Genomic DNA, 106,841 nt, shown 5'->3' on the forward strand with positions numbered 1-106,841 from the left:
ATGTTATGAATTAGCTGAAAAACACAGGTCTGGTTCTAATTCCCAAATCCAGCTCTAATTCCGAATAAGCTCTTAGTCACAGAACTTCAGATGAAAAGTCTGCTTTGCCCACTGACTGTGCCCAAGGCAAAGAGGAAACACTAGAGAACCAGGACCAGGTCACCAAGCTTATTTAATTAGGTATCACTAGGTTAAGCGCTTCATATCCAAGATTCTGAGCCATCCTAATGAAGTCTTAGTAGGAAAATTACATTGCATGCTGGTTTATCTCTTGTGGAAACTGGCTTTAGCTGAATAATTTCCTTGGCAATCTTCGATCAAAATTGATGGCACCTATGTCAAAGACAAAGAAAGACTATGGAAATGGAGATCAACTTAATCTTATATGAAAGGAATAAAAATGCTTTAAAAGGAAAATTATTATTTCTAGTGAACAATGAATTCAATTGGAATGTGGATTACAGATACATTATGTCTATATTAAATTTACTTTCATTGTTCACTATAATGGATTAGTAAGAGAACATACCTATTCTTAAGAAATACACACTGTAGCATTTAGAGGTAAAGAGTCACTGCGTATGTCACTGACCTTCATATGGCTCAAAATGATTTTTTTCCTTTTGCTGGGCTGGGGATCAAACCCAGGGCATTGTACATTTGAGCTATATACCTTCAGCCCCTCCGAAAAAGAAATGTTTCATCTGTGTATATGAAGAGAACAAGTGTGTGCACAATAATAAAATAGAAAACTATGTAAAGCTGGGTAGAAGTTCTACCAGTTTTCTTGGTACTATTCTTATTCTTGCAACTTTTCTGTAAGAGTAAAATTATTTCCAAATAAAAAGCTAAAATCAGCAACACCTAAGTTTGGTTTGGTTTGGACATACTGTAGTTAGCTAAGTTCTTTAAAGTTCCTTCAGGACCTATCACTTTTGCAAATTGCTAACTAGATGATAGTTTCCTTAAGGGTTACTATAAAAATGATATAGCCCAGTAAAATTTCTTACAATCATATCTGTCCTTTACTATAGGTTTTCCATATTTATATTAGATAGGATAATCCAGAGAAGCCAAACCAATAAAATACACATAAACACACACACACACACACACACACACACACACACACACACACACACACAGATTGATTTTAAGGAGTTGACTCACGTGGTGGTGGGGTTGGCAAGTCTGAAATCTGAAGGGCAGGTGGCAGGCTGGGAATTCAGGGAAGAGTTGATGTTGAACTCTGGAGCCAGACTTCTGCAGAACAGCAGACTGGAAACTCAGGTTTTCTATTATAGTCTTGAGCAGAATTCCTTCTACTTTGGGGAACCTGTCTTTTTTTCTCAGGGTTTTAAACTAATTGGATGAGGCCCACCCTCATCCATTTCATGGGGCTCAGTTGGCTTTACTCCATGTCTATCAACACAATGTTAATCACATCTAAAAAACAACATCAAAACAACTTGGGGAGGGGGAACTTCACTAAACAACTGAATACCACAGATTAGCCAAGTTGACACAGAAAATTAACCATTTCAGTGCCAGAAACAGTGTGCTCAGGGATCAGAGTTGTTAATGCCTCTGTGGGCAAATGGAGCTAAAACTCAGAATGCCCCCTGCTTTCAAGAAAATTAAACTCCAGGACCAATAGCAGTGACCCAAGTGCTATATAAGCCCCTGGATCAGCACACTCTGATGGAGAAAACCTGCCATGGGGTCCCCTTTTGCACTGCAAAAGTTCCGTTCCTGTTTATATTCTTCAATAAATCCTACTCATGCACTCCCCGCCCCCCCCCCCCCCCCCCCGCCAAAAAAAAAAGGCTGGGAATGTAGTTCAGTTGGTAGAGTGCTTGGCTCCCATGCAGGAGGCCCTGGGTTCAATCCCCAGCACCACACAAAAAAAAAAAAAAAAAGAAAAAGAAAGAAAAGAAAATTAAACTATGGCTGGTGTGGTAGTGGTAGCACACTGCTATAATATCAGTCACTTGGGAGACTGAGGCAGGAGGATCACAAGTTCCAGGCAAGTCTGGACAATTTAGTGACACCCTGTATCAAAATAAAATTAAAAGAAAAAGAAAGGCTGGGGATGTAGCTCAGTGGTAGAGCGCTTGTCTGGCATGTACAAGGCCCTGGTTCTTGCCAAAGAACCTTGGGGGCGGGGTGGAGGGGGCCGGAAAAAAGAAAGAAAAGTAAACTCCAGAGATGAGCCTGTGCTAAGCACCCATGAAATAACGATAGAACAATTTAAAGTGATAGAATAAAAGTCTCACTCCACGGTGCTGAGCTCAGAGGTTCAGGGCAGGTGAGGAGGCCTGAGGAGGGCTGGGGCTGGAAGACAAAGCAAGTGCCATTGAAGGATGAGGTTTCCTTTGGGGGATGGGGATGGAGGTTCTTCCAAATGAACTCAATGGATCCTTTTTCTTTCTTTTCTTTCTTTTTTTCTTTTTTAATTTGTTTGCTTTCTGGAAGTATTAAAACAAAGAAACGTAACCACCGCTCCGTAAGCAGCATTATATTAGAGGGTTTATGCCCTACCTCGTGAGCATCCTCGGCTAATTAGTCCAGATTTACAATGGAGCTTTTATCTTAAAAAGGTTACAGAATTGAAATCTTGGTTTATAAGTTTCTAATTGTCTTAATTATTAAAATATGTGGGAAGCTTTTTGCCTTTAACATGAATGCTGCAAAATTCAATTTTCTAACTCAGTATTTTTTACTCAGTAAAAGTTTTCAGCCCTTTGAAACTTTATTACAAACCTATTATTTTATGACTTTGCTGTGATTTTCTTAATTGACAACTCAAGCATAATTTTAAAAGAATCTAATCACTCGATCTAATTATAAAAAAAGTTTAGTACTGACATTATTTCATTTTACTTAAACACAACTTTTAAAAATAATGACTCACAGATGGACAGGAAGTTGCCATTAGATCAGCTGGAGTTGGAAAAAAAAGTTTGTCATTAAAGAAAATCTTTTTAAAGCTCAGTCTAATTCATATTAAATTTCCAGGATGCATTTTTTTAACTTAATCTTAAAATATTAGGAAATACTTTGGAATCCCAGGCCTTAGAGTACTTTTTGTTGTCGTTAATACTAATAGCTCTTCCATAAGAGAAATAAAAATTTGTGTCTCTACTAAAGACATTAAACTTCCATTAAAATCTAGAGCAATTTAGAGTCAGGGAGATTCGTTGAGAAGTTTTTATCTGTTTGTATATTACTTATACAAACAGAGCAAAAATTGTCGCTGCCCAGTGCCCTGTCCATATTATTAAGTATTTATTCATTCAATAATCATTCGTTATATGCCTAGTAGGCGCTAAACTTTAAATGTTTGGTGGACCGAAATTAGTTAAGCAGATTATGATCTCAGAAGGCAAGGTGTGAGGCTCTCTACCGAGTGTCTTTCCAGTAACAGCCCTAGAGGTGACAATAACCAAGTTCCACTGACTCAGAAAGTGGCATCTTTCAGATACTGAGACTGCATCTGACATGCTGATAACTTCTCCTTATAACAGCCTTTCCCCTCTGCTTTTCTGATGCCATTTTCCCTTGGTCTCACTTCTCTGGCTTTTCTCTCTCTGCTCACCTCAAGTTAGGATTTCCCCAGCCTCCTTCTTGAGAGCTCTCTTCCTCTCAAGGTACACATGTGACATCACCATACCCTAAAAAATTGGCAGATGACTCCAAAATCCACATCTCAGCTGAGATCTCTCTTGGGCATGCTGGTCCAGGGAAGCTGGGACCCCACTTCTAAGGGATCTTCTGAGGTTCTCAGAGGCTCAGACACACTGCCTCCAAAGCAGAAAACTCCCCACGCTGCCCCCTCTCACCAGTTGCCACATTACCCTGACACACATGGTGACAACCATGATCTACCCCGTTCTGGAAGTCCCCCCATTGACTCTTCCATCTCTTGCACAGCTCAACACCATAGATATCTAGGCAGCTGCCACAGAGTCCTTTAAGTCTACCCTGTAAACATTTCTTGAACCCGACTAATCCTCAGCCTCCTATGCCTTAGTCCAGGATCTCTCCATTCCCTGCTTGGATTCCTCCCACCATGCGAGGCTGCTCTCTAAGTCTGGTTGCAGCCCCTTACAGTCAAGTCTCTGCACTGAGGGATCTTTCACTGGTGCCCAATCACTGTAGGATTAAGTCCTAACAAAAAGATGGTGTGTGTGGACGTGTGTGTGGACGTGTAATATACACACTAATCTCCAGAGAAAGGTCCCAACTCTTTTTCACAGCAGGATAATATAGAGTTTAGATGTACAGACTCGAGTTCAGTTTTCTAATTTATGAATTATGTGACCTTGGAAAAGTAACTTAATATGTTAATGCCTCCTCATTGTCTGTATTGGTTATCCAGTACTACATAATAAATTGCCTCAAAACTTAAAATAGCTAATACTTACTATTTCTGAGGTTTTTTTTTTTTTTTTTTTTTTTTTTTTTTTTTTTTTTTGAGTCAGGAATTTGGGAGCAGCATAGACAGACAGTTTTGACTCAGGATCTCTCCTGAGGTTGAAGTCAAGGCCAGGGCTGGTGTCATCTGTAGGCTTCACTGGGGTTAGACGTTTTTTCTTCTCCAGATGGCTGCCTCACATGGCAGGGACAGGAAGCTTCAGTTTCTCAATGGCTCTGGACAGGAGGGCTTAATTCATTATTACGTAGGCCTTTCCATAAGGTTGCCTCTGGAGCGAATGATCTACTAGAGAGTACAAGAAGTAGGCCTTAAAGCCTTTTATAACTTAGTTTTAGAAGTCACAAATTGTTACATCTGTCATGTTATTTTTAGTTAGAAGCAAGTCATTAAGTACAGCCTACATTCAGAGGGAGAAGAATTAGAGTCTATTTCTTAAAGAGGAGAGTATTAGAGAATTTGTGGACATATTTTAATGCCACCACAATGTCTTCTTCTATAGAATGGAGATAAAATAGTAGTTACTTCACAGAGTTAAATGAGTATTAAATGAGTTAATATATGTTAAGTGTTTAGAATGGTGCATGACACATGGTTAGAACTCAGTAAGTACTAACTATTGCTATCATTTCCCAATTTATAACCTACCGCAATCTCATCCCCTTAAAAATCCTATCTCCCAGCCTTTCTCCACTACTTGCCTTCCCTAAGCTATGCAAACACCTCTGTGCTCTGGCCCTCTGCTCTACCTTCCTAGAAGTCACTCTTACCCCATATTTTTCCTCTAACCCTTAGATGTTCCTTCTCCAAAGAGTTTCCCAGAACATCTTAAACTAGGCTAAGAACCCTACAGAGAGCACTACGGTTCCCTCAGGTCAACCACGTACCACACATACTTTCTCTTCTCCAGATCATGATGGCAGGTCAGGGTTCCCTCTTTGAGCGCTCTTTCCTGATGTTCCCAGATAGAATCAAGAGCTCTTTCCCATGAGATCTCTCAGAAGCTCACGCATATCTCTGTTCATGTATCATTATCTTGTATCTTCTTTGTCTCTCACTAAAATGGAGAGAGACTGTCTTATTCAACTTCAAAGCTTCAAGTTCAAGAATAATTCCCAGAAGACAGTATGTGTACAATAGATAATTTGTTGAAAAGAATGGAGAAGTAACAAAAACTTCAGAGAACACTTTTAAAGTACAGGAGGAAGAGAAATTACAGAAAAATCAACAAAATAGATCAAGTAAATTATAATTATCCCTAGGTAAACTCTGGCCAAACAATGTTATAGTATAAGATCTATCAAGGATGCTCAGAATTTTGTTTTCTCAAAATCTACTTCTTTTTCCATCACTAATTAATATAAGTTCAAAGTGGTAAAATTATAAGTTTATAACATCATTATAAACTATGAGTAACTCTAAGAATTTTGAGAGAAAATAGTCTGTTCATTGTTTATAGCTTACTAGGCCAAGGAACAGAAATTTTCTTATATGTTTAATACATTTTTACAATTTCTTGCTTAGAAGTTGAATTATTTTACTATTAATACCTTCAAATGTAGTTACCAAAGCAAAGCACCCAGAGATAAACGTAGAAGTTTGCTTATAAACATACTGATGGCCAAGAATGGAATATAACTCAGGACAAATAAGTCATTTTTAAAATAAGCACAAAGTAAATCTGAACATAAAATCAGACATGTGGCTAACTGAATCATAACGTGATTGATCATTTAAGCGTGGTACACTTGATAACACTGGAATGAACACAGATGAGAAATGTGAAGATGTTCATTATGTTAAAAGGAGATTCCCTTGGCTGTTCTCAGAAAAAATAGGTGGGGAGCTAGGTGTGGTGGAGCATAACTGTAATACCAGTGGCTCAGGAGGCTAAGGCAGGAGGATTGCAAGTTCAAAGCCAGCCTTGGTAACTAAGCAAGGCCCTAAGCAACTTAGTGAGACCCTGTTTCAAATAAAAATAAAAAGGGCTGGGGATGTGACTCAGTGGGTTAAGTGCCTCAGGGTTCAATCCCTGGTATGAAAGAAAAACAGAAAGAAGGAAGAAAGGAGGCGAGGAGGGAGAGGAAGAGGGAAAGAGAGAGAGAGAGAGAGAGAAGAGAAAAAAAGGAAGGAAGGAAGGAAGGAAGGAAGGAAGGAAGGAAGGAAGGAAGGAAGGAAGGAAGGAAGGAAGGAAGGAAAAGAAATATAGAGTGAAATCTATTCCATAAAGTCTCATAGTAGCCTCACAAAGCTTTTGTTTGAACTTGATCCTCTCTGTATTATTCCTGTTCTCAGGTTGGTTTTCTTTCCACTTCCTGAAAGATGTATTTATAAAGAATTTGTAATAGCTTTAAAGAACCACAGTTAAATCCAATTACACCAACTAATAGGTAGGGGACAAGGGGGAAGTCCTTTTGGAGAAAGCACCCTATCTGGTATCCTCCAAACATACCTTGTGGGTAGCCACCTATCTATTCTACCTACTTTAAGCAGGTCCTGGATGGGGAGGATTAGGGAGAACAGACATTTCAACACTAGAGTTTCTGCTAACATTTCCCTGTGCAAAACAAAAGAGCATTAGTGCATGTGGCTACTGCCCCTTCCAGATGTGTTTATAGCTGTGGCTGATGCAGGATTATAGTTTTAGGGGTTTGGTAGCAGCTTCAGCTTCTATGTCCTCAGCTCTGACACTTAAGCAGTGCTTTCTCAGAGTAGCTAAGTAGATCATTCTGTTTAGATTGTGGTAACAAAATATCACAAACTGGTGGCTTATAAATAGCAAGCATTACTTCAGAGTTCTGGAGAGTGAGAACTCCAAGATCAAAGTGGTGGCAGATTCAGTGACTGCTAAAGGCCTTTCTTGTTCATAGATGGCACCTTCTGGCTATGTCCTCACCTAGTGGAAGGGGGACAAATGAATTCTCTGCATCCCTTTTATAAGAGTAGTAATTTCATTTCCCCTTACCTCATAACCTAATCACCTCCCAAGGTCCCACCCTAATAACCCCAGCTTGGGAATTAGGATTTCAACACATGAACTTTGGAGAGGACACAAACATTCAGACTTTAGCACTAAGAAAATGGAAAGCAAATGATGGCCTTTAAAGTACGGGGTCAGGGAGCAAGCTTGAGTGACCAGCCGGGACATGAGTTTCCTGCTGTAGATATTGTTATGACAGGACACTTAGCAGAGAAGCATTTCCAAATCAAAAGGAATCTGAAATATGTGGGAGTCATAGTGACACTAATTTTTCAAATGCAAGCATAATTTCAAATAGTCTGCCCCTCTGTCAGATCATGAGTCACTGGCCATCTGGGTTGCAACCTTAATTTTATAGGCAAAGAAAAGGATAGGATAAAAAATTTGCCAAATGTCAGACAAGTAATTGGTGCCATATGGAATGCTACGCTGTTAATTCCTAACCAATTCCGAGACAAAAGTCAAGGTCTTTTGCAGTCTAACCTTTCCCCACATACACTGCATATGCTTTTTGTGAGTTGCATCACCAAGAAGACAATCCAAAATTCTAAAGGAAATTTCAGATGAGCTAACGTTTTCTCAAATAAGAATGGGTGGTTCTGAGTATTGAGCACTAGCAAGAAGCTAATTCAGTAAAACTAAGAAACATTTTGGTAGCCAATTTTAAGATGAACCAAGGAGCAACTAAAAAGGCATCTGAATGTATTGACTTTATATTGTTGACATGAACTACAGTGTGTAAAATTGAATTTATGTATGTGTGTGTGTTGTGTATTACCAGAGATTTAAGCCAGGGATGCTCTACCACTGAGCTATATCCCCTTAGTGAGACAGGATCACACTAAGTTGCCCAGGCTGGTATCAAACTTGCAATCCTCCTGCCTCAGCCTCCCAAGTAACTGCGATTACAGGTATGCACCACTGTTCCTGGCTATTATAAACATTTTCTTATGTCATTTAGAATTGTTTGCAAGTTTATAAATGGCTAGAAGATAGCACAACCATACCTAATTTGTGTAATAATTTTCTTATTTACAAATACTATTTATAATGCTATAATCAATATCTTTGCATATAAGCAATTGTCCACATTTCTAATTAGTTGATACAGAAAGGATACTAGAAGTGGAAATCCTAGATTAGAATTTGAACCACATAAGGTTCTTGATACCGTCTGTCAAACTTCAGAGAAGTTATTTATCTGAAAAAGGAGTCCTTCAGTAAAGTAATTTAGATGTGCATGTACTCTCTTTTATTGTAATCTAATTTTATGTAAGTTGGTAGAAACATTCTCTTTGAGAACATTCTAAAGAGAATTTCATGAATCAATAAAATAAATACTTAAAACTGCCATAATAGTACAGTAGTATAAGCTGCTTGAAATAATTAATAAATGACCATTTTTTGCCAAATAAATAAACATTAAATGTATGAGTCCATCCAGGAGTAGTGGCACACACTTGTAATCCCAACCATTCAGGAGGTTTAGGTAGGATTTTAAATTTGAGGCCATTCTGTGCAATTTGGTGAGACTCTATACAACTTAGTAAGACCACATCTCAAGGGGAATAAAAAAGACTGAAGATGTAGGTGAGTGGTCAAGCAGTTCAGTTCTCCAAAACAATAAATAAAATAAATACTTAAGCCCAAACCACAATTTTTAACTTAAAAAAAAAAAAAAAAAAAGGCCAGTAGTGAGTGATATTGGACAAATTATACTGTTATATTGTGTGTATATACAAATACATAACAACAAGTTCCATCATTATGTACAACTATAGTGCACCAATAAAAAGCTGGGGGAAAATGTCAATAGTTTGTTCATCAGGTGTTACCCGCATACAAAAAAAAAAAAAAAAAAAAAAAAAAACACATAGCGCCATCTAGAGGCAAAAATAAATACTTTTATACATTTTTTGCCTAATTAAAAATGATTAAAACCAAAATAACAATATATTTTATATTTACACAATTTCCTAATAATTTTAATAGCTCTGTAATACAGGATAATTTTTAAAAATTAATTTGTTGTAGTAACTGCAAGAATTCTTAGATCCTATAGTCTAGGTCATTTTCTTCCCACCATGACTTTTTAGGGGATCAAACATTTTCTTTAGTATTCTTTAAGAAAATCAGTAACACTATCCTAAATCTAACACTAAGGAACGTATAGATATTATGCTTAAGTAATACATGTTAAGTAATACTGTGATTGTATATGCAATATACTATATACATTATATATACTAAATGCACTCTTTTTTTTTTTTTTTTTTTTTTGGTGCTGGGGATGGAACCCACGGCCTTGTGCTTGCAAGGCAATCACTCTACTGACCGAGCTATCTCCCCAGCCCCTAAATGCACTCTTTACCTTCCAGACTTTGGGGACATGATAAAACTATAGTCACAGAAATAATTCCTCCATGCTTACATGTGTTACTCCGAGCTTTAACTTCATGAAAAGAATGTCTGCCTAAATCGGAAATGTAGACAATAGCAACAGAAAATTCCAGGTGCTTCACCTCCAAATCTACTTGGACTTGAAGAAAAGTGTATTCATGCAGAGTTGTAAAGTCTAAGGATGTCCCATTGCTTTACCATCTAGTTTATTACAATGGCTTTGTTAGCTATAATTTTCTCCTTGTAAACTCTTTTTTTAACCGTTCAATGATGGAATTGAACCCAGGGGTGCTCTACCACTGAGCTACATCCCCGGTCCTTTGTTATTTTTTACTTTGAGACAGTCTCACTAAGATGCCCAGGCTGGCCTCAAACTTGCAGTCCTCCTGCCTCAGTCTCCCAAGTTGCTGGGATTACAGCCATGTACCATCACGTCTGGTTTTTATAAGCTGTTTTGAAACTGCGTTATATTAATTTATACTTTCTAAATTGTTCTGTGTTCTTCAGCTTCATTGTGTTTATCTTTCCAATTAGTTTATAATCTCTCCAAGTAAAACTGCATCTTCTAATTATCTTTGACCCCCATCCCCCAGGCAATGCCATATTGTGAACATTTTTGTGAACGGTCTAAGAAACAGTACCTTGCTAGTAATTATGAAGACAAAACTCATCTGGTGAAGGTGAATATACCAGGTACAATGCAGTTCAGGGAAATAAACATTCAATAATTATTGTGACAAAGTTCATGGAGAGTATTGCCTCAGATCTCTTCATCCTTGAGTGATGTAACATTTAAAAGAAAAAAAAGAGCAAAATACTTTCTGAAACTTACTTAAATTTGTATGGTCTCCAGTTTCTAATTCATATTTTTAGAATAGATTCTCCTTGGGGAATTACATAATCATGACTTGTTTTTAACAAGAAAGAGAAAAAAAGAAAGGAGACCTAAAATGGCTCAACTTTTTGTTCTGAAAATTTTCAAACATCGAGAAAAGTTGAAAGAATGTAATAATGAGCACTCTTAAACCCACCACTTACATGTAACTATTATTAACATTCTTCTTTATCTAACTATATTTATTTCTGAACCTTTGAAAGGAAGTTGTAGAGAATCACAGTGTGTTGCCCCTAACTACTTTTTCAAGCATCATTTAAGAACAAGGATAGGGGACATGGCGGGGGTGGGGGGAGTGCACACCTGAAAACCAGCAATTCGGGAGACTGAGGCAGAAGGATTGCAAGTTTGAAGCCAGCCTCAGCAAAACTTAGCAGGATTCCGTCTCAAAATAAAAAGATCTAGGGATATGGCTCAGTGAAAAGAATGGGGGTAGACAGCATAGTGAGGCACACCTGTAACTCAGGAGGCTGAGGCAGGAGGCTCAAAAGTTTTAGGCCAGTCTGGGCAACTTAGTAAGACACTGTCTCAGAATAAAAAGTAAAGGACTGGGGATGTAGCTCCATGGTGTAGAGTGCCCAGGATTCAATCCCCAGTGCTGGGGGAGAAAGCAGGGGAGAAAAAGAATGGGGAAAAAGTATATAATTCCCCCTTGTCATGGTCACACCTAATTAAAAATAATTTCCTAATATCTAATATCCAGCTCAAATCCAAATATCTGTAATTATCCCAAGACAACCTTGAGAGCTGTTTTTTTTTTTTTTTTTCAAATCAGGATCCATTCCACAGTTACACATTGTGCATGGTTATATCATCTTTGAAGCTCTTTATTTATCGAGTACTTACAATGTCCCAAATTACACAGGTATCCTACTTATTTTCACAAGAAGACTTGAGGTCATTTTTGTTGTCATGTAAAATAGTGGTACAGCACAGTACTTGCCTCTGAATGCTCTGATGCATTTTAGTTATTCACCATTAATTCTCAAAACCTAGCACAGAGCCTTGCACATATTAGGGACTAACGTACATCTGCAGAATAAAAACTTGGTGCCCTTTTCCAATCTGGTGGGAAATCTGCCACAAAAGAATGATGGTAAATTACCTTATTTATTGTAAAGATAGGTCAGGATAGCCTCTCCTTCACACTCCTACTGCCCAAAGCACTTGAGTGGACAGATCTGAGAAATTCATCATTAGCTTCCTAAAGCAACCTGCTGCAGGAAAACAACTGCAATTCATGCCAATTGTACATCTATTCGATTTACCCATTTTTTTTGTTTTGATACTTTAAATCATTTTAAATTTAATATAAAGAAGGAAAAGAGTTTCCCATTTGTCTTATTTGGTTATGTGTAGTATCAAATTTGGACACTGGAATAAAGAGAAATGATACCAAATATGAGGGTTAGAATCCAGGCAGGTTCTTTTCTTTTCTTTCTTTTTTTTTTGGGGGGGGTGGTCACAGGATTTTAAGAATTCAGAGTCTAGAATCACAGATGGCAAACTAATCTCTGACGAGATATACAGAGAATATTGTAATGCAAGTAACTCAGGGCAACGATTTCAGCAGAATTGTGACATACATTTTGATAAGTATTACCTGGTGGAAAGAGATGTCACTTATTAAGCTAAAATATTCTCCCATTCTTGGTGTCTTAGGATCTAAGAAACATTTGTCAAAAAAATATTTTAGGAAGAAAGATGTCTGATGATAATGATTTTTACCACGACTATTATAATTTTTACAACATATCAGTGAAAGGTCTCAAGTAACTCATATAGATTCCCTGATAAATATTAATTATAGCAATCTTTACAGAAATGTATAGGGTTGCCTTCAAGTCATTGGATGAATCTGCTTAATATTAAGCTAAGTTTGTAGTCACCCACCAGTATTTAAGGTAACCAATGAAGTCAATTTTCTACTTATTCAGACTTTTGTAAATACATTGTAGTATCTACTTGATTCTATATGAGGGGAAAGAATTAAAAACGGAATTCAAAGAAATTCCTACAATACCTTCCCCTAAGCCAGGACACATCTATCCAAAAGAGCAATTTTCAATTTTTGTTATTAGTTCAGATAGAGTAGTCAGTATTTTTAATTTTCATTTTTACTGGGGATTGAACCGGGACACTTTGCCACTGAGCCATATCTCCAGCCCTTTTTATTTTTTATTTTGAGACAGTGTCTCACTAAGTTGCCTAGGGGCTTGCTAATTTACTGAGGCTGGCTTTGAACTCGTGATTCTCCTGCCTCAACCTCCCAAGTCTCTGGGATTACAGGTGTGCACCGCTGTGGATAGCCAGTATTTTTTTAATGGCTAGTATTAATAAGACTGAAGTTTTTACTTTTCTTTTTCATTTTTTTTACCACACTACTTCATACACTGAGAAAGTAAAGAGGCCAGTCTGCTGGGAGGAGGTGTGTTCAGGTGTCAGCTTGGCAGGTGTGTTCAGAGTTTGCTGAGTCTTTGGTGGTAGCCTCATCTGTTCCTATAGGTTTGCCTGTCAGAAATTTGGCCTTAGTTGTGAAGACCTTTTTTTTTCCCAGTCACTAAAACATTATCCTTTGCTGAAGTTTTTATCACCAGCTAAGACATTTTTTTCAAATTAACATGTTGCTATTGATTGGATATGGTTTAAATGTGTCCCCACAAAAGTTCATGTGTCTTAGTCCCCAGGTTGGGAGTACTGGGAGACAATATTAACCTTCAGTCTCTAAGCAACTTAGTGAGACCCTGCCTCAAAATACAAAAAAATAAAAAGAACTTGGGATATGGTTCAGTGGCTAAGTGGCTCTGGGTTCAATCCCCAATATAAAAAGAGAGAGTGTGCAGAGGTGGTGTTTGGGTCTATAGATGCTCGGAAGAGATCAAGATCAAGATAGTTTCTTTCGAGGATTGTTAGCAAAAGACCAACCCTGACCCCACTCAGCTCTTTCTGACTCCCAGTTGGGTAATGTAATTTCTTTCTCCCACGCATGCTCCTGCCATTAGGTGACACAACCAAGGGAGACACACCCTTGCTGTTTGGACTTCTAGCACTCACAACTGTGGGCTAAATAAATCTCTTTTTCTTCAAATGTAGTCTGCCTCAGGCATTTCACTATAGTACTGAAAAATGGACTAATGTCATGTCTTCAGAAATATTTTAAATGTACAGCACAAAGACCAACAATCACAAGGAAAGTCTCCAGCATTTTTTTAGCAAAGCATTGTTCTCAATTAAAAACCAATTATTTTTCTTCCAATAAGCTAGAATATAAATGTAAGAGCAGGACCTCTGTCTATTCATATATCTTCTATATACCAGTGCATTCAATAAATATTTACTAAATGGACATATTGACTGTTCCAGCTCTTGAGATGGTTATGAGTTTCTGGGAAGAAAAGGGCCCACAAGCAGACAACTCAGTCTAAGTGGTGCCATGAAATGAGTGCTTTCTGATCCATGTAGCTATAACAAGGTATCAAGTAGAAACAAATCTGACACTGAACCCAACAAGACTTGAAAGCACAGCAAGGCCAAAACCAACCAACCAACCAACCAACCAAACAAAAAACAGATGGCTTACATTCTCAGCCTGAATATTCTGCCACATTACTGTTCTTTCAACTGTCAACTCTGGGACTGTGGGGTCCTTTCTATGACCAAAGCTGAGGCAAGAAAAAAACAAATTTACTAGATAAAAGGATTTGTCTTTCCAGATAATTAAGAATTACTTTCAAGGCTTAACCAAGACTGCTTTCTGGGAAGACAAGCAGACCAATGGATAAGACCAATGGGATAAGAAAGAGATTTATATTTATATAGATAATACATTGCAGAAGTATTACCAAAAATGTGGGGGGGAAATGGGTTAATTAATAAATGCAAAATGGGGGAATAACCATATGGGAGTAAATTTTAATCTGTATCTCAAACATCAACACAAATTATCTCCAGGGTGACTAAAGACCTAACTGTGACAAAAATCACTTTAAAACTCTTTGGACACATGCTACAATGAAACTTCATGAAATTTGAGGACTCTGTTAAATGAGTTAATCCCAAAAGGATGAATTCTGAATTTTCCCATTCCTGTGAGGTAGCTAGAGTGGTTTTCAGGTGCCTGAGGGTGTGGGGAACTAGGCAATAGTTTAATGAATGTAGTTTCAGCAATAGGGAAAATGAAAAAGTTCTGGAGATGGATGGTGGCGATGGTTGCCTGGCAATATGAATGTACTTAATGACCTTGAGTTGTACACCTAAGAATGGTGAAAATGGTAATTTTTTTGTATATTTTAACCACAATTTTAAAAACCCTTAGAAAACAATGTAGACTATGTCTTTTAGTTCAATCATATGGGATGCTCACAGTGCCTCTCATTGGTAACTAAAAATGTACCATTTCAAATATTCTTTAAAACATACAATCACTGCCAAGAGGTAAAATCCCAGGTCTGGGGTTGCAGCTCAGTGGTAGAGTGCTTGCCTGGCATGTGTGAGGCACTGAATTCAATTCTCACCAACACATAAAAATAAATAAAATAAAGGCAGGGTGTCCATTTACACCTTAAAAAAAAAAAAAAAAAAAAAAAAAAAAAGGTAAAATCCCAGGCCAAAATCAAAGCAAAAAAAAAAAAGTGAACTCAGAATGGATTACAAGAAAAAGTGGTTTGGTGCTTAGAAGTTTCAGAGGGGAAAATAAAAACACATTCTTAAGAAATTATAACTGAAACCTGAGGCTCACATGGGTATTCTGCTCAAATTCACATCACCTGATGATTTCCAGCTATATTTGAAAGTGGTCTTGGACTGGTAGAACTGTAAGCACCTGGTAGAAGTAACCATGAAGACTCTGTAGTTCACCCTTTTCTGAGGACACCCAGAACGCGCATAATGTTCTTAGGGAAATGAGCAGTTTACAGTTAACAAACAAGAGAAGTAATAACAAAAACATGACAAAATACACAAGAAACAAGGCACCGGAGCAAGAACCAGCAGAAAAAGACTCAGCAATTGTCCTTCACAGAAGGAGTAGTCTGGATGGTCTAAGATGCAAAAAAGAAATGGCAAATACATTAATGATATATAGGTAAATGCTGATTATATAAAACAATAACGATATTGTACAGAGTAAAATTTAAGAATACAGAAGTAAAATACCCAGCAACAATAACAGAAATCAGGAATAAGATAAATGAAGTTAAAGTGTGCTAAGTTCTTATGTTATACCAAAGGGAGCAGAATTGCTTCCTTTGAGACTTTATAAGTTAATATGCAGGTTGAAATTCCTAGTAACCATTAAGGAACACAAAGGGGAAAACATGGAATGATTGTTCCAAAAGCCTCAATCAATCTAAAAGAATTCAATAAATTAGGGGAAAAGAAATTGAACAAATAGAATCAGACAAATAGAAATCACAAAATAAAATGATGGAGTTAAACCTAAGCACATGAAAAATTACATTAATAAATGCTCCAGTTATAAGGTGAGAGTGCCAACTAAATAAAATAACAAATCTAAGCATATTCTTTTTTACAAGCTATCCAAAACAGAAAGTGAAGAGTAAAATTTAAAAGTTTTAAAAGGATGGGAAAACATATATACCATGCAAATACTAGCCAAAGATAGCTAGTATGGCCTATTAATATCAGACTTAGAAAACTTTAAAGCAAAAAAGCATTACTAGATACAATAGGGTTAAATTTTCACCAAGAAAACTCCTATCGTAGATGGCTTTCTAGGCAAGTTGTATCTAACTTTCAAGAAATAAATAATTTTGGGGCTGAGGGTATTGTTTAGTATGTGCAAGGAAGATCCTGTGTTCAATTCCAGCGTAACCAGAAAGGAAGAAAGATAGAAAGATGAAAAGAAGGAAGGAAGGAGTTCCAAACTGACTTGGGGGTTAGTGTAACGCATTAGTGAAAACTGAATAAGAAGGAGAGAGGATAACTATAGGTCAATGCATTCACAAACATATATGTAAAAAATCCTAAGCAAAGCACAAGGCCCTGGGTTCGATCCCCAGCACTCCCCCCCCAAAAAAAAAAAAAAAAAAAATCCTAAGCAAACAAATTGCAAATCAAATCAAGTGTTGTATAAAAAGGAAAGTCTAACATGATCAAGTTCAGTTTGTCTTGGAAACACAAAGTTGGTTTCACATTTAAAGAACAAACACTGTAACTGTATTAACTGATCGAAATGAACAATCATCCAAGGATCTCAATGGATACAGAAAAAAAGTATTTGATTAAATTCAACATCTATTTATGACTTTTTAAAAAAAGCTAACTAGAAATTGAAGGGAACATCTATTTAACACTACATTGAGAATCCCAACCAATGAAAGAGGGCAAAGAAAAATATATGTAATAATTGGAATTTGACCCGCTGCCAGCTCTGGCCCGCCCGCAGATTGCTTCAGAGACCAGCACAGGGCACCAGGGACTTCCCCAAGCAGCCCAGCCCCTTCCGGAGGGAAGCGCCTCTCTAGGCTAGCTTTTCGGGGCAGACCGCCCAGTGAGAGCCTGTCTACACAGAGCCAGCCACAAGTCCCCAAGCCAGTGGAGACCTCTGACCTGCAAGCAGCCACTGGGACCAGGGCTGGGCAGCAAGAGACCTCTCCAGGTCTCTCTCCCTGGAACCAGTAGCGGGCTAGGGGCAGCGTTCTTTGGAAGCACTACATTATCAAGTTAATCCAAGACTTCAGGCTACTGAAGGCTGGTAGGTGATACAATGGAAATCTACAGGAACACTATAAGCCAATAGAGGAAATCTACAATATCACAGAGTCCCACTGACATCTGACCAATATGAGAAAACAAGGGAAGAAAATGTCCAAAACAAACCTAGATACTATATCAATAAAACCCAATGACAGCACAGCAGAAGAAATGTCAGAAAGGGAGTTCAGAAAGTACATAATTAAAACAATCAGGGAAGCAAACGAGGAGATGAAAGAACAAATGCAGGCATTAAATGAACGCACCGATCAACAGTTAAAAGAGCAAATAAGAGAAGCAAAAGAGCATTTCAATAAAGAGTTGGAGATACTGAAAAAAAACCAAACAGAAATCCTTGAAATGAAGGAAACAATAAACCAAGTTCAAAACTCCATAGAAAGCATAACCAATAGGATAGATCACCTGGAAGACAGAACCTCAGCTATTGAAGACAAGATATTTAATCTTGAAAACAAGGTTGACCAAACAGAAAAGACGGTAAGAAATCATGAACAGAATCTACAAGAATTATGGGATATCATGAAGAGGCCAAATTTAAGAATTATTGGGATTGAGGAAGGCTTAGAGAAACAAACCAAAGGAATGAACAATCTATTCAATGAAATAATATCAGAAAATTTTCCAAATCTGAAGAATTAAATGGAAATCCAAGTACAAGGGGCTTATAGGACTCCAAATATACAAAATTACAACAGACCTACACCAAGGCACATTATTATGAAAATACCTAACATACAAAATAAAGACAGAATTTTAAAGGCTGCGAGAGAAAAGAATCAGATTACATTCAGGGAGAAACCAATAAGAATATCAGCAGATTTTTCAATCCAGACCCTAAAAGCTAGAAGGGCCTGGAACATCATTTACCAAGCCCTGAAAGAAAATGGATGCCAACCAAGAATTTTATACCCAGCAAAACTTACTTTCAGATTTGACGATGAGATAAGATCCTTCCATGATAAACAAAAGCTAAAGGAATTTACAAAAAGAAAGCCAGCATTAGAGAACATTCTCAGCAAAATATTCCATGAGGAAGAGATGAAAAACAACAATGTAAATCAGCAACGGGAGGAACTAGCCTAAAAGAATAGCCAAATAAAGGAGAAACCAAATCATGTCAAAAAACACAAATGAGTCCAATGACTAGGAATACAAATCATATCACAATAATAACCGTGAATGTTAATGGCCTGAACTCATCAATCAAAAGACATAGACTGGCAGATTGGATTAAAAAGAAAAATCCAACAATATGCTGCCTGCAAGAGACCCATCTCATAGAAAGAGATACCCATAGACTAAAGGTGAAAGGATGGGAAAAAACATACCATGCACACGGACACAGCAAAAAAGCTGGAGTATCCACCCTCATTTCAGATAATGTGCACTTCAAGCCAAAACTAGTCAGAATGGATAAAGAAGGACATTACATACTGCTTAAGGGAAGCATAAATCAGCAAGACATAACAATCATAAATATCTATGCCCCGAACATTGGCTCATCCATGTACGTCAAACAAATCCTTCTCAACTCCAGAAATCAAATAGACCACAACACAATAATACTAGGCGATTTTAACACACCTCTCTCACCGCTGGATAGATCGTCCAAACAAAAACTGAATAAAGAAACCATAGATCTCAATAACACAATCAACAATTTAGACTTAACTGATTTATATAGAATATACCATCCAACAAAGAATGAATACACTTTCTTCTCAGCAGCACATGGATCCTTCTCTAAAATAGACCATGTTTTATGCCACAAAGCTACTGTTAGCAAATACAAGAAGATAGAGATATACCTTGTACTCTATCAGATCATAATGGACTGAAATTAGAAATAAATGATAGAATAAAAACCAGAAACTTCTCCAATACTTGGAGATTTAATAATACACTATTATACAATGAATGGATAACAGAAGACATCAGGAGGGAAATTTAAAAATTCTTAGAAGTAAATGAGAACAAAGACATATCATATCAAAATCTCTGGGACACTATGAAAGCAGTACTTAGAGGAAGATTTATTTCATGGGGTGCATTCAACAAAAGAAGTAGAAATCAACAAATAAACGACTTAACATTACAGCTCAAAGTCCTAGAAAAAGAAGAGCAGACCAACACCAAAAGTAGTAGAAGACAGGAAATAGTTAAAATCAGAGCCGAAATCAACGAAATTGAAACAAAAGAAACAATCGGAAAAATTAACAAAATAAATAGTTGGTTCTTTGAAAAAATAAACAAAATTGATAAACCCTTAGCCACACTAACAAAGAGAAAGAGGGAGAAAACTCAAATTACTAAAATTCGGAATGAACAAGGAAATATTACAAAAGACACGAGTGAAATAAAAAACATAATTAGAAGCTATTTTGAAAATCTATACTCCAACAAAACAGAAAACCTCGAAGACATCAACAAGCTTCTAGATACATATGAATTACCTAAACTGAAGGAGGAGGACGTACACAACTTAAATAAATCAATTTCAAGCAATGAGGAGTGCTGGCCGTATAGCTCCTCACGTAGAGTGCCTGACTCTCATGCTGGAGACCCAGGTTCGAGACCCCAGACCTCTGTGATTGTGCAAATTTCAAGCAATGAAATAGAAGAGGTCATCAAAAGCCTACCAACAAAGAAAAGTCCGGGACCAGATGGGTTCTCAGCCGAGTTCTACAAAACCTTTAAAGAAGAGCTCATTCCAATACTTCTCAAAGTATTCCATAAAATAGAAGAGGAGGGAACCCTCCCAAACTCATTCTATGAAGCCAAAATCACCCTGATACCTAAACCAGACAGAGACACATCGAGGAAAGAAAATGTCAGACCAATATCCTTAATGAACATCGACGCAAAAATTCTCAACAAAATTGTATCAAATCACATACAAAAATATATTAAAAAGATAGTGCACCACAATCAAGTGGGTTTTATCCCAGGGATGCAAGGTTGGTTCAACATCCGGAAATCAATAAATGTCATGCACCATATCAACAGACTAAAAGTTAAGAATCACATGATTATTTCAATAAATGCAGAAAAAGCATTCGATAAAATACAGCATCCCTTCATGCTCAAAACACTAGAAAAAATTGGGGTAGTGGGATCATTCCGTAACATTGTGAAGGCCATCTATGCTAGGCCCATGGCCAATATCATTCTAAATGGTGTAAAACTGAAAGCATTCCCCCTAAAAACTGGAACAAGGCAGGGATGCCCTCTTTCACCACTTCTATTCAACATCGTTCTTGAGACTCTAGCCAGAGCAATTAGACAAACCAAAGAAATTAAAGGGATACGAATTGGAAAAGAGGAACTCAAACTATCCCTGTTCGCTGATGACATGATTATATATTTAGAGGAACCTGGAAATTCCACCAGAAAACTCTTAGAACTCTTAAGTGAATTCAGTAAAGTAGCAGGTTACAAGATCAATGCTCATAAATCCAATGCATTCTTATACATAAGTGATGAATCTTCAAAAAAAGAAATTAGGAAAACTACCCCATTCACAATAGCATCAAAAAAAATAAAATACTTGGGAATCAATCTCACAAAAGAGGTGAAAGACCTCTACAATGAGAACTACAGAACACTAAAGAGAGAAATTAAAGAAAACCTTAGAAGATGGAAAGATCTCCCATGTTCATGGATAGGAAGAATTAATATTGTCAAAATGGCCATACTACCAAAAGTGCTATATAGATTCAATGCAATTCCAATTAAAATCCCAATGATGTACCTTACAGAAATAGAGCAAGCAATTATGAAATTCATCTGGAAGAATAAGAAACCCAGAATAGCTAAAGCAATCCTCAGTAGAAAGAGCAAAGCAGGGGGTATCGCAATACCAGACCTTGAACTCCACTATGGAGCAATAGTAACAAAAATGGCATGGTATTGGCACCAAAATAGATGGGTAGACCAATGGTACATGATAGAAGACATGGAGACATACCCACATAAGTACAGTTATCTCATACTAGACAAAGGTGCCAAAAATATGCAATGGAGAAAAGATAGCCTCTTCAACAAATGGTGCTGGGAAAACTGGAAAACCATATGCAACAGAATGAAATTAAACCCTTATCTCTCACCCTGCACAAAACTCAACTCAAAATCAATCAAGGACCTTGGAATCAGACCAGAGACCCTGCATCTTATAGAAGAAAAAGTAGGTCCAAACCTTCAACTTGTTGGCTTAGGAGCAGACTTCCTTAACAGGACTCCCATAGCACAAGAAATAAAAGCAATAATCAACAACTGGGATAGTTTCAAACTAAACAGCTTTCTCTCAGCAAAGGAAACTATCAGTAATGTGAAGAGAGAGCCTACAGAGTGGGAGAATATCTTTGCCACTCATACTTCGGATAGAGCGCTAATATCCCGAATCTATAAAGAACTCAAAAAACTCTACACCAAGAATACAAATAATCCAATCAACAAATGGGCTAAGGAAATGAACAGACACTTCACAGAAGAAGATGTACAAGCAATCAACAGATATATGAAAAAAAGTTCAACATCTCTAGTAATAAGAGAAATGCAAATCAAAACTACCCTAAGATTTCATCTCACCCCAATTAGAATGGCGATTATCAAGAACATAAGCAACAATAGGTGTTGGCGAGGATGTGGGGAGAAAGGTACACTCATACATTGCTGGTGGGGTTGCAAATTATTGCAGCCACTCTGGAAAGCAGTATGGAGATTCCTCAGAAAGCTTGAAATGGAACCACCATTTGACCCAGCTATCCCACTCCTTGGCCTATACCCAAAGGACTTAAAATCAGCATACTACAGAGATACAGCCACATCAATGTTCATAGCTGCTCAATTCACTATAGCCAGATTGTGGAACCAACCTAGATGCCCTTCAGTTGATGAATGGATAAAGAAACTGTGGCATATATATACACAATGGAATATTACTCTGCCATGAAGAATGATAAAATTATGGCATTTGCAGGCAAATGGATGAAATTGGAGGATATCATGCTAAGTGAGATAAGCCAATCTCAAAAAACTAAAGACAAACGATCTCGCTGATAAGCGGATGAGGACATATAAGGGGGGTGTAGGAGGTGTTAGCGTTAGGGTTAGGTTTAGGTTTAGGGTTAGGGATAAGGAGGGTGGTAAGAATGGAGGAATGAAGGACTGTATAGAGGGAAAAGAGGGGTGGGAGTGGTGGGGGGAAGGGAAAAAGTAACAGAATGAATCAAACAACATTGCCTATGTAAATTTACAATTTTTAATTAAAATAAATGGAAAAAAAGAAAAAAAATAATTGGAATTTGAAAATGATAAGTATATAATTCAAAATAGTTAAAATTCTATTAAGGAGGTTGCTGGAAAGGAAAATCCATGTACAAAATTAATTTTCCCCTTTATACTAGCAATGAGTAGGTGGAAAATAAAAATTTAAAGATAATACCATATGTGCCGGGTTCAGCAGTGCCCACTGTAATCCCAGAGACTTTGGAGGCAGAGGCAGGAGGATGGAAAGTTCAAGGCCATTCTCAGCAATTTATCAAGTCCTCAGCAACTCAGTGAGACCCTGTCTTAAAATAAAAAAATAAAAAGGACCAGGGATGTTACTCAGTGGGTAAAGCACCCCTGGGTTCAATTCTCAGTACTAAAAAAAATAGCCATCAGAGCCTCTTAGATGATGTGCATGGGTCACTCCTATGTTCTTTACATTTAAAAAAGTGTTTAATAATTTGCCATCTGAAGCAGATTCTCCAGTCCTTTTCAATTTTTTGAAGAGGGTCTTGCTACGTTGCTAAGACTTGTCTCGAAATTGTGATCCTCTTGCTTCAACCTTCCAACTGGCTGGGATTACAGATGTGCGTCACCAATCCTGAAGTGAATATCTGTTATTTGCATTTGTCTTTGTGTCCCTCCTTTCTCCAACCCATAATTATGAACTGAGGGTATGAGGACAGAAGAATAGGAGAGAAACAAATTTTTCACACTTCCTTCCCATGAGATCTTGATATGTATGTGGTAAGCTGGCACACGTCTGCTGAGAAAGCGTCCTATGATTCCAAACTTCTGTCCTCAAAGTCTCTCTTCGTACCTCACCAATTACCTTGGCCTCTTGTCAATGCAGAAGAAACTATCAGCATTGCCAACTTTACTTTCTGTTCATAGTACTTACTAACATGCTCCTATTTGGGTTTAGTGAAATGCTGTGAAATGTGGGCTCTGCCCTTGAGGTTTTCATATTTTAATTTACTACACAAAATAAATCATCAGTGAAAAGTACTAGACTTAGGGCCATCAAGTACTATATAATGTGACAAACTTTAGGCCTATGAAATTTGACCTAAATAAGTAAAATCTAGGTCTGCTGTGATCACCTACAGTCTTCCAGCACATACTTCTTGAGTGCAGATTGCTCACTCTCTGGCGCCTACCATCTGCCATTTGCCTGCCTCTTGCCTGTTCATCACCTGCCTTTCACCTACCCATCACCCACTGCCTGAGGTTCATCTGTTGATTGACCGACAGCAACCAGCAGACTGACCATAGACCACCAGTGGAGCGCCAGCTGCCTGCTGTTCCTGGAAGTTCACTGTCACAGTACCTGTAGGTTTGGTTACACGTAGCTGCCACCATTTTGAGACAACAGCCAGGACTTGTAGGACCCCTGGCCAGACTGACTGAGCCCCTCAGCCCAACTGACCACTCCCTGCTTCTGGGGCCCTCAGACCAACTGACTGTGACCCCACGCCCAGGATCCTGCAACCAGACCCACCATACCCTACCTCCAGGATCTCTAGCCAACCACGCCCACACCCCAAGCTTCAGTTCCCCATTTGCCAACACATTTGGAAGCCAGAGTGGCCATCTTGGATAATCCTGGAAGCTGTATCTTCCATCTTTAGGTGGGGCAAATCTCATCCTGAGACACGTGCTGGAGACTGGAAGCTCATTGTCAGGTACATCTCATACATCAGGCTACTGAAGACTGGGAAGTTTGAATACTATATGACTGTTATAGTGTTGGGTTTTTTTTCTCCTTATTGAAAATTTTTAAGTTTTTATTTCTTTACTTTTCTCGCTCTCTTTTCCTTTTGCTTACCTGTTTCCTTCAGAGTCTCTTTCTCTCTTTTTGCATGCTAACAACCAACTTCTTTTTATTACACTCTCACTTTCTATGATCTAGAACTTCTATATACTCTTTTCTTATCCCATTAACAGCTACATCCTACACCCCTCCCCATCCTCTTTTTCCTCCATTAGAAATTGCAGACCTATTGCAAATCTATTTGTTGTACTGTAGATAATAATCAAACTCATTCTGTTTATTATGACAATATTGTTAACATCCTCATAGGGACTATTTGGTTTAGGGTTGCATATTGTCTGTACACTGCTAATATTGATCTCTCCCTTAAAGAAAAGGTTTTGGAAAACTATAGGGTCACTATAAGCCTCTAGGGGAGAAACTGCAATATCCCAGATCTGCACTACTAGAGGGGAAGATAGATGAACAACATGAAAAAACACGGGAAGATTATCCACACACACCTAGATTCTATATTAATAGAATCCAGTGACAGTATGCTAGAAGAAATGTCAGAAAAGGAGTTCAGAATACACATAATTAAAATGATTTGTGAAGCAAAGGATGAGATAAGAGAGCACATGCAGGCAACGAATGATCACTCCAATAAGCAGTTGAAAGAGCAACTGCAGGAAGCAAAAGATCATTTCAACAAAGAGACAGAGATTCTCAAAAAAACTAAATGGAAGTCCTTGAAATGAAGCAAACAATAAGCCAAATAAAAAACTCAATGGAAAACATCATCAAAAGACTAGACCACTTGGAACCTCAGACAATGAAGACAAAATATTTAATCTTGAAAATAAAGATGCCCAAACAGAGAAGATGGAAAGAAATCATGAACAGACTCTCCAAGAACTATGGGACATCATGAAAAGATCAAATTTAAGAATTATCAGGATTGAGGAGGCACAGAGATACAAACCAAAGAAATGAACAACCTATTCAATGAAATAATATCAGAAAATTTCCCAAACCTGAAGAATGAAATGGAAAATCAACTACAAGAGGCCTTACAGAACACCAAATGCACAAAAGCACAACAGATCCACTCCAAGGCACATTATAATGAAAATGCCTAACATACAAAATAAAGATAGGATTTTGAAGGCTGTGAGAGAAGAGCATCAGATTACATATAGGGGGAAACCAATATGGATATCAGCAGATTTCTCAGCCCAGACTCTAAAGCTAGAAGGGCCTGGAACAACATATTTCAAGCTCTGAAAGAACATGGTTCCCAACAAAGAATCCTATACCCAGCAAAACTAACCTTCAGATTTGAAGATGAAATAAAATCCTTCCATGATAAACAAAAGTTAAAAGAATTTACAAATAGAAAGCCTGCACTACAGAACATTCTCAGCAAAATATTTCGTGAGGAGGAAGTGAAAACAACAATACAAGTCAGCAAAGGGAGGAACTACACTAAAGGAAAAACCAATCAAAGGGGAAACCAAGTCATGTTAAAAACCAGAAAAAAGCCCAAATGACTAGGAATACAAATCATGTCTCAATAATAACCCTGAACGTTAATGGCCTAAACTCATCAACCAAAAGACATAGACTGGCAGAATGGATTAAAAAGAAAGACCCAAAAATATGCTGCCTTCAAGAGACTCATCTTGTAGAAAAAGACATCTACAGACTAAAGGTGAAAGAATGGGAAAAAAAACCTACCATACACACGGACTCAGTAAAAAATTGGGGGTTTCCATCCTTATTTCAGATAAAGTGGACTTCAAGCCAAAGTTAGAAGGGATAAAGAAGGACATCTCCTACTGCTTAAGGGAACCACAAATCAGGAAGACATAACATTCACAAATATTTATGCCCCAGCACCACAAAAAAAAAAAAAAAAAAAAAAAAAAAAAACAAAGAAAACATAGAACTCAATAACACTATCAATAACTTAGACTTAACAAACATATATAGAATATTCCATCCATCAATGAGTGAATTCACTTTCTTCTCAGCAGTACATGGAACCTTCTCAAAAATAGACCATACGTTATGCCACAAAGCAGCCCTTAGTAAATGCAAAAAAATAGAGATACTGCCTTTTGTTCTATCAGATTATAATGGAATGAAATTAGAAATCAATGACAAAGTAAAAATCAAAAATTACTCCAACACCTGGAGACTAAATAATATGCTAATGAATGAAGCATGGATAACAGAAAACATCAGGGAAGAGATAAAAAAATTCTTAGAGGTAAATGAGAACAACGATACAACATATCAAAATCTCTGGGACACTATGAAAGCAGTACTAATAGGAAAATTCATTGCATGAAGCACACTCAAGAAAAGAATAAAAAGTCAACAGCTAAATGACCTAACATTACAGCTCAAAGTCCTAGAAAAAGAAGAACAGAACAACACCAAAAGTAGTAGAAGACAGGAAATAATTAAAATCAGAGCTGAAATCAATGAAATTGAAACAAAAGAATTCAAAACACTGATAAAACAAAAAGTTGGTTCTTTGAAAAAGTAAACAAAATAGCCACACTAACAAAGAGAAAGAGAAAACTGAAATTACAAAAATTCATGATGAAAAAGGAAATATCATGACACACACCACTGAAATACATAACATAATGAGAAACTACTATGAAAATCTACATTCCAAAAAATAGAAAATATCGAAGACATCAACAAATTTTTAGAGACATATGATCCTCCCATACTGAACCAGGAGAACATACACAATTTAAACAGATCAATATCAAGCAATGAAATAGAAGAAGCCATCAAAAGTCTACCAACTAAGAAAAGCCCAGGACCAGATTCTCGGATTCTCAGCCGAGTTCTACAAGACCTTCAAAGAAGAACTCATTCCAATAATTCTCAAAGTATTCCAGGAAATAGAAAAGGAGGGAACCCTACCAAAATCATTCTATGAAGCTAATCTCACCCTCATACCCAAACCACACAAAGACACTTCAAAAGAAAATTTTAGGCCAATATCTTTGATGAATATAGACACAAAAATCCTTAACAAAATCCTGGCAAACCGAATCCAAAAACATATTAAGAAGATAGTGCACCACAATCAAGTGGGGTTCATCCTGGGAATGCAAGGTTGGTTCAACATCCATAAATCAATAAATGTAATCCATCATATCAATAGACTTAATGATAAGAATCATATGGTTATTTCAATTGACGCAAAAAAAGCATTCGACAAAATACAACACCCCTTCATGCTCAAAACACTAGAAAAAATAGGGATATTAGGAATATACCTCAACATTGTAAAGGCTATTTATGCTAAGCTCACAGCCAACGTCATTCTTTTTTTTTTTTTATTTTGAAAAATGTTAAAATTTATTAATAATAGTTAACATCACATAGTTATTTCAACTACTTCTCTATTGTACATAGTGACAACATCTTCACTAGACTGCGTGCTCAAGGATTTGAGATGATTGCTATTTGGTGTACAAATATCTCAGTCAAAGATTGAGATCCACTGTATTTACACCCAGTAAAGCAGCATCAGCCAGGGGGCTGCCAGCCTAAAGCTGGGAACAGACAGTCCATGTGCATGGTCCATGGCTCGTTTGGAAACCAACAACACATCATTAAATGCCACACACACGTCTCTACCTTTAAAAAAAAAAAAAAAAGGGTAATTTCATAGACAGTGCCTAAGTTTTACATTTAAAGTTTAAGTCACAATTCAAAAATAAAATTCATCTGTATTTCACGGGTGTCCTTTCTTGAGCCACAAATCTATAAGCTGGCCTTCCGTTTTCACTGTAGTGGGAGGCACCCACATTTTGGATCAATCATTGCGGACAGGGGCAGCAGAGGAGCAACACAGACAGGTACTGTGAGAATGGAACAAGTGAGGATCTGTCCCCTTTCCTCTCTGCTTCCCAGGAGGAGCTGGGCAGTTTTTACCTATTTCTACTCCACCTTGTTGAAAAATGATAACCAGGCACTGTTCTCAGCACAAGTTTGAAAAATGTGCAAAAACTGGGTGCAATCAAGCCGTGAGTTTCCTTTCCATCTTTCTGTTTCCGTCCTTGTGTCCTGTTTAACAGTGGTACAAGGCCATTCCCTCTGTTATTTTGTATCCAGGTTCAATGTCTGTGATGATTCATATTTTAGGGCAGAGTGAGCTGATACAAAATTAACTGCACTCTTGGAAAGAGTATGGCGGCTGAGATGCCACGTCCATCCCTGCCAACAGTTTGAAATAAATACTGTGTATAAAAAACAAAGACCAATGCCAGCTCAGCCCAGGGAAGCGCACAGACAACATTTCTTATAAAACATTTACACAACAAACCCAAGGTGAAATTTGCCAGGAGAGCACAAATACACCAAAAATGTTGTCCCTGAGGTTTTGTTTGTTTGGTTGTTTAATTGCTTGGTTTTGGTTTGATGTTGACGATTACATACAATTTTTTAAAAAAATTTTGGTGGCTTCCTTTATCTTGTCTGACAGTTTTAAAGTAGTACTGACTTCCCTAAGAATAAAGATTTCTAACAATGAGTCTATTTGAAATGCTTCCTTTGGTTTCCTTTGGTTAACATCCCATGGAATATCGCCCCAGGGAAGTCTCTTGACAGAGCAGCCAGTTGCTGTGGTTTCTTCAATCCATGGGCTCAGCTTTGGTCTCCATCCCTGCCTTCCACACGTTTCCAAGACTGCAGGGGAAGGAGGAGGCAGAAAACAGATGCTTTTCCATTCACTCACCCTGAAGAGGCTTTCCTTCTCTTCCCACAGGCGAATGAGGTATTTCTAGTAGCTAATCAGTATCTTCACCTTCTGTCCTTAACTGTACTAATCTACCAATGAGTCTAAGGAGACCCTGCATGTCTATATACAGAACAAATTAACATAAATACATTACATACAATCAACAGTTACATGATGAAGGAGCAGACCTACTTCATGAACTAAATAAATTTCAAATATAAATTAAAATGAAAATACAGTGTCTCCACTTTTGCAGGAAAAATCTTTAAAAACAAATCGAAAGGCTCCCCTCTCCCCCAAAGGTCTACTGCTCGTGGATGATCCACGCACCCACAATGAGATGCAGCAATGAACCCACATTGCAGGATGTGTCAGCTCTTGGCTTTGGTGTCATTGCCCAGACGCGGGACTCCTTGAGTCCAGGTATAGTAAATGCTGGAATCCACAGGGCAATACCAGGTTGAGAAAGGGCTGCCACAGGGATTTCCATGGGATTTGCCTCCACTGCCACCCCTCCCTCCCTCCCAACGTCTGCCTAGAGGAGGGTCAGACTGAGTCACGAGTGGAGGCCTCCCAGATGTCGGATGGGAGAAACAGTACTGACATCCACGCAGGGGAATGCAGTCCACCCAGAAGAGTCCCATTCAGCCCCAAGGTGAGGCAACCGCATCTTCAAGGCTAGTCCCATCCTTTAGGATTGTACGGAGATGTGGAATTCCACTGGGGGTGACTAAGGATTTTTTTTTTTTTTTAAGTTGTATGAGAACCAATGGGAATGGTTGTGATCAGGGTGAACAATCCTGACTTCTGTATCCCAGGAAGGTAAGGCTTGGGCACAAAACTCTACAGTGAACATATGCAGAGAAAAAACCCATCCCACAGGGTCCTCTCTGCCAAGGAAATGCTGAAGGGACTGTGTCTCTGACACAAGAGGATGACTCCTTATAATTTAAAACAGGGAAGAGGGGGAAGCAGAGAAGTCCCTTCCAAATGCAGGGGTTCTACCGCTGTCCAGCCTCACGGATGCGACAGGCCACAGCCGTGATGAGGGCGGCCCCCTTCCCGCTGCCATCCTCTGATTCCAGGAAGGACACCTCACATTTGGGGGCCAGGTCCTTTACTGTCTCATGCATGACTTTGGCAAAGTGAGGATGAAGCTTGTAGAGGGTCCCGTCCACACCCACTGTCACTTTGAGGGTGTCCAGCCCACGGTTTTCTCGTATCTTGTCCACCACGGCTGCCATGCCTGCGCCACAGAGCTGGGCTGCCCGCCGTGCCACCACAGTGCACACCTCCTTGACGATGATGCTGTCGTCACATGTGCTCTCGAGGCCCAAGTGGTGCAGGATGGCACGGACCTGCAGCAGGGCCAGGCAGTCGCTCTCAATCTGAGACAAGAACTTCGTTTCAAAGATTCCCCTTGTCTTGAGCCGCTCTGAGATGCGGCCGCGGAAGAGCAGCCCACGCTTGGTGAAATCGATAAGGATGTTACGGACAATCTCGCCCAAATACATGCCACTGATCATCTTCTTGAACCTCTGTTTGCCTGGGTTGAGCGAAAGATCATCCACAGCCTTGTCAAATTCTGTGCGGAAGTCGTCCAGACATCCATTGTCCCCGAAGGCCCCCCACTCCATGTTGACACACATCCGCCCCTCTTCTCCATCCACCAGCTCCACGTTGCGCATCTCCTCCATGTAGCAGGCATTGCTACCCGTGCCAACAATGAGGCCAACCTCACAGTGAGGGTCTTCATAGCCACACGTCATCATAGTTCCAACTGTGTCATTAACCACAGCCACCACATCCAGGTCAAATTCCTCTCGCCGGTGGATTGCTTCCTTCAGCAGGGTGACCACATCCTCTCCCGCACAGCCAGACGCCTTGAATCCTTTCGTCCACTTAAGGAGGATGCTCTCGTCCAGGCTGTTCTGCTGGCAGGGGAAGGAGAAGGTGAAACCCAGAGGCAGGGACACACCCTTCATGCCCATGTACTCCAGGAAGTCAGCAATGCACTGGACGATGTGGTCAAAGAGCTCCTCACCTGTGCCATGCATGACCTCCTGTGGGATGGAGTAGATCTTGTTGTGCATCTCCACTCCTCGCCGCTTCCCATTTCGCACACGCACCAGCAGGACCCGAAAATTGGTTCCTCCCAGGTCCAAAGCCAGGAAGTCCCCTTTCTCTGTGCCGTCAGGGGTGGCACACACATAGGTGGGCAGCATCTTCACGGGGGCGATGGAATGCGTCTCCTTGCTCAGACCCCGCTCCATTTCAAGATTCATCCTCCTCTTAACCTCCAGCAGCTGCTCATGGCTCAGTTTTAGAGGCTCCAGGGTCTTCTGGCGGGCTCTGTGTTGATCAGCCAGTGGATAAGCCACCGCCGTCACCATGGCTGCCCCTTTGCCACTGCCGTCCTCAGAGCGGAGGAAGCGAATGTCGCAATCAGGCACCAGCCGCCGCACAGCCTTGTGAAGTCGCTTGGCAAAATGAGGGTGTTTCTTGTAGACAGAGCCATCAACCCCAATGGTGGAACGCAGACGCTCCTCGCCCTTGTTCTCCTTGATGCGACGCAGCACAGCAGCCAGGGTGGCCGCACACAGGTTGGCTGAGCGTGTGGACACAATCTGGCAGACTCGGTGAGTGGCCACACAGTCCTCTTGCAATGGATTCAGACCCAGCCGCACGAGCACCTGGTAGGCCTTCCGGATGCCGTCCTTATCCTCTTCAATATCTGAGACATCTTTGGTTTCGAAGCTGCCTGTGGTAAGCAGTTCTGGGCTGAGCTTTCCCTGGAAGAGCAGCTCCTCCTTGGCCATCTTCACCAGGATGAGCCTCACTAGCTCCCCCATGTACATCCCACTGATCATCTTCTCAAACAGTTGCTTCCCAGGGTTCAGTGAGCCCATGTCGATCTCTCGGTCAAATTCCGTGCGGATGTCATTGAGCGCGCCATCCTCCCCAAAGGCCCCCCACTCCATGTTGATACACATCCGCCCCTCGTCACCCTCCACCATGTCGATGTGGCGCATTTCCTCCATGTAGCAGACATTGCTGCCAGTGCCCACAATGAGACCAATCTCACAGTTCTGGTCATCATAACCACAGGTCATCATGGTACCAACCGTGTCATTCACCACAGCCACAATGTCAATATCAAAGTCCCCTCTCCGCTGGATAGCCTTCCGGATCAAAGCCACCACATCTCTGCCTTCCACTCCACTGGACTTGAACCCCTTGGTCCACGAGACCAGGAAACTCTCGTCTAGTTTAGTCTGGTGGCAGGGGAATGAGAAGGTAAAGCCCAATGGGAGCTTCTTGTCTTTGATTTGGAGCTTATCCATGAAGTTGGCCAGGCATTCAGCAATGTGGTCAAACAGCTGAGTGCCACTGCCTCGCATGATGTCCTCAGGGATGGCATAGATCTGATTCTCCATCTCATCCTTCTGGAGCCCGTTGTCTGTTACTCTCACCCGAAGCACACGGAAGTTGGTCCCTCCACGGTCCAGAGCCAGGAACTCTCCATGTTCTGTCCCATCTGGGGTGGACCTCACAAAGGTGGGCAGCATTTTCACTGAAGCAGTGGGGTGGGTGGTGGCTCCAAGCCCTTTCTCCATCTCCTTGCGGAACCGCTTAGAAATCTCCAAAAGGGTCTCATCAGAGAGACGCATGTGGTAGAGATACTGCTCGACTTTCTGCACTTGGTTATGGTTGAGCTCCGTGAAGAGGCAGGCGATCATATGCGAGGCAATCATCCTGTGACGGCCAAGCGGCGCGGACTTGGGAAACTGAGGCGCGAGCGCTTGCAGGGGAGGCGGGTAACGCGGTCCGACTGCTTTGTACGCGGGCTCGGTTGCTCGGCGGGAGCGGGGATTCCTGGCGGTACACCGAGAAGGTTATCGAGGGTTGGGGGATCTCGAGTCTCTAGAAACAGGTTTTTGGAGTCAAAACTGCTAGAAAGGCGCCTAAGTATCACTCCTGGCGACGTGTCTGGTTGCCCAACGTCAAGGCGCTAACTTCTCCCACAGGGTCACTAAGTCTCAACTTAGGAAGAATCACAGCCCGACTCCACTAGGGCGATCGGACTTCTCAGGCTCACTCGCGCTATGCTCCTTCCCGCGTATCTTAGCTGAGTGACACCGCGTTGCCAGCGATGGCCTGGGACTCCAGCCCAACGTCATTCTTAATGGAGAAAAACTGAAAGCATTCCCTTTAAAAACTGGAACAAGACAGGGATGCCTTCTTTCACCACTTCTATTCAACATCATCCTTGAAATACTAACCAGAGCAATAGACAGACTAAAGAAATTAAAGGGATATGAATAGGAAAAGAGGAACTCAAGCTGTCACTATTTGCTGATGACATGATTATTTAGAGAATCCAAAAAACTCCACCAGAAAACTTCTATACCTCATAAATGAATTCAGCAAAATAGCAGGATATAAAATCAATGCGCATAAATCTAAAGCATTTTTATGCATAAGCGATGGAACATCTGAAAGGGAAATGAGGAAAACAACTCTTTTCACAATAGCCTCAAATAAAATAAAATAAAATACTTGGGAATCAATCTAACCAAAGAGGTGAAAGACCTCTACAATGAAAACTACAAAACATTAAAGAAAGGAATTGAATAAGAACTTAAAAGATGGAAAGATCTCCCATGTTCTTGGATAGGCAGAATCAAAATGGCCATACTTCCAAAGGCGCTATACAGATTTAACGCAATTCCAATTAAAATCCCTATGACATTTCTCACAGAAACAGAAAAAGCAATCATGAAATTCATCTGGAACAACAAAAGACCCAGGATAGCCAAAGCAATCCTGAGCAGGAAGAATGATGCAGGAGGTATCACAACACCAGACCTTGAACTCCACTATGGAGCAATAGTAACAAAAACGGCATGGTATTGGCACCAAAATAGATGGGTAGACCAATGGTACACGATAGAAGACATGGAGACATACCCACGTAAGTACAGTTATCTCATACTAGACAAAGGTGCCAAAAACTTACAATGGAGAAAAGATAGCCTCTTCAACAAATAGTGCTGGCAAAACTGGAAATCCATATGCAGTAAAATGAAACTAAACCCCTATCTCTCACCCTGTATAAAACTCAACTCGAAATGGATAAAGGATCTAGAAATTGGACCTGAGACCCTTCACCAAACAGAGGAAAAAGTAGGCCTGAATCTCCATCATGTTGGCTTAGGACCAGACTTCCTTAACAAGATCCCCATAGTGCAAGAAATAAAAGCAAGAATCAATAAATGGGATAGACTCAAACTAAAGTTTTTTCTCAGCACAGGAAACAATCAATAATGTGAAAAGAGAGCCTACAGAGTGGGAGAATATCTTTGCCACACATACTTCATACAGAGCACACATCTCCAAAGTTTATAAAGAAATTAAAAAACTTTACACCCAAAATACAAAGAATACAATCAATAAATGGGCTAAGGAAATGGGCAGACACTTCACAGAAGAAGATATACAGGTGATCAACAACTATATGAACAAGTGCTCATCTTCTCTAGTAATTAGAGAAATGCAAATTAAAACCACCTTAAAATTTCATCTAACTTCAATTAGAATGGCTATTATGAAGAACACAAGCAATAATAAGTGTTGGAATGGATGTGGGGAAAAAGGTACACTCATACATTGCTGGTGGAGTTGCAAATTGGTGCAGCCACTCTGGAAAGCAGTATGGAGACTCCTCAGAAAACTTGGAATGGACCACCATTTGACCCAGCTATCCCACTCCTTGGTTTATATCCAAAGGACTTAAAATCAGCATACTACAGAGATACAGCCACGTCAATGTTCATAGCAGCACAACTCCCAATAGTTAGATTGTGGAACTAACCTAGATGCCCTTCAATTGACGAATGGATAAAGAAACTGTGGTATATATATATATATATATATATATATATATATATATATATATACACACAATGGAATATTACTCAGCCATAAAGAAGAATAAAATTATGGCATTTGCTGGTAAATGAATGAAGCTGGAAAATATCATGCTAAGTGAAATAGATTAAGCCCAAAAAACCAAAGGCTGAATGTTTTCTCTGATAAGTGCATGACAATATATAACGAGGTGGCGGGTGGCTGGGGGAAGAGAAGAATGAAGTAACTCTGGAAGGTGTAGAAGAAAATGGGGTGGAAAGGGGGGGACAGAAAAATAGTAGAATGAAACAGTATTACCCTATGTATATGTATGATTACATGAATGGTGTGAATCTACATTGTGTACAACTATGGAAATGAAAAGTTGTACCCCATTTGTGTACAATGAATCAAAATGCAGTCTGTAAAAATAAAAATGATTTTAATAAAAAAGAAAAAAGAAAAAAATAAGTAAAATCTAGATTTGCCACTTGTTTTCACAATACTGTCTTCTCAGACTGAACTTTTGCAACCAGATGGTTGATACTGCCAAAAGGACAAATAAGTACTTACATTCTGTTCATGAATATGAACAAAAAATGTAGAAGGGAAGAGTAACTGCAATTTCTTTGTGAAATACACTGGACAAATGCAGGCAAATTAGGGGCAAGTTAACCCAAGAACAAAAACAAGAAAGGCCTTTTGATGAAGAGCCCTTTTCAAAGAGTTGACTAAGCTTTCTGTAAGGATATGGATAATTCCAAAATTCATAAAGTGAAAGACAAAACAGCAAGATGAGAATAGTCTATATATGTTTATATACAATAATATAATATTTATATTCAGCACAAATGCTTTTGGAAAGATACACAAAAGAACTGTTACTAAAAGCTTGGTCTTTGTCCCCGATGCCAATCCAATAATGAGGACACGGTTTTGAGAAAAAGGAAAAAGAACTTTTATTGCTTTGGTAGCAAAGGAGAAGCACAGGGGGCTTCTGTCCCAGAGGCTGTGATTCTGCCCATCTGAGGCAACAGGAGGCTTTTTAAAGAGGTGATTCAAAGGCTACATTCCACATGTTCTCTGTCCAGAGTTGTAGTTCCCTTGTTAATTTGGGAGACAGTCGTTTTTGAGAACTTCTGATGTCATCCCCAAGTCTGAATTACTTTGTTCCTAGGGTGAGTGTGTTCCTATGATGGGTGTGTGCTCAACGACATATAACTCTGCCTAGGATGTGGAGGAATGGTAATCTTATTTCCCCTGAGATTGGGGAGGGAAAGAGATTAGAGAGGAGCCTGGAGAGAGGAAGAGAAACATACCTGTTTTAAAAATAAGTTGCAGTGGCAAAGCAGCAAGAGCCATATTTAAAAAGTGGACACTGTTATAGAATGGTAACATTAGTAGCCCCTGAAAGAGAACTTGTGTGACTGGCAGGCAGAGCAAACAGAAGTTTTCAGGGCTGGAGAAGGCTCAGTGTTGGAGCATTTGCAGAACATGTGGAAGACCCTGGGTTCAATCCGCAGCACTGCAAAAATAAGTAAATAAAGAAAAGCAAAAGGAGTTTCACTGGATACTAATGTGTTTATTGAATTTTGAGCTGTGTTTGTATGACCTACTTAAGAAATAAATTAAATTTTTAAAAAATACCGACTAAGAGTAGATTTAGGGCACTCAATCCTTTCTTCTAAGAGGCATCATGATGTAATAGAAAGAGCACTGTTGTGGGAGTTAAAAAAAAAAAAAAAAAGAGGGGCTGGGGTCGTGGCTCAGTAGTAGAGCACTTGCCTGGCACGTGTGAGGCACCACATATAAATAGATACATAAAACAAAGGTATTGTGTCCATCTACAACTAAAAAATATATTTAAAAAAAAAAGAGAGAAAGAAAAGAAAAGGACCTGGTTTTTAAACCTGGTCTGTTATTTACTAGGTCTGTGACCTTGGCCAAGTTTCTTAAGTTAGTTGAATCTCAGTTTTGGCATTAATAAAGTTGATATAACAAAAGCTACTTTGTGATATTTAGACATTATATAAAACTGCCTTAGGCTTACTGAATGGTTGCTATTATTCTGTGGATTTCAATGATCCCTGCTATCCATTACCACTAATTATGAGCTAGGCATTTATTAAAGGGAACATGAGTTATGAATGAGGTCTTAGAGAATCTTATACATATCAACTGTGATATGTGAGGACAAACCAATTTTTTTTTGTGGGGGGAGGGACCAGGGATTGAATTCAGGGGCACTTGATCACTGAGCCATATCCCCAGCCCTATTTTGTGTTTTACTTAGAGACAGGGTCTCACTGAGTTGCTTAGTGCTTCAATCATGCTGAGGTTGATTTTGAGCTCTTGATCTTCCTGCTTCAGCCTCCCAAGTCACTGGGATACAAGTGTGCACCACCTCACCCAGTCAAATAAATCATTTTTAAAAATTGTATTCTAGTGCTTTTTGAGGCTTCTTAAGGACTATCCTGAAAGATCAAGCGATCAATGATGGTCACTTCATAATGCAATTTCATATTGGTTCTCCCTTCTTGAATTTTGCTCCATTTTTCCTACTCCCTGCTCCTTGGAACTGCTCTCCCTAATAAAGTAATAGCACATAAATCTTTTGCCTCCAGCTCTGCTTTCTGGGGAAACCCAAATTAAAACTGGAAACTGCATAATCCCATTGAAGACAGCCTGAAACTATGTAGCAGATGCTACTGGTGCCCTGTCCATGTGTCCTGGACTTTACACGATGACAAATATTTGCATTTCTTGCTCCACCAGAGGGTTTTGTCACTCTCAACCAATATTTCCTCCTATTCTTTGGACTGTCCTTTCATTATCTTGATGGTGTATAGCAGTCTCCATTTACTCATGGTTTTGCTTTCCAAAGTTTTAGTTACCAGTGCTTAATCATGTGGAAAATTCCAGAAATAAACAATTCTTTAGTTTCACATTGTACCCTCTTATGAGTAATGTAGTGAATGCTCATGTTATAGATATGAGTCTCCTGCTCTGGATGTGAATCATCTCCTGTCTAGTATATCCCCGCTATGTCACTTTCCAACCATTAGTCACTTAGTAGTCCTCTTGGGTTTAGATTAACAATGTGGTATCACAGAGCCTGAGTATGATTAAGTCTTATTTTAGTTTATAATGACCCAAAGTGCAAGAGAAGTGATACAAGCAGTTTGGCTATGCCAAAGAAAAGTGCTTCCTTGAAGTGAAAGAGTACAAGTACAGCTAAGATACTTTGAAAGAACTGGGCATGGTGGCACGAGGCTATAATCCCAGAGGCTCAGGAGATTGAGGCAAGAGGATTCTGAGTTCAAAGCCAGTCTCAGGAACTAAGTGAGGCCCTAAGCAACTCAGTAAGACCCTATTTCTAAATAAAATACAAAAAAGAATTGGGGATGCGGCTCAGTGGTTAAATGCCCTTGGGTTCAATGCCCAGTACCAAAAATAAATAAATAAATATATAGATTTTGAAAGAGGACGTTCATGTAATTTATTATGTATATTGTTATAAGGTTCTATTTTATTATTATTGTTACCAACGAGTTTGTCTATAATTTATAAATTTATAGGTGTGCATGACAGGAAAACATACTATTTACAGGGTTCAGTACTAGTTAATGTTTCAGGCATTCATTGGGATCTTGGACATATCTATTAAGAATGGAGAACCACTGTAGTTTATAATACAAGAGTTTTTGATTTTAATGAAGCCATATTTATATATTTATTTCACTTTTGCTTTAGGTGTTATAGTTAAGAAATCATTGCTTAGCTCAAGGTCACTAGGATTTACTCCTGTTTTCATAGTTTTAGTTTTCTTACCAGTTAGATATATGATCCATTTCTTTTTTCCTCCTTTGTGGTGCTAGGGATCAAACATAGGGCCTTGTGCATGTAAGCAGATGCTCTGCCATGCTATACCCCAATGCTTTATGATCCATTTATAGTTTATAGTTATGTATTGTTGAATTAAGTGTCTGAAGTGTCTGACTTCATTTTTTTTTTTTTTTGCATGTGCATATCCAGTTGTCCCAGCAATAGTTGTTGAAAAAGATAATTTTCCTCCCACTGAGTTGTTTTGGCATTCTTTAGAAAAATCAAAATTGACCATAAATATAAGGGTTTATTTTTGGACTCTACAGTTTATTCCATGGATATCTATCTATCTATCCATACGCCAGTGTCACACTCTCTTGAATACTGTAGTTTTGCAATAAGATTTCATAGAAGGCAAATTCTTCAGCAGACAACTGGGTATCCTATCAATTCAATTAATTTTTTTGGTACTAGGGATTGAACCCAGAGGTACATTACCACTGAACTATAATCCTGGCCTTTTTATTTATTATTTTATTTTATTTTTTGAAGGCCAGATCTTATTTATTTGTTACTCTTAAAAATTCTTATTTTGGGGGGCTGGGGAGATAGCTCAGTTGGTAGAGTGTTTGCCTCTCAAGCACAAAGCTCTGGGTTCAATCCCCAGCACCGCAAAAAAAAAAAAAAAAATAAATAAATAAATCTTATTTTTGACTGGACTCAGACTTAGAAGTAGAAGCTCTCAGAGAGGACAACCTGCGTCTCTTGGCAATTTGTTCCTGTCATTTTTCTTTGGCTTCTTTCATTCTCTTGGCCAAAAGTTTGGCATATTCTTCAGCATCTTCCTTATTTTTCTTAGTAGCTGTTTCTTCAGAGCAGTACGCCGCGCTTGTGTCGCAGGACACGTGGAGTACAAGATGCTGACTCTTCGGTGCTTTGGTCCTGGGTTTTTTACAAGCCCAGTCTACCAGGTACGTAGTATCCATAAGTCCAGGAATATCCTTCTCGCCTTTTTTTATAATAACCAAGTTAAGAACCCTCAGCTTAGGGCTGGGGAGATAGCTCAGTCGGTAAAGTGCTTGCCTTGAAAGCACAAAGCCCTGGGTTCGATCCAAAAAAAAAGGAATGCTCAGCTTGACATCCACAATGCAACCTTGAACAGATCTGCGCTTTCTCTCTCCAGTTCGCCTTGGTCTGTAACAGGCGTGCCCTTACTCAGTAGTGGACCAACACAGCCACGGGTCAAGACACCCTGCTTCATGAGGAAACCTTGTTTGTCGTTCCCGCCATGATTGGGACCACATAACCCTTCCATTCTTCACCCAGAGAATCAGCAGCAACTTCTGTGGCCACACGCTTCTTACGAAGTTTTGCATTCATCATCCACTTCAATGGGTTTCTGGCAGCCAGTGACTGGGAAGGAAATATTCAGCTTCATTTTGGAGCAGTTGATCGCCCACAAGGCGCTAGGTAAAATGCCTTTTTATTTTTTGAGACAAGATCTCATTAAATTGCTGAGATTGGCCTCAAACTTGAAATCCTCACGTCTCAGCCTCCCAAGTAACTGGGATTACAGGTGTTTCCCAGCATCCTGGGCTCTATCAATTCACTACTGAGGATAGTGTCAGATCCTATAGGTTAAGGGCTCAGTGCCACAAGACTGCTCCCCACTCTGATGCTAATCCCAAGTTCCAGGTTGTGATTTGTAGTTCTCATCCACCAGCTATAAACTGGGGTTCCTACAATACCTCCTCATGTTTGAAAAATTTGTTAGGACAGCTCACTAAACTCAGGAAAACAATTTACTTAGGTTTAGTGGTTTATTATAAAGGATATTACAAAGAAAACACATGAACAGCCTAATGAAGAGACACACAGGTACAATGTCTGAGCCTAAAACTTTGGTCTCAGTGAACTTAGTATAGGCAACCAGGGAACTCATCAATTTCATTGTCTAAGAGGTCTTGAACATGCGCTCCAATCTCCACCTCTCATTTCCTGGAGTTGGTAGGTGGGACTGAAAGTTCCAAGCCTCTAATCTTCTACTCATTTGGTCTTTCTGGTGACTAGCCCTCCCTGAGGTTATGGAGGTTCCAATCCTAAGTCACCTCATTAGTATAAATTCAGGTGTGAGCCCAAGGTCTTGTTATGAACAGATAATGCCATCATATAGCAAATTCCAAGGATTTTAGGAACTTTATACAAGAACCAACTATTACAACAAAAGATATTCCTATCCTCTATCATTCAGGAAATTCCAAGGAATTTAGGACCTCTGTGTCAAGAACTGGGGACAAAGACCAAAAAATATATAGAATCAATCCTCTATATCTTCAGGTTCCACATCCTTGGATTCAACCAAACACAGGTCAGAAACATTTTCTAAAAATTGCATCTGTGCTAATCATGTATGCTGTTTTTCCTTGGCATTGTTCCCTAAATAAGATACAACTACTTATATAACATTTACACTGTATTAGGTATTAAAAGAACTCTTCAGATAATTTAAAGTGTACTACAGAATGTGTATAGATTGTATGCAGAAACTATGTCATTTTACATGAGACTTGAGTGTACATGGATTTTGGTATCTGATGGGGGTCCTAGAACCAATCTCCCTTTGATATCAAGGGGTAACTGTTTCTAATTACACAAATTTGAAACTGGAAGGTTTTGTGGTGCTAGGGATTGAAACTATGGTCTTGTTACATGCTAAGCAAGTGTTCTATCACTGAGGCACATCCTCAGCCAACCTTTTTTTCTTTTGATTTATACAATGTTCTTTAAGAAATCTTTCCTGACTCCAAAGCCATAAAATTTTTCCCGTATGATTTTCTAAACATTTTATAGTTTGCCTATCTCATGATCTATTTGCCTGTCTCTTTGATCTATTTGGAATTTATTTTAGTGCACTGTGAGAGGCAGGAAGCCAAGGACATACTTTTAAATAGCATTAGTTATTTTTCAAGATGGGTGCAATGGCACACACCTGTAATTCCAGTTACTTGAGAGGCTGAGGCAGGAGAAATCACAAGTTCAAAGCCAGCCTCAGCAATTTAAGGAGGCCCTCAGCAACTTAGTGAGACCCTGTCTCACAGAAAAGGGGGTGGGCCTGGGGATGCAAAAAAAAAAATTTTTTTTTTTATTTAGTTTGCAGTTTTGGAAGTTCAAAGGCACGATACTGGCATTGATTCAGTTCTGTTGATAGTTTTCTTGCTACCAGTCTTGAGGTGGCTCATGGCACCACATGACAAGAGACAGAAGCATACCTGTCTATGTCTGTGTCTGGTCTCCATTCCCCTTCTTATAAAGTCACCAGGATTAATCATCACAGCTCTCCTGTGGGAAGCCATCCTTATGTAGCAGAATCAGACAAGGTTGAGCCTCAGGACACAGAGGTCTGACTTCTCAGAACTGGCAGACACGGAAGTCTGTCCTAGATTGTCAGGGGGTATGTGGCACTGTGGGAGTGGTTCCCTGTCTGGTTCTGTGTAGTTTCCTGAGCAAATTGGCTCCCCTAACTCCACCCCATCCTGTTCATCACAGAAGAAGCTCCTCCCGGTCTTGGCTCCCTTTACCTGTGTGATTATAAATAAAAGAGAGTTGTTAGAGGCCAGAGCTTGTATGGCCAGACCCGTCACACCCCCACTTATTTAAAAAGAGTATTGACTCTCCTGTGTTTATTGATTAGATAAGTTTATGGGTAATTGATTGATTTATAGGCAACATAAATCCAGCAGTTAACCCTTTTCTCATCCATGCTGGAAGTGGCTGAGACCCCCACACTTCCATAATGACTGTTATCTACTTCTATCACTTTCCAAAGGCCTAACCTCTAAATACCATGTTGGATTATGTTTCTACCCTCTTCATATTGAAGCAGCAACTCCTCCCTAAGATGTCTCTTACCTCTGTTAATAGCTCCAACCTGCCAGCTTCTGCTTCTGTAATCATGCTTGCTCAGCAGCTATGGCAGGAACCAGAGCTGCTTGGAGAAAGTGGTAGACATGAAGGTTACTTGCATGAGAAAGTCCTGAAGCCCAGAAGTCTGTACTACATAAAGGATACTGAGAACAAAGGGCTGTGCTCAGCCTTTGGAAAAGAGTCTGCTGAGCCTGCACCAGTGCTGAATAAACCTTGCCCTTCTACTCCGAGTGGCACATTCCAGTGCCATAATTTTTCCATGTTTTCCATAATGATACCATTAACATGACTTGAGGGATCAGACTCCTGCATGAGTTCAGGAGAACAAACCACATTAAAACTTTAGCTGCACATTATAAATCAAATTTGCAAATAGGTAGAGATCTGTTTGGATTTCCTATTTTGTTCAATTGTCTTTTTTTTTTTTTCCTCCAACATTGAATAATCATTACACCATACCACTTTCTTTACTTTTTTATACTGTAATCTGGTAAGGCTAATCTCCCCACCTTGTTCTTTTCAGCTTTTTTTTTTTTTTTAATGAGTAGGAGGTTTGCAAATTAATTAATTTATTTATTTATTTTTGGTACTGGGGATTGAACCCAGGGGTTTTTAACCACTGAGGCACATCCCCAGCATCCTCCCCCGCTTTTCTTTTAAATTTCAAGGCAGAGTCTCACTAAGTTGCTTAGGGCCTTGCTAAGTTGCTAAGACTGGCCTTGAACTTGCGATCCTCCTGCCTTAGCTTTAGGAGTCACTGAAGTTACAGGCGCGGGCCACTACACCCGGCAATCTTTCCAGCGCTTACATATACATTTTAGATATAGTTTTAAAAGTTCCACAAAAACAAAACCATCTGGATTTTGATTGGAATTACATTGAAACTATAGATCAATTTGGAAAGAACTGACTTTCTTAAAACAATACTGAATCTTGTCATTGATGAACATGCTACATCTCTTTATTTACTTAGATTGGGTCACATTTTTCAGACTTCCATGAGTGTCTTTCACAATGTATTATATGTATATAGTACCCTGGGATCCATTTAGATTTTCCCTTTTTCATAGCTACCAGTCTTGTTCCTTTTTTAAGTAATTGGCATCCACCCATTAGCTTAAGTCAGAAATCAGGAAGTCATCCTAGACTCATTCAATTTTCCCACATGTATTAGTCTGTTTTTATTTATTTTTTGTTACCAATGATACAATGCCAGAGACTAAATTGTGAAGAAGAGATTTATTTTGGCTTATGGTTCTGGTCCAAGATTAAGGGGCTACAGCTGGTGATGGCCTTCTTGCTGGCAGAGTCCCAAGGTGATACAGAAAATCACATGTCAAGAAATGGAGCATGCATATGTATGTGTGTGTATGTGTGTCTGCCTCTCTCTCTTTTCTTATAAAGCCACCAGGATTCAATCATGGAGGCTCCACCCTATGACTTTAATCCTAATCACGTCCCCTCTAAATACCCTAGTTGGATTACGTTTCCACCCCCTTAATAATTCACAATTGGGATTAACTTTCAACACATGAAATCTTGGGGGGCACTCAAATCATATCCAAACCATAGCACCTCCCGATCAAATCCCATTTACTCTCTCTCTCAAATATCTCTTCTATCAGTTCACTTTTTTCCTCCTCTTATCTGTTAATCTAATTCTTCAATTCTTCTCCTCTAGTTATCTCCTAAATGGTTTTCCCAGATATACATTTGTTTTCCACATGGTGTTCAGAATAATCTTAGGAAACCGCAAGTGTTCATGTCACTTTCCTGCTTAAACATAAACCAAAAGCAAACAAAAAACTTCAATGGCTTTCCTTTGCCCTCAGAACAAAAACCAAACTGTAGAGTCTATAAAAACTGGATCCTGACTCTCCACAATAGCCCTATCGTCTTTCCTTTCAAGGTACTTCAAAAATCAATTCAGTGCTGTTTGCTCTGCCTAAACCACTTTCTCCTCTGTTATGGTTTGGATATTAGGTGTCCTCCAAAAGTTCATGTGTAAGACAATACAAGAAGGTTTAGAGGTGAAATGATTGGATTATGATAGCCTTAACCCAATCATTAAATTAATCTCCTGTTAGTAATTAACAGAGTGGTAAATGTAGGCTAGTAGGGTGTAGCTGGAGCAAGTGGGTCCCTGGGGGCATTCCTGTGGGGTATATATTTTGTCCTTGATGAGCAGAGCTCTCTCTCTGCTTCCTGGTAATGTCCAGAGCTTCCTTCCTCTGCCATAAAGTTCTACCTCATGTGGAGCCCCAAGGAATGGAGCCATTCATCTATGGATTGAGACCATGATCCCCCAAATAAACTTTTCCTCCTCTAATTGCTCTTGTCAGGTCTTTTGATTCCTGCAGGGAAAAACTGACTAAAATATCCTTACCTAAGGAGTTTGCCTAGCCAACTCCTTCTCATTTTTCGTTTTAGCTTTGGTATCTCTAAAATCCTTTCTGACCCTCCAATTAGGTGACATAATACCCTGTTGAAGTTCCCATAATATCCTGTACTTCTTCACAAACTCAGTGCATTTGTAAACACTTATATAATGCTGGTCTTCAGGGAACTGGAGCTAAGCCTGTCCTGCTTTAGGATCTTAATATTTGGCAAATGATCAATTCACTAAAAGAATGAAGAATGAGTGATAACTGACAGTGAATTTAGGATATGACAGGGAAGTATAAAGCAAAGCACCAGTTCTCAGACATCCAAAGGCATTCTCTCTTGGGAGGAAGATTAGAAAATGTGGAGAACATTGCATATGAGAGCACCCAGAGTGTTTCTTTTATTATTCTCTATTCCTCCTTTTGCTTGAGTTTCTGCTTGAAAGAACTAGGCTCAGGATTTTGGTATATTGCATTCAAACAATACCAGTAAAATCCAGAAGGAAGATATTCTGTGTCTCCATTTTTCAGATGAAAAATTGAGATTCAGAGATTAAAACTACTCTGTTTGATCTAAAGGCAGTTTGGGTGACTACTGAATCATGATGATACCATGTTTACATCATGTTTGATATTGAGGTTTGGCTGTTATTCCAAAACTGTTTTTAAAATCAGATAAGGCCTATGATTAGGTAGCCTGATAAGGAAAAAATAAATCATTCCAAATTCTAAAAATATTTCCAATGAATGTTAGCATAAGGTAGTAATCATTCCTTTCCTAAGGCAACCATGTTCTTCAAATAGAGATTTTGCCTCATACAAAACAGATAATTAAAGGTGAACTAAATTATGAAAACTAAACACAGAACACTTTTATGTACCAGATTTCCAAGTTATCCATGCCATGAAAGTTCAAGTCTCCTCCTCTTTTGCAGTATGGGGATCAAACTCAGGGCCTCACACATGTTAAAAAAGCTATACTCATGCCTGCCAAGTTTTTGTAACATAGCTTCTCAGCAATGTCATGAATTTTCCTTTAAACATTATGTTCTAGTTGTGTGAGTAACACTGACAAAATTGTCTGTGATGAGGATTCTCCTTCGCTGCATGACCATCCTGTCACCATTTCCCTTAGCTGCAGGGTGGTTCTAAGTGATCTTTCCAAGACACTCCCAATGGTGTCTGGCAGTGACCTCACAATAGTCAAAATAAGAGTTGAGCAACCTTTTTGGGTTTGAACTAGGTTGATTTCATTTTCTGTTTTAATCACAATCTAGTTGTTGAGACTCTTCGTCATTTTAAGCAAAAACTGACGAAATTTATCAAAATGTTTATGCAATGTAGCCTATTTCTATGGCAACAGAAAGTAAATAACTGAAAGGACATTTTTAAAAGTAGAAAAATTATAAATATGTGACTAAGAAAAGTTTCTATTTAAATTGTACCTCCCATCTGCCCAATTACTTCAAAAATATTTAAAGTATTTTTGTTCTCTAATGCTCAAATTTCGGGGGAGTTGAGGGTACTGGGAATTGAACCCAGTGGTACTCTACTACCTCTGAACTATATCCCTAGCTGTTTTTATTTTTCATCTTGAGAAAGGGCCTCCCTAAGTTACTGAGGGTCTCATTACCGAGGTTGGCCTCAAACTTGAAATCCTCCTGCCTCAGTCTCCCAAGTCTCTGGGATTACAGGTGTGGCTTAATACTCAAAACTTTAAAATTGTTTGTTGCTATAATAGTCTGTGCAGCTTACTTTGTTTTTTCTTTTACATTCTCAAGATGGCAAAATGCTGTGAAGATTATTAGGAATTGTCATTATATTTAAAAAATCACTATATTTTACTTTATAATTTACAATGTTTGTAGAGAATTTATTATATATTCAACACTTTAAGGGATATGATAGAAAGGGTGAAATAAAATGATAAGGCTACCATAACTAAACAATTGGGCATTGAAAAGCAGGAACCATGGCAGCCAGAATTAGAATGTGAAGAAAAAAGTTAAAACATCATTTCTGAGGAGGCAATTTGTTTTAAAAAACAATTCTGGGGAGGATAATTGAGATTATTACTTTTTGTGGTGATTTTTCTTTTCCAAAATGCAGATATAAAAACTTTGAGAATTTTACTAAGGCTGCTTTTTGTTTTTAATCTTTTCCATGGAAATTTTCAGACATAGGCAAAAATAGTAAAATGCATCTTCACATATGACACTCCAAACCACCCTATTGCCAGAGGTCTTACTCTGGGGATCCAATAAGTCAGGTCTGGCCACTTGCCACCAAAACCAAATAGAAAGGGCAGTGATAAAAAAACATGAATGGAATTTTAATCAGTGTAGCTATCCTGGGAAGACATAGGAACACATGTCCTTTCCTTAGTCCTGTCTTCTAGGAGCTGACAATGACTTTGAGGTTTCATAGAAAGGGGAATGAAGCAAAGGTTGGAGGGTTTGCAACTGGAGGCTTTTCACAGTTGCCAAAGCAAGTGATCTTGATCTAGTGTGGTCTGTCCATCATTATCTCTGGATTGGTTATGCCTTATATCCCAGACAAAAAGTTGTTCCTACCTGTGGTGGTGGTAGAGGGGTGGTTTCCATTGGTCACAAGATGTTTATTAGATCAGACCTTGTTCTGGAATCCAAGGTGACTCAGAACAAGAGAGATGGATGCAAAATGAGGCAAAGATGCCAGATCTTTAATCCTGTTTTTATCTACCCATCAGATATTTGCAGGCAAGAATGGAGTCTAAGTCCTTGTTACAACACTAAAAGTTTTATTACTTATATGTTACAATTTTTTTTTTTTTTTTTTTTTTTTTGGTGGTGCTGGGTAAAACTGTTTAAAGTTGTGGTTTAATGTTATAGAAAAATTACTGAACTACTTTATTAAGATCTTTTTTTTTTTTTTTTTTTGCTGTGCTGGGGACTGAACCCAGGGCCTTGTGCTTGTGAGGTGAGCACTCTACCAACTGAGCTACCTCCCCAGCCCTTATTAAGATCTTAAGTTCAAAAATCTACAGGACAAAACAGCCTCACCCATATGAAAAAGAAAATTACCTGTTTCATTTGCCTTATGGAAATAAAAATGCTCACCCTACATCATGATATTCATATGAGGATCAAACGAAATAATTTATGAACATGTATAGAGAACTGTAAGATAGGTGCCACATTTCATCAAATCTTAAACACATCCATTGTATGACACACTATTAGATTATGAACCACGAAAGAAATAAACAATGTGGCCCATTTAAAGCCATTAAACATTTTCTTATCACTTAAGACTAAGTTTTTGTTTATTGATACTGGGGATTGAACCCAGGGGTACTTTACCATTCAGCTACGTACCCAGTTCTTTTTATTTTTAATTTTGAGGCAGGGTCTCACTAAATTGCTGAGGCAGGCCTTGGACTTGTGATCCACCTGCCTCAGCCTCCTGAGTTGCTGGGATTATAGGCATGCTACTGTTTCTGGTAATTAGAACTTTTAATATTTACCAAAAGAGCTTTTTTATATTTAGTTAGATAGGGACTGTTATGTCCAATACTTACTTGTGCAAACAAGAGGAAAATATTAAGGATATCAATTATTTAAAGTATTCTTAAAAAAATGGGGGAGGGATGTTGAGGATCCATGTTTTACTAGATAATACCATTATTCAAGTAATCAAGAATACTGATGATGCAGCATTTCTTATATGAATCCATAAAGTCAACAAAAATCACCAAAGGACACACCAGTGATTCCATTAAAATGGAAGTTGAGACTGTCACATGGCCACCTTGGTCTCCTCATTGCCAAGTAAATCAACCATCAAAGAAGAAGATTAACTTTAGTGGCCACAGTGATGGATCTTGGAAAAATTGTGTTGCTGTGGCACAATGGAAGTCAGGTATATGTCTAGAATGCAAGAGACCTCGTGGAGTATCTCTTAGAACTCCTGTGCTGTATGACTTGATTATGTTTTACTCTGCTAAATTACAAAACATACAGGATTCTGTTGCATAAGAAACTCACTGAAAACATTTATTGGAAATATTTATTTTTGTGTGTGTATATGTTTCTGTGTGTATGTTACTAGAATTGAACCAAGGGGTGCTCTACCACTAAGCTATAACTCCAGAGCTTTTTTTTTTTTTTTTTTTTTTTAATCTTTTTAAAAATTTCTTTATTTTTTGAGACAGGGTCTTGCTAAGTTGCTGAGGCTGAACTTGAACTTGCCGTACTCCTACCTCAGTCTCCCAAGTCACTGGAATTACAGACCTGCCCCACTGATAAGAAAATGGAGCCATTCAATATGGAGATTCCTCAGAAAATATGGAATGGAACCACTATTTGACCCATTTATCCCACTACTTGGTATATACCCAAAGGACTTAAAATCAGCATACTTTAGTGAGGCAGTCACATCAATGTTTATAGCAGCTCAATTCACAATAGCTAAGCTCATGGAACCAACCTAGGTGCCCTTCAACAGATGAATGGAAGAAATGAAAGAAAGTGTGGTGTATGTACACAATGGAATATAACTCAGCCATAAAGAAGAATAAAATTATGGCATGAGGTGGTAAATGAATGGAACTGGAGACTATCATGCTAAGTGAAAAAAAACCCATGCCCTAAACCCAAAAGCCTAATGTTCTCTTTGATATGCAGATTCTAACACACAATAAGGGGGAGGGTAGAAGTTCATTGGATTAAACAAAGGAGGATGAGGGGAAGGGAGGAAGGATGGAAATAGGAAAGACAGAATGAATCAGACATAACTTTCCTATGTTTATATATGAATACATGACCAGTGTAACTCCACATCATGTTCAAGCACAAGCATGGGATTCTAATTAGAATAAGTTATACTCCATGTATTATGACTCAAAATACACTCAGGTATCATGTATACCTAAAAAGAACAAATAACAAAATGACAAAGGGGCTATTATATGTTTAAGATGAGTAGTATGCATAAGATTTCTTATTTTTTATGCCTTATATATTCCTTTGTATTTATGGAGGTAAAATAGGGATAAATACAGAAATGTGGGTACCATCAGTCTCAATGGTTTTTGAAGTTGTGAGAATTCATGAATCAAAGCGGTTAATCTAAATTTAAATCTCACAAGTGAGCAAAGAATATAATTTCTGGTTGATTATCTATAGTGTTAATTCTTTGAACACTGTTCCTTAAAAGGATAAAGTACTCTGTAATTTCAATAAAGAGGAGTTACTAGTTATGTGACTTGTAAACTACTTATGTCTCAGAACCTGTATCCTAATCTATAAAATGGACACTTTGGAATGGGAGCACAGAGGGAAAAGATTTTTCTTCTCTTAATCAGGGTTTCTCAACTTCAGCAGCACTGACATTTGAGGCCAGGGACTTTGTTACGAGGTGGTGTCCTATGTATCCTAAGAAGTATAGCAGCCATCCTAACTCTGCCCTCCACCATCCAGAGATTCGAGCACAACCTCTCCCCTTCCAGATGAGAGGTTGAAAACGCACCAGGCACTGCCAATGTCTCCAGGGAGGTAAGTCACTGCAGTTGAGAATCACAGTGCTAACCCCATGTTCATCCTAAAAGGACCTCAGAAAGAAAGAAAACGACAGTTCCTATGGAGTAGTACGCAGAGGCCCCGACTCATATAGTTTCAAGGCATGACTCAAAATCCTGGGAATGAGGAGCTCAGAGCTGCCAATGAGTAACCCAAGTCCTAATGGACTGGATGGTGAGGAAAGGGGAAACATGGGACTAAAGAAGAGGACAAGAGGCCGAGTGCTCATTCTCTGAGAATCAAAGGGACCCACCCTGATCACCACTTACGCTGCTTAGCCGGCTCCAAGGTAGATTTATTTCCGGGAAAAGAGAAAATGACGCCGCGAGGAAGGCGGTAAATAACCACAAGCAGGTAGGTACACTAGAAAGGAAGGCTTCTGGGCCCCGCGCCGTCGCCCCGCCCTGACGCGCCGCGTGCCCCGCCCAGCACCCGAACCCCGCCCTCCTAGGCCCGCCCATCGGCAGGCTCCGCCCCGCCCCCAGCCTGGCGGGTGGTGTCTGCGCCTCCGCCGGCGTCCGCCTGTGAGCGGCGCTGCGTGAGCTGCAAGAAAGGGGAGGAGGCGTTGGCCCTGCCACGTTTGGGTCGCGGTTCCCGGCTGTGGCGCGGGCGGTGCAAGAGGAGGTGGACGCGCTGAAGCCGGATCCGGATCCAGATCCGGTGCTGCGTAGCCGGGTGGAAGAGAGTCCCACGCGTGTGAAGAGCAGCGCCGACGGCTGGGCCTCTGCCGGTAAGAAGGTGCCGGGTGTCCTGAGGGCCGTGGGGACCCTGCCTTCAGGTTTACCGAACGCCGAGGCGGGCTAGGCCCCGATGGGGTTCTGTTGGGGCTGGCGGGCGTTTATCTTCGCCAGCAGGGTGCACATGGGGGTGCGAGCGCGGCTCCCAGGAAGTTGAACCGACGCGCGTCGGGAGCAGAGGTTAAGGATGATGGCCACCGGTCACGCCGTGCAGGGGTCCTGGCCTGGCAGGGCAGAAGCTGGGATTGGGGTCGAAACTAACTCCTCTCCGGGCTCTGGCGTGGGAGTTGGAGACCGTTGTCCGCCGTTCCTGCCGCTATCGTTTTCGAGTGGGCACCAACTGGCCCACGCTCCCTTCTGGCGTCCCGCGGTGGCGGGAGCCGCTGAGGACACGCTCCTGAGCCGGCTCCGAAGATCACCGACTAGATCGGGGCCTTCCCCGGGGAAGAGAGGGCTGTCCTTTGTGTTTTTCTCAGGGCTCCGACCCCTAAAAACACCGAGTATTATGTGAGTTCTGTTGTAGTAGCTGGTGTTTATGTAAGCCGAACTCTTAAAAAAATTAACAAAAATTGAAAGGGTAATTATAAGATTAATTTTGTTGAGCTAATCACTCATAAATTAATCCAAGAATAGATCTCAGGAAATCGTTTATATGTTTTAGACAGGTTTTGATGAAGAGGGGGGACAGCTACCTGTCAGTACCATATTTTATTGTAGAGCTCAACATGGGAAACAGGATTCTAGTTCCATTTAACTCAGTACCTTAAAGCAAGTTTTGAAAATTCTTTGTGCTCCAGCTTCCTCATAGGTAGACTGGGAATAATGCCTAGATGTTAAAGATCTAATGCTATCAGAAAATACTTTTGAAAATTGGTGCAGTTGCACACTTTTATCAGCAAACGTTCTGTAGCTTCAAATGTAGCCAAATTGTTAAAATTGTTACAAAATGTATATAGACAAACTCTAAAGTTTCAAACAGCACAAATCCTTTTCCCCATTCAGCACATACTGAGGATGTTCCCACTCTTGAGATATATACATATATCTATATCAAGATATAAACTAATATACACATATCATGAGCTTTATCAGGTCTCAGATTGTATTGTATATTGACTTTGTAGATCTTCATGTCCCGTGTCTGTTACTTGTTGCTCTCAATTTCTTCTAGGAGCAACTTCTCCCTACTTGTATTCTAATCTGATATAGAGGCTGGGAAACCAAATTGCTGAAATTGTGTCTAAAAATTCTCAAATGAATAAAAACTTATCAATACTAGCAAAAATGAATTTGATGTATGATTTTTGTGATACCACTTGTGACAATGTAGGAATTTTTTCCCCTTGATTTTCTGAAATGTGACCTCCAGATGAATCTTACATCATTCATTATTTGTTATTCATTCACCAGGCATTTACCCCACTAGAGCTAGGCAATATCTTCGCCTTGAAAATGCATGCTAATTTAGCAGTTAAATAGAGAAAGATTCTTGAGGGGTAGGGTTTGCTCTTTCCTTTTTTTTAAGGGATTTTTCCCCCCCATATAACCAAACTTCAAGAAGTACAGGAATAAAGGTGGCTTAAGGTATAATAGAGTGAAGGACCTTAAAACCATTATAACTTTTTTGATCACATGCCTACTAGTTTCTATAATTAGGTTTTTGATGAGGCTGAATACATGAATCCCATCTTCATAGCTTCTTGACTGGAAAGAGGGCTCTTCCTCTCTTGCTCCATGTGGTTAAATCGTAAGAGAGTTTTATATCGACTTTGGTTCTTATACTCTTAGCCGGATCAATCACTGTGGCCACGGTTGTGGAGCTGTATTATTTAGTAGCTAGTGTTACACATGGAATTAAAATTGTTTAACCAAAAATTATTTTCTCATTATTGGAAAATTGTGGTAAAGAGTCATTTATTTACAGTTCTTCCATCTCCCTCCTCTTTCTTTAGTACAGGTAGTTGTGGAGGCTTTTAGGAGCTGCCCTTTTTTTTATCCCCCTGCTTGCCCCTTTGAGTTTCTGACCTTTGCCATGAGAATGGACTGTCTCAGGGATTCACATCTTCTTCAGCATGGCTTATTTACTGGTTTATTTTAAAGTATATTACAGGGATACAGATGAAGTGTTAGGGTAAGGTATGTGGGAAGGGGTGCAGAGCTTTCATGCCCTCTCTGGGTCTGCTTTCCAGGAGCCTTCACATGTTCAGCTATCTGGAAGTTCCAGGGTTTACTTTTTAAAATTAAAAATAAATTAAGACCATATGATAAGAGTCAGTTTCAAACAACTGTGCAAACTTTACTGAAATTTCCTACTTTTGAGTATCTGTGGGCACCTTAAGATGCTAAAACATTTATTTTATAAACCAATTAAAATGACCCATTTAGTTCTTTTTCATTTTTTCTTTTGGTACTGAGGATTAAACCCACAGGGCTCTACCACTGAGCTACAACCCCAGTCCTTGAGCAGAATTACTGTGTCTGCTTCCTAGTCTGCAAAATAGGGATAAAATCATGATGTATCATTTATTGTGTTTTAAAGAGTTAACAAATATAAAGTACTCAAGTGTCAGTATTATTTTTATGATCACTCATAGGACCATCTGATGAAAGTAAAAACACCAAAAACTATTAATATTTACTGATTAAATTCATAAGGCTAATTATTCTGTGTACCTTTCCCCCTCATGAAAATGACTAACCCTTTTTGTGTAGTTTACAGACTACATTTTATTATAAACTCTGGCAACTTTAAGGGGAAAAGGAATCTAGTTAACCTTAAGTTTTGCTAATATTTATCTAATTTGAATTCTTTTGAATTTTCTTTAAACTTCATACTTACATGTTAAGTAACATGATCAAATGTTTTAATAGGGTGTTACATTGAGGAACTAAAAAATTTAATACCTTTCCCATCATATTGGTTGGACATAGGCAGAATTTTATTTTGTTAATAGCTTATCTGCATACCTGAAAAAACAATGTTGTTACCTATCTTTCACAGGAGATTTTATAAAACAGCCTCAGGGGTACAATTATCAGGGACAAATACTAAGATGCATGCCTATAAAAACCTATTTAGAATGGATAGTAAGCTTGTTAACTTGATATTAGAGTTTTAATCATCACAATTTACATCCTTTACTCAATATTTTTCAACTTAGGTATAGTGTTATAGCACAAATGATCTGAATTCTGGGTGGGGGGAGGCTTAGTATTCTACATAATAAACTATATTTTAATTTTTTCCTATCCAAGAATAGTGACTTTTGGCTTAATACAAACACAACAATCTGTCATTCTTTTTGTAGTCCCTCTATCCAGCACAGAGCCTGAATCATGAATTAAAGACAAAAATGTAATAAGAACTTGGAAAGTGAATTTTAAATTACTAATTAGAATGTATCTTGTTGAGTTTTTGTGGTGTGCCACATATTGCTAAGTGCTTGCTTGCATATAATAATTCTTTTCAAACTTGTGGTAATTTCATCTCTATTTTACAAATGAGGAAACAAGATTCTAAGAGCTTAATTACCTTAACCAAGATCACAGTTGACATTTGAATTAGAGTCCAACTGTTTCCATGCCCAGGTTTAGACCCTGCCTTCATAAATTTTGTAACCTCAGGCAGGTTATTTAATATCACTGTACCTTCATTTTATTATCTGTTAAAATGGAGATAATCATCACACTTAGCCTGTAGGATTTTTGAAATAAATTACTTGGTAATACGTGAAGTCCTTCAGTGCCTGGCATGAAGTAGGAGCTGAAAAAGTATTGAATTCTATTATTACACAACACTAACTTCCCAAAGCCTATTCTGTCCTGCTGCTTTACCTATATAGTTTCATATGGTGGTTACACAGGCAGAAATTTAATTCACCTTTAAGGAAAAGTTAAGAATATTGGCCCTAAAGCATAAGTGACTTATGAAATAGCGTATTTACATAAGAGAATTGTTCTGTCTTTAAGAGTTTCTTTAACTGGGTATAGGAATAGAAATGAAAGTTGGAAGGTTTTATTTAGTCCCTGGATGGGTGGGAATATCCTGTATCTTCCAGCAGCTCTGTATTCTAGAAGTGCACTCCCCCACCCCATTTTATACTTCATAAAAATTTTCATCCTTCCTTTCTGTTTTATCTATTATTTAGTCCTAATTTTATTAGGTCACTAGAGAGAATCTACCCATTTCTGAATGTTCAAAAAAGCAGGGGAAATACCATAAATGATTATTTTTCAGGAGCATGAAAATACTGACTATTCTTAAGTTGCTTAGATGCAGCTGAGGAACTTATGTTACAGATTTTTAGAAAACCTGCTATGAAAACAAAAACTAATTTTTAAAAGTGACATAGCTAAGACCAGATATTACTTTTCAGAACAATTCAGTAATTAGCAGTTCATCATGATTAATATAAAACAAATGATATGCCCAATAAGTCTTTACATTTAACAATTCCATTTTCTGATAGTAAGCATGATTTGTTTGAGTGTGTGTGTGTTACTGGGGATTTCACCCAGGGCAACTTTACCACTGAGCTACAGCCCAGCCTTTTTTTTTTTTTTTTTTTTTCTTTTTTGAGATAGGGTCTTGTGAAGTGGCCCACGTTGACTTTGAACTTATGATTGTCCTGCCTCAGCCACCTGAATTCCTAGGATTACAGACATGCACCAAAAATTCTACGCATGATATAAATATGTACACACACACACACACAAAGACACCCAGAGAGATCTGTAGTTGGGGCATTTGATGTTAGATTCTGGGTAGGCTAAAGCAAAATAGCTTGTATAAATGTTATAGAATGCTTTATTAACTTTATCGTTAACCATAATATTTCTTTTAGTAAACAATGCCTTAACATTTAAATTTTTATTTTAGACCTTACTGGAAAGATGAAACCTGATGAAACGCCAATGTTTGACCCAAGTCTACTCAAAGAAGTAGACTGGAGTCAGAATACAGCAACATTTTCCCCAGCAATTTCTCCAACACATCCTGGAGAAGGTTTGGTTTTGAGGCCTCTTTGCACTGCTGACTTAAATAGAGGTATGGTAGGAAATCCTGGTTAGAATAGTTGACCTTCTGTTTTCTCTATAAACATGATGCTGATATATTTTTTAAAATATTTGTCTTTCTATTTTTATACTTAATTTTAAAGTGACTGGAAAATTCAGTTTTACTATATATTTATATTTTCACCACATAATAAGCTAAGACTAAATAGTACTGTGAAATGTTTCAAATGACTTTAATATAACAGTGCTCCTTCCAAAAAGACTTCTCTCAAATATGGAATTATTGTGTATAACACATTAGTCTTCTTAAGAAGCTGGATGGGAAATGAAAGTATAGAGGTTATTTTTCCTTGGATAAGTTGAAAAGGTTCTCTTATGTACTTATTTTTTGGGGTGGGGTGGGGAGGATACTGGGGATTGGACCCAGGGGCACTTAACCACTGATCCACATCCCCGGCCCTTTTTTGTATTTCTTATTTTGAGACAATGTCTCCTAAGTTGCTTAGGGCCTCACTAAGTTGCTGAGGCCATCTCTGAACTCATAATCCTCATGAGCCAAGCCACTGGGATTTCAGGCATGTGCACTGTGCCTGGTTCTATGTACTGCTTTTTTTGGGGGGGGCGGTACTGTGGATTGAGCTCAGGGGCATTCGACCACTGAGCCACATCCTATTTTGTATTTTTATTTAGAGATAGGAGCTCACTCAGTTGCTTCGCACCTCCCATTTCCTGAGGCTGGCTTTGAATTTGTAATCCTTCTGCCTCACCCTCCTGAGCTGCTGGGATTACAGGCGTGCGCCACCACACTCAGCCTCTATGTACTTCTTTTATTAATATCTAAATTCTCTAAAATAACTTAAACTTTGGTAATCAAAAGCATTTTACTTCTCACAGTTTTATTCTGGGTAGGAACCTGAAGAAACTAATTTTTTTTTTTTTAGTTGGGGAGGGAGTAAACAGTGGGCCTTTACTTTACTTATTTATATGTGGTGCTGAGGATCGAACCCAGAGCTTCACACATGCTAGGCAAGTGCTCTACCACTGAGCCACAACCCCAGCCCTGAAGAAACTAATTTTAGTCAAATTACTGAGTTTAGAAAAGTTCAAGTTCTAAGTATAGTTTTCATATTACTTTTAATAAAATTAGGAATCTTTAAAATTGTAGTCTCAACAATGCTATATTATTTATACTTTGACAGATGTTTTATATGTGATCATAGTAAGAGCCTTGTACTTTAAACCAACATATCTGGGAAAATTTGGCATTCTTTGTATTGAACGTAACAAAGATAGCATAGAAAAAAATGTATATACTGGCTCTATAAATACTAGATATTAAAGTTTGTATTATTCCAAAAATCTTATTCAGGCAAAAATATTGCTGAAGCCTTTTGTTCTTTATTGTAGTGATTATAGAAATAATAGATTTCAGTTTAATCTTTTTTAGTAATATTCAAGGGATAATTGTGGAAAATTTGAGAAAATAATTGTCCATATCACAACAAACATATTACTTCTTTTCATATTTTATATTCCCTTTTTGTTCTTCCTCACCACTTCAAATCTGTTCTTCAAAACAAGGTTTTTTTAAGGTACTGGGTCAGCTAACAGAGACTGGAGTTGTCAACCCTGAACAGTTTATGAGTAAGTACTACAGCCTCTTTTTCCTGAATGAAATTAAAGGGAAGTAAGGTTTTATATTTGTTTAGAGTGCTGTTCAGTACCTGCTTGTTTTTGTTCAAATAGCTGGAAGTTATTTAAGTAATAGATTAGCTGTTCTTATTTTAATATTTAACCTAAATTGTAGAATCCAAATATAGTAACTACCTTGTTTTGCAAAATACCTAACTACTTGTACAAAATTACTAAAGCATAGGATAACCTAGTTGGGGATTGAGGGGGAGGCAGCTCAAAAGATTTTTCATTTACTGTAGTATTTCCTTCCAGGTGGTTAGATTATTCACAGAAATTTCATTACCAACCTCTCCCCCCTCCCCACTCCAAAAAAAATTCAAGAGCAAATGTTCTAAGTATTTTTGTTCTTATATTGAATTTCAAGGTTGGCAGGTATGTTAGTCATTCTAGCCCCTACCAACCCCAGTTTTTTTTTGTTTTGTTTTGTTTTGTTTTGTTTTTTGGTGCTGGGGATTGAGTCTTGGGTCTTGTACATGTATCCCCACCCCAGCTTTTGAGAAAATGGGCATTCAGAGAGATCCAGTGTCTTACTCAAGACCACATATAAGGACCAGAACCTCAGCTTCATCCAGTACTCCAACATTGCCTTTCCTGTTTCCTATAATTCTTTATTTCCTTTAGTAGCTAAGTTTGGTTTGTATTCTGACCCTACTGAAAATGAAGACCATCATTCTCTAATTCATCTCCTAAAATTCTCTTCACATGTGTATCAGATTCAATGAGAAATTGTTTTTCAGCAATATCAGCATTAATAATCACTTAACGGGAGAGGAGCTATGCTCCTCTTAGTGACTTTGAAAAAATTACTTGGAAATGGAGACATTTTTCACTTACTTTGTAAGGTACTTTCAAAACAAAAAACAATGATTCTGTTTATAAAAGAGCAAGTATGTAATCATGAAGCAGATGAAATCACAAAAAATATTTTGAAAGAATTACAGAATACAAACATTCTTGTTAAAATTTGTGAAGTTTGAGTTCTGTTGAATACATATTGAAGAAATAAAGTATTGAAGATATTGAAGTTTTACTAAGTCATAAAAATAGCAACATGTACAATTTGTATGTATTAAGTGCTGTTAATTAAAATAACTGTCAATCTTATTTTGCTAGCAGATTGCTTTAAATGTATCTACCATAGTCCAATTAATATTGATTGCTGATATTTCAACTTGGTTGTTTGAATATTTTTAGAAATGAAAAGGAAATATTTTTAAAGTATTCAATAATAAATCATCCAGTCCTAGTATTTTTCTGGCACCTAATAAAATAATCTACCATGTAACACTTTGTTTTCCAATTTCCACAGAATCTTTCGAGCATATGAAGAAATCTGGGGATTATTATGTTACAGTTGTGGAAGATGTGACTCTAGGACAGATTGTTGCTACAGCAACTCTGATAATAGAACATAAATTCATCCATTCCTGTGCTAAGGTATGTACTCACATTAATGCTTGTAAGTAAAACAAGTGTTTTCTAGCAAAACTGACTCTGAATTTCCACTAGACAAATCTGTTTTCTCACTACTTTTCACTGTTTCTTAGAAATCCTTTAGCATTAAGCAGTTTTTTGGTGTGTTTCTAAGAATTATAAATGAAGGAAAACATATTAATTGTATGAACTGCTTACTACTTTGTACTGCATTAGCACACATTTCTATCATTTTCCAGTTGGTAAAGGTTGCAAAATATTCTCTTCCAATTCTCATAAACTCACATGATATAGTAAACATATAAGAAGCCCTAGTAACTCAATGAAAGTAAGATAGGAACACATGGACTGTATCATGTGGTTTATGAATTTGGGGAGAGGGGTTAAAACACTAGAAATTGATTTTACTTGTACATCTGAAATAAAATAGAATGATGAATGTACTGTGTTTCTGGAACGATTTTATTTTTGGTGCTACAGATTCTGAGATCTGCTCCAAAACAATGGAGTGGTGTGGTTGGGGATACCACCAAAAAAAGAGTAAACCAAAAGTTGACCCTTTATATTTCCTCTATGGTAATAAGTTAAAAACAATGCATTTTTTAAATGAAGTTCAAGTTTACAAAACATTTATCAATAAATTCTTACCAACTATCACTTGTAAATATTTTCAGAGAGGAAGAGTAGAAGATGTTGTTGTTAGTGATGAATGCAGAGGAAGGCAGCTTGGCAAACTGTAAGTAAACAATCAAGGCAACTGGGTAAATTGGATACTGTTTTAGTTCATTTCTTGCTAAAATGCCTGTTATAAAAAGTTTTTCCTTTTTGAAGTTCTTTTTGGGCTACATTAATTCTGAACTCATTTTCATTTGAAATTGAAAGCATACTATTACCAGCTTTTTCTTGGGGGGGTGGGGGGGGTGGTACTAGGGATTAAACCCAAGTCACATGCACTGCCTATACATTCCAGACTTTTAAAATTTTCTTTTTGAGACAGGATCTCACTAATATCATGAGGTTGGCCTCAAATTTGAGATCCTCCTGCATCAGCCTCTCCACTAGCTGGGATTACAGGTGTGCACCATTGCGCCTGGTAGATCACATTTTAATAAAAGGTTGTGACCCTTTAAGGACTTATAAAGATGTATACTCTTTTGCTTTGTGTCTGCTATTTAGACCTATGCTGACTTAGTATTTTCACAAGTATTAAAGTAGTTTTAAAGTGATTAAATGGGGCTAGGGATGTAGCGTAGTGGTAGAGTGCTTTCATGTGGACCCTGAGTTCCATCTCCAATACCACAAACAGAAGATTATGTAGTTTTACACAAGTCTTTAGTGTCAACATGAATACTTTGGAAAAGTTAGGGTTAGGGTAAGTTTAGTATTTATCTTGTTGACTAATGAGCTCGAGGGTACTGGATAAAGTATATTTGAAACTAAGTGAAAATGCTTTGGTGATTTAAATGCTTATCGACTTATAAATTTGAATTTTTAAAGGAATACAATGGAAAAGGCCAAGATCTATACCTATTTCTAATAAAGACATTTTATATAACACTAATTCATATTGTTATTGAAGACCATTTTAATAAGTGCTCTGTCTCCTCACTTTCCCTTTTTAAAATTTTAGGTTATTATCAACTCTTACTCTGCTAAGCAAGAAACTGAACTGTTATAAGATCACTCTTGAATGTCTACCAGAAAATGTTGGTTTCTACAAGAAATGTGGATATACAGTATCTGAAGAAAACTACATGTGTCGGAGGTTTCTACAGTGAAGAATTGTCAGAGGAGTTCATGCTACAATGCTTCACTCTTCCTAGAATTAAAAGCATTTTTGTTACTGCAACCCAGTGACCTCCATAAATACTGGACTGAAAAAAAATTGTAATACTACAAGTTTAATGACACTTAGAAAGATTACTTTGAGATGGTGGGACAGTCTGTGAGCTTAGATTTCAAATGAATATTATCAAAGGGGATGATTTTTAACCAAAGGAATATATTTTTAACTTGAATCTTTTCTTGCATTGTATTTTTCTAAAGTTTGGCTTCATTTCTTGATAGTCAAGAGTATGGGTAGTAAGGAGTTGTATAGTCTGCTGTCTTTGCTGCTCATTTTTAAAAAGTATACATTCACAAATATTTTGTTTCAAAGAAACATCTAAATAAACCTAGAGGTATATCATTTCTCATATATTATAGGAAGTTGAGTAAATTAGTTATAACTAAATAATGCACCTAACATTTGTTGATTCTAATGCTGGCAACTTTGTCAGCATTGTAAAAAGAAAAATTAGCTTATAAAATGTGACAAGATTTAAAGTGCAGTAGTTTAAATGTTTCACTAAATTTTATATAGTTCTATGGAGATCAAGTACCACCTGTCTTTTCTGTGAAACAAATTATTCATTGTCCAAGGGCATAATAATGGGTCATCCAAGGTATGTTCTGGTGTAATTGTGTGTGGTACTGGGGATTGAACCCAAGGTAAGGTACTTTTAATAGTGAAGAAGTAGCTCTGGGCATACCTGATTCTCTTTTCATGGGTATCTAAAACCTTTCTTTTGATTAATGTTTTTAGGAAATATGAAATGATTATAAAATTGAGTGGGATATTTAAAAATGTATGGTACTATATTTGCAACGTTGTTAAAATACTGATGGAAGCTTTTCTATTTAATGTAATTATAATGGAACTATTATTCTGTTCACTATCTTGTTTTGATTTTATTTATTTCAATTATTTTTTAAAGTTGAAGAATTAGATACTTATTAATGGTACTAATCTTTTGCATTCCATGTTACATTAAACCTGTTCATATGAATGGTCTGTTAGAATCCTGCCTGTGCTTTTCTTGAGTGTTTTATTGAACTATTAGATTCAGTCATGGTTCAAGACATCTTAGTTTTGTGTACTCTTTGTAAAAGGAACTTAGGAAGTAAGGACCACCTATTTCTCACCTCTTATTCATACACGGCTGGGTTTCCCTCCAAGCAGTCAGGTAAAACTGGCTTTCAAAGACAACAGAGATCTTTCACCAACAGAAGGTACACTACTCATTTTGCTGACCCACTTTTACAAATAAACCCATTTGCCTATAGTGAAAGCAATAAAAAGTTCATTTTTTTTTTTTCAGGAGTCCTAAAACTTTAGTAGCTTCATTAGTTAAATTCAGGTAATTAAAAACCCATATTAAGTAAGCCTAGTAAAAAGTTGAAATTTAATGCTTTATTAAATTTCTTACCACTTAACTATTTGAAGTAAAATTATCTATTAGGCTGGTATTTCAATAAATCCCATTAAATTGTGTTCTTCAGGTCTTCTCTTAAATCCCCCCTATAGGAAATAGAGTTACAGATAAGGCTTAGTATGTAAAAATTGTGTTACTGCAGAAAATAGTACTCTATTTAGTTATCAAAATGTTTATTTCTAATCCACATTGTAAGTAAACAATATGAAAAAAATCTGCATTTAATATATTAACTTCTTTTTGTTAGCATTTTGTTTTTGAAAAGGTATAATGAGTGGTAGTTCTGATTTTCAGGTGTCCCATGTTTTGTGTGCTTACATTTCATTGACCCAAAAAGGTACTATTGGACCATCCCTGAAATCTGTATGCATTTTAGGATCAGTGACCTGGTATAGTTTAGTTGCTCTTAGTGGAATCTAAAATCATGATTTAGTTTAGGTGGGATCTTAGATTTGATTAAGCAAAGAGTACAGGATGAGAGAGGGAAGAAAGCACTATAAAATCGAAGGTTTTTTAAAAAATGGATTGAAAGTGGTTCTATAAGCCTTCTTTCAAACATGAATTCTCTCCCTTAGATTTCCCAACTTGCTCAGCTTACGAATTTGGGGCTTGTAGACTTCTCATTTTTTTGTGTGTGTGACCACAAAGTTTTGAAAGATATTCTTAAGTGCTTCTTAATATGCAATGTTCATTCACCTTTTTTTTAAATCTGTGAGTGTAAAACTGGGTTACTTTTACCCAGAAAACAAGTAAAGCATTTTCAGGCATAAGCAGTATGAATGAACTTTTCAGTATTTTTGAGGTATAATGGCACAACAGTTTTAATACAACCACCAATCTTCACAAAATAATTTTAATACTTTGTGCCTGGGCTAGCAGCATTTTGCACTGTGACATTCCTATACATACATAAGCATTTTATCCAAATACAAATGTTAAAAGCAGAGTAACATAAGCAATTGCTTATACAAAGGTAAATAGACACTGTAATGTTTTCTTCTTGAATCATTTTTGCTGCATAGTAAATTGCAATTACATGTCAGTATGTTACTGATCTATAGAATACACTTTGAACTGTGAGGTATGGCAACTCCCTGTGAGAGGGAGCTAACATGTAAACCTGAATATTTTGAGTGAGTTTTTTTTTTTTTTTTTTTTTAATAGCTGCCATGGATGGGAAAGACAAAGAAAATCCAGCATTCAATACCCTAGAAACTTATTTTTCTAATAAAAAGAAATTAAAGTATTTTAGTAATTCTTAACTACTTCCTATTATTTTCTTATCAATGAATGGACAAAAGTAAAGTAAATATTGAAGTGAAGCTATGTTATGGAATTATGGATTAAACCAATTATTTAAAAAATAAATCCGCCAGGTAACTGCTCATTTACTTTACATCAAGTTGAGATCCTGATAGATACATCTCAACTTTATAATTCAAGACTGCAGTTAAATACTTCTAATTTACTTGAATCACCATGGTAATAAGACAATTAGGAACCTTATATTTTCTTGAAAAGGACATGCTTAACATTTTGACATTACTTCTAAACTCAGATTCTAAGCACAAAATCCCCCCAAAATGAGTATTCTGCTCTAAAAGTTAAGTGGTTGAGAATTGGTAGCAAAAGCTATCACAGTCTAACATTTCCACCAGAGTAGATACAAATAAAAGTAACTTGTTTAAATATCTAATGGATAACAAATTAACATGAACGAATTAACTGAAATTAGAAGGTAAGAATACTGCCATTTCAGTTTGAATATTTTCAGTATTTAAGTTTCATACTTTCAAAATGGATAGTAATGCAGTTTGCCTGTATTTCAATTCAATTTCATTTTAAATTCTGTGCCTGAATTATATATTTAATGTTAAAATTGGGTGATATACATTATTCAACTACTCTACAAAATAGATCATGATTGGTTAAGTTAATTATCACAAAACATCACTGGAAATAAAAGTAGCAGAGAAATGAGACCAAATAGAATAAAGAATGAGTAGTTACAAAAAAGCTAGTTGTAAGTCAATAAACAGATCTAAGGGGTTGGGGGGACTTGCAATGTTCTCATAGGAAAGGGTAAAACCTCATGTTCTATACCCATTAACACTTTATGCAAGATGATAGTAGTCCTGTTTTCTAGTGTTTGAGACTGTCTTTAGTATATAGTGCTGGGCAGGCACTTTAGTGACAACACAAAAATAGTGGTTAGAAAAAGAGGAAAATTTCTAGCTACAAATTGGTATCACTACCCAAATCTGTATTTTTTGCCAGACTGCTACAGAGGATATGTATTTTTATACGAATTTAAAAACTAAAAAAAAAAACTTCAATTACCTAATTTGTAAATCTAAATTTGCTTTTATGAAGATTATTTCAAGCAGTTTCTGTTAGAAATTGTAAGAGATGTTTGCTGACCTGTTCAATAATGATCTACATACAGGAAAGCTGTGGAATCTGGCTTTTTACCAGCTAGAACTTTTGAACACTCAATGCAATCTTGACTTCACTAGATCACTATACCAAATATAATCACAACAGAATACTGGACCATAATGAGATTAACAATATACTATTTTCAGAGTGGTGAGAGAAGAAAAGATGGGAAATGAGAAGAATACCACGAGTCAACAGGACTTAACTCTAAATTAACAAAAAAAATTTCAATAAATTTTCATTGTTGCACTATGCTGATAAAAAAAAATTTTTTTTTTCTGTATTATTACATCATAAGGAGAAAAGAAAGCAAGTAACCTGGTGTAATAAGTTACCTTGCATAGTGCCTCTTGGTACTATGGGAATGCATAGATTTTTATTCCCATCAGTAAAGCACCTCAAGAGAGGACTGAGAAAAGTGAGATATAAAGTTTTGTTTGTGCTACCCCTAAAGTCATCAACTATAAAAAGTTAAAAACTTCCCTCACATCATACTTAAGATAGCAAAAATGTTTTTCTTAGAACAACTACTGTACATATAAATAAAAATATGAAGAACTAAAGATTTATAAAGTGACTGCTAATGCAAATTATGGGGGGAATTTGGATTAACTCAATTTAAAGAACTGATTAATTCACTAATTTAAACACCATTAAAACTACCCACAAATCACTTTCCCCAATAAATCCATCTTCAAAGAAGAGCTTCTGTCTGAGCTGGAATAATCTCACAGAATCATTAAGACAACAAAACAGAGTAAATGTTCCATATTTTAAAAAATTTAGTAACATTTTCTTTAGGCCTCACCCATTCAGTTTAAGCTAATTTATAAAGGTTTAAAAACAAAAATGACAGAAAAATGTTAAGAACTCTTCAGTGTTCTACATACTAATTTAGAAGTCATGAGAATTTAAATTTTTTAAAAAATAATGCAAGGCACTTTCTTTTTGGGGGCTTCATTTGGAAAAAAATAGTGCTACATTGGTTTATCATATTCTATTTAGAACCATTTTGGACAAAGGTCAAAAGAGCTAGACAACTCTGAAAAGAACAAATACAACATTTGGCTTAAAAAAGGAAGCAAAATGGAAAGTCATTTGAAAATCAAACACTATCCTTGTTTTTGAGCATCTGGTACTATAAAGCAAAAACATCTTTCTTTGATCATCAAAAAACCTTTTTTCCTATAGAATAAACAAATTAGGAAAGGAAGCATTAACTGAATTAAGTTACAGTAAAGATAGTTGGTTAATGTCATGATTGAAAGAATACTAAGAAGGAATCAAGAAGTTTAAAAAAATAAAATGGCAAATAACTGAATTATAATAAAAAATGTGGCAGATTGCTGCATTTTGTTAATGTTTCTGTAAGAGGCTCCATCATAAAAGTGAACTGTAAAATTATTTTAAAAATGTAATACATAGAACACAAAATGAATTTTTAGCAAACCTTAGGAAATTCTTTTGTTATAAATTACCCAAAATTTATAAACAAATCCCCCTAACTTGCATTTTGTTTAAAGTAATAACTTTATATCATACAAATAAATTTCAAGTATGAAAAGTGCATTATTGCAATAATACCTCTTTGCAAGTCCAAAATTCTTGGTTTATAATAAACTGTAAAGTATTTAAAAAACAAAACAAAACAAAACAAACAAACAAAAAAAAACCATCAGTGCCATCTATTGCAGAAGTCCAACATCTTCTTAAAATGTTGCTCAACAAGTTGCAGAGAAACATGTCTGAAAGCAACATATAATTGAAAAGAAACTACTTGTTTTCTTACCATTTTACATCATTATTATTATTTCTAGTATTTTCTCCTTTCCAAACAGAAATTCACACCCTCTATAATGTTCCTCTTGAGTCAGCCATTCTGTGCAGTTGCCACTTGCATGTTTCCAAAGTCATCTTCTTCCTCATGTGTTCTCTTCAAACTGCCTAAAGTTATTGAGTGAATGCAACATGAGAACTTAAATTCATGTCAGAATGCTACAGGCAGTAAAAATCTGTTTTACATGAAGTGATACCATGTACAAACTATAATCGCATGACTAAATTTATAGCAAAATTGAGTAAATTATTTTATTATAAATTACCAAAAAAACTTTTACTTCATGATTGAATATATTTTTCCTCCTGATATTTAGATATTGTATATAATAAACACTAATTTTTAAAATAGTGCAAAAACAGAACTTTTGAAGAGCTAATGGTACATCAGTTTGATTATCAAGTTTATGCTCTTTAAGCACCATAAATGTGACGAAGGACATACAATTTAAGAAATTAATCATACTTTATGACTTCTCAAAATATGATTATCCATTTTTTGTCATAGATACGGTTATGAAGAGCAGCTGAAAATATTTTTCCATTGAAGCTGTGGTCTTATTATCAGTAAATTTAAGGGCAGAAGCAGAGAATGCTTGTACAAAAATTTCCCACACAAAATCAAACCTATTCATTTATGCTGAAGAGTTATAATCACAAAATCTGAGTCTCAATGGGAGAAAACTTTAGGGAAGAGTTAAGACTGGCAGAATCAACTGCCAGTGCTGTATTTTGTCTTTATCTAACAATGGCATGGTCTCAAACTTATGCCTTAAAGGTGGTGCTAAGTCACAGTTAATAATAATTCAGAGGACAGATTCTAATATGAAGTTAATATTTCAATGTAAAATTAAAGATTAAATTATGAGGCTAAACACAATGCTGTTTTGAGTTTCAGATGAACTCCAAATGTTGAGGGGCTAAGAATGCATTAATCATGTTTTTCTGAGGCAATGACATCTGACCTCAAGAATAGGGAGAATGATCACTCAGAGCGGCAATCATCAAGCATACAAATAATAATAAATGTTAAGGATGTAAGGGGAAAAGGTATAATCATACAATTCTGGTGGACAGCAAGTTTGTACAACCACTCTGGAAAGCAGTATGGAGATTCCTCAAAAGACAAGGAATGGAACTACCACCATATACCAAGCTATCTTACACCTTGGTATTTATCCCCCAAAACTGAAATCAGCATACTATAATGATAAAGGCACATCAATGTTTATAGCAGCCAAATTAGGGACCCAGCCCAGGTAAAGAAAATATTATGTATATATATCCAACGGAGTTTTACTCAGCACAAGAAGAATGAAATTGTGGCATCAGCTGGAAAACACCATGCTAAGTGAAGTAAGTCACACTCAGAAATCAAGGGTTGAATGTTTTCTCTCATTTGTAGAAGCTAGAATAAAGTAAGGGGAAAAAAAGGAGTGGTGGGGAAATCCCATGAAAATAGGGAGATCAGTGGAGCAGAGGAAGGGGATTGAAGAGAAAGGAGGAAGTATGAGAAGAGAGAGGAATGGTGGAATGACAGACTGACCAAATTATGCTATGTGCACATATGAATATACCACAGTGAATTTAACCTTTATGTATATTTAATAAAGCACTAATTTAAAAGAAAAAAAACATAAATAAACAGGAGTATCAGTGTAAGAGAGGAAGAGAAATGGGGGAAAGGGAAGAAGGGAAGTCACTGGGGACTGAAGTGGAGCAAATTGTATTACATGCTTGTATGATTATGTCACAATGCACCCCAAAGTTATATATAACAATAATGCACCAATAAAAATACAAAAAAAAAAAAAAAAAAGAGAGAGTGAATATCATGCATTTTAGGTGAGAAAAAACACACATAGTAAATCATTGTTTATGAGGAACAATGAGAAACACAGAAAAATCAGAAGAACTTTACTATGTCTGGTAATCTATCTGTTTTCTACTCTGGGAATGAAGGCAGTGAAGTCTTTGGCAAAGGAAACATAATTACAAATATCTTTATAAAAATAAGCCTGGACACAATGAACAAAATAGACAAAGTTTGGATAGGAGGCCAATATACCTGAAATAGATTGTGATTAAGGGTACCATAAAAAAAAGGAAGGAATTTTAAAGATAATGAGGAAACGGATCCCACAGGATTAAGAAAGTGATTATCGGGCCTGGGTTATAGTTCAGTGGTAGAGCACTTGCCAAGCACATGTGAGGCACTGGGTTCAATTCTCAGCACCACATATAAGTAAATTAAAAAAAAAAATGATTAGTCACAGGTGGCATAAGAAAGAAGAGTCAATGATAACCAGGAAGTTGAGCCACAGGGAAGAATACATAGCCTTATCACATCAGGTAATGCAGTACAGAGGAAAGACTGTGGATCAGATCACCCTGTGCTCAAATTTCAGGTAGGTAACCATTCATTCTTTCTTATAAAGCTGTCTGTTCAAAGAATACATTACTATATGGCAGAGAAACTATAAACGAATGAATGAATGAATGAATGAATGAATGAATGAATGAATACGTGCATGCATGCCATGAGTACTCTAGTAGGCAAAAACAGATAAACAAGGGTAGCAAGATTGTGGAAAAGGAAGACAAAAGTTAAAAGGTTTTGAGAATACACTTGGATTGTTATATTTGAAAACGAGGGGCTTTGGGTGCTTCTAAAATAGCAAAGGAAGGAAAAAGATCAAAATACTGATGGCCAAAGAAAAACCAAGGTGGCTCATATTAATTACCCTTCTAAACCTAAAACATACATCTGAAAACAGGGTTATATTAACTATCATTTATTTTTAGTAAGATCACTTGTTATTCAGACTCCTCCTATTATCTTAATCTTTACAACACAGTTATTATTATTTAAGAAACTTAAAACTAAATTAAGTAGATATCTAATCTTCCAACCAGGAGATTCTAACTGATCAGGCATAATGGTATACATACAGTTCATTGTAACACAGATTCATCATAAAATCAATGCTTTTGAAATTATCTGAATTCAATAGTTTACCCCTAATTTTCTGAACAATTTAAACTGTTCAGCATAACTTCTAGCAAGCAATGGCTACAACTTTTCTACTTTTTTTTTTTTTAACCATTACCTTTCTCTCCAACTTTCTTTTAAAAAGAAAACATCCTTACCTGTGGTACCAGAATGAACAGATAAGGACCTTTCTATCTGGAGTGGTGACATCATCTGTATTGTTAATTTTGCTAAGTAGATGGCTTCATATTCCTAAAAAAGATTTTAATTAAGTTGGATATACATTTATATTATTGAAAAAAGTGATTAATTTGCACATTATTGGTATTCTTAATTTACAATGAAAACACTGCCACCATATCATTGTAAGAATAACTGAGGTTTAAATTCCTATCTCATAATTGCCAGCTACTGATAACCATAAATCAAGTCATGTCAATAGCTTGAACTGCCAGTCAGTATGTGTACCCGGGCACTAGGGCATTAGCTATAATGATCTCTAATTCCATCTAATGGGGGCAAAAACAAAACAAAACAAAACCAATAAAAATGAAACTGGCAATCTCATTAAATGAAATGAAATAAAATAAAATTCAGTAAAAATAAATGCTATAGACAGGCACAGTAATCCCAGCAACTCAGGAGCCTTAGCAGGAGGATTGCAAGTTCAAGGTCAGCCTCTGGCAACTCAATATGACCCTGTATTAAAATAAAATAAAAAGGAATGCTGCCCAGTGGTCAGTACTCCTGGGTTCAATCCCTGGTACCTAAAACAAGGTATGTTGTAAAATATTTTGAATATTAGATAAATTAGTCATTTAATATATTCAAGTATATATCTTTTTCTCTAATCCTTTAAAAACAGTCGTTCTTTCTCTGCTTCCAGTAAAAGATGGCAGAATCAAGACATTTCTGTTCCTCCCCACCTTTTGAAAACAAGGAAAACATTTAATGAAAGTAGGAAACACTGTTAACTCTGAAGAGAAAAATGAGGAAAAAGGGACTGATCACCAAGTAGATAGGGGTAAGTGGTTATCTTTACAAAGGGAGGAGAGCTGTGCTTAGGAAGGAGTACCAAGAGGGCTCTAGGGATTGTGGCAAATATTCAATTTCTTGACCTGGGTGATGGTTATGTGAATGCTTATTTAAATTTTATGTATTTTCTACATATGTACTGTATTCACACTAAAAGGTCTAAAAAATGGAACCAAACTCAGCTAGGCACAGAAGATGGCTGCCTCCTCAGCTATCTCAGGCAAAGTAGATATAGTTCATAGTTCTCCAAAAATGGAGGTAGACTTACAAGACCTTGAGTGGTATGACAAAGGCAGAAGAATAAGTGGGCTGTGGGAAAAAAGCAATGTTGGAGGCATCAGAATACCCAACTTCTAAGTGTACTACTGAGCTACAGTAACAAAAACTGCATGTTTTTTATTAGTATAAACACAGACATATAGACCAAAGAAACAGAAAGCACAGATATGTGCTGTCTGCCATTTGATCCTTAATAAAGGAGCCAAAAACACGTTGGAGAAAAAATAGCTTTTTAAACAAAAGGTGCTAGGAAAACTTGTTGTCCACACGTGGAAGAATGAAACTAGCATCCTATCTCTCATACTGCACAAAAGTCAATTCTAAATAGATGAAAGACTTAGGAATTAGACCAGACATTGCAACTGTTAGAAAACACAGGGTCAACACTCCTATATATAGGTGCTGACTGGCTTGTGATATATACAGGTTTACCATGCTACATACGACCATGATGTGCTGCCCTGACAGGAATCTAAAACAATGGGTCCAATCAATCACAGAATGGAATTTCTAAAAACAGTGAACCAAAATAAATCATTTCTGATTATGAGTTGATTATCTCAGATAATCATACACAAAGAGCTACTGCAAAACCTGTGAGAAAAAGACCAATAACCTGCTAGAAAAATATGCAAAGAACATCAATAACCAGTTCACAGAAAATACAAATAATTCGAACACAGGAAAAGAGTCCCAAATTCATTAATTCAAAGGAATCAATTGAAACAAGGAACTGTTACCTTTACCACTATGATAGCAGTACTCAAAAAATTTGATAAGAAAATTTGTGGCTACTGGTGTTCACTCGGGTAGGGCAAAGCAGGCACTCCTTGCTTCCTGGTTCACATTATTTCATACTTTTGAGAGATAATTTGGCAATATCTACCAAATTTCAAATATTCTGTAATCCAACAATTCCATTTCAATCAATTATCTTACAGGTAAATTCACAGATATATACAAAGATGTACCTGTTAAGATATATTTCCAATATAGTTTATCACCATAAAAGCTTAGAAACAATATAAAAACTCGTGAATAAGGAATTGGTCACATATATGGTCATGGTCTGCTTAACAACTGTAGCGAGTTCTAAGAAATGTATTGTCAGGTGATTTCATAGTTTGGTTTGCTGGAAGAGGAGCGGTGTATAGTTAATGAGAATTGAACCCAGGGGCACTTTTAACATTGAGCTATATCCCCATCCCTTTTTAAAAATTATACTTTGAGAGAGGATCTTGCTAAATTGCTCAGGCAATTGCCTCAGACCCAAGTCACTGGCATTACAGACTTGTGAGAGCATACCCAGCTTGTTAGGTGATTTCACTGTGTGAACATCAGTGCACTTACACAACCTAGATGGTATAGTTTACTACACCCCTAAGTTGTGTGTGTGTGTGTGTGTGTGTGTAGGGGGGGGTAATATCCTAAACTTCAAGGTAATGATGATCAAAAGAGTAAATCAAAGGAAGAGAACACTGAAATCAAGAGGCAGTTAAGACAAGATGTATGAGACTGCCTATGACATATGCATACTATTTTATAGTAAACTGCAGTACTCGTATATAGTAAACTGCACACCAGCATGTGAGTGCACCACAAACATGTGAGTGGTATGTTGGACAACACTGTTATGATGGCTATGAGATCACTAGGAAATAGGAATCTTTCAGATCCATTACAGTCTTATAGGACCATCATCATATGTGCAGACCATTGTTGATCAAAATGTTATGTGGCCAATCAATGTATATTATACAAATATCTTCAATATTTATTATAAAGAGATTTATTACTTCACATTATATTCTTAAACTTTGCTGATTTTTTAACCAGAAGCATATATTACTCTTCCAAATATAAAAATGTTTTTAAAAATGCATTTTTTTACAGGACAAGGCAAAAAGCAAAGAAATTATAGTTAGTGCATCTGACAAACCTCAACGAAATTTTAAATAACACAGAAAACATAAAATACATAATAATCAAATTATTGAGATTATGCAAACTCTAAGCACTTAAAAAGTAAATTCTACATCTAAATTCACAAACAAAATATTTTAATTATTGTATATTCCGAATGCCATAAAGAAGAGAGAATTTAGCTACCTGAAGTTGATGGACAAAACCAGCATTTGGATTAATACAAAATCTTCTTTCTTGGACATAAGCAAATGCATCTCTTAAAACAGAAAAGAAAAATTCATGTAATGTTATTATTTAATTAATCATTTAAGCATTTCAGAATTCATCCAAATCAGAACTATGCAAAAATTTCCCTAAATAGGAAATCATAACTATACAGTTTAACACACTGGGGTAGTGAGTCAACAGTGGAAAGAACAATCAGACTAAATATCACAATCTCTCTGCTCACCTACTGTATGTCCCAGGTGCTCAACTTCTCTAAGTTTTACTTTTCTCCTTGTTAAAATGAGTATTATAATACTTATTTTGGAGAACCTTTGTCAAGACAGGAGGAGTTTATGCATTTAGTACACCTATCATACAGTACACACTCAAAACATTATTATTGCTTAACTGAGAAGTTAACTCCCTTGAATTGTGAGGATTAAATGAGATTAACAGAGCCTGTAATAGTATTGGGCACAATGGAATCCATGGAAGTTATTTTCAATATTAATATTACTGATGAGAATCCACATAATAAAGAGAACATATGCATCAAATGTAAATCTTTTAATTAAATCTTTTTCAATTAAATAAACAAAGCATTTAAATTCAAGTATTTCCTTAAGACCTGATACTTATAAGGAAATGTTTATGTTTGAGCATGAAACAGAGGTGGCAATGATAACACGATTTCTACCTTGCACAAAACAGAGAAGTGTACCTTATACACCAGCTAGATTTTTGCTGTTTTGAGTCAAGAAGGCCATTTCCTTTTAAAAATCTTTGTACTATGCTGGAAAAAATGACTTTTGATAAGAAATACTACTCTGAATTGTGAATAGATGTTACAAATAATTTTTAACTTCAATTATTAATAAAACATAATTAGCCTTTTAAACAATGTATCCACTAATATCTGTGCTAAGAGTTTCTAAACTGAGATTAACCCATTCCCTAGTGGCAAGTAAGTAGTCTTATATGCTACTTCATCTATAATGTTACCTTGACATCTTAAAATAACAGTATTCGCTCCATAAACCACAAAAATATTAGCCTAAGAAAATCTATACAAGGTAGATGAATTAGGTTAAGAGATTAACCATGGGATATAAGCTCCTGTCTATCAAATATAAATAACTGAAAAAAACATATTTACTTCAAACTCCCAACCATCTCTGTTAAGCTTCATTGTAATGAGAATTTAAATTGTGGCTGGGTTTTAGCCTATTTTCTTACCTGTACTTCACTCCAAATGTTTCCATAATGTATGCAATAACAAAGGCAGCACTGAAGACAGGGAAAAAAATTTTAGAAAACACAACTCATTAATCAAATGTTAGAGAAAGAAAGATCATCTCTAACTCCATACCTTCTGGAGATCCCTGCATTTCCATGGACAAGAACTTTTCCTGAAAAAATAAGAAATAGTCATTTTCATAGAAAAACACTTTAAAAAATCGGCAGTTAAAACATATAAACCAACATATCAAACTACAGTAAATCTTTCCTTAAACATTTTAGGTCATATACATGCCACCTGATTATTTATTAATTTTCAAATCTTTTAAGGTATAGAAAACAAAAGACACTTTAAAAGAAATTTAAAGCTCAAAGAGAATTTGAAAATAGTTCTAATAAAAATGTTTTTAAAACCCTATCCAAATGAAACAAGTAGCTGGGAAAATATAAATTTGGGAACAGTCTATTATAGATAGCTAAAACTGCCTGTATTTAAGACAAATATCAGCTAAAAATTTACTTTAACAAATAATTTCCTAAAAATAATTAGCTTAATGAAAGAAACTTTATTTACCTCCAGTTTGTAAGCTCCCATCAATAAATTCCTTAGTCTGAAGGCAAAAGAAAATGTTATAATAAAACATGCAAGATTAAAATAAGCATATAAAATATAGTGAAACAAAAGGAAATCTGAAAACAATTTCCTATTAATTTTTTTTTTTTTGGTAGTGGGAATTAAACGTGGGATGCTTTTCCACTGAGCTATAGCCAAGTCCTTTTCAAATTTTCTACTTTGAGACAGGGTCTCACTAAATTAATGAGGCTGACCTCAAACCTGAGACCCTCCTGCTTCAGACTCCTAAGTAGTCAGATTACAAGTGTGCATCACTGCACCTGTCTCCTGTTATTTTACTTGAATAAAAATTATCTTAATTCAAGAATTTCCAAAATGATACAAACATAACTATTACAAGTTTCAAAAATTATGAAGGAGGTAAAAAAATTTGAATGAACAATTCATTTCCTTTTAAAAATAATCCTAGAATTTTTAGTCATAATGAGGTTGAATTTTTAATATTAAAATATGTGATACCTACCATAGGGAAAAAACGTATGATATTTTCAACTGGATTATCTGCAATATCCAAGACTAAATACCTGAAAATAGAATATTTGATGATAAGCACACTTTCAGATAAAGTTTTTTTTATTTATGAAGAAAGTAACTATTTCTTTGTAATTATGCAAAGAATACAAAATAATATTCAATGTATCAAATTTCTAAGAACCAGGCTGATAGATAATGCACTAGGGTATAGCACTTAAAGCTTTAAAAACATGTTAACATTTCTCTTGATACTTTAGTAGAAAAAATTCACCTGGTTAAAACAGAAATGTTACAAGCAAGAAGGAAAATTTCCTTTGGATCACAGTGGATCTAGAAAATAAAGACAAAAACCTATCCATACGAATTATTATTTATCCTTCTATTTCTACCAACTTTCTTAAGACCACAAGATTGTTCTCTGAATGGCCTTGTGACCCCTTCCCCCAAAAGACAAAGGACAAGTCCAATGTCTAAAAAAGAAGGAGCTAAACACACACAGACCAAAGCTCCCTCCAAAAAACAACAGAAAAGAGGCTGCAGTCTGATGGAACCATGAGTCAAAGATTTAATGTTTGAACTAAACTTGAGTAAAGTAAGACAATGAAGAACATGCCTACTCTTGAATTTTTCTCTCCTCCTCTCCCTCCCTTCCTCTCCCCTCCCCTTTTCTCTCTCTCTCTCTCTCTTTCTTCCTTTCTTATTCTTCTCTTTCTCTCCCTCCCTCCTTGCCTCCCTTTCTTCCTTTGATACTGGGTACTGAACCCAGAGACACTTAACCAATGATCCACATCCCCAGCCCTTTTCAAATTTTTTTTATTTTGAAATAGGGTCTTGCCAAGTTGCTGAGGGGCAGGCTTTGAACTCTTGCTCCTCCTGCCTCAGCCTCTCCAGTTGCTGGGATTGCAGGTGTGCGCCACCATGCCTGGCTGGGAATTTTACTTTAGAATACCTTTAAAACAATGCAATATCAACTAGGTTTATTCTATTTTGTGAAAAACTCCCATCTCTAACCTATCTAAGACCACTTTTTTGTAGGTAACCAAGTAATTAGTTTTGTAGATCTCTTTTGCTTGAAAAATTACAGTTCTTTGATAATCCTTTAGGTGGTGATAATTTCAAAAAAATTCTGGTTTTAAAAACAGAGAGGTTAAAGCTCAGGATCCAAGGAAAATCCAATGTATAAAACACAAGGATTCCAACAATGACTGTATCCTAAAGTAATTCTGCAGACCAAACTGTGGATGCCATTTTGGATGTCAAATATCTATGAATACACAGTTAATTTTATTCTTTTTTTGGTTAAATATTATTTTATTGTATGTTCATACACTATGTTTTGGAGTGTCTTGTATTTATGTTTAAGAAAGGCTACATTAATTTTTATGAAGAATAAAGCAGAGCATTAAAGAACATTAAAAACCACTAGAGGGGCTGGGGAGATAGCTCAGTCGGTAGAGTGCTTGCCTTGTAAGCACAAGGCCCTGGGTTCGATCCCCAGCACCCAAAACAAAACAAAACAAAACAAAAAACAAACAAACAAAAAAAACCACTAGACATATCAGGAGATAAATGAAAAAGTCGAGTTAAAATTGGAAGAGACCATTTTTATTCTATCACAGGAAAAATTTTAAATGTTTTAAAATTCTCTTGTGGTATAATTCTGTCTTAGGAAAGTGCAAAGACACTTTAAACACTCAACAGGGGGACTAAAAAGTAATAAAACTCACTGGAGAGAAATTTGCATTACTTATCAAATTTAATCTGCTCACATTCTTTTTTTATTATTTATTTATTTATTTACTTTTTACAGACTGCATTTTGATTCATTGTACACATATGGGGTACATCATTTTGTTTCTATGGTTATACATGATGTAGATTCATATCATTTGTGTGTGTAATCATACATGTACATAGGGTTATGATTTTTGTCTCATTCCACCATTTTTCATACCCCTCCTCAGCAATTCTGCTACTACAAATGTATCCTATCAGTATAAAATATGTATAGGGATAATCAATACACAATATCTATATTTGTATGTACAAATATATGAAAGTCTGGAAACAATCTTAATATCCAACAAGAGATTGAATAAATTTTAGTATAGTCACATGATGGCTTTGTAAGTACTAATATGAAGCAATGTACCAAAATAAAAAAAGTATGAAAAACAAAAGTTTATGGTAATATGCTTGTATAAGTTAATATTTAAGTCTGAAAGGATACTCAATGAAGAGGGAAGGTAGATATGTTTGGGTAGGGGAACTGAGTATCTACCAGATAAGAGTATGGAAACCTACTTTTTCATACATATTCTTTTAAACCTTTAGAATTTTGCATCATGAGCGTGATTTAAATATTTTAAGTAAATTGTAAAAACTATGTACTGTTATGTTTCATCATTAAAAAATAGATACATATAGAGGCTGGGGCTGTAGCTCTGTGGCAGAGTGCTTGCCTAGCATGTATCAGGCACTGGGTTTGATCCCTAGCACCACATAATAGTAAACAAATAAAGGCATACTGTCCATCTACAAATACAAAAAAAAATTTTTTTTAAACAAAATACATACAGAAAAAAGTCTGATTGTATAATAAACCTATAAGATCTATACAAATTTATTATCCTTAACATTTTTTATTAAATCATAACAATAATTCTTACCTAAATAATTGTTGAAAGTTTGGTTTAATAAAGTTTGCTTCAATATTTTGTCGTATGCAAATTATGTGGGTTATTCCATGTTTCTGTAGTATAGGTAGCTGTAAAATATGAGGAGACCGGAAGAAAAACAGTATAAAAAAGTTAATTTTATGATAATTTACCTGAAATGATCAGCAAGATAGTTTGATGATTCAAGGTTAATGTCCTCAAAAAGCTAACATGGATATTTTATATGTATAATTCTAGAGCTTCATGTGCCCTTAAAGATAATTTACTTGGAAAACAGATTTTACAGTGGTTAAAAGCATGGGGTTTGAAGTCATGAGAGTTCAAACTAGAAATCCCAGCTCTGGTAATGACCTGTATTCTGTGGCTCAATACCATCATGTGAGAATGGGAAAGATACTACCAACTAACTATATAGTTGTGACAATTATGTAAGATAATAATTTTAAGAAAGCATAATAAGTAAGTTCAATAATTATTTGTGGCTGGGCACAGTGACACATGCCTGTAAAAAAAATTTTTTTGGTACTAAATATTGAACCCAGGGCTGTTTTACCACTGAGCTACATCCCCAATTCTTTCAATTTTTATTTTGAGACAGGATCTTGCTAAGTTGCTTAAGGACTCACTAAATTGTTGAGGCTGGCATCAAACTTGCTATCCTCTTGCCTCATGAATCATAGGCATGCACCACAGTACCTAACCCCCCCCCCCCAAAAAAAAGTATCTAATAAATGAGCAACCATGCTGGCATGAGGAATCAGAATAACCTAAATTTTCTAACACCTCTGACTTAAAATTCTATATATTTAATTCTCACTTTCTGAGTTAGTCCAGAACAACAGCCATAATTCATGACTGAAGTCAAAGAATAATTTATGTTATGAACTGAATGTTTGTATCCCCCTCTCCAGATTCATATGTCGAACCCCTATTCTTGAAATGTGATATTAGGAGGTTGGACATTTGGGAGGTAACTAAATTTAAATGAAGTCATAAGGGTAAAATCTCCAGTAGGGATTACCATCCTTACAAGAAAAAGAACTAAGAACTTGCTCTATTGGCCATGCAATGGTATTGCAAGTAGGAAGGGATCTGCAAGTTGGAAGACAGCTCTTCCCAGAACTGGATCATTGTGGCACCCTGATCTCAGGCTTTCCAGCCTCCAGAATTATGAGAAATAAATGTCTACTGAACCCATACAGACTGTGGTATTTTGTTAGAGCAGCCCTAAGATAATATGGTTTTCAAATGTTTTAAATGTTAATTTTTGTACCAAATTTTCTCATGTCAACATAGAGTTCAATTATCTTTGAATATCCTGAACACATTCTGAGTTAGTGGAAGGGAGGTGTTTGGTAGGATTAATAATGAACCAATGTTCAATATTTACATTTATGCCAACCTTCAAAATGAATTCAATATTCATTCCTTTGTTTACACTGGATGATCTATGGAGTTTTCACATCAACATTATTTACATGAAAAAACTACAAGTAGGCAAAAACCTGTTTTAACAAGATTTGAAGGCATATTATACTATTAAGAGGTAAAGCAAACCTTATCAAAATAGAACCCTAATGTATGTACTAGCTAACAATATTCTGTACCTTTCAATGGATTTATTTATATAAAGCAAGTTTTGACCTTATAACTACAAACAACAGGAAAATTTTACAAAAAGAAATAGTTTACTAGTTACCAAGAGCCTAAATCTGTCCTTTTATTTATACTCTATGAAACACACCCTTACCCTTGATAGAGAAAGGTAAAGTAAAATCTTAATCCATTAAGTCCCGAATTTTCAATTTTGCAAATATTTCAATGAAATTGATACAGGTACATTAAAATAGGTTGGAAATCACAATCTAGAGCTCATATATATATATTATAATATTAATATAATTGTTATATCATATTATTATATAACCATGTTATATAATATATAATCATAGTAGATGTTATCCACTATATGTAAGTTTTTGTAGATGTTCCACATGTACAACAATGGGTCAAAATGGGTTTTAAATTTTTTTATTTTGGGCTTTAACTATATCTCATATTATTTAACATTTAAAGATGTCAATATTTTCAGAAAGTAAATAAGTTATTAAGAGTCAATTTGGTAAATCTTTCAACCCATAGATTTCATGAAGAAAACATAAAAACTCATTTGTGATGAAACACTTGAGAACTACTGGTCCAGTAAAACTAGGAATGAGGCAGGTATTATATAGTGACAATGACTATTAACACATAGTATTTGTGAATGTTCCCTAAAAGAAAAGTCTTATTACTAAAAAACTTACCCAAGAAACGTGGGTTTTTAAAGTCTCTTGGTGAACCTAACCTAAAGTTCATACCTTGCTTTTCATAGCAGAAGAATATGGGCCTAAGAACAATCCAGGTAAAATTTCCTAGAAAAAAAAAATTAACATCAGCAATTTAAGTCTATACCAGATATGTGCCACATATATGGACTTATGGGTTTTTTTTCATAGTTGTTATAATAATAATTTGCTTAAAAGTTTATTATTTAGGGGGTATTTCCTGGCCACATGGAGCAAATGATTGGGAAGAGAAATGCAGATGTGCTGTATAATGTCAAGTGAAATAGTCCAAGTTTAAATCTATATTTGAAAAGTCAGATATTTATACTTTCAGTGCTTTTCATAAGTAGCTTTGGTAGGATTAGTCCACTGTGTTGTTGCTTTATAGATTAATGAGATCTCTCTAATTTTACTTCTATTCTCAGCTATAATCTAGAAATAAAACAGGTATAAAGCAAATCAGAATTACACAAAACCTCAGGCAAAATAAATCAGCACAAGATAGAACTATTATCTATAGTTAGTAGAAACACATTCATTGTAATTATATAATCATTTGCATATAAGACTTATTTCTCCCACCATTTTCTTACTAGCAGGAATTACCTTTTACTCATCTTTGCGTCCTATAGCAGTAAGTAAAATGACTCATATGTACTTCCATATTTATAAAAAGTGAATTTTTATTAGGAGAGAAAGATAATAGATTTTTAGAAGTTAAGGGATTCCCAGGAATGAGACATCACTTGAACCTGAGGTTGGCAAAGTTGGCTACAAAATGTTAAGAAACAGAATAGAAAAGGAATAGCTAAGAGAATTAGCTACCACTCTAATTCATGGCAAATTGGAAGTATCTGACTCACTCTTCGATACAACTTAGCTATGAATGTTGAAAAGAAATCAGATACAAAACTGAATAACCAAAAATTGAAAATGCTTTACAGTTAACTCTCCTGAAATTATCTAAACTATACCAAGAAAGCAAACTGCTTTCAGAAGACATACAAATATGGTATTCCATTCCTGTTTTTTTTTTTTAATTGTAAGTGAACACAATATCTTTATTTTATTTATTTATTTTTATGTGGTGCAGAGGATCGAACCCAGTGCCTTACATGTGCTAGGCAAGTGCTCTACTACTGACCTATAACCCCAGCCCCTCCATTCTTAAGATGAGGAAAAAGTGACTCTACTTAAACATACATATGTTACTATGTTCCCAAGGAAGAAAGGTAACAATATACTTCCCATATTCAAACTAAAAAATTTAATAAAAATTGTATATATTTTTGAGGTATGTACCATGTGATTTTTAAAAAATACACATAATGTTCAAATCAAAGTAAACATATCTATAATTCTCATCTCCGAAAGAGTCAAGATTAACCTTACATAGTTAAAACAGTTAACATTTATAGTACTTAATGATAAACCTACACGTCACGAGCCAGCAGGTCTTGAATCCTTTGTGAAGAAAGGTTATTAAATAATAACAATATGAGTTGGCTTGAATAAACAAAAAGTTGTCATACCTGCATCTCTCGTCTCATAGGGTAGGTCCACTCCTTAAAAAGAATGTACAAGAATAAAAGTAAATACATGGAAAATGTCACCCAAATAAAGCTAAAGATGTGACATACAAGAATGTGGGTTTTAAAAATTAAATACCGAAGAAGATTCTATAGGGTTGGGGATGTTAGTTCAGTGAATAGAGGACTTGTCTAGTATGTGTAAGGTCTAGGTTCAATCCTCAGCACCCATACACACCCAAATCTATAAAAACGGCAGATATAGTAGGTGACAAATCAGATCACTGCATGATTATTGTCAGGTGGGGTGAGGAATGCCTAGAAATGGATGAGATAACTTTCCCTGTTGATAAAAATACTCTTACATTTTAATAGTGGTAGTAGTTGCTAGCATACATTTATCAAAACTCATTGAGTTATACATTAAATATATATTACACTCCATGTAAATTTTATGTCTATTATTAAAAAACAACTCACAAAACAAAGGAAAGACAATCAACTAACCCTTAGTTCTCAACTGCAAGAACAGAAGACAGGAATAATTCATTTGAAACAGACCAGACAAAATAACTGTTAATCAAGAGTATATGCTCCAAAAAAACCCCCCAAAAAATCACCTTTCAAGAACAAGAATAAAACTAAAAACTATTCATGTAAAATTAGACTTTAATACCAGCAAGCACTAATTAAAGGAACCTTTAAAAGATGTTCTTTGAAGAAAAGGTAGTATCATTGTTTCTATCTTCCACTTCTTCTTTAGGCACAAAGAACCTTAATTCTGAGTGCAGACAGTCTGAATCCAGAGTTCATTCTCTTAATCACTACACTATATAGCCTTTCAGTGTTAAGAAGGAATTTTATGGAGAAGATATATAAACAAATATTGATTGCACGAAATAACAATGATTTGTGAGGACAAACAGAATAGAAATAAAAACTTCATTTCCAAGACAGTAGAAGAGGAAATGTAATCAAATTGAATGTTGATTGCCCCTTACCCTAGTACTGGGGATTGAGTCCAGGGCCTTTCTCATGCTAGACAAGCACTCTACCAATAAGCTATATCCCCAGCCTTTTGTTATTTATATAACTTTATTTTGAAGATAGAGTCTAAGTTGCCCAGGTTGTCCTTGAAGTTGTGATTCTCCTGCCTCCTGCTTCCAGGTAAGTGGAATTACATAGCTGTGCCATCACACTTGGTTTACCTGTCTCTTTAATGTACCAATATGCTATGGTAATCCTTTTAAGACAGAAAAGTTTTTGAAGCTTAGGCCAAAGACCCTGTCCTTTTAGTCATGGTACCCCTTACATTGAACATAGTGCCTTACATAGAAGAAACACACAATAGGTGTGCATTAAGGAGATCCATAGCACTAGATTCTACTGATACTTTTTCAAAAGATTTTTAAACAGTCTAATGGACAGCTTTATCTTCATGAAGCAGTATCTCTGAGCTAAGAGAAAGAAGAAAAACAAAGAAATGTACTTTTGAGTTTGCCTAAAATGAAATCACTAACTTTGTAATTGTGTGTGATCAAAGTAAAAAACAAAAAACTGGAACACATTGATTTGAAAACTGAATCTATGAAATAAACTGACAATAGGAAGATTAACAGGAGGACAGTGACACAGAATTTATTACATGTATGGTGGTAAATACCCAAAGCACCAGTGAGATTTAGAAGCATACATGCCCTCTTCATAGGGGAGGAGAGTGGGGGGATGTAGACAACTTTGGAGAGTGAATGATTTTAAAGAGATGAATGGACCCTTAGAAGGATATATGATAATTTGTGATAAAGTCTGTCTGGGCATGGAGTTGACTTCAACTCCCCTACATATGTGTTAATCTTCCATGGTTGATAAAATTCTTGGGTGGGAAGTGATGAAGATGAATTCCTTTTAGAGGATCTATCTACAGGAAGACAAGGAGTTCAGAGAAAGTCTCTCCCTACATTTGTAGTTTTTCAAGTACCTTAAGCTCAAAATAATCACTAAATCAAAAGCGTTTCCTGAACTTCAACTTGGCAATGTGCCAGAAGGAACTCAAAGTCACAGGACAAATTTTGCTCTTTTTCTGGAGTGTACATTTTACCTAAGGATTTGGCTGGGGGTGTGTGTGGGGGGGAGTTATTTTCACAGGTTACTAAGTCAAACAATTTTTAAGTTAAAATAAACTTGAACATTTAGGATAGAATACAAATTTTACCTCAATTTTTATGTAAAAGCAGACTTAAAAAAACTTCAACTTTCCCATAAGGTTGTAGGTAATAGAACATGACAGACTATTTCTGTATTCATTCAAAAAATTATAGGAGTGAACAACAAGTTGTATAAAGAATGAAAAATTATCATTATTTACAGGACAAATAGGCATGCAGCCTTACATGGGGAGCATCAGGCTTTGTTGTAATACATGTGGTTCTTCTGAAATCTGGAAAGCTTTCTCTCAGAGAAAATTTTATTTAGAACCATTCCTATTGCCATAATTGAATCCTGAGCTTAGAGACCACCCTCTTTATTGCTCTAATCCTGTGCTATGGTTTGGATATTACTTGGTGTCTCCCAAGGTTGAAATTTATACCCATGTGAAGTAGTAAGAGGGTGGAAATTTAATCCCTCTGTGGTGTTTAGAGATGGGACCTTTGAAAACTGACTGTGTTTAAATAAGGCTCCCAAGATTGAGTCTTGAGGCAGAACAGACCAGAAGACAGTCTGACAGACAAACATACATTCCCTGTCTCATGTCAAAACATGCCCTGCACCACTTGGGACTTTTGCCAGCAAGAAGGTCATGATCAGATGTAGTCCCTTGACCTTCCCCCTCCAGAACCATGAGCCAAAACTTCTTTTAACTTGTCTAGTCTATGGTAGTGTTATTGGTGATACAAAATGGACTAAGACCCTCTGACTATGATGTTGGTCTATAATGGAAACCTTAAACATGCCTTGCCTACTGATTCTCCTAGAGTCTTTACCACATTGGATCAAGATTTTTTTAAAGGTTATTCATGCTCACAGTTTTGCTCTACTAGAAATCCATCTGTCTGAACATGACTATAATTACCAAGACTTGCCTGTATCATGCTCATTCTTTCTTCTTTTTTGTACTAGGGCTTGAACCTAGGGTCTACCACATGCTAAGCAAACACTCTAGTACAGAGCTACATCTGTAGCCTTTTAAAAAATTTCTTTTTCTTTCAGTACTGAAGATTGAACTCAGGGCACTTTACCATTGCAACACTCCCAGCCCTTTTTATTTTTCATTTTGAGACAGGGTCTTGCAAAGTTGCCCAGGCTGGCCTTGAACATGTGATCCTCCTACCTCAGCGTCCTGAGTAGCTGGGATGTCATGTGCTACCACATCTGGACAGTCACACTCGTTCTAAATCTCAGCCTCCTCCTGCTGTTCCTAAAATCCATCCCTTTAGAGACTATAGTATTAATGGGGTAGACTCCTCTATTTTAAGTTATTATTATAGCTAATTAGTAGAATCAATTTCCAAACTTTGCTAATTAGCCAAATCATATTTATCAAATCAAAGCAAGCCTGAAAAATCAAAATGCCCCTCATTGTGAGACATAACATGCTTCTGCTGGAAATAAATTCAAGTGAAAGTATTTCTTTCATCAATGAGCTGGAAGGTACCACATATCAAGTCATCCTTCAAGGTCTCTCAATCTCATACAAATGCAGTTACATATTTTGTAAAATTGCATGTGGAGGATAGAAAAGTGTTGAAAAAATATTCAAAAACCCTCAAGTGCACCAATGAAGGGTATAAGTCTTAACCATTAGATAAAATAAAAGCGTAATTCTTACCACCAGACGAATTAGAAGTACTAAAGCATATAACTTTTAGAAATATCAACACAGAATACTAATTTTACATAGATGGAGAGGAGGAGGAGCAGTTCTGGCCATGGGTGGGAGAAGAAATCAGAATACTATACCTAAGCTGGGACATTTAATAAAACAGAAGACTTAGCATATAGTCCCTCTACTCCAAAATGGTAGACTTTTCCAGAATAAATCTTTTTTCTTTAGTTTCTACATGCTGTTGAGCCTTTGCTTAAATCAAAGGACAAACGAGATTTTTCAGTCAAATAAAAATGAGGGTGGGGAAATGCAGACTCAGAACAGCATTCATGTAAGAGACTTCTAAATCAGTGATTTTTGGGGAGTATTAGAGGAATCCAAGGATGCTTTACCATTGAGCTACACTTCTAGTTTTTTATTTTATGAGACAGGGTCTTGCTAAGTTATTAGGGGGCTCACTAAGTTGTTGAGGCTGGTAACTTGCCAACCTCTTGCCTCAGACTCCTGAGTTGCTGGGATTACAGGGTGTGCCACTGCGCCCAACTGAAATTTAATAATCTTCAAATTATAAGAGCAATCAAGATATATAACTAATTTGCTTAAAAACTGGTATTACAAGCTGTTTTTTTTTTCTTCCTTGAATCTAGTGGACTCTTGACAGAAGTAAGACTACACTGTCAAAACCAATCAAGATTCACATTTATTAAATGTGTGGTATATAACAGACAGGGCTGTGGCAAATAAGATAGGAACTGATGGGTCACTAAACCTTCCTTATGAAAGGTTCAGTCTATCATGGAAAATGGACAAGACCAAAATTTTCAAGAATAACATTTACAAAGGTAAACATTAAAGTACAGAGTGCTACTTATTGTATCTGGGAGATTAAACTATTCTGGGGGGCAAGAAGATGGGTATGACTTGGCAAAAAAGTTTCTCTGAAGAAATGTTGCCTAAGTCTATGCCAAATTAAATATTTAATTAGGTGAGGGCAAAGAGGGTGCTGGCAGCCATGGCAGGAGAAAACATAAATGCAAAGGTCCTGAGTGTGAAAATTAAAGCACTTCCAGGAACTAAGAGATCTTGGGCACACAAAGAAAGAAGCATGGGAAAGAGTTGCTCATGAGGTTAAAGAGACAGGCAAGTTACCAGACCACACAGGACAATGGAGAGGATGTTAAGGTTTAACTTCACTCTCAAAACAATGGGAAATCATTAAAAAGTTTGAACAGAGAAATAACAATCATTTTGCAAACTGATCTACACAGCTAAATTTCTGCTAGCACTGTCCTATGTAAAGAATGCCTAACCAGTCTTTTAAGAAACTTGGAAGTAATATCCTTATAGAGATGAAAGAATAAAGCTATCAAAGATTGATCACATTAATTATTAAAAAACATTCACTAAAATCTACTTGAATTCCATTGTTTAATCAAATCAAGATTCAGATCATAATTCAGCTTTCTATATAGCGCCTCCTACGTGGAACAGTGCTGGTTGTACACCCTAACTACATAAGACCACTTGACACTTTATATATCACACTGGGAATCAGGAAGTTAATATTCTGTTTATTAGTCAATTTATTATGATTGCATATCCCTGTTCAATGGTTTATTAATATGGCCCCTATTTATAGTTCTGTCAGCCCAGAAAGCACACTCCACCTGTAGAAATGCTATGATTTTGGTGGGCATGATACCAACAATAAACTTTAATCTCCTTGCCAAGGAACTGAGCATATAACTAGACTGTGCCCCTTGTAGAATTCATCCCTTTCTGGTTATAGTGACTGATCCACAGAGTATGCACATGACCTAAATTGAGCCAATCCTTTCGACTGCAAACACTAAAGCTGGAAGAGAAGCACTTTCATTCTTCCATGAGTAAGTTTTTTAAGGGCATGACACACCAGAGCAACTGACAACCAAGCTCTACACCTTGAAGAAGTTATAGAAAAAGCAGAAACTCATAAGAGGCAGAGATAGTTATGACACAGTATAATACCTGGGTTACATTAAATCTCTGATACCAGCTTAGACCACCACCTTTTTGGATTTGGTTAATTTCCCTTTGCTTAATTTAGTCTGAGTTGGTTTTTGTTACTTGCGATCAATATAGATCAAACATGCAATACTACAAAATAAAGTCTGAATTGGCTTTCAGTAGACAATTACATCACTATCCACTAGGCTTTAAGCATCACCTTCCTATATAAGAAGAAATATATAGGATTCTTGAGCAGGTTCCTGCCACTAAAACTCCTTTATCTTCCTGAGTGATAGGAGTGTCTTTTGTTATTTATAATGAGCCATTCTTCTTCTTTTTTATTGGTGCATAATAATACAAAATATTGGAGTTCATTACGCCATTATGTGATCCATCTCAATACTATTACCTTTCCTTTCCATTCCCCACCTCTTGCTTACTCTACTATGCCACTTTTGATCAAGAGTTTATACTAATAAACTGACTTAAGGTGGGCCCCTATGGTGGGGGGGCTGATCACCAGTAAGACTACATGATTAGAGGGCAGAACTTTTAACTTTACCCACTGACTTCTGGGAAGGAGGTAGGGTAAGGTGGGAGGAAGCTGAAGATTAAGCTGTCTGATAAATCTTGAAGGAATACTGATTGATCATCTAGGCTGCTGAACAGGGTGTCAGAAAGGTGGTGTGCCTCTTCCCTCATGCCTTGCCCTATGCATCTCTCTGTTCTGGCATCTGCATCCTTTGTAATATCTATTATGATAAACTAGTAAAAGCATTTCCCTGAGTTCTGGGAGCCATCCTAGCAAATTAATACTACTTGTAACTGGCATCTGAACTGAGGAGGATAGAGGCAGTTTTGTGGGACTCAGTCATTTACCTGTGGAACATAATTCTAATTCTAATAGTGTAAGACCTAAATTGAATTAGAGGACACCCTGATGATGTCCACCAAAGAAATGATGTGGAGAAAATCCCCCATATACCTGGTAGAGAAAAATGGCAGGTTTTCGACAGTTCCCCTCTACAGGAAAGAAAGGTATATTCCCAGTAAGAATTTATAATTTTTGCAGGGATTAGACACACTGTATACATAATAAAATACTAAATGCAAATTCTGAGGAAACTTTAAGCTACAACTTTTATGATTAGGGCAGGGAAAAACTGCAATATATTATAAAGAACAGGAATTAAGAATTAGGATTCCAAGGTCTTCTTGTGTTTTGTGATATAAGCTTGACATATGACTGCTGCAGTCAAGCACAATTTCTTAAAATTGGGACTGCTCTACATTTTTTCTAAAGTTGTCTTAAGTGCTGAAATTACTGCATTATTTTGAGGATATGAAAGCATACTCCTCATTCACATTATTGTATGTTCAAAAACGTGTAATCTCATTTTTCTTGAATCTTAAAACATGTAGTTCTCAAGCATCACTACCACAGCTAGGGAGCCCTACAGATTAAAAAGTGAACCCCAAGAATGAATATTTGTAATAAACTGAATGTTCTCCTAATAAAGGGGGCTTTATTTTTCCAATTAATTACCTAAAATATACTTAAAACTTTAGGAATTTGACTTTTTTCTTGATCATACCAAAGCATAGCTGAGACCCTTGTCCTGTTACTAATTTAGCCTCCAGATAATTCTAATAGTTTCCAATACCATAAAATATTTGCAACAGATGGAAAAAAAACATAATACAAACTTTAGGCAAGGAAAAAGGTGGAGTAATAAGAACCCCGAATTCGGAGATCAGGAGACGAAAGTACAAAGAAATTTACTTCAATATCAACTTCCTCCAAGGACAATACTTCTGATTAAAGTGTTCAGATTCAAATGAGCTAGCTTTGTGACATTCTCTTAGTCACTTTTTTTTTTTTTTTTTTTTGGCCTGAAAACAAACACTTTGGGAAAATATTTGAGGGCGCACTTCCCAAGTCTATACTTTGAAGGCCCCAGGTCTATTCCACGTGTGAGTCCATGGGTCTCACAAGTGAAAGTTGACACCGGAGAAATTTCTCAAGCTGAGAAAAAAACAACTTTACCCGTCGCTTTAAAAAAAAGAAAAAAGAAAAGAAAAGAAAAAAAGGAAAAAGGAAAAAGCTTTCCGCTGCTTGGGCAATGAAAGATGAACCTTACTCCGACAAAATCCTAAACACCGAGTCCAGGGGGCCAGAGATTGGCTTTTCTTCATCCCATCAACATAAGTACATCAGACGCAGCCAGCCTACCGGGGTCTCCGGAGGGGACGAAAATTGCGCCTGGGTGGGAGCCGCGACTCTGAGCCTGAGGTCACGCCAGAGGTCCCTGGACGCCCTCGGAGGCCACGGGGCTCCCACCGAGGTGGAGGCTGCAACTGGGGCCTGGGGTCGCACCTCGGCCAGAGCCACGGGGGAGGCCTGCGCGTGGCAGTCGCCCGACAGACTCACCTCGGCGTCTTCTTTGCACTGTGGGAGGGAGGGGAATTCCAGCTTCACGTCCTCCATGGTCCGGACCCCGCGGGCTGGTGGGTGAAGTGGGAGGGTGAGTTACCCTGCCGGCCCGACCCTCGGGCTGGCAGTGGCGGCGAAAGGAAGGAGGGCCGGTGGAGCGGAGGGTTGTCTGATGGGCGGCGGCTCACAACTAACACACGTAGACTAGAGGGTCGCAGCGACTCCGGTGGCGGCGGCGGCGACAGCGGGGAAGAGGTGGGCTGTGCGGCTCGCTCCCGGCCGCCATGCTGCTGCCGTCTCCCTCCCCCAGTCTCCCCGTCCCTCTGGCAGCCCAGGATCCGGCACAAGCTCGAGCCCTGCAACCGTCTCCCCTCCCTCCTCCACCCCCACCCACGCCGCCCCAGCCAATCCCTGCCCACGCTCGCCTGCGGCCCGCCCTTCGCCGCCGCCAGGTGTCAGCGCGCCGCCGCCCTGCCCCGCCCCTTCTCGAGAGCGCAGACGCGGGGGGCGGGGCGTCAGGGCTTTCGGCCGAGGCTCGGCCCGCGTGGAGGGCCGGGTTGCGGTAGGAGGGGGCTAGCGCAGGCCCTGGGGGAGTATGGATGCTCAAAACCATCCTTGCCGCTGCAGATAGGACACAGGTCCCTTCTTTAGAACACAGGCACCATGTCCTACCCACCAGAAACTGGCATCCAAAAGGAAAACTAGTTTCTCCTCTCAGAATTCTGCAGTCAGTCGTGAAGTTATAACCAACACTGTAATAAGTGTTCAAATTCATGTTATGCTACACAGAAAAGGAAACATCCATCACCTTTAAACAAGTAATTGAAATGGTGGACTTCTAAGAATGCTGGGGAATATAACTCACTTTACCTACAAAATCCCAAGAATGTCAAATAGAAAAAGTCGTTGGAAACGGGACAGATAAATTCACCCTTAGTAGATTATACATAAAACACTGTAAGGTTTCTCCCCTTGAGTTTATTAGTATTTCAACATAATATTAAACAACTTGATTTCAAGAATTTTTTAAAAATGAGTTTCCATTAGAGTTAATATATTGGTAATAAGGGTTAGGTATAAACTTTCTTTGGGCCTTCACAGATATTATCTACCATCCTTTTTGTTTTAAAAAAGATGATGGATCCCAAGCTTTATACACCAACCTGTACATTTTAAATAAAACAACCACCAGTATTAAATAGGCAAAATTAACTAAAGCAAATCACAATAAAAATGAAAGGATCACAAGAAAACTTGACTTAGACCCCCCTCACAATTATATTACTTTTTTATATTGTCATATGTATGCAATGCACACTGCCAGTAGACAGAACTGTTAAGCAATTAGAGTATTAGATGACCAGCATGTTTCATGTTCCCAATCACCATATAAACTGTTCTCCACCTTTAAATGTTATAAAAGGCACACAGTACTCTCCCAGTAAGTTTTTAATTTGAAGAATGCTTCTGTAATTAACCAGGCCATTTATTGTTCCTTCTTTAGTGTTTATAAAACTGAAGTTGTCTTTTTTAAACAGCACTTTTAATTATAATCTAAATTAATCCCCAAAGGTGATTTCCTTGTTAAAACTTTTATTGCCAGATATGAGTAAAAAATTGTGCATAGGTAACAGAACTTTTGAACATTTCTTACATCAACATTCCCTACATTAGACACTCTTAACCTGGCATTCACAGACACTTATAGAGTCCAAGGGTGAGCTTAGGAAATAAATCTCCTGAAATTACAGTATATGTAAAATTGTGTGAATTTTTCTGGGAAGAGTTTCCAAACAGTAACATTCTCAAAAATGAACTGTTATCTCACAAAAACTAAGACAAGCAAATCACATTTATTAACTATTAAATATTATTTTAAATCATAATCTTAAAAATTATGGATGTTCCTGTACTTTTAAAATTAACTATCAATAGCCTAATCACAATAGGTAGAGAGTAAATACTTTCTTGAAGGAAGCATACATATAGACATGCCCATTCATGTTATAGATACAAAGATGCTTTACAAGTGTAAGTTTGATTTTAAAATAAAATTTAAAAACCTACTAATTGCTGAGCATGGTGGTGCACTCCTATAATCCCAATGGCGAAGGAGGCTAAGGCAGGAGGACTGCAAAGCCAATCTCAGAAACTAAGCAAGATCCTAAGCAATTTAGTGAGACTGTCTCAAAATAAAAAACTAAAAAGGGCTGGGGATGCGGCTCCGTGATTAAGCATCCCCAAATTCAATCCCTGGTATAAAAAGAAAAAGAAAGAAAAAAAACCCTACTAATTGCAAATTCATCTGGATTATCAAAATAAAGTTTACTACTGGGCACAATGGTGCATGCCTGTAATCCCAGTGACATGGGAGGCTGAGGCAGGAGGACTGCCAAGTGCAATGCCAACCCGGGCAACTTAGCAAGATGCTGTCTCAAATTAAAAAATAAAAAGGACTAGGGTCACACTAGATTGGTGGTAGAGTGTCCCTGGGTTCAATCTCAAATAACCCCCAAAAAACTAAAATAAAATAGTTTACTTCTGAAGGACCTAAAGGAACACAGTAAATATACTCTTAAAAAAGACAAGAATATATGTAGAACTAAATCAAACAGATTTTATTAAACTTTGTTAGAATGAGGAAAACAAATGATATAAAATAAGTCTTAATTAAGAAATGCTCTCTTGTACTATTTTCAAACCATTTTCAGTGTTTTACAAAATGCTCACATGGCAAATACGAAAAGCATCAACACTCTTCTCTTGTAACTTTTGCTGCGATAAATGCAACATTAACAAACACAAATTTCTTCTGTGTCAATTTTAAAAGTTGAATTACTGAATTACATACTAATTTTTTTGTTACTCATACATATTTTTTATTCATACACATTTAATGAGATCATTGCCAATACATACATTATTTTCTTTAACTTTATTTTTCATTAAGTCAGTGTCTGTCATGCAGCCATCCAAAAACCTTACAATAAATTTACACAGGTTTGTAGTCCAATTTAGACTCTAGCTTCTTAGAATCAGCCACTTTTCTGACTGCTTTCATGAAGTCTTCTTGAACTACAAAATCATGATCAGCACGAATTGCAAACATACCTGTGAAGAATAAAATAATATCATTGCTATATATCATATGTAAACTACGTTTATTATAAGAAAACTAAACATAAATCTATGGAGTAAATGTGAAGGAAACTAGATTTACTACATCTGAGCCAGTAGTTCTAATTTGTTAAAAACTATTTTTGTTCAACTGATTTCCACAGCTATGGTGAGCATCATTTTTCAAACCAAAAAGATGATGAGACAATTACATGAATATTTAAAATTTGGCTCAAATTGTCTCTGAATCAAAGTTAGCTCTTAGTAAAAAACAAAAACAAAAAACCCCCAAAACTATCAACAGCACATATACATTTTAAGCATAGTTTCTTAATGCTATAGGCAGTGATTCCCAGGAAGAAAGTACATTTATTAACAAAAACAAAACACCTGCAGCAATTTTCATAGCCATTCCTTGCAAATAATCAAAGGCTTAAGGAATGAGAAATTATACAAAGCAAACAGTGGACTTTAACAAAAAAATCAGAGCCACTATTTATGTATTAAAACTTATTTATGAACAAAATTAATATTTTGATTCATATTCAAATATAACAATTCAATTTTTTGACATATACTTTAAATTTTTATTTGTTTTAATTAGTTATACATGACACTATAATGCACTCTGATGCATCACATATAATGGAGTATAATTTCTTATTCTTCTGGTTATACTTGATGTAGAATCCCACTGGTCATATAGTTGTATATGTACCAGGGTAATAATGTTTGATTCATTCAACTATCTCTCCTATTCCTATACACTTCCCCTCCCCCTTCAATACCCTCTACCTAAAGTAACTCTATTCTTCCCTAGCCCCAATTCATTTTTTTCTTTCAAGTTTTTGATCAAGAAGTAAAACTTTTTGTTTCTTTTCTAACACCAGATATGTCATTGATATGGGTCCTAGATTTTGAGATAATCATACTATCCTGATAAACTACAGCTGGTATGACATAATTATCTATGAATTACATGAATCATACTAAAAATTCACTGAGGATCTGCTTGAATTGAATTGCCAAGCATATAAGAAGCTTAAAATAGAAGATTTCAAGGGTTACTTCCTACGTTTCCTTTCTGAATTTCAATATAAGGGAGTCTTTAAAATAGTCATTTTATGTTGTCCTAAAAATCAGGTGAATGGAAATGATTGTTCTTTAAGAAAAATAATGATTACTACTATAGTCACTGTCCTGCATCCTGCATTCATGGATCAAAAATATTCAGAAAAAAAATTGCATTTGTAATAAATACATAATACATAATAGAGTTAAATTCTTTTTAATGTGAAAAGTGCCTATCAAAATTTGATAGCATCAAACTTTAAGAACACAGCATTGCTTCTGTTTTGATTATAAATTTCACCAAAGCAATCTTCTGAGAGCAATTTCATCTGGTATGGATTTTAGAAAAAGAATGTCATAAATTACTCTAAGTAGTTCAAATCATATGATAGTTTATCTCGATATTTTTATTGACAAGTCTCTATAAACATGATTTACTATGATTTATGCTGACAGCTTCTAGACCTATAGATCTTTGATCCAGATACTGAGTCACAATATACCCATGAACACATTCCTACTGAGAAGTAATGCCTGAGCAGCCTCTTTTAAACACTGTTGAATTTACAAGAAATGTTAAAATAATATTAAACATGATATGAAAGACAGAGGAAATCACATACTATAATACTTAAGAAACTAGTTCACCTACAATCCAGGTAGTTAGTAATGATAAAAAATTATTATAGAAATTTGGTTTTTGACATTAAGATTCTGTATAGAAAACAAAGATCGAACAACTTTAGGGAGGGTTTTTGTTTTTGTTCTTTTTAAATATTTTTAGTTATAGATGGACACAGCACCTTTATTTATTTTTATGTGGTGGTAAGGATTGAACCCAGTGTCTCACACATGCGAGGCAAGTGCTTCACTACTGGGCTATAACCCCAGCCCAAGGGAGGGTTTTAAAGCCACTTGGTACCAGAAATAAAAATTGTATCACATGATCTAGGACGATTATATTTTAAAATGCATTTTACACAAGTTGTGTCATCACAGAATTCATAAATCAATCTTTCAAGGAGTATTGCTCATAGACTAGTATCAGAATAGATGTTATCCATTTTGCAGCACATATCCTTGGTGCTGGCCCATTCTAATCCTAGCCACAGGTGTAACCATTTTATAGGCTCAGACTTCAGGGGCCAGTATCCTATATGTGCCTGCCTTCCTACACTCCATTCATAGGCATTCAGAAGTGCAAAGGAGTTAACACCTCCAAGGACAAATTTCATTCAATGGGGTAGGAGTGCTAGAAATAAATATTCTAGTCTCTCATCTTTCTGCCAGTTAATCATAAGAGACATTCTATATGTTCTTTTAAAGTCTCCTCAAATTCAAACACTCCTTCTCTATAGAAGCTGCCTCAATGGTGTATCTTTTTTTTTTTTTTTTTTTAAATATTTTTTAGTTGTCAATGGATCTTTTTATTTCATTTATTTATTTATATGAGGTGCTGAGGACCAAACCCAGGGCCTCACACATGCCAGGCAAGTGCTCTACGACTGAGCCACAACTCCAGCCTCAATGGTGTATCCTTATATGTTATCTTTCCCTTTTTCCATCTCACTTGTCCTGTTCTCTCTCGCTATCTGGAAATCAATTCCCAAACAAAACCCCAACATACACTCAATTCTTGCAAGGTCCAGTCTCTGCTTTTAGAAAACTCAAAATAGTTATAAGAGATTTAAAATATTAAAATCGATAGCTAAAGTATGCTTTATACCCTTACCTGCTTCAGTACAAACATTTCTCAGGTCTGCTCCATTAAAACCATCTGATAGCTTCACAATTGCTTCATAATCTGTTTGGGAAAAAATACTGGAAGTAAGTATTAAAAAAAAAGACCTTTTTTGCTTTATGACTACATGGAAAATTAAATGGAAGAGCTTAATTTGAATCTGAGCAGCTATATAGTACCTAAAACATTCCACAATATTATTTTTTATTTGTTGTTTTTAGATATACATGACAGAAGGGTGTATTTTGACATACATGAACATTCACCATATTAACAACTGAAAACTAAAAATTTTTCTAGTTTCTGGTTAAGCTTCAAGTAGTATTAGACCTAGGATAACAATAATAGTTAAGTGGCCTCTCTACCCACCCACATGACAGACATGAATTAAAGAGCTGTAGGTTTAGGGTAGCATGGATTTGATACAGAACAAGAAGAGAAATAAAAAAAAAATAAACACTATGATTTGAATAACTCTGACAAGATACTTTTTATCAGGCAATATAAGGTAGGCAATTTCTATTAGAAATCATTCAGATATTCATTAATTAGTGTCCAACAGGTTCAAGTTCACTGTAAGCTTCCTCAAAGAGGTTGAGGAAGGAGGATCAAGAGTTCAGAGCCAGCCTCAGCAAAAGTGAGGCATTAACCAACTCAGTGAGACCCTGTCTCTAAATCAAATGCAAAATAGGGCTGGGGGGCGTGGCTCAGTGGTCAAATGCCCCTGAGTTCAATCCCCAGTAAACGCCCCCCACTCAAAAAAAAGAAACTAAATTTGGTAGGCTATTAATATTCAACACTATTTTTGCTTCATTTATCAAAATGTAAATACATATAAAATAGGTTATTTCCTTACCTATTTCACCATGCTTTGTAATGGGTCCTGCATGGATTTTCAATATATCTAATCTTGCTTGTTCATTTGGTAAATCAATATCTAAAAATAAGAAATTATAATAAATTATTTATATGTATATACATAGTTTAAAGTAAAGTGGGAGTGAGGAAAGTTATAAAAAGAGAAATGAACACAAAGTAAAAACAGATAGCAAGTAAAGAACTTTAACTCACGTATTTTTCTATCTAATCTTCCTGGACGCAATAAAGCAGGGTCCAGTGTATCTGGTCTGTTTGTAGCCATGATCATTTTAACTCTATGCAGAGTATCAAATCCATCCATTTGATTCAGTAACTAAGAACATTAAACATTGTAAGACATAGTCTACGAAAACATACTACTTAAAAATTAGATAGCACATACTTTTTTATGCCTAATACCTTCAAATATGTTGCATACAGATAGAAATGTGACATTCAGAATGGTCATTTGATGAAATTCTGCTTCTTCCTTTCCTTTAGGATATACTGTCTATCCTCAAAGTTCCAAGATAGATATGTTTTCATAGCTATCTAGTTTTAATAAATCTAAAGGTTTCCATTTAGTCAAGAATTATGAAATTAAACTATGTGGATCTAATTTCCAATGTTCAAACTTTTTTTCATATATTTTTTCAAAAACAATCTAACACATAAAATGATTGATATATCAGACATAACATTTACATTAAGATATGTGAATATAAAGACTTTCCTATAAATCTGATAATAAAGTATCTTTTCAAATAATTCTACCATACATAGAAATACTGAGAGACATCAAAAATATATCCTTTGATTCCTAGTTTTCTTCAATAAATATTGAAAACTCACTACATTTAACAAACTCTAAATATAGGCAGCCTGATAATGGGTGTTAGATGAGGACATTATCGATTCCATGAATATAACTAATATTTGAGGACATTATCGATTCCATGAATATAACTAATATTTGTGTTGTTTTCTTTCTTTCTTTGTTTTTTTTTTTTGGATAGTAGGAGATTCAACCCAGGGGTACTTAACCCCCGAGTCACATCCCCAACTCTTTTTTATTTTTTCTTTTGAGACAGGGCCTTGCTAAGTTGCTTAGGGTCTCATGAACTGCTGAGACTGGACTGGAACTTGAGATCCTCCTGCCTAAGCCTCCTGTGCTGCTTTGATTACCGGTGTGTGCCATTGCACCCAGCTGTACTGCTTTAAAACAGTTAAGTTTAAGGTTTCTAAGAGACACTAGAATTCAATTAAAAAATACTACATACTTTCTGAGTACATCAGCATTAATTTATAAAGAGTGATTTTCAAATTCCTCTAATGAGATAGAATTTGACACTGCATTGCCTAGTCTACCTAGTTTCTGTTTGCAGAAGTGGAAAAATGTATTTGGGATTATGCCATCATATTCACAAAATCTTGAGTGGGAAAAGAGAAGTGTAGGGAAAGGCTTTATGTATACTACTCCATTCCATCATCTACCTTAATTATCAAAACCATTTTAGTTGCTTCTCAATCTCAGCAAGAGAGCAAGAAAGGAAAGAACGATTTTGAGTCATCTCAGACATAATTATAACATATTGATTGCCAATTTTAATATGTTCATTAGTCCTAAAATGTCTTGATAAAACTAGCACAAGATCACATTCACTATATAAGATGCTCAATATACAATATAAACATCTAAATGGTTGATCTTCTCAAAAAATACAATAGTATGAATGTATACCAAATGGAATTTTGTAGATTACCTTATTTTCTCCTATCTCCTTAAACATATAACACTTCCTTAAGGATAAAATATCTGGAATTCTTTTCTCCTAGCTTTTTGCAATACACAGTACATAACTGTTATCCAGTCATCCTACTGTGCAATAGCACAAGAAAACTTCTTCTTATTCCTAACTGTAGCTTAGTACCCATTGATCAACTTTTCCCTATACCTCCATCCCCCTCAGTAATAGTCATTTTCTTAGTTTGACACAGAAATATTTTCATTCCTGTACATATTTTCAAATTTCACTTTTCTTTTTCTTTCCTTTTCCACCTCCCACCAGCACTGGGGATTGAACCCATGTGCTCTACCACCATTTTTTTGTGTTTTTTGAGACAGGGTCTTGCTAAGCTGCTGAAGCTGGCCCTCCAAATTGCAATTCTCCTGCCTTAGCCTCCTTAGTCACTAGGATTTGAGGAATGCAACACCATGCCACCTTATTTTTATTTCTTCATTAAACTCTGGTACATATTTTGACCTTCAAATATGCAATGTTCAGTTCAGTTCTTCATTTAATAATTACTAATTTCTGTATGAACCCTCTGTACCAAATATTACCTCCATTAAAGTTCTCTGAATCTCTCTGTCAGCTGAAGTACCTTCAGAAAACCGACGACCACCTAAAATAACAGATTTTGAAATTTATATGCTTTACTCACTTTCTCTATAACCATCATTTAAAAAAACAAAATAATAGTAGTTCTAGGGTTAAAAATATTAACATAAAAATTAAATAGTAAGAATTGTACTAAGAAAATTAGAAATGATTTTGGTATAATATTCCTCATTTTGTCAATATCAAAGGTTATTTAGTAAAACTGGTTAAACTTTCTAATCTTTGAAAAATAATATCCAATCATTGTTATCTACTTCATACAAGTTACACTTACAAGTTGGGGGGGGGCGGGGAGAAAGTTCTTTTAAAGTTCTAGAAAACTTTCTCTTAACTCTTTCAAAAACTTTAAATAAAATCTAAAAGGTTTTATTCTTACCAATAGCATCTATTTCATCCATAAAAATGATGCATGGCTGATGATCCCTGGCATAATTAAACATTTCTCTAATCAAACGAGCACTTTCACCAATGTACTTGTCTACAATAGAACTAGATACAACCTAATTAAAGGAAAAATATTAAGTTAAATACAAGGCAATTTGAATACAATTTAATTTCAACAACTACAAAAGAATTTTCTTTTTTGTCACCTTTAAGAAATTGCAGTCCAGTTGGCTAGCAACAGCTCGTGCCAAGAGTGTTTTTCCTGTGCCTAGGAATGACAAAAGAAGTTCTAATTACATAGAAAGTAAAACAAATTTTCAAAAGTCTTTGAAGAATGTAATCCTTTGGCGAGTAAATTTCGCAAAATTAAAGATAAATTCTAAATAAAATTTTCATTTAATATTCTAAAGCTCCTCAATATTAAATATTAAATTTTATTCAAAATAGCCCTTGTAATTTTATTTTATATTTATTTGTTTATTTATTTTTTGGTACAAGGGATTGAACCCAGGGGCACCTTCCTACCGAGTCACATCCCCAGCCTTTTTATATTGTATCTATTGACAGGGCCTTGCTGAGGTTAGCTTTGAACTCATGAGCCTTCTGAGCCGCTGGGATTACAGGTATGTGCCACTATGCCCAACTTGTAATTTTATTTCATTTTTTATTTTTTGGGGGGTTACCTGGGATTGAACTCAGAGGCACTCAACCACTGCACCAAATCCCCAGTCCTATTTTGTATTTTATTTAGAGACAGGGTCTCACTGAATTGCTTAGCACCTCGTCATTTCTGAGGTTGGCTTTGAACTTGAGATCCTCCTGCCTCAGCCTCCCAAGCTGCTGGGATTACAGGTATACACCTCCGCACACAGCCTATAATTTTGTTTTTAATTGACAAATAATAATTGAACACATATAAAATGAGACACTGACACATGTTTATGCACTGGAATGATTAAATCATACTAACATATACTTATCATTACAGTGAGAACATTTAAAGTCTACTCTTACAGCAACTTTGAAGTAGCTAACACATTTAAAAAAAATGTACACCTGACTTGGGAAGTAGTTCAGTGGCAGAGCACTTGCCTAGCATGTGCAAGATCGTGGCTTGATACCCAACATTGCAAAAAAAAAACAAAGGAAAAAAAGAAAAACATTAACTATGGTCACCATGTTATAAATCACTAGCATTTTCCCTCCTATCTAACTGAACTCTGTACCCTTTGCCTAAATCTCCCCTGTGCATATCTGTATCTTCCTCCCTGCCAAATCACCTGTAGCTTCTGAAAACCATTCTATTCTCTACTTCTATGATCTCAACTTTTCAAATTCCACACATAAGACCACGTAGTATTTGTCTTTCTTGGCTGTTTTCCTGGCTTATTTCACTTAGCTTAATATTCTGTAGATTCATCCACGTTCTTATGAATGACCAAACTTCTTTTTAAGACTGAATAGTATTCCTTTGTGTATTTGTACATTTTCTTCATTTTTTTCATCAGCTGATGTGCATTTAGGTTAGTCTTAGCAATTGTATAATGTTGCAATGAACATGGGAGTGCAGCTGTATCTCCAACATATGAATTTCATTTCCTTTGGATATATACTCAGAAGTGAAATTGGTGGATCACATGGTATCACTGCACTGTTTTCCGTAATGGCGGCACCAATTTACATTCTCACCATCAGTATAAAAAAGTTCCATTTCCCCCAAATCCTTGCCAATAATTATTATCATTCATCATTCTAAAAATTTAGAATTTGATAACAGAATTAATATTAGCCATTCTTTAGAAATATATCAAACCCTGCTTACAACATGCATCATGATAAATACTTCTGTTAAATTAAAATGCACTGGTCTATACTGCATAGTAAACAAATCTTTTATCTATGAATATTTTTAACATCAAGCTTTGGTCATTTGGAAACTACTGGTTCAGTGCATTAGGCAAGTCTCCAAAATGTTGACATTTTTCATTATATAATAATTATCTGATTTATTAATATCACTGCACATCTTTTAAGCAAAGTCTCCAAGAATTAACATTAGAAAGCTGTCAAACTTGCAACACCAGACAATAGTTTTTAAAAGTTCTAATTTACTTGAAAGCTCAAATTTTACTACTAGCAGCAGATGATGTCGTCTGTTTCCTTTTGGTTACTTTTCTTTTTTTGCAATGCTGGGTATCAAATCCAGGTCCTCATGCACATGAAGAAAGTGCTCTACCACTAACCTACCTGCCAGGCCCCTCTGACCACTGCCCAGTCCTTCAGCTGTATTCAACATGATAAGCTCATTTTGTTCACTTTGGAAACAATTTGTACTGGTCTGAATTAGCAGTAACTATTAACCAATAAGCAATAACCAGTCTGAATGATCGCAGAATAAAAATTAGCCTTTTAAGTAAAACTGAAATTCCAAGAAAAGCAGTTCATTTATCTGACAATTCAACTGCCCAAGTGCTTTTCCTAAATACAATTATCCTTTTCAATATGTAGCAGAAATACTTTGTATATATATACACTTTCCATTTTATCACATAAAACACAAAATTTAATTTAAGGATGAGGATTTAATAAAATTAATTTTTTTATTGCTTTACCAACATTTTAAAGTGAAAGTGGCATTTTTTATTATGCTGCAACTATGTGGCAATTAAGAGGACAATGACTACAAGTACTTTCCAAGCCCCAAATAACTGATTTATGTTGTAGACTCAAGTAATTTTACCTACAGAGCTTTTGTACCATCAACACAGATGATAACATGGTAAAGGAGCCAAATAACATGTTACTATCATGAAAGTAGTCTTTTTTTCCCTAATTCAGTAGGGAACCCAGGGCTTCATGTACAGTAGGCAAGTGCTCTATCACTGAGGAGCTATAGTCTCAACCATGAAAGTAGTTTTGATCTTGTTGATCCCAAGAAAGTATCTCAGAGACACCTGGGTCTGTGAACCACACTCTGAGAATATTTCATCAAAATCAAATGGTCTGTTATAATACATATATTATGAGGTACAATGAACTAAACATGTCCAAGGGAGCAGTAGACACACCTCTCCTATCTAATTCTCATTCTGAATGGAGTAGAGGTTGGAATTTCCTATATTAAATCCCCATTTATTTTTAATTCTTTAATTCATTCATTTATAGGTGAGGTAGACAAAATTCAATACCAACCTGGTGGTCCATATAACAAACAGCCTTTTGGAGGTATTATTCCTACTCGCTGGAATAATTCTGGATTTGTAAGAGGTAATTCTATTACCTAGAAAAGAAACAGCACATTTCTTAAAAAGTTAGTAGATATTTTAACATATTTTCAAATATTAATTTGCATACTAAACACATTTTCAAAGCCTAATATCAACAGAGTGGGGCATACACATCATAATCCATAAGACATCTAGATTTCTATACTATGTAAAACCATTTATGTTAGAGGTTTATCTGAAATCTACAAAATTTTACATGATAGCTATTTTAACAAACTACATACTTGATTATACACAGGCATACAACGTGTCAAAACACAGTGAAATGTACACTTAAAAACTGCGTTTATCAAATGTAAATTATACCTCAACAAAAAATTACATTACAAAAAAATAAATAAATCAATGAAGTCAGGCTAGATGGCACATGCCTATAATCTCAGTGACTGAGGAGGCTGAGGCAGGAGAATGTCAAGTTCAAAGCCAGCCTCAGCAACTTAGTGAGGCCCCTACACAACTTAGTGAGATCTTGTCTCAAAATAAAACATTAAAAGGGCTGGGGACATGGCTCAGTGGTTAAGTATCCCTGGGTTCAGTCCCTGGTACAAAAAATAAATAAATAAATAAGTGAACAAAAGGTTTTATACTAGTTTGCTTTGGGAATACAACACAAAATTATCCCAAAACAGGGAACAAAATTGATAATTTATAATTCCCAGAAAGAGAAAATTATGTATAAAATTTCATCTGAGAGATATGCTCTACTCTCAATGTCCTACCACAATTAGCAATACACAGAAAAAAAAATGGAGAATAGAAAAATTGAATAACTATGTCTACAAGGTGTGATTAGGACAAGTCAAAAGTATGAAAAATCAATATTTTAAAGTGCCTACAGATGAAAAGTACATAGCTGTGTTTTCTTTTGCTTCTATGTTGAAGAACTGATGCAGCAAAATCACTGCAGAAACCAAGTTTTCTGTTACATTGAAACAACTGTTCTTCCCTTGGCTGCCCTTTCACTAAATAGAAGATGAGAACAGGCATTTAATTTATACTTAAGCCAAACTTTCTCAAGTATGATCAGAGAAAAATTTGGTTTCACAATCACCTGGAATGTTTGTTTAAATGCTAATTCCTGTGTCACATCCCTCAACAACTTTATCAAAATCACTCAAAGGACCTAAATATCTTCATTTTTTAATTTTTCTGGAGGCAATAGGGATCAAACCCATGTTGGCAGGCACTCTAAAACTGAGCTGCATCCCCAGCCTTTTAACAACTGAACAAGAAAATGTAATGTGCTGAAGTCTAAGAACTACTGGCTTAGGGCTTAAATCAGAGGAGGTAAGACTTTTCAGCCACTCCCATGCATTCCTAAATATTTCCATTTTACATTCAAATAAAATCAAAAGGACATTGTAATCTGCTTCACAGATAACTGTGAAGAAGCCATCTGTGTTGTGATATAAGGCAATCCTGATTTGAGCCTTCACCTAAAACCTTCAAAGATTTAAACCACTCCAAGTCAGTATTTTTCTTAAATAGCAACAAAAGGCTTTAACAAAATAATCTAGCTAAGGCACAGGTAACTTATTCTATTGTAAGAGTGAGAAGCTAGCAAAAACTAAAAAATACATGTTATCCAAACGTGCTGCAGCTCAGTGGCAGAGTGCTCGCCTAGCATACATAAGGCACTGGGTTTATTCCTTAGCACCACATAAAAATAAACAAAGAGCCGGGCACGGTGGCACACAGAGGCACAAGCCTGTAATCCCAACAGCTCAGGAGAGGCTGAGGCAGGAGGATCACAAGTTCAACGCCAGCCTCAGCAAAAGTGAGTCGCTAAGCAACTCAGTGAGACCCTGTCTCTAAATGAAATACAAAATAGGTTTGGGGATGTGGCTCAGTGATCAAGTACCCCTGAATTCAAAAATTTAAAAAATAAAATTTTTTTAAAAAGACATTCTGTCCATCTACAACTAGAAAAAGAAGTTTAAGAAAAAAACCAAATGTGCTCCAACTCATATACACTATTTTGGCAATCAAAACCACAGATGGCAAGAACACCAGATTATATTTCTGCTTTAACACAGAAAGAACAAGATTTCCAACATCAAATAATCCCCAAATTAACAAATGCTAGTAATTCTCATGGTGAGAAATCAATGATATTCTACAAGAGAGTTAATTGCATAATATTTAAGAAATATGTATGGACAAGAAGTAATTTTTCATTCTGCTTCTCCCTTCAGGCATCCAAACATCAGCACTATTTATTAGTAATTCAGAGATGAAAGCACAAGACACCAACCTCTCTTAATTCCCGAATCTGTTCTGACAGACCTCCAATCTCAGAATAAGAAACATTCCCAGGATCCTCATGAGACATGTTGTAAACAAGGGGATCCACCTCTCTTGGCAAATATCTAGAATAAAAAGGTAGGCATTTTCTCTCAGCTTACAAATAACTTGCTTGTAGGTGATTTTATGAGGATGCTTAAATCAATTAGAAATGAGTTAAAGGTAAAAAATACCAAAACATTCATTGATTTCAAGAAGCATATATTCTGGATAAAACCTCCCCTCTGTGAAAATAAAAGAAAACGAAACAATACAAAACCTACCTCATGATAGTTAGTGTAGTCATATCCAAAGCAACTCTTGTTCCTGGCTTCAGCTTACTTTTGTCAAGCTAGTTTTATAAAACAAAGGTATTACATAAACATATAAAATGGAGAATAACACTCTAACAAGAGCTTAATATTCACTTTTACCCAAATACTCACTTTTACTCTTAAAGAGAACACAAATATCAGATAATAAACTCCATGTCAACAGAAGTAATAATTTAAAGTTATTTCCATCTGCTCATTAGAAGAATGCATTTTTGTGCAATTTCAGTGTTCAATCACTGACACACAATTTGAGGTAAGTAATGGCCTACCTTTTTAAAAAAATACCTTTATTTTTATGTAGTACTGAGTATTGAATCCAGTGCCTCATACATGCAAGGCAAGTGCTCTACCACTGAGCTACAACTCTAGCCCTCCTCAGTTTTGAAAAAGGAATGGACTTTAGAATTCCACTTCAAACACTACTTAATATAGTTTTGCTCATTATTTTGATTCAGGTCCTAAAGCAAAGTGACTTCAGGAACTGGTACAAAAACATTTATAGAAAAATCTCTTGGTGAATATTCTGGGAAGGAAAATAGGCATTT

The 106,841-nt window shown here is 36.6% G+C and overlaps 4 protein-coding genes and 1 long non-coding RNA gene across 11 annotated transcripts in view; 1 reads left to right on the top strand and 4 right to left on the bottom strand.

The window, feature by feature from the left end:
• Positions 1 to 2,540: 2,540 nt before the first annotated feature.
• On the bottom strand, positions 2,541 to 51,234 carry LOC306650045. Of its 2 annotated transcripts, none has more exons than XR_013760790.1 (4): positions 51,111 to 51,234; positions 14,291 to 14,372; positions 5,332 to 5,492; positions 2,541 to 4,720 (listed from the first exon to the last, which is right to left on the bottom strand). It is a non-coding gene; the product is annotated as an uncharacterized lncRNA (long non-coding RNA). The 2 variants fall into 2 exon arrangements; XR_013760791.1 differs by having other exon boundaries at positions 5,323 to 5,492.
• Positions 27,837 to 33,364, bottom strand: LOC306654704 (hexokinase-2-like). Its single transcript, XM_079128547.1, has one exon. It carries the CDS (start codon positions 32,993 to 32,995, stop codon positions 30,242 to 30,244), a length of 2,754 nt encoding a protein of 917 aa, XP_078984673.1. The 5' UTR covers positions 32,996 to 33,364; the 3' UTR covers positions 27,837 to 30,241.
• An 88-nt stretch (positions 51,235 to 51,322) lies between the features above and the next one.
• On the top strand, positions 51,323 to 62,556 carry GNPNAT1 (glucosamine-phosphate N-acetyltransferase 1). 2 transcript variants are annotated; one of them, XM_079121501.1, is made up of 6 exons: positions 51,325 to 51,571; positions 56,458 to 56,625; positions 58,176 to 58,238; positions 59,599 to 59,726; positions 60,398 to 60,459; positions 61,354 to 62,556. In XM_079121501.1, the coding sequence occupies exons 2-6, from the start codon at positions 56,472 to 56,474 to the stop codon at positions 61,499 to 61,501; spliced, it is 555 nt and encodes a 184-aa protein (XP_078977627.1). In that variant the 5' UTR covers positions 51,325 to 51,571; positions 56,458 to 56,471; the 3' UTR covers positions 61,502 to 62,556. The 2 variants fall into 2 exon arrangements, with proteins under 2 accessions (XP_078977628.1, XP_078977627.1); XM_079121502.1 differs by lacking the exon at positions 58,176 to 58,238 and having other exon boundaries at positions 51,323 to 51,571.
• On the bottom strand, positions 51,578 to 91,181 carry STYX (serine/threonine/tyrosine interacting protein). 5 transcript variants are annotated; one of them, XR_013760743.1, is made up of 14 exons: positions 90,816 to 91,181; positions 82,576 to 82,608; positions 81,077 to 81,130; positions 78,708 to 78,805; positions 76,028 to 76,088; positions 75,505 to 75,541; positions 75,061 to 75,100; positions 74,928 to 74,978; positions 73,668 to 73,740; positions 70,403 to 70,496; positions 67,206 to 67,360; positions 62,972 to 63,063; positions 60,372 to 60,457; positions 51,578 to 52,065 (listed from the first exon to the last, which is right to left on the bottom strand). XR_013760743.1 is itself a non-coding variant. In XM_079121445.1 (11 exons), the coding sequence occupies exons 1-11, from the start codon at positions 90,870 to 90,872 to the stop codon at positions 67,287 to 67,289; spliced, it is 672 nt and encodes a 223-aa protein (XP_078977571.1). In that variant the 5' UTR covers positions 90,873 to 91,181; the 3' UTR covers positions 64,116 to 67,286. The 5 variants fall into 5 exon arrangements, 2 of the variants coding, with proteins under 2 accessions (XP_078977571.1, XP_078977572.1); XR_013760744.1 differs by lacking the exon at positions 51,578 to 52,065 and having other exon boundaries at positions 59,733 to 60,457; XR_013760742.1 differs by lacking the exons at positions 60,372 to 60,457; positions 62,972 to 63,063.
• Positions 91,182 to 93,413: 2,232 nt separating this feature from the next.
• PSMC6 (proteasome 26S subunit, ATPase 6) overlaps positions 93,414 to 106,841 on the bottom strand; it is a 16,643-nt gene continuing 3,215 nt past the window's right edge. Inside the window, exons 5-14 of the mRNA XM_079121314.1 lie at positions 106,246 to 106,313; positions 105,933 to 106,047; positions 103,584 to 103,671; positions 100,598 to 100,659; positions 100,384 to 100,507; positions 99,950 to 100,011; positions 97,819 to 97,939; positions 97,604 to 97,684; positions 96,739 to 96,810; positions 93,414 to 93,929 (exon numbers count right to left, since the gene is read on the bottom strand). Of these exons, the coding sequence (XP_078977440.1) occupies positions 93,811 to 93,929; positions 96,739 to 96,810; positions 97,604 to 97,684; positions 97,819 to 97,939; positions 99,950 to 100,011; positions 100,384 to 100,507; positions 100,598 to 100,659; positions 103,584 to 103,671; positions 105,933 to 106,047; positions 106,246 to 106,313 (912 nt within the window). The 3' untranslated portion in view covers positions 93,414 to 93,810. The remainder of the gene's footprint in view (positions 93,930 to 96,738; positions 96,811 to 97,603; positions 97,685 to 97,818; positions 97,940 to 99,949; positions 100,012 to 100,383; positions 100,508 to 100,597; positions 100,660 to 103,583; positions 103,672 to 105,932; positions 106,048 to 106,245; positions 106,314 to 106,841) is intronic.

This window comes from Sciurus vulgaris, assembly GCF_902686455.1.
Source record: "Sciurus vulgaris genome assembly, chromosome: 2".
NCBI classification, from domain to species: domain Eukaryota; kingdom Metazoa; phylum Chordata; class Mammalia; order Rodentia; family Sciuridae; genus Sciurus; species Sciurus vulgaris.

Bases quoted from the DNA above. Each gene is read 5' to 3' on its own strand.
- STYX (XM_079121445.1), bottom strand. From the start codon at position 90,872: ATGGAGGACGTGAAGCTGGAATTCCCCTCCCTCCCACAGTGCAAAGAA. The intron at 75,542-76,027 runs GTAGGTATCACA...TTTTGCCTTCAG, and splicing joins TCATACGTTTTTTCCCTATG to ACTAAGGAATTTATTGATGG. The intron at 67,361-70,402 runs GTAAGGATGTTT...CAATAACTTTAG, and splicing joins TGTTCATTCTGGTACCACAG to GCAGTTTGAAGAGAACACAT.
- LOC306654704 (XM_079128547.1), bottom strand. From the start codon at position 32,995: ATGATTGCCTCGCATATGATCGCCTGCCTCTTCACGGAGCTCAACCAT.
- GNPNAT1 (XM_079121501.1), top strand. From the start codon at position 56,472: ATGAAACCTGATGAAACGCCAATGTTTGACCCAAGTCTACTCAAAGAA. The intron at 56,626-58,175 runs GTATGGTAGGAA...CTTCAAAACAAG, and splicing joins CACTGCTGACTTAAATAGAG to GTTTTTTTAAGGTACTGGGT. The intron at 58,239-59,598 runs GTAAGTACTACA...CAATTTCCACAG, and splicing joins CAACCCTGAACAGTTTATGA to AATCTTTCGAGCATATGAAG.